The 128,132-nt window shown below is 38.7% G+C and overlaps 1 protein-coding gene across 1 annotated transcript; it reads right to left on the reverse strand.

Annotated features, from left to right (window-relative positions):
• Positions 1-63,500: 63,500 nt before the first annotated feature.
• IL33 (interleukin 33) lies at positions 63,501-120,605 on the reverse strand. The gene is made up of 8 exons (XM_044264331.1): positions 120,541-120,605; positions 94,323-94,430; positions 78,390-78,515; positions 77,724-77,849; positions 67,275-67,382; positions 66,696-66,746; positions 65,629-65,726; positions 63,501-64,302 (listed from the first exon to the last, which is right to left on the reverse strand). The coding sequence occupies exons 2-8, from the start codon at positions 94,417-94,419 to the stop codon at positions 64,102-64,104; spliced, it is 807 nt and encodes a 268-aa protein (XP_044120266.1). The 5' UTR covers positions 94,420-94,430; positions 120,541-120,605; the 3' UTR covers positions 63,501-64,101.
• Between the last annotated feature and the right edge of the window lie 7,527 nt (positions 120,606-128,132).

The raw sequence follows: 128,132 nt of genomic DNA on the forward strand, positions 1-128,132 counted from the left end.
TAATACTCTTACGATCTGTGGTGTATTCTCATAGTTTTTGTTTGATTGTTTATTTTGGGGCGTGTTACATTTAAATAAAATAATCAAGGTCATGGGTCACTAAATTGATTGTAAGATCACCATGTCATTCGAGAAATACCAATTTAGTGTGGTAACTTTATTTTATGGATGAGAAACAAGCTTGGAGTTGTGAAACTTGTCCAAAATCACACAGCTGTGAATAGTAGAGCTCAAAGCTAGAACTCAGTTCTCGGGATTTTAAAAATTTAAATTCAATTAGCCAACATATTGTACATCATTAGTTTCAGATGTAGTATTCAATAATTTATCGGTTTTGTATAACACTCAGTGCTCATTACATTACATACCGTTCTTAATGCCCATCACCCAATTACTCCCTCCCCCACCCACATCCCCTCCATCAACCCTCAGTTGGTTTCCTAGAGTTAAGACTCTCTCATGGTTTTTCTACCTCTCTGTTGACTTCACATTCTATTTTCCCTCCCCTCCTCTATGGTTCTCTGCTCTGTTTCTTATATTCCACGTATGAGTGAAACCATATGATAATTGTCTTTCTCTGATTTGAATTATTTTGCTCAGCATAATAGGTCTCAGACTGTTAACTAAATAACCTGTCTGTCATGGCCTACTGTATATTTAAGTGTTTATTTTATTGCTTTTAGCTTGTTTTCTCTCAGGAAAAAAGATCTATTAATATCTATTAGATTGTCTATCTAGTTGAAACATTTTGAAGGGTACAAATGTCTTTTTCCTGAGGCAACCACTAGATGGTGGTATAGACTCTTCTGATGGTGGACTATTCACTTGAACTAAGGTGAATTCAGATTTGTATATTTGCATCCTTATTTCGTTTTTTAAGATTTTATTTATTTATTTGACAGAGAGAGAAAGATCACAAGTAGGCAAGACAAGAGAGAGAGAGAGAGAAGCAGGTTCCCTGCTGAGCAGAGGGCCCGATGCAGGCCTCAATCCCAGGATACTGAGATCATGACCTGAGCCAAAGGCTTAACCAACTGATCCACCCAGGCGCCCTGCATCCTTATTTTAAAATAATTTATAGGTTGGTATTTGTGAATAAGCTGAGATTTATACCCATCCTGAAGAAACTATTTTATATGACTTCACAAGTGGAATACAGTTTTGTTTCTTGGTCTCTTTCTTTCTTTCTTTTTCATGTGGAAGAGAGATTTAGAAAAAAACAAACACATATGTACTTCCCTAAAGGCCTCTTGTTTTGTACTTAATATATTTTATTTTCTCCACGTTCTTATTTTATAGGACTTTAAGTAATTATTTTCTGTTACTTCTGATATTCCAGGTTGAGACTTAATTTCTTTTAAAGATTTTATTTACTTATTTGACAGAGAGAGGGAGAGATTACAAGTAGGCACAGATGCAGGCAGAGAGAGTGGGGGAAGTAGGCTTCCTGCTGAGTACAGAGCCCAATGTGGGGCTCAATCCCAGGACCCTGAGACTATGACCTGACCTGAAGGCAGAAGCTTAACCCACTGAGCCACCCAGGCACCCCAAGTCTTAATTTCTTTTAATGTGGGAAATCAGACCCTTTTGGGTCTACCATAAAAGAATAAAAACTCCCAACAATTTTATATTTATTATCTCTTAATTAAGAAAATTAATATTCTGCTTTGTAAGATTTTTTTTGCTTAGCTGCTGCAAGGTTGGCAGAATGATCTATGCCTATACCAGGAGCCTCTGAGGAAGGAGATCATAAAGACATTGCTAGGTGTTGGGGTTTCAGGGTTGAACAGACTATACAGTTGAGCCTTTCCTTAACTACACTTTTCTCAGAGGTTAAGAAAAAGAGAATGAAATGACTATCCTTGACACTTATTCCTTCTTTTTTTTCCCCCCTTAAATTTTAATTTATTTTATTTACATTCAATTTAGTCAAAATATACTGCAGTATTAGTTTCAGGGGTGGAATTTAGTGATTCTCAATTGCATATAATACCCAGTGCTCATTCAATCAAGTGCCCTCCTTAATGCCGATCACCCAGTTACTCCATTCCCCCTACCCACCACCCCTCTAGTAACGCTCAGTTTATTTTCTATAGTTAAGAGTCTCTTATGGTTTTGCACCCTCTCTGATTTTGTCTTATATTATTTTTCCCTCCCTTCTCCTATGATCCTCAATTGTTTCTTAAATTCCATATACAACTAAAGTCCTATGGTATTTTTATTCCTCTGCCTGACTTATTTGCATAGCATTATTCCCTGTAGTTCTGTGCATGGCATTGCCAGTGGCAAGATTTCATTCTTTTTGATGGCTGAGCAATACTCCCTTGCATATATACACCACATCTTTTTTTCATTCATCTGTCAATGGACATATGGGCTTTTTCCATAATTTGGCTATGGTGAACATTGATGCTATAAACATTGGGGTACACGTGCCCCTTGGAATACTATGTTTATATTGTAACTTTTTGAGGAATTTCTGTTCTGTTTTCCAGAGTGGCCACACCAGCTTGCATTCTCACCAGGAGCATAAGAGGGTTCCCCTTTCTCTGCATCCTCACCAACATCTGTTTTTTTCCTGTCTTGTTAATTTTAACCCATTCTGCTATAAAGAAGTTATCATATATATGCAGCCATCAAAAAGAGAAATCTTGCCATTTGCAATGACATGGAGAGAACTGGAGGGTATTATATTGAGTGAAATAGGTCAGTCAGAGAAAGACGATCATATGATCTCACTGATTTATTTAAATCTCCTTGTTTGTTTATGTATTTATGTATGTATGTATTTATTATGTTATGTTAGTCACCATACAGTGTGAGCCTGGTGATGGGTATAAGGAGGGCATGGATTGCATGGAGCACTGGGTGTTTTATGCAAACAATGAATCATGGAATATTACATAAAAAACTAATGATGTGCTGTATGATCTCACTTATATCAGGAAGTTGAGAAACACAACAGAGTATCATAGTGGAAGGGAGGGAAAAATGAAACAAGATGAAACCAGAGAGGGAGAAAAACCATGAGACTCTTAAATCTCAGGAAACAAACTGAGGGTTGCTGGAGTGGAGGGGAGTGGGAGGGTATTTCTTCATGTGTCTATTCACCATTAAATATCTTCTTTGGAGAAATGTCTGTTCATGTCTACTGCCCATTTCTTTCTTTCTTTTTTTTTTTTTTTGTTGTTGTTGTTGTTTTTTTTTTCCAATTTATTTATTTTCAGAAAAACAGTATTCATTATTTTTTCACCACACCCAGTGCTCCATGCAAGCTGTGCCCTCTATAATACCCACCACCTGGTACCCCAACCTCCCACCCCCCCGCCACTTCAAACCCCTCAGACTGTTTTTCAGAGTCCATAGTCTCTCATGGTTCATCTCCCCTTCCAATTTAACCAAAAGCACATACCCTCCCCAATGTCCATTACCTTCCCCCCTTCTCCCAACCCCCCTCCCCCCAGCAACCCACAGTTTGTTTCGTTAAGAGTCACTTATGGTTTGTCTCCCCCCCTATCCCATCTTGTTTCATGGATTCTTCTCCTACCCACTTAAGCCCCCATGTTGCATCACCACTCCCTCATATCAGGGAGATCATATGATAGTTGTCTTTCTCCGCTTGACTTATTTCGCTAAGCATGATACGCTCTAGTTCCATCCATGTTGTCGCAAATGGCAAGATTTCGTTTCTTTTGATGGCTGCATAGTATTCCATTGTGTATATATACCACATCTTCTTGATCCATTCATCTGTTGATGGACATCTAGGTTCTTTCCATAGTTTGGCTATTGTGGACATTGCTGCTATAAACATTCGGGTGCACGTGCTCCTTTGGATCACTACGTTTGTATCTTTAGGGTAAATTCCCAGTAGTGCAATTGCTGGGTCATAGGGCAGTTCTATTTTCAACATTTTGAGGAATCTCCATGCTGTTTTCCAGAGTGGTTGCACCAGCTTGCATTCCCACCAACAGTGTAGGAGGGTTCCCCTTTCTCCGCATCCTTGCCAGCATCTGTCATTTCCTGACTTGTTGATTTTAGCCATTCTGACTGGTGTGAGGTGATATCTCATTGTGGTTTTGATTTGTATTTCCCTGATGCTGAGTGATATGGAGCACTTTTTCATGTGTCTGTTGGCCATCTGGATGTCTTCTTGGCAGAAACGTCTGTTCATGTACTCTGCCCATTTCTTGATTGGATTATTTGTTCTTTGGGTGTGAAAGAACAAGAACCATATGATACTCTCAATAGATGCTGAAAAAGCATTTGACAAAGTACAGCATCCCTTCCTGATCAAAACCCTTCAAAGTGTAGGGATAGAGGGCACATACCTCAATATCATCAAAGCCATCTATGAAAAACCCACTGCAAATATCATTCTCAATGGAGAAAAACTGAAAGCTTTTCCACTAAGGTCAGGAACACGGCAGGGATGTCCATTATCACCACTGCTATTCAACATAGTACTAGAAGTCCTAGCCTCAGCAATCAGACAACAAAAGGAAATTAAAGGCATCCAAATCGGCAAAGAAGAAGTCAAATTATCACTCTTCGCAGATGATATGATACTCTATGTGGAAAACCCAAAAGACTCCACTCCAAAACTGCTAGAACTTATACAGGAATTCAGTAAAGTGTCAGGATATAAGATCAATGCACAGAAATCAGTTGCACTTCTCTACACCAACAACAAGACAGAAGAAAGAGAAATTAAGGAGTCAATCCCATTTACAATTGCACCCCAAACCATAAGATACCTAGGAATAAACCTAACCAAAGAGGCTAAGAATCTATACTCAGAAAACTATAAAGTACTCATGAAAGAAATTGAGGAAGACACAAAGAAATGGAAAAATGTTCCATGCTCCTGGATTGGAAGAATAAATATTGTGAAAATGTCTATGCTATCTAAAGCAATCTACACATTTAATGCAATTCCTATCAAAGTACCATCCATCTTTTTCAAAGAAATGGAACAAATAATTTTAAAATTTATATGGAACCAGAAAAGACCTCGAATAGCCAAAGGGATATTGAAAAACAAAGCCAAAGTTGGTGGCATCACAATTCCGGACTTCAAGCTTTATTACAAAGCTGTCATCATCAAGACAGCATGGTACTGGCACAAAAACAGACACATAGATCAATGGAACAGAATAGAGAGCCCAGAAATAGACCCTCAACTCTATGGTCAACTAATCTTCGACAAAGCAGGAAAGAATGTCCAATGGAAAAAAGACAGCCTCTTCAATAAATGGTGTTGGGAAAATTGGACAGCCACGTGCAGAAAAATGAAATTGGACCATTTCCTTACACCACACACAAAAATAGATTCAAAATGGATTAAGGACCTCAATGTGAGAAAGGAATCCATCAAAATCCTTGAGGAGAACACAGGCAGCAACCTCTTCGACCTCAGCCGCAGCAACATCTTCCTAGGAACATCACCAAAGGCAAGGGAAGCAAGGGCAAAAATGAACTTTTGGGATTTCATCAAGATCAAAAGCTTTTGCACAGCAAAGGAAACAGTTAACAAAACCAAAAGACAACTGACAGAATGGGAGAAGATATTTGCAAACGACATATCAGATAAAGGACTAGTGTCCAAAATCTATAAAGAACTTAACATACTGCCCATTTCTTGACTGGATTATTTGTTTTTTTTTGGTGTTGAGTTTGTTACATTCTTTTTTTTTTTTTTAAGATTTTATTTATTTATTTGACACAGAGAGATCACAAGTAGGCAGAGAGGCAGGCAGAGAGAGAGAGAGGAGGAAGCAGGCTCCCCGCTGAGCAGAGAGCCCAATGCGGGACTCGATCCTAGGACCCTGAGACCATGACCTGAGCCGAAGGCAGTGGCTTAACCCACTGAGCCACCCAGGCGCCCCGAGTTTGTTACATTCTTTATGGATCTTGGATGCCAGCCTTTTATCTGATATGTTGTTTACAAATATGTTCTCCCATTCTATAGGTTGCCTTTTAATTTTTTTGACTGTTTCCTTTGCTGTGCAGAAGGTTCTTGACTTGACGAAGTCCCAATAGTTCATTTTTGCTTTTGTTTTCCTCACCTTTGGAGACATGCCTAGCAAGAAGTTGCTGTAGCCAAGGTCATAAATGTTGCTTCCTGTGTTCTGATCTAGGATTTTGATGAATTCCTGTTTCACATTTCTGTCTTTCATCCATTTTCAGTTTGTCTTTATGTAAGGTGTAAGAAAATGGTCCAGTTTCATTCTTTTACATGTGGCTGTCCAATGTTCCCAGCACCATTTATTGAAGAAACTGTCTTTTTTCCCCTGCTTTGTCAAAGATTAGTTGACCATAAAGTTGAGGATCCATAAAGTTAAGGATCCATTTCTGAGTTCTCTATTCTGTTCTCTATTCTGAGTTCTCAATTCTTATTGATCTATGTGTCTGTTTTTGTGCCAGTACCACACTGCATGGATGATTACAACTTTGTAATAGAGCTTGAAGTCCTGGATTGTGATGTCTCCAGCTTTGGTTTTCTTTTTCAACATTCCTTTGGTTATTCGGGGTCTTTCCTGGTTCCCAATAAATTTTAGGATTATTTGTTCTAGCTCATTGATAAATGTTGATGGTATTTTGATAGGGATTGCATTGAATGTGTAGATTGCTTTGGGTAGTATGGACTTTTTCTTTATCTAACCAGTTTTATTGAATAGATTTTTGTGGTATTGACATATGAAGGAAGTAAAAAAGAAATTTGAACTTAAAACGTGTTTCCTGTTATTTCCAAGGAAACCAGGAGATCAAGTTAAGTGCCAGGCACTGTGAATACATGTCACACATTTGGAATAGTTTTAGATTTTTTTTTCTAGGTTTTCTTTTTTTAAACTTTTATTGTATTATGTTAGTTACCATACAATACATTATTGGGTTTTGATGTAGTATTCCAAGATACATTGTTTACTTATAACTCCAGTGCTTCACGCAATACATGACCTTTTTAATATCCCCCACCAGGCTCACCCATCCCCCTTCCCCATCCCCTCTAAAACCCTCAGTTTATTTCTGGGAGTCCACAGTCTTTTATGGTTCATCCCCCCTCTAATTTCCACCCCCCTTCACTTTTCCTTTCCTTCTCCTAATATCCTCCATGTTATTCCTTATGTTCCACAAGTAAGCAAAACCATATGATAATTTACTTTCTCTGCTTGACTTATTTCACTCAGCACAATCTTCTCCACTCCCATCCATGCTGATGCAAAAGTTGGGTATTCATCCTTTCTAATGGCTGAGTAATATTCCATTGTATATATGGACCACATCTTGAAAGGCATCTCGGTTCTTTCCACAGTTTGGCGACTGTGGACATTGCTGCTATGAACATTGGGGTATATATGGCCCTTCTTTTCACTACATCTGTATCTTTGGTGGTAAATACCCAGTAGTGCAATTGCTTATCAGAGGATAGCTCTGTTTTTAATTTTTTGAGGAATCTCCACACACTTTGAGGAATCTGTTTTCTAAAGTGGTTGTGCCAACTTACATTCCCACCAACAGTGTAAGAGAGTTCCCCATTCTCCACGTCCTATCCAATATTTGTTGTTTCCTGCCTTGCCAATTTTTGCCATTCTAACTGTTGCATAGACATTTTAACAATATCTGTTCTTACAGTCCACAAGCATGGAATGTTTTTCCATTTCATTGTGTCTTCCTCAATTTCTTTCACGAGTGTTCTGTAGTTTCCAGAGTATGCATACTTTGCTTCTTTGGTTAGGTTTATTCCAAGGTATCTTATGGTTTTTGGTGGAGTTGTAAATGGGATTGATTCCTTAATTTCTCTTTCTTTTGCTTCATCGTGTATAGAAATGCAAGTGATGTATTGCATGGAGCACTGGGTGCATAAACAATGAATTCTGGAACACTGAAAAGAAATTGTAAAAATAAAAAAAAAGAAATGCAAGTGACTTCTGTGCATTTTTATATCCTGCCACTTTGCTGATTTCTTGTATCAGTTCTAGCAATTTTGGGGTGGAGCCTTTTGGGTTTTCCACATAGAGTATCATGTCATCTGGGAAGAGTGTGACTTTGACGTCTTCTTTGTCGATTTGACTGTCTTTTATTTCTTCTTGTTGCCTGATTTCTGAGGCTAGGACTTATAGCACTATGTTGAAAAACAGTGGTGAGAGTGGGCATCCCTGTCATGTTCCTAAACTTAGGGGAAAAGTTATCAGTTTTTACCCATTGAGAATGATATTCACTGTGGACTTTTCAAAGATGGCTTTTGTGATATTAAGGTATGTTCTCTCTATCCCTACACTGCGGAGAGTTTCAATCAAGAGAGTTTTAATCAAGAAAGGATGCCACACTTTGTCAAATGCTTTTTCTGCATTAGTTTAGAAGATCATATGGTTCTTGTCCTTTCTTTTATTAATGTTATTTATCACATTGATTGATTTGCAAATGTTGAACCACGCTTGCAGCCCAGGAATAAATCCCACTTGGTTGTGGTGAATAATCATTTTAAGGTACTGTTGGATCCTATGGGCTAGTATCTTGGTGAGAATTTTTGCATTCATATTCATCAGGGATGTTTGTCTATAATTCTCCTTTTTGGTGGAGTCTTGGTCTGTTTTGGGATCAAGGTAATGCTGGGTTCATAAATGAGTTTGGAAGTTTTCCTTCCCTTTCTATTTTTTGAAGTGGTTTCAGGAGAATAGTTATTAGTTCTTCTTAAATGTTTAGTAGAATTCTCCTGGCAAGCTATCCAGTCCTTGACTCTTGTTTGTTGGGAGATTTTTCATTAGTACTTCAATTTCCTGTCTCTTTTGGGTCTATTCAGGTTTTCTATTTCTTCCTGTTTCAGTTTTGGTGGTTTTTTTTTTAAGGTTGCAAAATGGACATTTTTATTTAAATTCAGTTAGCCAACAGTATTGGTAGTTTATAAATTTCCAGAAATGCATCCATTTCTTTCAGATTGCCTAATATTTTGGCATGATGGTTGCTGATAATATGTTCTCTAAATTGTTTATATTTACTTGATGCTGGTTGTGATCTCTCCTCTTTCATTCATGATTTTATTAATTTGGGTCCTTTCTCTTTTCTTTTGATAAGTCTGGTTAGGGTTTATTGATCATATTTATTCTTTCATAGAACCAGCCTCTAGTTTCATTGATCTGTTCTACTGCCCTTTTGGTTTCTATTTCATTTATTTCTACTCTAATCTTTCACATTTCTCTTCTCCTGCTTGGCTTAGGCTTTATTTGCTGTTCTTTCTCCAGCTCTTTGAAGTGTAAGCGTAGCTTGTGTATTTGAGACTTTTCTTGGTTCTTGAAAAAGGCTTTGTACTTCCTCTTGGGACCTCCTTTGATATATCCCAAAGTTTTGAACTGTTGTGTTTTCATTTCCAATTGTTTCCATGAATTTTTCAAATTCTTTTCTAATTTCCTGGTTGACCCATCCATTCTTTAGTAGGATGCTCTTTAAGCTCTAAGTGTTTGAGTTCCTTCCAACTTTTGCCTTGTGATTGAATTCAATTTTCAAAGCATTGTGGTCTGAAAATATTCAGGTAATGATCCAAGTCTTTTGTTACTAGTTGAGATGTGATTTGTGACCCAGTGTTGATCTATTCTGGAGAATGTTCCATGTGCACTCAAGAAGAATGTGTATTCTGTTGTTTAGGGTGGCATGTTCTGAACATATTTGTGAAGTCCATCTGATCCAGTGTGTCATGCAAAGTCCTTGTGTCCTTGTCAAGCTTCTGTTTAAATGATCTGTTCATTGCTGTGAGTGGGGTGTTAAAGTCTTCTACTATTATTGTATTAGTATCATTGTGTGTGTTTTTTTAAATTTTGTTATTAATTGGTTTATATAATTGGCTGCTCCCAAGTTAGGAGCATAAATATTTATAGTTGTTAGATCTTATGTGGATAGGCCCTTGGAATAGGCCCTTTTATGTATTAATATAGTATCCCACTTCATTCCTTACTAGAGTCATTGGTTATTTGTCTGATATGAGAATTCCTACCCCATATTTCTTTTGATATCCATTAGCATGGATCCCCTAAATTTCTTTCTTTTTTTTTTAAGATTTTATTTGTCAGAGAGAGAGAAATACAGAGAACAAGCAGAGGGAGCAGCAGGCAGAGGGAGAAGCAGACTCCCTGCTGAGCAGGGAAGCTGGGACTTGATCTTAGGACCCTGGGAAGCATGACTTGAGATAAAGGCAGGTGCTTAACTCACTAAGTCCCTCACCCCCTTGCTTTCAATCTGAATGTGTCTTTAGGTCTAAAGTGGGTCTCTTGTATAGATAGATTTTACTTTTTTATTCAATCTGATACCCTGTGTCTTTTGACTGGAGCATTTAGTCCATTTATATTCAGAGTAACTATTGAAAGTTATGAATTAGTTAAAATTTGTTTCCTGTAAAGTCCCTATTTCTGTATATTGTCTGTTTCTGTTCTATGTCACCTTTGGGCTCTCTTTTCATGTACAGGAACCCCTTTAATATTTCTTGTAGGGCTGGTTTAATGATCACAAATTCCTTTATTTGTGATCAGAATTATTTGTGATAAGCAGAATTTATCACAAATTCTGTTTGTCCTGGAAGCCCTTTCTCTCTCCTTCCATTCTGAATGACAGCCTTACTAGATAGAAAGTATTCTTGGCTGCATGTTTTTCTCATTTAGTAGCCTGAATATATCATGCCAGCTCTTTCTGACCAGCCAGGTTTTTATGGATAGGTCTGCTGCCAGTCTAATGTTCCTACCACTGTACATTAAGAACCTTTTGTCTTGACCTGCTTTCAGGACTTTGTAAGCTTCACTATTATATGTTGGACTGTTGATATATTCTTACTGATTTTGAGGTGGGTTCTCTAAGTCTCCTGGACTTGAATGCCTATTTCCACCACCAGATTAAGAAAGTTCTCAGCTAGGATCTTTTCAAATATATCATCTATCCCTCTCTCTCTTTCTTCTTCTTCTGGGACCTCAATAATTCTGAATATAATAATTTAAAATAAATAATTCAAAATATTGATTTGCTTTATGGTATCACTGATTTCTTGAAGCCTCATGGTGCATTATTTGTTTTTCTTTCTTTCCCTCAGATTCCTTCCTTTCCAGCATATTGTCATCTTTGTCACTGACTCTTCCGTCTCATTTAGTCTAAATGTTAGAGTATCTATTTTAGACTGCATCTCAGTTAAAGAATTTTAAATTTCATCCTGAATAGATTTTATTTCTGCACTAAAAGATTCTTTAGTGTCTTTTTGCCTGTTCTGAGCCCAAGTAATAACTTTAACTAAAATCAACCTCTGACATTTTACTTATATCCATATTGATTAGATTTGTGGGAGAAAGTATTATCTCTGGTTCTTTCTCTTGTTGTGAATTCCTCTTTTTGGGCATTTTGCCCAGAGAAGAATGGATGGAAAAGAGAACAAAATTAAAAATATCAACCATATCAACCATGAACAAAGCAAAAATACATGCTAGACAATATGAAGAGATCAGAAACCAAAAAATAAAATTTAAAAAAAGGGCAATGAAAGGAGGGAAGGTGGTGGAGGAGTAAGGGCCCCTATTTCAACCAGTTCCCTGAATTTAGCTGAATATCTACTAAACCATTCTCAACACCCATGAAATCAGTCTGAGGTGTAAAAAATATACATATCTGGATCTCTATATGCAGAAAATCTCTGGTAGTCGTGAGGTATGAAGGGTGGAGTGGTGATTCTGTGGGCAGATATTGAAGGTAAACAGAAGGGGGAGAGAGCCGCCATGAACTGGTACCAGGAAGGTGATATTAACACCAGAGCACCAAAGCATCCCACACTGGGGACCAGGCACAGACTTGTGGACTGGTAATGGTGAGGAGAGGATTTTAGTCCTGCCCCCAGACATGATTCAAGAGGGGCATGTGCATGCTCAAACTGGAGGTGGCTTGCTGTTTTATTTTTATTTTTATTATTTTGGCTTGCTGTTCTAGAAGCACAAAGGGCAGAGATAGGCCCAGCCTTGTGATCAACCTCTGGGAGAGTTGCTATGGGGTGCGCAACTGGGTTGGTTGCAGTGCTCGAGAGCTCAGTGAAGAGCAGACTGCAATTTCGTTGTTCTGGGAGGGAGGTTTTGGTGTGGTCCCTTCTGCTATGACTCTCAGAAGAGATGTGGAAAGCCATCAGAGAACAAAAGCTCAAAACAACTGGGTTTCTCTGAGTCTACCCCCCTCCCTTTGACAGGGGTTCTGAGTAACAGCTCTGCAGGCTCCTTCTTGAGAGCCAGGCTGGAAGAACAAGAGGATGACAACCCTAGGGTCCCTATAAAGCAGGTCCATCTTGCTTGGTTCGTGGTTAATACTTTGGACTCTTTACATTCCCTCAAACACCCCCTAACAGAATGACTAAGAGGGGGAAAAGAATCAGAGACTATGGCCTCTGCCACAGACATAATGCATATGGATATAAACAAGATGTCAGAGATTAACTTCAGAGTAACAATTATGAAGTTGATATCTACACTTGAGAAAAATATTAGTGGAAATATAGAATCTCTAGGAGCAGAAATGAGATCTAATTAGGCCAAAATTAAAAATAGTGTGAATGAAATGCAGTCTAAACTGGATATTCTGACTGCCAGGGTCAATGAGGCAGAAGAATAGATAAGTGAGATAGCAGATAAGATTGTAGAAAAAAGGAAACTGAGGAGGCCTGAGAAATAACAGATTAAAGCCCAAGAGATCAGACTGAGAGAGATTAATGGTACCATGAGACACTCCAATGTCAGATTTATTGGCATCGCTGAGGGATGAGAGATAGGTCTAGAAGACATATTTGGGCAAATCATAGTTGAGAACTTCCTTAACCTGGGGAAGGAAAAAACCATTCATGTCCAAGAAGCAGAGAGGACCTCTCCCTAGATCAAGGAGAAAAGATTAATGCCTCAACATATAATAATAAAACTAACAAATCTGAGATGCAAGGAAACAATCCTGAAAGCAGCTAGGGAGAAGAGATTTCTTACCTACAGAGGGAGGAACTTCAGAATAATAGACCTGTTCACAGAGACCTGGCAAGGCAGAAAGGGCTGGCAATACATATTCAGGGTACTAAATGAAAAGAACATGCACCCAAAGATAAGCAAGGTTCTCATTCAGAATGGATGGAGAGACAAGGAGCTTTCAGGACTGGCAGAAACTAAAAGAATATGTGACCAACAAGTTGGCCTTGCAAGAAATATTAAGGGGGATCTATAAACACAGGAAGAACCCAAGAGTAGTACAGACTAAAAATTTGCAGAGACAATCTATAGAAATAAGGACTTTACAGTCAGCATGATGCCCCTAAAATCATATCTTTTCTTTTTCCATTTTATTTTATTTTAACATTGGGCAAATTTCTTTTTCTTAATTTTTATTTTTTAAAATTTCATTTCAGTGTTCCAAAATTTACTGTTTACGAACCACACTGAGTGCTCCATGCAATACTTGCTCTCCATAATACACACCACCAGGCTCACCCAACCTCCCACTCCCTTCTCCTCCAAAACCTTCGGTTTGTTTTTCAGAGCCCACAGAATTTCATGGTTCATCTCCTCCTCCAATTTCCCCCAACTGCCTTCTCCTATGTCCCTATGTCCTCCATGTTATTCCTTATGCTCCACAAATAAGTGAAACCATATGATAATTGACTCTCCTTGCTTGAATTATTTCACTCAGCATAATCTCTTCCAGTCCTGTCCATGTTGGTACAAAACTTGGGTATTCATCCTTTCTGGTAGAAGCATAATACTCCATTGTCTATATGGACCATATCTTCTTTATCCATTCGTCCACTAAAGGGCATTTTTGTTCTTTCCAGAGTTTGGTGACTGTGGCCATTGCTGAACATTGAGGTGCAGAGAGCCCTTGTTTACACTACATCTGTATTTTTAGGGTAAATTCCCAGTAGTGTAATTGCAGGGTCATAGGATAGCTCTATATTTAATTTCTTAAGGAATCTCTACACTGTTTTCCAAAGTGGCTGCACCAACTTGCATTCGCACCAACAGTGGAAGAGGGTTCCCTTTCTCCACATCCTCTCCAACACATGTTGTTTACTGTCTTGTTAATTTTGGCCATTCTAACTGGTGTAAGGTGGTATCTCAATGTGGAATTGATTTGAATCTCCCTGATGGCTAGTGATGATGAACATTTTTTCATGTGTCTGTTAGCCCTTTGGATGTCTTCATTGAAGAAGTGTCTGTTCATGTCTTCTGCCCATTTTTCAACATGATTATCTGTTTAGTGTGTGTTGAGTTTGAGGAGTTCTTTATAGATTTTGAGTATCAGCCCTTTATCTGTACTGTCATTTGCAAATATCTTCTCCCATTCCGTGGGTTGCCTCTTTGTTTTGTTGACTGTTTCCTTTGCTGTGCAGAAGCTTTTGATCTTGATGGAGTCCCCAAAATTCATTTTTGTTTTTGTTTCCTTTGCCTTTGGAACATATCTTGAAAGAAGTTGCTGTGGCCGATATCGAAGAGGTTACTGCCTATGTTCTCCTGTAGGATTCTGATGGATTCCTGCCTCACTTTGAGGTCTTTTATCCATTTCGAGTTTATCTTTGTGTATGGTGTAAAAGAATGGTCAAGTTTCATTCTTCTATACATAGCTGCCCAATTGTCCCAGCACCATTAATTGAAGACAGTCTTTTTTCCACTGTATATTTTTTCCTGCTTTGTTGAAGATTATTTGACCATACAGTTGAGGGTCCATATCTGGGCTCTCTACTCTGTTCTACTGGTCTATGTGTCTGTTTTTATGCCAGTACCATGCTGTCTTGGTGATCACAGCTTTGTAGTAAAGCTTGAAATCAGGCAATGTGATGCCACTACATTCCCCCCCCCCCAACATTTCCTTAACAATTCAGATTTTCTTTCTGATTCCATACCAATTTTAGAATTGGGCCTGGTGCACATAGGGCCAGGTGTCTTTGCCCGGGTAGAATTGTACCATCTGTTGCTAGGAGGCTGGGTTCCGTGTAATCTCCTTCTGGTTGCTTTATGTTGCTTTTATTCCCTGAAGATTTTCCAAGCTGCTTTAGAGAGTGGAAACAAAAATGGCTATGTTCTGATCTCCAGCCCCAAAGGTGAAAGATCACAGCCCTGTCTTTTAAAAAAAACTCTCGGGTAATAGCAGTATTCACTTTTGTGTGGTGAAAATCTGCAGACTCCTGCCATATGTGCCCACATCAATTTTCCTGGGGGAAAGCAGAAGGTCATCAGAGTTCTGCCCTTTTCAGGGCCCTGCATGGAAAGCAGTCACCCAATTGTTCCAAAGTTCACTGTTTATGGCAAATTGAGCTAAGAATTCCCACCTGGGCTCCCTGACTGTAGCCAGTTTTCCTGCTCCAGTACTTGGTAAACTCTGCAGCTCATGCACCACCATTCTTTTTATGACCCCAGGGATCCTAAGGTCACACTGTCACACCAAGGATGCTGCCCTGCTTCACCATCTGAGCACCTTTCAGGCAGCAATGTCTTTCATTGGAACAGACTTCTAAAAATTCCAATTTTGTGCTCTGGAGTTATATCCCTTTCCAGTAACTAGCTTACAGAAGTTCCCTCCCTCCCACGGTTTATTTCCTGATATTTCCCCTCACTTCTCTTCATCTCCTACCTTGCAAAAAGTGTTCACTTTACTATTTGTAGAATTCCAGCAATTCTTTTCTTACATTTCAGATTGGTGTTCAGAATGATTTGAGTTATCTAGCTAAATCCAAGGGACCAGGGGCGCCTGGGTGGCTCAGTGGGTTAAAGCCTCTGCCTTCGGCTAAGGTCATGATGCCAGGGTCCTGAGATTGAGCCCCACATCGGGCTCTCTGCTCAGCAGGGAGCCTGCTTCCACCTCTCTCTCTGCCTGCCTCTCTGCCTACTTGTGATCTCTGTCTGTTGAATAAATAAATAAAATCTTAAAAAAAAATAAATCCAAGGAACCAGATGAAAGGAGGTCCCCAAATCTTCTATCTTGCCTCCCTTCCCAAATAGGTATTAATTCTTTAAATGTTTAGTAGAATTCTGCTGAAGACCATCTGGCCCTGGACTCTTGTTTGCTGGGGGATTTTTTTTATTATTCCTTCCATTTCCTTGCTGGGTATGAGTCTGTTCAGGTTTTCTGTTTCTTCCTGTTTCAGTTTTGGTAGTTTATATCTTTCTAGGAATGCTCCCATTTCCTCCAGATTGCTTATTTTTTTGGTATATAGTTGCTCATAATATGTTTTTATAATTGTTTGTATTTCATTGGTATTAGTTGTGATCTCTCTTCTTTCATTGATGATTTTATTAATTTTGGGTCTTTCTCTTTTCTTTCTGATAAATTTAGCTAGGGTTTTACCAATATTACTAATTTTTTCAAAGAACCAGGTCCTAGTGTTGTTGCTCTGTTCTAATTTTTTAAAATTTCTATATCATTAATTTCTATATTATGTTTTCTGCTCTAATCTTTATTATTTCTCTTCCTCTGCTGGATTTTGGCTTTATAAGCTGTTCTGTCTCCAGCTCCTTGAAATGTTAGTTTAGGTTGTGTATTTGAGGAGGGCCTGTATTGCTATATACTTCCCTCTTAGGACCATGTTTGCTGTATCCTAAAGGTTTTGAATTGTCATGTTTTCATTTTCATTTGTTTCTATGTATTTTTTAAATTCATCTTTAATTTCCCTAACCTCTATGTTTTGTGGCCTTCCAAATATCTTCTTGTGGTTGACTTCAAGTTTTATAGCATTGTGGTCTGAAAATATGCATGTATGATCTCAATCTTTTTGTATTGGTTGAGACCTGATTTGTGACCCAGGCAGGATGTGATCTATTTTGGAGAATGTTCTATGTACACTCAAAAAGAATATGTATTCTGCTACTTTAGGATGAAGTGTTCTGCATATATCTGTGAAGTTCATCTGGTCCAATGGGTCATTCAAAGACCTGTATTTAGCTCCTCCCAAATTAGGGGCATACATACATTTACAATTGTTAGATCTTACTGGATAGACCCTTTCATTGTTATATAGTGCCCTTCTTCATCTCTTATTACAGCCTTTGGTTTAAATCTAATTAGTCTGATAAAAGGATGGCTTCTTCAGCTTTCTTTTGATGTCCATTAGAATAATAAGCAATTTTCCACACCCTCATTTTCTTTTATTTAAAGATTTTATTTATTCATTTGAGACAGAGCGAGAGAGAGAGAGTGTGAGTGGGGGAGGTGCAGAGGGAGAGAGAGAAGCAGACTCCCTGATGAGAAGGGATTCTCTATTCCAGACTTGATCCTGGAACTCCAGGATCATGAACTGAGCTGAAGGCAGATGCTAAACCTGCTGAGCCACCCAGGTGCCCACACTCTCAATCTAAAGATGTCTTTGAGTCTAAAATGAGTCTTTTGTAAGCACCATATAGATGGGTCTTGTTTTTTTAATTCATTCTGATACCCTATGTCCTTTGATTGGACTATTTAGTGCACTTACATTCAGAGTAATTATTGAAAGATATGAGTTTAGTGCACTGTATTGCCTATACAGTCACTGGCCCTGTAGATTGTCTTTGTTCCTTTCTGTTCTTTGTTACTTTTGGGTTCTTTCTTTGCTCAGAAGATCCCTTTAATATTTCTTGCAGGTTTTGGTATAATGCCCACAAATTCCTTTAGTTTTTGTTTGTCCTGGAAACTATCTCTCTTTTCATTCTGAATGAAGCCCTGCTGGATAAAGTATTCTTGGATGCATATTTTTTCCACTCAGCAAGTTGAATATATCATGTCAGCCCTTTCTGGCTTGCCAGATCTCTTGGGATAGATCTGCTGCTAGCCTTATGTGTCTACCCTTTTAGGTTAAGGACCTCTTGTCCTGAGCGGTTTTCAGGATTTTCTCATTATCTTTGTAAATTACAAGGTTCACTATAATATGCTGAGGTGTTGATCTATTTTTGCTTATTTTGAGGAGGAGTTCTCAGTGCCTCCTGGACTTGAATGTCTGTTTCCTTCCCCAGATTAGGGAAGTTCTCAGGTAAAATTTGTTCAGTTAAGCTTTCTGCCTTTTACCCTGTTCCTCATCTTCTGGGACTCCTATTATATGGATATTATTTTACTTTATGGAATCTGAGTTCTCTAAGTCTCCCTTTGTGATCTAAAGGTTTCTTTTCCTCTTCTTTCAGTTCCTTATAATACTTCTACATTACTTATTTGCTCTTCTGCTTCATTCATTTTCATTTTAATGGCTTCCACTTGGGAGTTCATCTTAGTAATACCATTTTTAATTTTGGCCTGACTAGATTTTAGTTCTTTTATTTCTATAGAAAGGGATTCTTTAATGTCTTTTATGCTTTTTTAAAGCCTGTGGAGGCTGAGAAAAATTAAGGCCATCCCACCTCAGGTTTAGCCTTAGCATAAGTACAGCCATCTTAGCTTCGGCAGCCATCTCAGGCCTCTGTGACCAAGGGCTGAACTTTCCCCTACTTTACTTTAGTTCCAGGGGCCCCAACCCTGCTTTAGTTCCAAGAAAGTACCACACCCTGCAACACCCCGGCAGCAGCTTATCTTACTAAACCACCAGGGTGGCGCAAGCCAAAAGTATGTATGGTCTATGAAGTGATGGAAAATTACTATGAGATTGGATTTTTTTAAAAAAATGCTATATAAACCCTTGGCACTCAAGCTCAGGGTCATTGTTGAAACCCGCTGCGCTGGGCAGATACTTGGACCCCAGCTAGCTGGAAACAAACCTTGCTGTGTGACTTGCATTATTGAGAGTGTTCTCTGTCTAATTGAGGGGTGGTCGGCTATGTACCCTAACATTTGGAGGTCCCACCAAGATTTAAGATCCTCCTCAGAGAGACAGACAAATCCCCAATACCGAGGTTTAGCTAAAGGAACTGCGGAAGGAGGATTGGCCACCTCCATCTGGAGAACTTAAAGTTCTCGCCTGGAGGGACTGAAGGTCCCTATCTGGATCTAGTAGAGAATTCTCATCTGGGTGGGCAAAAGGATTGCGACCCTGGAGGCTCCATTACTGGAAGTCGTGGGAGACGTCCCCGATGAAAGGGTGCCAGAATGACATCCACAGTAGATGCTGATTGGACAGCTAAGTAAGGATCCTGAGTGTTGTGTGAGTGGGACGGTGCCTGTGGATGTGGTGTGGCTGACCGGCCGGTGGCTGTGTTAGAAAACTCGGTTCAAATTTCTGTGTTTGTTGGCTTGGGTTTGAGTTCCCCGCCATTTCAGGGAGTTGGAGTCCCCCTAAGCGGTCACCATGGGGTTTGTGGTCCTCCAAGGCAGTCAGGGGGTTCGAGTCCCCTAGGCGGTCAGGCGTCTTGTTTTTATTGTCAGTTGTGCTGTTTGTTAAATGCATGGGAATTTTGTCTGTTGCGCTGTTTGTTAAGTGTATGGGGCTTTGTCTTAGTGTGGACTGAGGCTGTGGGAGTGTGTTCTTGTTAATTGTCATTGGTTGTCTTTGTCTTATCTTTTTGTTGCCTGTTGTGTTTGCTCATCCCTAGGGGACAGAGAAAATCCCCACTGAGAAGTGTCTCTAAGGGGCCGAGAATGGTGATAAGACCCAGAAATTTGATGCCCTCTGTCTGTTCCTGTTCTTATATAAAGTTGTCTCTCTTGGGCATGGGATAGCCACCTAAGTCACCAGGATGGCTGCCAATCTCAAGACTCCCGTGTGAGGTTTCCTCCTGACTGATCTAATGTGATCCCCTCCACCTCCCTGGTTTAGCCAGTTCTGGCCACGGGACCTCCATTGGGAGCCACCCAAAACCAGTACCCAATTGAATTAAAATACAACCAGGGACTATTTCCTAGGGAAGTTGGCTGTAAGGGCCACATGTGTTGGAATGTCGCATAGACCATGATGGATTTCAGTTTTTACTGTTTCTTGGCAGTGTCTTCTACTAACTACTTAAAGCTATATCTTCATTGCTCATACCTAGGCCTTCACTGCTCTGCACTAGGACCCCAATCTAAGGGCCTTTTGCAGAATAAGCCTTCTAGTAAACCCAGGTTGCTGGGTCATCCTTAGCTGGGGACTTTGGGGGGGACTCTGACTTTATCTCTCTATATTCTGTTAGGGTACAGAGTTGACCACCTCTCAATTAGACAGAGAGCACTGTCGATAATGCAAGTCACACAGCAAGGTTTATTTCCAGCTAGCTGGGATCCAATTATCTGCCTGGCGCAGCAGGTTTCTACAAGGACCCTGAGCACTCAAAGCCAAGGGTTTATATAGCATTTTCAAGGCACTTTTTCATAGCTACATACATATCTTGTGCCCTACTTTGACAGTTTAACTTCATTTAACTTTTTGCCACCCTGGCGGTTAAGTGAGATTTAGGTTTAGAAGAAATTTAACTTTATTTACATTTCCTTCTGCCTCAGCCTCCTTCAGTTTTATGGTGGGGAGGGCTAACTTAGGCCTTGAGGAACTGAGCCATTTGTCTCTGGGAATTGGGCCATTGAAAAGATAGCCTTTTTGTTGTAAATCACCAGGACATTTGCAAACCAAGGGAGACACCTGTCTTGCAGGATTGTGATCTCTGCAAGTTAACTATTTGTTTTTCTTTAACATCTGGTTCCTATGGCACCACCACCTAATCGTCCTGGTGGTATATGATTAAGTTGTTTCTTAGGTTTTAGCTAGTTTCTCTTATCTCAAGTCATGTACGCTTCGTGGGCTAGTTAGGGATGCTCAGTAGAATGGCTTCCCAACCTTCAGGATGGCCATTCTTATGCTAACCCACTCTTACATTTCCTCCTAATAGATGTGCTTCTCCCTCACTCATTTCCTGTGTTAATGGCTAGCCAACTGGGGTTGGTCTAACTCAAGACAGAGACTTTAAGGAATATTTCCAAGCAGCTGCTGAAACTCCCTTTGTTTCAGGGAAGTTCCTTGCCCTCTCTGGCCCTGACATGGACTGCCTAGCCCCTCCCCCTTGCTGGTGGGAAAGCATAGCCTCTGCTCCTCTGTTGGAGTTGATAAGCTCTAATACCAGGAATCCTTTCTCTGCCTTCTGGCAGCACTTTGTTTCTTCTGTCTCCCTCTTCTCATGTTTCTGCACCAAAGCGCATGCAGCTTGCATGACTAGCCTCTAGATCATGCACCATGGCTCGTTCTCTCTTCATTGTCAAGGAGCAAGAAGAGCAACCCCTGGGCCTAACACCTTCCACTCCAGATCTTCCCACCTGTGTCTCAGGTAAACATTCAAAGTGGAGTGGGCCCAGGTGGAATGTAAATCAGTATTTGAACTAAGTTAAGTTTGGTGGGCTAATTAGGATATACATGTCTTCAAGTTAGCAGCAGGAAATAGGAAACTTCAAAGTTTACTGAAGGTCAAATAAGCTCATGTTGTTTGTTAAAATCTGTTAGCAAAGAGATGACTAAACTGAAGGTTAATTGTCTGTCTCAAAGCTTTAATGGATAATTGGTGAGATAGCCTTCAAAGTCTTTGGTAACGTGAAAGTTTAAAGTTTTGCTTGGATGACAAATGGAATTAAATTATGGACATCTAGGTATTAACCAATAAAATACTAAAGCATTAATTACTGGAACTATGTTTGTACTTTTGACTTCTCATTGCAAAGAAATGAGAATTGCAAAGAAACTAAGAATATTTAAATCTGTTGGTAAACATGTTTTGTGCTTAACTGATTGATAAATTTGCCATCTAAAGAATTCTGTTTTAATGTTCACAATTGGTTAATAATTAGCCATCACTAGAGGTTAAGGTATTTCTAGGAGTACAAAATTCTGCTAAGTGTAACTAAGACTGATAGAAATAAGGGAAGCAACTCTGTATGTAGAAAAGTTGGATAGATGTAAGAAAGAGATAAGGAATGGGAGGGAAACTCAGTAAACCCACTATCTTAAGACTGCATGCTTAAGAACAAAAGGAAAGACACTTGTTAAAAAAAAAAAAGTCTGGTTTTCTCTGTTTAAAAGGGCAAAGTTTTCTTAGATTAATTGATCTGTTAAAAAAATGTAAATGGTTTTCTCTTTGCCCTCCCAGAATTGTAAATGAGATCTCTTTGACTCATAAGGCTTTTCCTTGATATGCTAAGTTACTCAAGGAGTACTGCTAAACCAATGATAAATCTTAGGTTACATTTGGGTAAATGCCGTAACTACTCTAGAAGTTCTATACATTTCCTAAAGTTTTAATGTTTTGATAAGGTTCATCACTTGATATTTAACCATATCTATTCTGAGTTTTTGCCATTGTTTTAATTCTCTTGTAAGATGAATTCTGCCCTAAAGGAAATTCATATGGGAGACTTTCAGGACAAATACAGGTCTTTGATATGTTAAAATCCTGGAACTAAAATGGGTAAGAATTTCCAGAACTAACTAAAGCTGCATTCAAACTAAACCAGAATTAGTAACATGGGACTAAATGAACTAAAGGATTATAGTGTCCATATACATTGGTCCATATACACAATGGAGTATTATGCCTCCATCAGAAAGGATGAATACCCAACTTTTGTAGCAACATGGACGGGACTGGAAGAGATTATGCTGAGTGAAATAAGGCAAGCAGAGAGAGGCAATTATCATATGGTTTCACTTATTTGTGGAGCATAACAAATAGCATGGAGGACAAGGGGAGTTAGAGAGGAGAAGGGAGTTGAGGGAAATTGGAAGGGGAGGTGAGCCATTAGAGACTATGGACTCTGAAAAACAATCTGAGGGGTCTGAAGTGGTGGGGGGGTGGGAGGTTGGGGGAACCAGGTGGTGGGTATTGGAGATGGCATGTATTATATGGAGCACTGTGTGTGGTGCAAAAACAATGAATACTGTTATGCTGAAAATAAATTAAAAAAAATTAAAAAAAGACTATAGTGTTGTGTCTCTTAATGTTTTGTCTTATTTTAAACATGACTGGTTCTGTAATGTTTGCTCTTCCAGATTAGGGAAATTTTTTCTTAAGTTATCTGTAACTTACAGAAATGTAAAAATATTTATTTGCAAACAAATCAAAGCATTCAACTTTTCTATCTGAACCCTCTGAAGCTCCTAAGGTCTCAGTAAGTATTCTTTTTTCTATGGCAATCAGTCATTTGCATAAGCTCAATAAGAATCTGTTCTCCTTGTACAGGACACCATTGGAAACATTGGTTATTTTACCAAGGCTTTGACTGGAATGTCATATTTGAGAAAGACATACATAGACTCAGATATGATCAGACAGCATAAAGGAACTAAGGCTGACTTTATAAAACCTAGAGCCATAAAGCCCTTTGGAACTGTTGGCCTGATAGCTTGTTTACAGAGTTCCCAGCAGCCTCACCAGGTGAGTAAAGAATGTCACTTCCTGGCAGGGGTTAGGCATCTAAGGATACTTTGGGCACCTCAGGAAGAGGAGTTCACCCAAATCAATAGGTATTGCAGGCATGTCTGATGGCAAGTATGTGGCTTGGCTTTTGGCCTGGAGAGGCTATTAAAAATTCAACCTAGAGATTCCTTATAAGAAGTTCCAGCAAAGCAGATTCTAAAAAGATCTATATGATCACTTACTGTTCTTGCTGAGCTTATGTAAATAATTAGGCCAAGTTTGTTAAAACTGGACTTGTTTTTCAAATAAGTTAGTCCTGATTTGGCTATCTCTGGAAATGAGGGTTATTTTAGAGAGAAAAATTATGTTTTAATAACACACCTTTATGGATGTTAAATTCTAGATTTGATTGTCTTTAAATGTTTGTTGCCTAAGCTAGACAACTTGAGGTAAACTTCAGAGAAGTTGCATGATAGCTCGTTTAGACGATTGCTTTTGCCAGTCAGTCAGCCCCAGATATAAGGAGGAAACTTCAGAAAATTGAAGGATTTGAAGGGAAGAACCTGATTAGGTTAGTGGGAACAGTGGAAATAGCCGCTGAGGACTGATTCATGCTTGTGGGGGGCAAGAACTCTCTTATAGACTCTGCAGGAAAAGTATATCACTTATTTAGGTGAGGGAAACTCCCTCCACAAGGGAGTTTCTTGGGATGGTGGGCTACTGCAGGCTGTGGATATCCTGGTTCATGGAGATGGCCTGAACTCTCTAGGAATTGACACTTCAACCACGCTGGAAGGGACCCTACATCATGATCCTGACCACTCCCACTGCTCTCAAGGTCGACGGGATTACTCTCTGGATCCATTACACCCATGTTCGACCAGCTGACCCACATGCTGTTCTCAAGGACTTTGCTTCAGAATGGAAAAACCAACCAGACAAGGACAATCCCCTAAAGCTAACACAGCACCATTCTCACTTACCCCACTAATGCTGCTTATACTATTTCCTCTTCAAGCCAGAACCAATCCCCACCAACCACTGGACCTTGTTGCTGAGACCAGCCTGGACCCATGATTGGGTCCTTACTTAGGTTCCTCTGAGAGGGGGAAATGTGGAGGCTGGGAAAAATTAAGGCCATCCCACCTCAGGTTTAGCCTTAGCATAAGTACAGGATCTTAGCTTCGAAGCCATCTCAGGCCTCTGTGACCAGGGCTGAACTTTCCCCTATTTTACTTTAGTTCCAGGGACCCCCACCCTGCTTTAGTTCCAAGAAAGTACCCCACCCTGCAACACCCCAGCAGCAGCTTATCTTACTAAACCACCAGGGTGGTGCAAGCCAAAAGTATGTATGGTCTCTGAAGTGATGGAATATTACTATGAGATCGGATGTTTAAAAAAAATGCTATATAAACCCTTGGCTTTGAGTGCTCAGGGTCCTTGTTGAAACCCGCTGCACCAGGCAGATACTTGGACCCCAGCTAGCTGGAAATAAACCTTGCTGTGTGACTTGCATTATCGAGTATGTTCTCTGTCTAATTGAGGGGTGGTTGGTACCCTAACAAACCCAGCTAGCATCTTTGTTATCATTGTTTTAATTCTGGCTCAGACATCTTACTTATCTTACTTATATTTATATTGATGAAGAACCTGGCAGTGGGTACTACCTCCTGTTCTCTCTTTTGTGATGAATTTCTCCATCATGTTATTTTGACCAAAGAAGTAAGGAAGAAAGAAAAAGGAAAAACCCACCACCACCACCACCACCATCACTACCACCAACAAAAACTTCAGGAAATGTTTCTCTTGTATGCTTTATACACTCTGCTATTGTTTTTTTGGCTGCTTCCCCCACTGGTTTGTCCTTTACAGAGTTCCTTCTTGTTTGTAGTGGGTGGTGTTTGGAACTTTAACTAGGTGTGCTTTGATTTGTTTGTTCAGATAAGTTTGATATCCAGGATCTATAATGAACTCCTCAAACTCAACCCACACGAAACAGACAAACACATCAAAAAATGGGCAGAAGATATGAACAGACACTTCTCCAATCAAGACATACAAATGGCTATCAGACACATGAAAAAATGCTCATCATCATTAGCCCTCAGGGAGATTCAAATTAAAACCACATTGAGATATCACCTTACACCATAAGTTTGGAAAAGAAAAGTAAAATTAAAAAAATGCCTGATCCAAGACAAGAGAAAAGGAAAATGAAAAAAAATGCCAACAGACAAATAACTTTAAGTGTCCTTTCAAAGACGAAGGAAAAGAAGGGGAAAAGAGTAAGCAAGGAAGAAAAGAGAAAAAAAAAGGGAGCCTAATCTGAAAAATAATAGGAAATAAACCAACAAATGAACAAAAAATTATAAGCCTGATAACAAGAAAAAAAAGAAAAAATATATAAATGACAAAAACTAAAAATAAGAAATAAAAAAATAAAAGTGAAAAAAATTTAAAAATTAACAAAGAAAAATAATAGAAGGAAGTCTGGTCTGATATCCAACAGAACCTGATGTTTTTGAGCCTTTTTTGATCAGTAGACTTGATACATGTTAGGGGCTGTGTTGGACTTCTGAGGGAAAGCTTGCTGGGCTGCCTCACAACCTGACTTCCCCTTTCATGGATGCCCCTGCCAGGTACAGGGAGCGGGGTTTAGTGTACGGGACTGCAGCTCCACTGGACACACTACCTTTCTATCTGAAGTCTGACTGTGCTGGTGGGCTGTGGGGGAGGTGGGGAAAGGACAGATGATGGGGGAGGAAGAATTTGACATCACTCTGCCCTCTTGTCCCTGGGAGGGGAACACTTGGCCACAGATACTCAGGAAGTCCTCCCAGAAAACTAAACAATCTTTTGTGTCCCTAGGCTTTCCTGTTTCCTGTCCTTAACCTGTATGTTCCTGGGACATCCATGCACCCAGTGCCACAGATCTGTAATTTATCTCTGGCTGGTGGCTGGATTCAAAACTTCAAGTTTTAAAGGGCCTGGCAAAGTAAAGACCCACTCTCCTCCCCTGGAGGAGAGCCTTGGAACCTCAGCATCATACTGTCTCAGAGAAGAAGTTGCATAGTTTTTCTGGAGACTGTAGTTTATTGTAAGGCTTAGCAAAAAGCTGGAACCAATTTATTGGCTGTCTGTGCATGACTCAGCCCTCTATTCTGTTCTGTCCCAGAAAAGCAGTTGCTGGGAGGCTTAAATCTATTGTGGCAGACAGCAAAACAAGCAGTATCTAGATTCTCTTCAGTCTGTCTGGGTCTCTGTTTTTTGGCTCATTTCTTCCCAGAAAAGCAGCCACACAGGGCAAACACAGAGGTTTAACCCTATTGTGGCTCACACAGCTCTCCCTGCTGTTGAGCATCAGCTCAATGTTTCCCAGTTGACCTTTTGTCCTTCAGGAGGCAAAATACACTCTTCCTAATGTACTCTGGGGAGGGGAACAATCTCTCTCATTATAACCCAGGGATCTCCCAAATGCCAGTTATTGTGTGATCCCTACCCACTGTGCTGTCTCCCACTCTCTCCCTCTCCTTGACTTTGCCCTGCAAAAAGGGTCCCCCCTACTTGCTTCATGGCTCCGCAGTCCCCTCCCACAGCTCATTGTTCTGAGCCTTGCATCTGCCATATTCTCTTCCTCTGATTGTGCAGATTGTTCTCTTAATCCTCAGATCAATTTCCTAGGTGTTCAAAATAGTTGGATGTTGATCTAGCTGTGTTCAAGGGACAAGACAAGCTCAGAGTCATCCTACTACTCTGCTATCTGTTGATCTAGCTGTGTTCAAGGGACAAGACAAGCTCAGAGTCATCCTACTACTCTGCTATCCTACTACTCTGCTATCTTAACTCTGCCTGTGAACACTTATTTCTTTTAACCCGCTTTTCCTCCTCCTACTCAGTTCTCCTTAAATAAATGAATTCGGGGGGGGGGACAAGATGGCGGGGTAGTAGGAAGAGGCGTCTCTTCAGCTGGTACCCCAAAGTGAGCTGATTACCTACCAAAGAACTCCGATCACCCATGAAATCAGCCTGAGATCAGAATTATACACGTCTGGATCTCTACAGGGGCAGAAGACGCCAGTGAGCAGGTAAAGCGGAATGGGAATGGCAGACTGATATCAGAAGATAAACAAAAAGGGGAGGGAGCCACCAGAGGCGACCGGTGGGAAAGTAATACCCCAATACGAGCGACACTGCCCTGCGTCTGGGGACCAGCATTAACTTGGAGACTGGTTGAAAGCAATCCAAAAGAGCAAAGGATTGCGGGGGAAAATTGTGGGAATCGGGGCGGCTAGGGTCAGGGGCTTAAGTCCCCGGTCCGAGACGGCCTCCCCGGCGCGGAGGCAGAGAGAGTGCGGCGGAGAAACCAGCTCCTGGTCCCTAAGCCGCCAGTGCGCCCCAGAGCGCGTGGGTTCCGGCTCCTGTGAGGGGATGGGAGCCCCGCCGGTCTACAGAACGCGCGCTAGCCCTACCACAAAGCTTGAGATGCGCGCGCACGTCCATCGAGCTCTCCTGGGTTACTAAGGCCCGGGGGCGCTTCTTGACCCGCGCCATTGTTTCAAAGTCTAGGCCGCGAGCGCGCGAAACTCTTCCCCTGACAGAGGCGCGCAAAAGCCCAGCCTGCGGCTTACGGACCAGCGCCCCGTTCTTAGTGCCCCAGACCCGCGCCCGACCCACAGCCGCCTCTGAAAAGAGGTGTGCGCAAGCCGGGCACTCCCAGCCCGGGCCGGTGGCAAAATCTCAGTGTGCGATCGCTGCTTGGAACCTCTCTGGCGGTCAGGAGCTCCCAGACAGCCGCCACTGCCTTGGCTTTGGGTACAAGCAAAAGATCCTGCGCCCCCAGGGTCTGCAACTTGGAACCTGCGCTGCCAGCGTCCAAGGGGGAATTTATTCAGCTTCTGCACCCAGACTGAGGCTTCTCTAAGAGACGGAGATCAGGGGCAGAAGACGCCAGTGAGCAGGTAAAGCGGAATGGGAATGGCGGACTGATATCAGAAGATAAACAAAAAGGGGAGGGAGCCACCAGTTTGATTTCTTTTAATACTACAAAATACTACAAAATACTATTTTTGTAATACTACAAAAACCATCAAAGGCGGTCAAGGTGAGAGGAAAAAAAAGTGAACAAGCAAAAAAAAACCGCCAGAGAACAAAAACCTGAAAAAACCCAGTTTCCCCAGAGCCCACCCCCTTGAGGGGGGCGGGGGGACTCAACTCAGGAAACATCATTGACTGACAACCCACGTGGCAGGCCCCTCCCCCAGAAAACAAACCAAGAAAGAAAAAAATAAAAGGACTACAAGAGAACCACCACTACTTCATAGGAAAACTTGTCTTATTCACTCGTTTCCACTATTCCGGTTCAGATATATATATATATATATATATATATATATATATATATATATATATATATATTTTTTACACATAGGTAATTTTTTTAACCTATTTACCACCACAGCGAGCTGCACAGTACATCAAATTCCATAATACCTTTCTAACCTGAACTTTTTGATACATACACCTATGTTTTTCTTTTGCATTTTTATTTTTTGAATTCCTTTTTTTAAAATTTTAGTTTAGTCTAGTATATTCCTTTTTATTTTTATCCTCTAATATTCATATAGAGTTAACTTCAAAGTAATCCCCTTTCCCCAATCAATACTACCCCTCTAGGTAAACCAATTTTTAATCCCCTTTATCTTAGGAAAGTTGAGTCCTTTAACAAAGATATCAAGATACATCCAGGAAGAATCAAAACAACCTTCCTCGCACACACTGAGAATTTATAAGAACTCTCCCATCTTCTTCCACCAGTGTTTCTGTGTTTTTTGAGTTTGTCGTGATAACATAAAAATTTTACACTTGTGGTTCTTTTTGACGAGGTTCTTTCTTTATTTGCATATATATATATATATTTTTCTTTTCTTCTTTCTCTTGCCATATAATTGTATCAGTCTTTCTATCTCGTTTTGTTTGTCTACTTCATAAATCTTACCTTGGGGCCCATCTGGGCTGAACCTTCTCTTTCATCTTCCCTTTCTTTCCTGTCTCTCTCTCTCTCTTTTATCTTTTTTTCTTCTTCTTTTTCTTCTTTTCCTTTTATTCTTTTTCTTTTCTTTTGTCTCTCATTTGGGTGGGGAATCATGATTGCTCAGAAGTGTTCCAGGGTGCACCTTGACTGCACCAGAGTTGATACGTCCAGCTAGATCTGTTCAGTCTTCTCCCACCAAAATGACTAGGCAGAGGAATGCCCAATAGAAGAAAAATACAGAGGATGGACCTTCTGCAACAGAGCTAACGGCTATCAACATAGACAATATGTCAGAAAGAGAATTCAGGCTAACAATTATCCAGGCAATAGCTAGGTTGGAGAAAGCCATGGATGACCAAACAGAATTGATTAGGGCCGAACTGAAAGCGACCAGACAGGATGTTCACAATGTTAGGGCAGAGCTTAAAGCTACCAGGGAGGAGGTCCACAATGCTCTCAATGAGTTCCAATCCAACCTAAACTCTCTCAAAGCTAGGGTAACTGAGACAGAAGATAGAATTAGTGATCTGGAAGACAAACAGATAGAGAGAAAGGATCAGGAGGAAGCCTGGAACAAACAGCTTAGATCCCACGAAGCAGAATCAGGGAAATAAATGATGCCATGAAGCGTTCCAACGTCAGAATTATTGGAGTTCCTGAAGGGGAGGAGAAAGAAAAAAGTCTAGAAGATATCGTGGAAGAAGTCCTTCATGAAAACTTTCCTAATCTCGCGAATGAAACCAGCGTTCATGTACTAGAGGCTGAACGGTCTCCACCCAAGATTATACACTCCAAAAAAAATCACGACACCTGATAGTCAAATTGAGAAATTATAATTGTAGGTATAATCTCTTGAAAGCCGCCAGGGCAAAGAGGCTCCTTACTTACAGAGGGAAGACCATCAGAATAACGTCAGACCTGTCCACAGAGACCTGGCAAGCCAGAAGAGGCTGGCAAGATATATTCAGGGCACTAAATGAGAAGAACATGCAGCCAAGAATACTTTATCCAGCAAGACTGACATTCAAAATGGATGGAGAGATAAAGAGTTTCCAAGACCGGCAAGGCTTAAAAGACTATGCAACCACCAAGCCGACACTGCAGGAAATATTAAAGCGGGTTATATCAAAGAGGAAAAATCCCAAGAATAGCATTGAACAGAAATATAGAGACAGTCTACAGAAAGAAAGACTTCAAAGGTAACTCGATGTCAATAAAAACGTATCTATCAATAATCATTCTCAATGTGAATGGCCTAAATGCACCATAAAACGGCACAGGGTTGCAGATTGGATAAAACGACAGGACCCATCCATATGCTGTCTACAAGAGACCCATTTTGAACCTAAAGATACACGCAGACTGAGTGTGAAGGGGTGGAGAAGCATCTTTCATGCCAATGGGACTCAAAAGAAGGCTGGGGTAGCGATTCTCATATCAGATAAATTAGACTTCAAACTAAAGACTGTAGTCAGAGATACAGAAGGACACTACATAATCCTTAAAGGGACTATCCACCAAGATGATCTAACAATTGTAAATATCTATGCTCCCAATATGGGAGCAGCAAATTACTTAAGAAAACTGTTAATCAAGATAAAGAGTCATATTGCTATGAATACACTAATCGTAGGAGATCTTAACACGCCTCTTTCAGAATTAGACAGATCATCGAAGCAGAAAATCAATAAAGAAACAAGAGCATTGAATGACACATTGGACCAGATGGACTCATAGATATATACAGAACATTCCACCCTAAAACAGCAGAATACTCATTCTTCTCAAGTGCACATGGAACCTTCTCCAGAATAGACCACATACTGGGTCACAAATCAGGACTCAACCGATACCAAAAGACTGAGATGATTCCCTGCATATTCTTAGATCACAATGCTTTGAAACTGGAGCTCAATCACAAGGACAAGTTCCGAAGGAACTCAAACACCTGGAAGCTAAAGACCACCTTGCTTAAGAATGCTTGGATCAACCAGGAGATCAGAGAAGAACTGAAACAATTCATGGAAACCAATGAGAATGAAGACACTTCGGTCCAAAACCTATGGGATACAGCAAAGGCGGTCCTAAGGGGAAAATACATAGCCATCCAAGCCTTGCTCAAAAAAATTGAAAAATCCAGAACACACCAGCTGTCTCTACACCTTAAAGAACTGGAGGATCAACAACAAATCAAACAACTCCACACATAAGAAGGGAAATCATCAAGATTAGAGCTGAGATCAATGAGGGAGAAACCAGAGATACAGTAGAACGTATCAATGAAACTAGAAGCTGGTTTTTTGAAAGAATCAATAAGATCGATAAGCCACTGGCTACACTAATCCGAAAGAAAAGAGAGAAAGCCCAAATTCATAAAATTATGAATGAAAAGGGAGAGATCACAACTAACGCCAAGGAAGTAAAAACAATCATCAGAAGTTATTACGACCAGTTATTTGCCAATAAGCTTAGCAACCTAGATGAAATGGATGCATTCCTGGAAAAATATAAACTACCAAAATTGAACCAGGAAGAAATCGACAGCCTGAACAGACCGATATCTAATAACGAGATGAATCAGTGATCAAAAACCTCCCAAAAAACAAGAGCCCAGGACCTGACGGATTCCCTGGGGAATTCTACCAAACCTTCAAAGAAGAAATAACACCTATTCTCCTGAAGCTGTTTCAAAAAATTGAAGCAGAAGGAAAACTTCCAGACTCTTTCTATGAAGCCAGCATTACCCTGATCCCCAAACCAGGCAAGGACCCTACCAAAAAGGAGAATATCAGACCAATATCACTGATGAATATGGATGCTAAGATTCTCAACAAGATCCTAGCCAACAGGATCCAACAGCACATTAAAAAGATTATCCACCATGATCAGGTGGGATTCATCCCTGGGCTACAAGGATGGTTCAACATTCGCAAATCAATCAATGTGATACAACAAATTAATATGAGAAGAGAGAAGAACCACATGGTCATCTCAATTGATGCAGAAAAAGCATTTGACAAAATCCAGCATCCGTTCCTGATTAAAACGCTTCAAAGTATAGGGATAGAGGGAACATTCCTGAACCTCATCAAATCTATCTATGAAAGACCCACAGCAAATATCATCCTCAATGGGAAAAAGCTTGCAGCCTTCCCATTGAGATCAGGAACAAGACTTTCACCACTCTTGTTCAACATAGTATTAGAAGTCCTAGCAACAGCAATCAGACAAAAGAGAGAGATAAAAGGTATCCAAATTGGTAATGAAGAAGTCAAACTCTCTCTCTTCACAGATGACATGATTCTTTATATGGAAAACCCAAAAGACTCCACCCCCAAACTACCAGAACTCATACAGCAATTCAGCAACGTGGCAGGATACAAAGTCAATGTGCAGAAATCAGTGGCTTTCCTATACACTAACAATGAAAATACAGAAAGGGAAATTAGAGAATCGATTCCATTTACTATAGCACCAAGAACCATAAGATACCTGGGAATAAACCTAACCAAAGAGGTAAAGGATCTGTACTCGAGGAACTACCGACCACTCATGAAAGAAATTGAAGAAGACACAAAAAGATGGAAGACCATTCCTTGCTCTTGGATTGGAAGAATAAACATTGTTAAAATGTCTAGTAGACAAGACACTGTTCTTTGGAGAACAGTGTGGAGATTCCTCAAGAAATTAAAAATAGAACTATGACCCTGCTATTGCACTCCTGGGTATTTACCCCAAAGATACAGATGTCGTGAAAAGAAGGGCCATCTGTACTCCAATGTTTATAGCAGCAGTGGCCACGGTCGCCAAACTGTGGAAAGAACCAAGATGCCCTTCAACAGACAAATGGATAAGGAAGATGTGGTCCATATGCACTATGGAGTATTATGCCTCCATCAGAAAGGATGAATACCCAACTTTTGTAGCAACATGGACGGGACTGGAAGAGATTATGCTGAGTGAAATAAGGCAAGCAGAGAGAGGCAATTATCATATGGTTTCACTTATTTGTGGAGCATAACAAATAGCATGGTGGACATGGGGAGATAAGAGAAGGGAGTTGGGGTAAATTGGAAGGGGAGGTGAACCATGAGAGACTATTGACTCTGAAAAACAATGAGGGTTTTGAATTGCGGGGGTTGGGAGGTCGGGGTACCAAGTGGTGGGTATTATAGAGGGCACGGATTGCATGGAGCACTGGGTGTGGTGCAAAAATAATGAATGCTGTTATGCTGAAAATAAAAAATACATTTAAAAAAAAGAGAAGGGTACATGATGCGGTGTAATGATCACTGGGTATTATATAAGACTGATGAATCATTGACCTCTATCTCGGCAACCGATAATATATTATATGTTACTTAATTGAATTTAAATTTAAAAATTAACTTTCTAGTGAATCTAAGACCATGATTTTCCAACCTGGGCCTGCAACTGAAAAACTGTTTTGTTTTTCATTTCAGCATGCAACATCATTTGGTGAGTTACTTCTTTATTATAATTTTTATTACTCAGTTAATCACATATTTTAAGTAGTTAGTGGTAAATAAAAGGACAATGCAATAAGAAACTAAATAAGAGAAAATATTTCAAAAACACAGTTATGAATTACTCATACTGTAGGACTATTAAATATCTTTAAACATTCTGACAGTTCTAGTGATGCTTAATAGCCTATTAACATAATTTAAGATGGACAATTTGATAAGTTTTGAAATATGAGTGTTCCTGAGACACTATCACAGCACAATTAAGGTAATAAGAGTATCAATCATGTCCAGAAGTTTCTTTTTATCTTAGTGTTATTATTCCTTCCTTTTCCACTCACATGCATGCCCATCCTCAAACAACCATGAATGTGCTATTACTATAGATTAGCTTGCATATTCTTAAGTTTTTATAAATAGAATCATTTACTATGTACTCTTTTATTTATTTTTTCAATTTATTTATTTTCAGAAAAACATTATTCATTATTTTTTCACCACACCCAGTGCTCCATGCAAGCCATGCCCTCCATAATACCCACCACCTGGTACCCCAACCTCCCACCCCCCCGCCACTTCAAACCCCCCAGATTGTTTTTCAGAGTCCACAGTCTCTCATGGTTCACCTCCCCTTCCAATTTACCCAAATTCCCTTCTCCTCTCTAACGCCCCTTGTCCTCCATGCTATTTGTTATGCTCTACAAATTAGTGATACCATATGATAATTGACTCTCTCTGTTTGACTTATTTCACTCAGCATAATCTCTTCCAGTCCCGTCCATGTTGCTACAAAAGTTGGGTATTCATCCTTTCTGATGGAGGCATAATACTCCATAGTGTATATGGACCACATCTTCCTTATCCATTCGTCCATTGAAGGGCATCTTGGTTCTTTCCACAGTTTGGCGACTGTGGCCATTGCTGCTATAAACATTGGGGTACAGATGGCCCTTCTTTTCGCGACATCTGTGTCTTTGGGGTAAGTACTCAAGAGTGCAATGGCAGGGTCATAGGAAAGTTCTATTTTTAATTTCTTGAGGAATCTCCACACTGTTCTCCAAAGAGGCTGCACCAACTTGCACTCCCACCAACAGTGTAAGAGGGTTCCCCTTTTTCCACATCCTCTCCAACACATGTTGTTTCCTGTCTTGCTAATTTTGGCCATTCTAACTGGTGTAAGGTGATATCTCAATGTGGTTTTAATTTTTTTCACTCTTTTCTTTTTAATCCAGCTCTTTCACTCAACTTAATTATTTTGAGAGTTATCCATGTTTCAGGGAATCTCAGTAGTTTGTTCCACTTTATGGGTGAGGACTAATTTTATTGTATAGATACACTGTAGTTTATTTATCCATTCACTGGATGGATATATGGGTCCCAGTTTTTGACTATTGTAAATAAAACAGATATGAGCATTCATGTCTTTGTGCAGAGATATGATTTTATTTATTTATTTATTTAATTTCTTTTCAACGTAACAGAATTCATTGTTTTTGCACCACACCCAGTGCTCCATGCAAAATGTGCCCTCCTTAATACCCACCACCTGGATCCCCCCACCTCCTACCCCCCACCCTTTCAAAACTCTCAGGTTATTTTTCAGAGTCCATAGTCTCTCATGATTCACCTCCCCTTCCAATTTCCCTCAACTCCTTTCTCCTCTCTCTCTCCCTATGTCCTTCATGTTATTTGTTATACTCCACAAATAAGTGAAACCATATGATAATTGACTCTCTATGCTTGACTTATTTCACTCAGCATAATCTCTTCCAGTCCCGTCCATGTTGCTACAAAAATTGGGTATTCGTCCTTTCTGATGGAGGGATAATGCTGCATAGTGTATATGGGCCACATCTTAAAGAAGGGCCATCTGTACCCCAATGTTTACAGCAGCAATGGCCATGATTGCCAAACTATAGAAAGAACCAAGATGCCCTTCAACGGACGGATGGATAAGAAAGATGTAATTTTATTTCTTTTGAGTAAATACCTAGGAGTGAAGTGGTTAGATCATATAATGTATGTTTACTTAGGTAAAAATCTTTTTAAAAATTAGCTTATTGGGCTAATTATTATAAACTAGCTTTATTGGGCTCCTGGGTGGCTCAGTCATTAAGGGTCTGCCTTCGGCTCAGGTCATGGTCTTAGCATCCTGGAATGGAGCACCGCATCAAGCTCCCTGCTTGGTGGGAAGCCTGCTTCTCCTTCTCCCACTTCCCCTGCTTGCGTTCCCTCTCTCACTGTCTCTGTCAAGTAAATAAAATCTTTAACAAAATAAAAATTAGCTTTATTGAGGTAAATTACCTACCTTAAAACATCATTTTGAGTAAATTTTGATTTACAGAGTTGTAAACCACAATCCAACTTTAGCTAATATTCACCACCTTAAAAAGACCTGCATCTACCCTTACCTCCAGGCAACCACTAATCTACTTTGTGTTTTTATAGATTGCTATTTCTGGCTTGAGGGCTGGAACTGGAGTGAGCAGCAAGGCTGTGAGATGGTATCTCACTGTGGTTTTGATTTGGATTTCCCTGATGCTGAGTGATGTTGAGCACTTTTTCATGTGTCTGTTGGCTATTTGGATGTCTTCTTTGAAGAAATGTCTGTTCATGTCTTCTGCTTATTTCTTGATTGGATTATTTGTTCTATGGGTATTGAGTTGTTAAGTTCTTTATAGATTTTGGATTCTAGCCCTGTATCTGATATGTCATTTGCAAATATCTTCTCCCATTCTATAAGTTGTCTTTTGGTTTTGTTGACTGTTTTTTTTTTTGTTGCATAAAAGCTTTTTATCTTGATGAAGTCCCAATAGTTCATTTTTGCTCTTGCTTCCCTTGCCTTTGACAATGTTTCTAAGAAGAACTTGCTGTGGCTGAGGTTGAAGAGGTTGCTGCCTGTGTTCTCAAGGATTTTGATGAATTCCTGTCTCGTATTGAGGTCTTTCATGCATTTGAGTATATTTTTGTTTGTGGTATAAGGAAATGGTCCAGTTTCATTTTTCTGCATGTGGCTGTCCAATACTCCCAACACCATTTGTTGAAGAAATTGTCTTTTTTCCATTGGACATTCTTTACTGCTTTGTCAAAGATTAGTTGACCATAGAGATGAGGGTCCATTTCTGGGCTTTCTATTCTGCTCCATTGATCTATGTGTCTATTTTTGTGCCAGTACCATACTTACTTGAGGATTACAACTTTATAATAGAGCTTGAAGTCAGGAATTGTGATGTCACCAGCTTTGGTTTTCTTATTCATCATTCCTTTGACTATTCAGCGTCTTTTCTGTTTCCATAAAAAATTTAGGACTATTTGTTCCATTTCTTTGAAAAAAGTTGATGGTATTTTGACAGAGATTGCATCGAATGTGTAGATTTCTCTAAGTAGCATAGACATTTTAACAATATCTATTCTTCGGGACGCCTGGGTGGCTCAGTTGGTTGAGCAGCTGCCTTCGGCTCAGGTCATGATCCCAGCGCCTGGGATCGAGTCCCACATCGGGCTCCTTGCTCGGCGGGGAGCCGGCTTCTCCCTCTGCCTCTGCCTGCCTCTGTCTGCCTGTGCTTGCTCTCTCTCCCTCTCTCTCTGATAAATAAATAAATAAAATCTTTAAAAAAAAACAGTATCTATTCTTCAAATACATGAATATGGAATGTTTTTCCATTTCTTTGTGTCTTCCTCAATTTCTCTCATGAGTATTCTATAGTTTTCTGAGTACAGATTCTTTGTCTCTTTGGTTCGATTTATTCCTAGGTATCATATGCTTTTGGCTGCAATCATAAATGGGATCAACTCCTTAATTTCTCTTTCTTCTGTCTTGTTGTTGGTGTATAGAAATGCAACTAATTTCTGTGCATTGATTTTATATCCTGACACTTTAGAGAATTCCTGTATGAGGTCTAGCAGTTTTGTGGTGGGGTCTTTTGGGTTTTCCACATAAAGTATCATATCATCTGCAGAGAGTGATAGTTTGACTTTTTCTTTGCTGATTTGGATTCCTTGTATGCGTTTTTGTTGTCTGGTTGGTGAAGCTAGGATTTTGAGTACTATGTTGAATAACAGTGATGATAGTGAACATCCCTGCAGTATTCCTGACCTTAGGGAAAAGCTCTCAGTTTTTCCCCATTGAGAATGATATTCGCTGTGGGTTTTTCATAGACAGCTTTTATGATATTGAGTTATGTACTCTCTACCCCTACACTGTGAAGAGTTTTAATCAAGAAAGGATGCTGTACATTCTCAAATGCTTTTTTGGCATCTGTTGAGAGAGTATCATATAGCTCTCATCTTTTCTTTAATTAATGTAGTGTTTCACATTGATTGATTTGCAGATATTGAACTATCATTGCAGCCCAGGAATAAGTCCCACTTGGTCATGGTGAATAATCCTTTTAATGTACCATTGGATCCTATTGTCTAGTATTTTGGTGAAAATTTTTGCATCTGTGTTCCTCAGGGATATTGGTCTGTAATTCTCTTTTTTGATGGGATCTTTGGTTTTGGGATCAAGGTAATGCTGGCCTCATAAAATGAGTTTGAAGTTACTCTTCCATTTCTATTTTTTGGAACAGTTTCAGGAGAATAGGTATTAATTCTTCTTTAAATGTTTGGTAGAATTCCTCTGGGAAGACATCTGTCCCTGGGCTCTTATTTGTTGGGAGATTTTTTGATGACTATTTCAATTTCCCTGTTGGTTATGGGTCTGTTCAGGTTTTCTATTTCTTCCTCGTTCAGTTTTGGTAGTTTATACATCTCTAGGAATGCATCCATTTCCTCCATATTGTCTAATTTACTGGCGTAAAGTTACCCATGATAATTTTTTTTTTTTTTTTTTTTTTTTTTTTTTTTTTACTAATTGTTTGTATTTCTTTGATGCTGGTTCTGGTCGCTCCTCTTTCACTAATGATTAACTTGGGTCCTTTCTCTTTTCCTTTTGTTAAGCCTGGCCAGGGTATTATCAATCTTTTAAACTTTATTTAATTCATTTTTAATTTTCAGCATAACAGCATTCATTATTTTTGCACCACACCCAGTTCTTCATGCAATCCGTGCCCTCTATAATACCCACCACCTGGTACCCCAACCTCACAACCCCCGCCCCTTCAATACCCTCAGATTGTTTTTCAGAGTCCATAGTCTCTCATGGTTCACCTCCCCTTCCAATATCCCCCAACTCCCTTCTCTTCTCTATCTCCCCATGTCCTCCAAGCTATTTGTTATGCTCCACAAATAAGTGAAACCATATGATAATTACCTCTCTCTGCTTGCCTTATTTCACTCAGCATAATCTCTTCTAGTCCCGTCCATGTTGCTACAAAAGTTGGGTATTCATCCTTTCTGATGGAGGCATAATACTCCATAGTGTATATGGACCACATCTTCCTTATCCATTCGTCCATTGAAGGGCATCTTGGTTCTTTCCACAGTTTGGCGACTGTGGCCATTGCTGCTATAAACATTGGGGTACAGATGGCCCTTCTTTTCACGACATCTGTGTCTTTGGGGTAAATACTCAAGAGTGCAATGGCAGGGTCATAGGGAAGTTCTATTTTTAATTTCTTGAGGAATCTCCACACTGTTCTCCAAAGAGGCTGCACCACCTTGCATTCCCACCAACAGTGGAAGAGGGTTCCCCTTTCTCCACATCCCCTCCAACACACGTTGTTTCCTGTCTTGCTAATTTTGGCCATTCTAACTGGTGTAAGGTGATATCTCAATGTGGTTTTAATTTGAATCTCCCTGAGGGCTAGTGATGATGAACATTTTTCATGTGTCTGATAGCCATTTGTATGTCTTCATTTGAGAAGTGTCTGTTCATATCTCCTGCCCATCCTTTGATATGTTTGCCTGTTTCATGTGTGTTGAGTTTGAGGAGTTCATTATAAATCCTGGATATCAACCTTTTGTCTGAACTGTCATTTGCAAATATCTTCTCCCATTCCGTGGGTTGCCTCTTTCTTTTATTGACTGTTTTCTTGGCTGTGCAGAAGCTTTTGATTTTGATGGAGTCCCAAAAGTTCATCTCCGCTTTTGTTTCCTTTGCGTTTGGAGACATATCTTGAAAGAAGTTGCTGTGGCTGATATCTAAGAGATTACTGCCTATGTTCTCCTCTAGGATTCTGATGGATTCCTGTCTCACATTGAGGTCTTTTATCCATTTTGAGTTTATCTTTGTTTATGGTGTAAGAGAATGGTCCAGTTTCATTCTTCTACATATAGCTGCCCAGTTTTCCCAGCACCATTTATTGAAGAGACTGTCTTTTTTCCACTGTATATTTTTTCCTATTTTGTCGAAGATTAATTGACCATAGAGTTCAGGGTTCATATCTGGGCTCTCTACTCCGTTCCACTAGTCTATGTGTCTGTTTTTATACCAGTACCATGCTGGCTTGGTGATCACAGCTTTGTAGTAAAGCTTGAAATCAGGTAACGTGATGTCCCCAGTTTTATTTTTGTTTTTCAACATTTCTTTAGCGATTCGGGGTCTCTTCTGATTCCATACAAATTTTAGGATTATTTGCTCCAGCTCTTTGAAGAATACCAGTGGAATTTTGATCGGAATGGCATTAAAAGTATAGATTGCTCTAGGCAGTATAGACATTTTAACAATGTTTACTCTTCCGATCCAAGAGCATGGAATGGTCTTCCATCTTTTTGTGTCTTCTTCAATTTCTTTCATGAGTGGTCTGTAGTTCCTCGAGTACAGATCCTTTACCTCTTTGGTTAGGTTTATTCCCAGGTATCTTATGGTTCTTGGTGCTATAGTAAATGGAATCGATTCTCTAATTTCCCTTTCTGTATTTTCATTGTTAGTGTATAAGAAAGCCACTGATTTCTGCACATTGACTTTGTATCTTGCCACGTTGCTGAATTGCTGTATGAGTTCTGGTAGTTTGGGGGTGTAGTCTTTTGGGTTTTCCATATAAAGAATCATGTCATCTGCGAAGAGAAAGAGTTTGACTTCTTCATTACCATTTGGATACCTTTTATTTATCTTTGTTTTCTGATTGCTGTTGCTAGGACTTCTAATACTATGTTGAACAAGAGTGGTGAGAGTGGGAATCCTTGTCGTGTTCCTGACCTCAACGGGAAGGCTGCAAGCTTTTTCCCATTGTGGATGATATTTGCTGGGAGTCTTATAGGTAGATTTTATGACGTTCAGGAATGTTCCCTCTATCCCTATACTTTGAAGCGTTTTAATCAGGAACAGCTTCTGAATTTTGTCAAATGCTTTTTCTGCATCAATTGAGAGGACCATGTGGTTCTTCTCTCTTCTCATATTAATTTGCTGTACACATTGATTGATTTTCGAATGTTGAACCATCCTTGTAGCCCAGGGATGAATCCCACCTGGTCATGGTGGATAATCTTCTTAATGTGCTGTTGGATCCTGTTTGCTAAGCTCTTGTTGGGAATCTTAGTATCCATATTCATCAGTGATATTGGTCTGAAATTTTCCTTTTTGGTAGGGCTTTGCCTTGTTTGGGGATCAGGGTAATGCTGGCTTCATAGAAAGAGTCAGGAAATTTTCCTTCTGCTTCAATTTTTTGAAACAGCTTCAGGAGAATAGGTGTTATTTCTTCCTTGAAAGTTTGGTAAAATTCCCCAGGGAATCCATCAGGTCCTGGGCTTTTGTTTTTTGGGAGGTTTTCGATCACCGCTTCAATCTCGTTACTAGATATCATCTATTCACGTTGTCAGTTTCTTCCTGGTTCAATTTTGGGAGTTTATAGTTTTCCAGGAATGCATCCATTTCATCTAGGTTGCTTAGCTTATTGGCATATAACTGTTGATAATAACTTCTGATGATTGTTTCTACTTCTTTGGTGTTAGTTGTGATCTCTCCCTTTTCATTCATAATTTTATAAATTTGGGCTTTCTCTCTTTTCTTTTGGATTAGTATGGCCAATGGTTTATCAATCTTATTATTTCAAAAAACCAGTTTCTAGTTTCATTGATACGTTCTACTGTATCTCTTGTTTCTACCTCATTGATCTCAGCTCTAATCTTGATTATTTCCCTTCTTATGTTTGGAGTTGGTTTGATTTGTTGTTGATTATCCAGTTCTTTAAGGTCTAGAGAAAGCTGCTGTGTTCCTGAATTTTCAATTTTTTTGAGGGAGGCTTGGATGGCTATGTATTTCCCTCTTAGGACCGCCTTTGCTGTATCCCATATGTTTTGGTCCAAAGGGTCTTCATTCTCATTGGTTTACATGAATTGTTTCAGTTCTTCTTTGATCTCCTGGTTGATCCAAGTATTTTTTTTCCAATTTATTTATTTTCAGAAAAACAGTATTCATTATTTTTTCACCACACCCAGTGCTCCATGCAAGCCGTGCCCTCTATAATACCCACCACCTGGTACCCCAACCTCCCACCCCCCCGCCACTTCAGACCCCTCAGACTGTTTTTCAGAGTCCATAGTCTCTCATGGATCCAAGCATTCTTAAGCAAGGTGGTCTTTAACTTCCAGGTGTTTGAGTTCCTTTCAAATTTTTCCTTGTGATTGAGCTCCATTTTCAAAGTATTGTGATCTTTGAATATGCAGGGAATAATCTTAGTCTTTTGGTATCGGTTGAGTCTTGATTTGTGACCCAGTATGTGGTCTATTCTGGAGAAGGTTCCATGTGCACTTGAGAAGAATGAGTTTACTGTTGTTTTATGGTGGAATGTTCTGTATATATCTATGAGGTTCATCTGGTCCAATGTGTCATTCAATGCTCTTGTTTCTTTATTGATTTTCTGCTTTGATGATCTGTCTATTTCTGAGAGAGGCATGTTAAGATCTCCTACTGTTAATGTATTCATATCAATATGACTCTATCTTGATTAACAGTTTTCTTATGTAATTGGCTGCTCCCATACTGGGGGCATAGATATTTACAATTGTTAGATCATCTTGGTAGCTAGTCCCTTTAAGAATTATGTAGTGTCCTTCTGTATCTCTGACTACAGTCTTTAGTTTAAAATCTAATTTATCTGATATGAGAATCACTACCCCAGCCTTCTTTTGAAGTCCATTGGCATGAAAGATGCTTCTCTATCCCTTTACTTTCAGTCTCAGTGTATCTTTAGGTTCAAAATGGGTCTCTTGTAGACAACATATGGATGGGTCCTGTTGTTTTAGCCAATCTGCAACCCTGTTTCATTTTATGGGCACATTTAGGCCATTCACATTGAGAGAGATTATTGATAGATACGTTTTTATTGACATCGTGTTACCTTTGAAGGCTTTTCTTTCTGTAGATTGTCTCTTTATTTCTGTTCAATGCTATTCTTAGTATTTTTCCTCTTTTATAGAACCCCCTTAATATTTCCTGTAGTGTGGGCTTGGTGGTTGCATAGTCTTTTAAGCCTTGCCGGTCTTGGAAACTCTTTATCTCTCCATCATTTTGAATGTCAGTCTTGCTGGATAAAGTATTCTTGGCTGCATGTTCTTCTCATTTAGTGCCCTGAATATATCTTGCCAGCCATTTCTGGCATGCCAGGTCTATGTGGACAGGTCTGACGTTATTCTGATGGGCTTTCCTCTGTAGGTAAAGAGGCTCTTTTTCCTAGCGGCTTTCAAGAGATTATACCTCCAATTATGATTCCTCAATTTGGCTATCAGGTGCCTTGGTGTTTTTTTGGAATGTAGAATCTTGGGTGGAGACCTTTCGGCCTCTGGTACATGAACACTGGTTCCATTCACAAGATTGGGAAAATTTTCATGAATGACTTGTTCCACGATATCTTCTAGACTTCTTTCTTTCTCCTCCCCTCAGGGATTCCAATAATTCTGACGTTGGAACGCTTCATGGCATCATTTATTTCCCTGATTCTGCTTTCGTGGGATCTAAGCTGTTTGTTCCAGGCTTCCTCCTGATCCTTTCTCTCTATCTGTTTGTCTTCCAGATCACTAATTCTATCTTCTGTCTCAGTTACCCTAGCTTTGAGAGAGTTTAGATTAGATTGGAACTCATTGAGAGCATTGTGGACCTCCTCCCTGGTAGCTTTAAGCTCCGCCCTAATATTGTGAACAGCCTGTCTGGTCACTTTCAGTTCGGCCCTAATCAATTCCATTTGGTCATCCATGGCTTTCTCCAACCTAGCTATTGCCTGGATAATTGTTAGCCTGAATTCTCTTTCCGACATATTGTCTGTGTTGATAGCCATAAACTCTGTTGCTGAAGGTCCATCCTCTGTATTTTTCCTTCTGTTGGGCATTTCTCCTCCTAGTCATTTTGGTGAGAGATGACTGAACAGATGTAGCTGGATATATCGACCATCGTGCACCCTGGAACACTTCTGAGTAATCAGGATTCCCCACCCCTACAAAAGAGACAAAAGAAAAGAAAAAGAAAAAAAACGAGAGAGAGAGAGAGAGAGAGATCGGAAAGAAAGGGAAGATGAAAGAGAAGGTTCAGCCCAAATGTGCCCCAAGGTAAGATTTATGAAGTATACACACAAAAACAGATAGCACAAAGAGTGATAAAAGTATATGACAGGAGAAAAAAAAATATATGCAAATAAAGGAAGAACCTCGTCAAAAAGAACCCATGGTGTAAGATATATATACTCAGGACAAACACTAAAACACAGAAACAGTGGTGGAAGAAAAAGATGGGAGAGTGGTTATAAAATCTCAGTGTGGGCGAGGAAGGTTGTTTTGATTCTTCCTGGGTATATCTTGATATCTTTGTTAAATGACTCAACTTTCCTAAGATAAAGGGGGATTAAAAATTGGTTTACCTATTGGGGTAGTATGGATTGGGGAAAGGGGATTACTTTGAAGTTTAACTCTATATGAATATTAGAAAATAAAAATAAAAAGGCATAAACTAGACTAAACTAAACTAAAATTTAAAAAAGAAATTCACAAACCATAAGTGACTCTTAATCCCACAAAACAAATTGAGGGTTGCTGGGGGGAGGAGGCTTAGGAGAAGGGAGGTGGGGTTATGGACATTGGGGAGGGTATGTGCTTTGGTGGGTGCTGTGAAGTGTGTAAACCTGGCGATTCACAGACCTGTACCCCTGGGGATAAAAATATATTATATGTTTATAAAAAACAAAAAACTAAAAAATTAAAAAAAAATTCAAAAAATAGAAATCCAGAAGAAAAACACAGGTATATGTATCAAAAAGTTCAGGTTAGAAGGTTATTATGGAATTTGATGTACTGGACATCTCACTGTGATGGTAAATAGGTTAAAAAATGATCTATATAAGAAAAAAAATGAACCGGAATAGTGAGAATGAGTTAAAAATAAAAGTTGTCCCATAAAGAAGTAGTGGTGGTTGTTCTCTTGTAGTCTTTTTTTTTTTTTCCTTTTTGGTTGGTTTTCTGGGGAAGGGGCCTGCCACGTGGGTTTTCAGTCAATGATGTTCCCTGAGTTAAGTTCCCCTACCCCCCCTCAAGGGGGTGGGCTCTGAGGAAACCGTTTTTTTTTCAGTCTTCTGTTCTCTGGCGGTTTTTATGTTTATTTTTTTCTCTCTCACCCTGACCACTTTTGACGGTTTTTGTAGTTTTAGAGGAAAATAAACTGCATCCTATCTCCCTCTCAGAGAGAAGCCTCAGTCTGGCTGCACAACCCACATAAGTTCCCCCTTGGCCGCTGGCAGAGCAGGTTCCAAGTCGCGGTCCTTGGGGACGCAGGATCTTTTGCTTGTATCCAAAACCATGGCAGCAGGTCCAAAAGCACCAGGCTGGGCCTTTGCGTACATCTTTCAGGGGAGAGTTTGGGGCGCTCGTCTTAGGCTCTGAAACAATGATGCGGGCCACAGAGTGCCGGCTGGGCCTTTGTGTACCTCTTTCAGGGGAGAATGAGGGGCACTCGCATCTCAGGCTGTATAGCAGGGCTTGCGTGTTCTGTCCTCTGGTGAGGCTTCCAGCCCCTCACAGGAGCCGGACCCCACGTGTTCTCAGGCGTGCTGGCAGCTTAGGCACCAAGACCTGGTTTCTCCACCACACTCTCTCTGGCTCAGCACTAGGCCGCCCCAATTTCCACAATTTTCCGCCCCCCGTGATCCTTTGCTCTTTTGAAGTGCTTTCAACCAGTCTCCAAGTTAATGCTATTCCCCAGACACAGGGCACTCTCGTTCCTATTAGGGGTATTAATTTCCAACCGGTTGCCTCTGGTGGCTCCCTCCCCCTTTTGTTTATCTTCTGATATCAGTCCGCCATTTCCACTCTTCTTTACCTGTCCACTGCTGTCTTCTGCCCCTGTAGAGTTCCAGACGTGTATAATTCTGACCTCAGGCTGATTTCATGGGTGATCGGTGTTCTTTGGTTGGTAATCAGCTCACTTTAGGGTACAGGTTTAAAAGTTGTCTCCTCCTACTTCCCCGCCATCTTGTCCCCCCTATTTTCTTTTTAAAAATTTTTGAACTTCTTTTTACCCTCTTTCTTCCCCCCATGATTTGGGGTCTCCTCTGATTTGGTTAAATCACATTTTTCTGGGATCTTTTTCACCCTTTTAGGATTTTATTTTCTCTTTGATATATTCTTATCTGGATAAAATGACAAGGTGGAAAAACTCACCCCCAAAAAAGGAACAAGAGGCAGTACTGAAGGCTAGGGAATTAATCAACACGGACATTAGTAATACGTCAGATCTAGAGTTCAGAATGACGGTTCTCAAGGTGCTAGCTGGACTCAAAAAAGGCATGGGAGATATTAGAGAAATCCTGTCTGGAGAAATAAAATCCCTTTCTGGAGAAATAAAAGAAATAAAATCTAACCAAGCTGAAATAAAAAAAAAAAGCTATTAATGAGGTGCAATAAAAAATGGAGGCTCTTGCTGCTAGGATAAATGAGGCAGAAGAGAGAATAAGTGATATAGAAGACCAAATGACAGAGAATAAAGAAACTGAGCAAATAAGAGACAAACAATTACTGGACCACGAGGGGAGAATTCGAGAGATAGGTGATACCATAAGAAGAAACAACATTAGAATAATTGGGATTCCAGAAGAAGGGAGAGGGGAACAGAAGGTATATTGGAGCAAATTATTGTAGAGAATTTCCCTAATATGGCAAAAGGAACAAACATCAAAATCCAGGAGGTGCAGAGAACTGCCCTCAAAATCAATAAGAATAGGTCCACACCATGTCATCTAATAGTAAAACTTATATGTCTTAGTGACAAAGAGAAAATCCTAAAGCAGCCCAGGACTAGAAATTTGTGACATACAATGGTAAGAATATTAGATTGGCAGCAGACTTATCCACAGAGACCCGGCAGGCCAGAAAGAACTGGCACGATATATTCAGAGCACTAAATGAGAAAAGTATGCAGCCAAGAATATTAGATCCAGCTAGGCTATCATTGAAAATAGAAGGAGAGATAAAAAGCTTCCAGGACAAACAAAAACTAAAAGAATTTTCAAACACCAAACCAGCTCTCCAGGAAATACTGAAAGGGGTCCTCTAAGCAAAAAGAGAGCCTAAAAGTAGTAGACCAGAAAGGAACAGAGACAATATACAGTAATAGTCACCTTACAGGCAATACAATGACACTAAGTTCATATCTCTCAATAGTTACCCTGTAAATGTGCTCAATACCCCAATCAAAAGACACAGGGTATCAGAATGGATAAAAAAAAATAAAACCCATCAATATGCTGTCTACAAGAAACTCATTTTAGACCTAAGGACACTTCCAGATTTAAAGTAAGGGGATGGAAAAACATTTACGATGCTAATGGACATCAAAAGAAAGCTGGGGTGGCAATCCTTATATCAGATAAATTAGATTTTAAGCCAAAGGCTGTAATAAGAGATGAGGAAGGACACTATATCATACTGAAAGGGTCTGTCCAACAAGAAGATGTAACAATTTTAAATATCTATGCCCTTAACGTGGGAGCGGCCAACTATATAAACCAGTTAATAACAAAATCAGAGAAACACATCAACAATAATGCAATAATACTAGGGGACTTTAACAATCCCCCTCACTGAAAGGGACAGATCATCCAAGCAAAAGATCAACAAGGAGATAAAGGCTTTAAATGACACACTGGGCCAGATGGATATCACAGATATATTCAGAGCATTCCATCACAAAGCAACAGGATATACATTCTTCTCTATGTGCACATGGAACATTCTCCAGAATAGATCACATCCCAGGTCACAAATCAGGCTTTGACTGGTACCAAATGATTGGGATCATTCCTTGCATATTTTCAGACCACAATGCTCTGAAGCTAGAATTCAATCACAAGACAAAATTTGGAAAGAACCCAAATACACAGAGGCTAAACAGCATCCTACTAAAGAATGAATGGGTCAACCAGGAAATTAAAGAATTTTTAAAAATTCATGGAAACAAATAAGTGAAACCATATGATAATTGACTCTCTCTGCTTCACTTATTTGTGGAGCATAACAAATAGCATGGAGGACATGGGGAGTTAGAGAGGAGAATGGAGTTGGGGGAAATTGGAAGGGGAGGTGAATCATGAGAGACTATGGACTCTGAAAAACAATCTGAGGGGTTCGAAGTGGCGGGGGTTGGGAGGTTGGGTACCAGGTGGTGGGTATTATAGAGGGCATGGATTGCATGGAGCACTGGGTGTGGTGAAAAAATAATGAATACTGTTATGCTGAAAATAAATAAATTTAATTAAAAAATTCATGGAAACAAATAAAATGAAAACAAAACTGCTCAAAATCTGTGGGACACCGCAAAGGCGGTCCTGAGAGGAAAGTATATAGTGATACAAGACTTTCTCAAGAAACAAGAAAGGTCTCAAATATATAACCTAACCCTACACCTAAAGGAGCTGAAGAAAGAACAACAAAGGAAGCCTAAACCCAGCAGAAGAAAAGAACTAATAAGGATCAGAGCAGAAATCAATGAAATAGAAGCCAAAAAAGAAAAAAAAAAACCAAAAACCAAAAACCAAAAACAGTAGAACAAATCAACAAAACTAGGAGCTGGTTCTTTGAAAGAATTAGTAAGATTGATAAGCCCCTGGCAAGACTTATCAATAAGAAAAGAGAAAGGATCCAAATAAATAAAATCATGAATGAAAGAGGAGAGATCACAACCAGCACCAAAGAAATACAAACAACTATAAGAACATATTATGAGTAACTATACGCCAGCAAATTTGACAATATGGAAGAAATGGATGCATTCCTAGAGACATATAAACCAGCAAAACTGAACCAGGAAGAAATAGAAAAACTGAACAGACCCATAGCCAGTAAGGAGATTGAAGCAGTCATCAAAAATCTCCCAATGGGGGCGCCTGGGTGGCTCAGTGGGTTAGGCCTCTGCCTTCAGCTCAGGTCATGATCTCAGGGTCCTGGGATTGAGCCCCGTATCGGGCTCTCTGCTCGGCGGGGAGCCTGCTTCTTCCTCTCTCTCTGTCTCTGCCTGCTTCTCTGCCTACTTGTGATCTCTCTCTGTCAAATAAATAAATAAAATCTTTAAAAAAAATCTCCCAACAAATAAGAGCCCAGAGTCAGATGGCTTCCCAGAAGAATTTTACCAAACATTTAAAGAATTAATTCCTATTCTCCTGAAACTGTTCCAAAAAATTGAAATGGAACAAAAACTTCCAAACTCATTTTATGAGGCCAGCATTACCTTGATCCCAAAACCAGACAAAGATCCCATCAAAAAAGAGAATTACAGACCAATATCCCTGAGCATGGATGCAAAAATTTTCACCAAAATACTAGCCAATAGGATCCAATGGTACATTTAAAGGATTATTCACCATGACCAAGTGGGATTTATACTTGGGCTGCAAGTTTGGTTCAACATCTGCAAATTAATCATGGTGATACAATACATTAATAAAAGAAAGAACAAAAATCATATGATACTCTCAATAGATTCTGGAAAAGCATTTGACAAAGTACAGCATCCTTTCCTGATCAAAATTCTTCAAAGTGTAGGGATAGAGGGCACATACCTCAGTATCATCAAAGCCGTTTATGAAGAACCCATAGTGAATATCATTCTCAATGGGGAAAAACTGAAAGCTTTTCCTGTAAGATCAGGAACATGAAAGGGATGTCCATTATCACTACTGTTATTCAACATAGTACTAGAAGTCCTATCCTCAGCAATCAGACAACAAAAAGAAATTAAAGGGATCCAAATCGGCAAAGAAGTCAAACGCTCACTCTTTGCAGATAGTATGATACTTTATGTGGAAAGCCCAAAAGACTCCACTCCAAATCTTCTAGAATCTATACAGGGATTCAGTAAAGTGTCAGGATATAAAATCAATGCACAGCAGCCAGTTGCATTTCTATACACCAACGACAAGACAGAAGAAAAAGAAATTAAGGAGTCAAACCCATTTACAATTGCACCCAAAACCATAAGAATCCTAGGAATAAACCTAACCAAAGAGGCAAAGAATATGTATTCATAGAACTATAAAGTACTCATGAAAGAAATTGAGAAGACACAAAGAAATGGGAAAATGTTCCATGCTCATGGATTGGAAGAACAAATACTGTGAAAATGTCTTTGCTACCTAAAGCAATCTACACATTTAATGCAATCCCTATGAAAATAACATCCATTTCTTTCAAAGAAATGGAACAAATAATCCTAAAATTTATATGGAACCAGAAAAGACCTGTTTGGAAAAAAAAAGAGGAATGTTGAAAAAGAAAGCCAAAGTTGTTGGCATCACAATTGAAGACTTCAAGCTCTATTACAAAGCTGTAATCATCAAGACAGTATGGTACTGGCAAAAAAACAGACACATAGATCAATGGATCTATGGTCAACTAATCTTTGACAAAGCAAGAAAGAATGTCCAATGGAAAAAAGGCAGTCTCTTCAACTAATGGTATTGGGAAAATTGGAGAGCCACATGCAGAAAAATAAACTGGACCATTTCCTTACACCACTCACAAAAATGGACTCAAAATGGATGGAAGACCTCAATGTGAGACAGCAATCCATCAAAATCCTTGAGGAGAACACAGGCAGCAACCTCTTTGACCTCAGCCACAGCAACTTCTTCCTAGGAACATTGCCAAAGGCAAGTGAAGCTAAGGCAAAAGTGAATTATTGGGACTTCATCAAGATCAAAAGCTTTTGTACAGCAAAGGAAACAATCAACAAAGCCAAAAGACAACTGACAGAATGGGAGACAATATTTGTAAACAACATATCTGATAAAGGGCTAGTATCAAAAATCTGTAAAGAACTTACCAAACTCAACACCCAAACAACAAATGAATCCAATCAAGAAATAGGCAGTGGACATGAACAGACATTTCTGTGAAGAAGACATCCAGATGGCCAACAGACACATGTAAAAGTGCTCCACATTACTCAGCATTAGGGAAATACAAATCAAAACCACAATGAGATACCACCTCGCACCAGTCAGAATGGCTAAAATTAACAAGTCAGGGAATTACAGGTGTTGGCGAGGATGCAGAGAAAGGGGAATCCTCTTACGCTGTTGGCGGGAATGCAAGCTGGTGCACCCACTGTGGAAAACAGCATGAAGATTCCTCAAAAAGTTGAAAATAGAGCTATCCTATGACCCAGCAATCGCACTACTGGGTATTTACCCTAAAGATACAAATGTAGTGATCAGAAGGGGCATGTGCAACCAAATGTTTATAGCAGCAAAGTCCACAATAGCCAAACTATGGAAATAACCTAGATGTCCATCAACAGATGAATGGATAATGAAGATGTGGTGTATATATATACAATGGAATATTATGCAGCCATCAAATGAAATGAAATCTTGCCATTTGTGATGACGTGGATGGAACTAGAAGTTATGCTGAGCAAATAAGTTAATCAGAGAAAGAAAATTATCATATGATCACCCTGATATGAGGAAGTTGAGAGGCAATGTGGTGGGTTTGGGGGGTAGGAAAGGAATAAATGAAACAAAATGGGATTGGGAGGGAGACAAACCATAAGAGACTCTTAATCTCAAAAAAACAAACTGAGGGTTGCTGTGGGTAGGGGTGTAGGGAGAGGGTGGTTGGGTTATGGACATGGGGGAAGGTATGTGTTATGGTGAGTCCTGTGAAGTTTAAACCTGGTGATTCACAGACCTGTGCCCCTGAGGCTAATAATATATTATATTTTAGTTTAAAAATTTTAAGAAAAGGAATTGATAAGATATTGGCTAAAAGAGGAAAGGAGAAAATTTAAGAAAAATAGAAAATAAAAAAATGAAAATTTTAAAAATTAACGTTGAAAGACTACAGAATTGTGGGGGAAAAAAGCCATGAATTCTATGTGCTGTATTCTCCTAGAGCTGGAATATTGCAGTTCTTATTGATTGGTAAGTTTGGTTTTGCCTGGATATTCTTGCTGATATTCTGGGGGAGGGACCTTTTGCAATGATTCTTAAATGTCTTTGCCTGAGGTAGAACTGCCCTGTCCTTGCTAGGCGGCAGGTTAAGTAATCTTCTTGGGTTTGCTCTCAGTAGCTTTTGTTCCTTGAAAGCTTTCCATATAGCTTTGGAGGATGAGAATGAAAATGGTGGCTTTCCACTCTCTGGCCCTGGAGGAGCTGAGAACTTAGCCCTCCTGCCCCCAGTGAGCCCTTGGAGAAAAGGAATCAATCACTCCTGTCTCCTTGGTCTGGCAGCACTCCGTGCTCACGTGACCTGTGACCAAGTGTTTCTATCTCTGGTATATGACACCATTTGGAGTTTCAAACCCAGAAGATCCCTGTGGTGCACTCCTATGTGGCTCCTCCTGGGTGGGGGGAAGGGGAGTTTCCCCAGATCTGCTGCTTGTTTGGGCCCCTGCTTGAAGAGCAGTGTCCTGACTGTGCCATGGATCATGTTTTATAGTATCCCCGAGGTGGGAGCACACCCCTTGGCTTCTTCTTTGCAGCCAGTTGCTCTGCTTGATATTTGGGTGCTCTGTCAGTCTCAGACACCCCTGGTCTTCCTGTCCCCCTGAGGGCGCCTAGACCACATTGTCCCAGTGAGGATTCCACTCTCCCCCCCACCCCAACCCCTTAGCCACTGGAGTGATGTCTCTCAGTGGAGCACACTTCTAAAAGTTTGGATTTGTGTTCTGCATCTCTATTGCCTTCCAGTAGCCAGCTCCCTCCCTCCTTCAGTCTATCTTTCCAAATGTCACCTGGGATTCACTTCTCCACACATCCTACCTTCCAGAAAATGGTCACTTTTCTGCTCATGGAATTGCTATTATTCTTTTCTTGGATCTCCTGTTGAGTTTGTAGGTATTCAGAATGGTTTGATAACTATCTAGCTGAATTCCTGGAACCAGATGAAATTTAGGTCTCCCACTCCTCTGCCATCTTGCTCTTCCCCCCTGCTCTTGAGTGAGTCTTCATATTTGGTGCCTTTTAAGGAATTTCTCTATTTTTCACTAAAATTACTGAAGTATTGTCTATGGTATTCTCCTTTCATCATTTTAATATCTTTATACACTATAATAATATCAACTCTCTTATCACTGATATTGGTAATTTGTGTTATTTCTTTTTGTTTTTCTAATCAATCTGGCTAAAGTCTTATCAACCTTATTGCTTTTCTGATACACAGCTTTTGTTTTAATTGATTTATCTATTATTTTTCTGACCTACTTAATATTAATGAATTATTATATAATTTTTTAGTTATCCCATTCTTATTATTCTGGAACTTCTATCATTTTATCCATTATCTTTTGAAGAAATATAAGCCTTTTCATTTTAATATTAAATTTTTAATTATAAACATCCATATTTTAGAAAGACTGTATGTAACTTGTAGGTTAGAAGTACAATAAGTTGGAAGGGGAGGTGAACCATGAGAGACTATGGACTCTGAAAAACAATCTGAGGGTTTTGAAGGGGCGGGGGGTGGGAGGTTGGGGGAACCAGGTGGTGGGTATTGGAGAGGGCATGGATTGCATGGAGCACTGGGTGTGGTGCAAAAAACAATGAATACTGTTATGCTGAAAATAAAAAAATTAAAAAGAAAAAGAAGTACAATAAAATAAACACCTATGACCTTAGTGGATTACTTCTATACCCATCAGATCTTATTAATACTGATCCCCCCTCCTTTATCTTTTGCAGGGTAACTTCAATTAAAGTTGTAGAAGGGAGCAGTAGGGTGGCACAGTTGGTTGATCAACGGACTCTTGATTTCAGCTTAGGTCCTGATCTCAGGGTTGTAAGCTCAAACTCTATGGTGGGCTTCATTTAAGTGTGGATTCTGCTTGAAATTCTCTCTCCCTCTCCCTATGCCTTCCCACTCATGCTTGTGCACTTTCTCTCCTTCTTTATAAGATGAATAAATAAATCTTTAAAAAAGTTGTAGAGGAATTTGATTATGTTTTTCTATGTACTAATTGTACCTAAGAAAAATTGTTCTCAGTTAACATTAAGTCAAGTTTGCCTGCCTTTTAAAGCTAACATTCACTGACTGCTTTCTGCAGTTCTTATCAGTGTCCTCAGAAGCAGGTGTTACTATCATCTTTTTTATGGTTGAAGCTTGCTTTAAGCCATACTCAACAGAAAACCCAGCTCTAGCTCACCTTCTGTCTTGCATTGGATTCCTCAGATGTGGACCCCGAGTTAGAGATTCATGAGCATGTGATTTACTAAAGAATTATTCCCAAGAGAGACTGCTAAGGGATCTGGGCAGAGCAGCATAAAGCCTATAGGAGAATTATTGGCAGAATAGTTTGATCCAAGACAAGGACTTGCAAAAGCTTTGTGAGGTTGATGAAGGAATGCAAACTCACAGAAACTCATCTCCCTGTGCAAGACAGCAAAGCAACATTAGTACCATAAAGACAATCCTTGTAAAAAGAGCTGCAAGTGCTGGATATTGAAAGTGCGTAGAAGGTGGTGGTGGCAATGGTTATACAGGTGTACATACAGAAATGTAATAAAATAATTCAGTATAAAAGGATCTAAGTGTATTTGGGCAGAGTATCAGTATTGCTCACCACATGAGGGTTCTTCCATATTTTCTTCCTACCATTTTTAAAGTTTTGGCCTTTCTCTCCATGCTCATTGCCTCATGGAAAGAAGTTGGCTGTTCTACCTTCAGCCTTATATCTAGGTAGGAAGAGGGGGAGTAGGGTAAGACTGAAAAAAGGCATTTTAATTGAGTATCTCCCCTTTACAAAAGCTTTTGTCAACCCCTTATCCTGCCTATATTTTATTGTTCAGAAAAACATCAAATGGTTACCATATCTACTGCATGGGATTCTGGGAAGGTGTATATTTCAAGTTCAGAATATTAGTGTCCAGTACAAAATGAGGTTCTGTTGATAAGAAAGTAGGGATAGTGGTGACAGATATAAGATAAACAACTGCAATATTTGATACCTCCTCATTTTACAGAGGATAGAGAGATTGAGCAGGGTCACATAATTTGCTGAAGTTGCAGAGCCTGTAAGCAGTAAACCAAACTAACGTTCTTTTATAAAGAAGATTTAAGGTTTTTTTTTTCCTTGTGTGTATATGTGTGAATATATATAATCTCTATACTAGCATGGGGCTCAAATTCACCATCCTGAGATCAAGAGTTGTAGGCTCTTCCAACTGAGTCAGCCAGGTACCTCAAACTTAGTGGTTTTGTTGTTGTTGTTGTTGTGGCACACTACATATAGTTTTGTCATTTTGCCATCTTGCCATTTTTGTTTTAAGGCATACATTATGATGACACGATAGTAGCACATATCCCTTATTCTTTTTTTTTAAAGGCCTTTTCATGAAGTTCTTTTCTCTCTCTCTCTCTCCCTTCCTTCCTTCCTTTTTTTCTCTCTTTAGAGAGATAGCATTTGCATGTGAATGGGGAGGATAGAGAGCAGAAGGAAGAGAATCTGAAGCAGACTCCATGTGCAAGCATGTAGCCCAACATGGGGCTTGATCTCATGACCCTGAGATCATGACCTGAGCTGAAATCAAGAGTCAGATGCTCAACTGGCTGAACTACCCAGGTGCCTGTATTCCTTATTCTTTATACAGTTGTATAATATTCCATGTTTATAGTCCCTGGATTTTCCAACCTTATTGTTGTTTTTTTTTCCCAACAGTTTTCAGTTAAAATACATCTTTTCTTGTATTTAAAAATGTATCTTTATTTTAAAATTTATCATTTTTATTTTTTAAGTATTTATTTTAATCACCTGGTGCTCATCATGACAAATGCACTACTTACTCTCCATCTTCTATTTTACCTATCCTTCCAACCACCTCCCTTCTAGTAACCACCAATTTTTTCTCTATATTTAAAACCAATTTTTTCTCTATATTTGTCTTTTTTTTGTGGTTTGGTTTGTGTCTTTCTCTTTTTTCCCCTTTGCTTTTGTTTTGTTTCATATGAGTGAAATCATATGGCATTTGTCTTTCTCTAACTGACATATTGCACTTGGCATTATACTCTTTAGCTCCATCTATGTGCAAATGGCATGATTTCATTATTTTTTTTATGACTGAATAACATTCCCGTGTGTGTGTGTGTGTGTGTGTGTGTGTGTGTGTGGTGTGTGTATCACATCCTCTTTATTCATTAATCAATTGATGGACACTCAGGCTCAGGCTGCTTCCATATCTTGACATCATAAATAATGCTGTTATAAATATAGGGGTGCATGAATCCCTTTGAATTAATGTTTTCGTATTCTTTGGGTAAATACCTAGTACTGTGATTGCTGGGTAGGTCTATTTTTAACTTTTTGATGCACTTCCATACTGTTTTCCAGAGTTGCTGCACCAGTTTTCACTCCCACTAACACCGCAACAGTTTTCCTGTCTCCATATACTCACCAACATCTGCTGTTTCTTGTGTTGTTGATTTTAGCCATTCTGACAGGTGTAAAGTGTCTCATTGTAGTTTTTTTAAAATTTATTTTTTATTTATTTTCAGCATAACAGTATTTATTGTTTTTGCACCACACCCAGTACCCCAACCTCCCACCCCCTCCGCCACTTCAAACCCCTCAGATTGTTTTTCAGAGTCCATAGTCTCTCATGGTTCACCTCCCCTTCCAATTTCCCCCAACTCCCTTCTCTCTATCTCCCCATGATATTTATTATGTTCCACAAATAAGTGAAACCATATGATAATTGTCTCTCTCTGCTTGACTTATTTCACTCAGCATAATCTCTTCCAGTCCCGTCCATGTTGCTACAAAAGTTGGGTATTCGTCCTTTCTGATGGAGGCATAATACTCCATAGTGTATATGGACCACATCTTCCTTATCCATTCGTCCATTGAAGGGCATCTTGGTTCTTTCCACAGTTTGGCGACCGTGGCCATTGCTGCTATAAACATTGGGGTACAGATGGCCCTTCTTTTCACGACATCTGTATCTTTGGGGTAAATACCCAGGAGTGCAATGGAAGGGTCATAGGGAAGCTCTATTTTTAATTTCTTGAGGAATCTCCACACTGTTCTCCAAAGAGGCTGCACCAACTTGCATTCCCACCAACAGTGTAAGAGGGTTCCCCTTTCTCCACATCCTCTCCAACACAAGTTGTTTCCTGTCTTGCTAATTTTGGCCATTCTAACTGGTGTAAGGTGATATCTCAATGTGGTTTTAATTTGAATCTCCCTGATGACTAGTGAAGATTAACATTTTTTCATGTGTCTGATAGCCATTTGTATGTCTTCATTGGAGAAGTGTCTGTCCATATCTTCTGCCCATTTTTTGATATGATTGTCTGTTTTGTGTGTGTTGAGTTTGAGGCAGCATAGTGCTGGCATAAAAACAGACACATAGACCAGTGGAACGGAGTAGAGAGCCCAGATATGGTCCCTCAACTCTATGGGCAAATAATCTTTGACAAAACAGGAAAAAATATACAGTGGAAAAAAGACAGTCTCTTCAATAAATGGTGCTGGGAAAACTGGACAGCTATATGTAGAAGAATGAAACTCGACCATTCTCTTACACCGTACACAAAGATCAACTCAAAATGGATAAAAGACCTCAATGTGAGACAGGAATCCATCAGAATCCTAGAGGAGAACATAGGCAGTAATCTCTTAGATATCAGCCACAGCAACTTCTTTCAAGCTATGTCTCCAAAGGCAAAGGAAACAAAAGCGAAAATAAACTTTTGGGACTTCATCAAGATCAAAAGCTTCTGCACAGCAAAGGAAACAGTCAAGAAAACAAAGAGGCAACCCACGGAATGGGAGAACATATTTGCAAATGACAGTACAGACAAAAGGTTGATATCCAGGATCTATAAAGAACTCCTCAGTCTCATTGTAGTTTTTGATTTATATTTGATTTATATTTCCCTGATTTATATTGATTTATATTTAAATTTATATTGATTTATATTTCCCTGATGATAAGTGATGATAAGCATCTGTTCATGTGTCTATTAGCCTTCCGTATGTCTTTTTTGGAGAAATATTCATGTCTTCTCATTTTTAATTGGATTTTTTATTTTGGGGAGTTGAGTTTGATAAGTTCTTTATGTATTTTGGAAACTAACCCTTTATTGGATATGTCATTTATAAATATCCTTTCCCATTCCATTTTTTGCCTTTTAGCTTTGTTGATTGTTTTCTTTGCTGTGCAAAAGCTTTTGAAGTCCCAATAGTTTTTTTTTCCTTTTGTTTCCCTTGCCCCAGGAGACATATCTAGAAAGAAGTTGCTATGGTCTTGTCAGAGAAATTACTGCCTGTGCTCTTTCCTAAGATTTTTATGGTTTCTGGTCTCACATTTAAGTCTTTAATCCATTTCGAATTTACTTTTGTGTATGGTGTAAGTTAGTAGTTTCATTCTTTTGCATATTGCTGTCTTGTTTTCCCAACACCACTTGTTGAAGAAACTGTCTTTTATGCATTGGATAATCTTTCTTCTTTGTCAAAGATCAATTGACCATATAATTGTGGGTCTATTTCTGGATTTTCTATTCTGTTCTGTTGATCTATGTACCCATTTTGTATCATTACCACGCTGTTTTGTTTACAGTTTTGTAATATAACCTGAAGTCTGGAATTGTGATGCCTCCAGCTTTGCTTTTCTTTTTCAAGATTGCTTTGATTATTTGGGGTCTTTTATGGTTCCATATAAATTTTAGGATTGTTTTTTCTAGTTCTGTAAAAAAAATGTTATTGATGTTTTAGTCAAGATGCTTTAAATGTGTTGATCACTTTGGGTAGTATGCACATAAAATTGTGTCTTTACAAGTGATTTCTGGAAGTAGGATTGAAATAAGGGCCATTTGCACTTTTTTTCTTTGACTTGCCCATATCTTGTCTTATTTTTTTCTATAGGGTTATTGACTGTTTCTGTATTTTTAGAAACTATATTTTAAGCATATTAACTACTCATGGTATAATTATTATTTTTCTCATATAACATTTTACACCTCTTGAGTTAAAAATATATAATCAGTCTAACAATATTTTGATTAGCCCCATCTGGAATTTGAGTCATAGTTAGCAAAGGCTTCTACTAATAACAGATATTAGAAGATTTTATTGATTTTTTCCATTGTTTCACTTCTTATATTTAGATCTCTAACCCATTTGGGATTTCTCTTAGTATCAGCAATTTTACTTTTCCCCTTATGGATATCCAATTAACCCCATACCTGCATCACAAAGTTATACTTTTCCATACTTAACTGAGGTGTCACCTTTATCATATGCTAAATTTGCACGTGCATTTGAGACTACCTAATGTTTTTCTATTCAATTTGCCTATCTGTCCATTCCTTCATCAGTATCACATTACAGAGATTTTAAAACATAACTGAATATGCTCCAGATGTTTTAATATATTTCTAGAGAAGTTTATTTTTTTCATTTTTTGCTTTTTCCAACTGCTAGAGGATGTTCCCAAGTTTTGGTCTCATGGTGCCTTTCCATCTTCCAAGCCAGTGATGGCTATTCAAGTGTTTCTCACATCATAATGTGACTGATTCTTCTGCCTTCTTTTTCCACATTTAAAGGATCATTGTGATTACATTCACACACTCTGATAAACCAGGATAATCTCTTTATTTATTTTAAATTTTTAATTTAGGCTCTAGTTAACATACAGTGCAATACTGGTTTCAGGGGGAAAATTCAGTGATTCATCATTTACATACAACACCAAATGCCCTCTTTAATACCCATCACCCATTAGCCCATCCTCCCCACACCTTCCTCCATCAACTCTAAGTTTGTTCTCTATTATTAAGAGTCTTTTATGGTATTTTTCCCTCTCTCCTTACCCCCCCTTCCCATATGTTCATCTGTTATTTATTTGTCTTTCTGACTTATTTCACTTAGCATAATATGCTTCAGTTCCATCCACATTGTTACAAATGGGAAGATATCACTTTTTGATGGCTGAGTAATATTTTGATATACATATATATCAAAATATCACTGTGTATATATATAGTATATATATTATATATGTATATATATCTTATATATAAGATGTGGTATATATATATATATACACCACATACGTATACATACATATATATGTATATATATCCTATATATACATATATCCAATATATGTATATATCACACATATATTTTATATATATATATATATATATATATATATATATATACATGCATACATACCACATCTTCTTCATCTATTTGTCAGTCAATGGACATTTAGTCTCTCTCTATAGTTTGGCTATTGTTTATAATGCTGCTATAAACATTGGGGTACATGTACCCCTTTGAATCTGCATTTTTGTATCCTTTGGGTAAATACCGATTAGTGCAATTGCTAGATCATAGGGTAGTTCTATTTTTTGATTTTGACAAACCTCCATACTGTTCTCCAGAGAGGCTGCACTGGTCTGTATTCCCATTAACAGTGCAAGAGGCAAACCTATGCTTTTAATATGCTGGATAGTGATTCATGTGTCCCCTTATGGGAGTATCCTATGGGCTAGAGACTACAGTTGAACTTGGACAAATATTTCATCATCTTGGCATCTCAACAGGAAGCAGCTCATTGATTCTTACTCTACCAATTGGCTTTAACTTTTATCTCTTGCATCTGTTTCTAAGATTTTAAGCCCCCTAATCCCAACCCTGAGTATTAAGGAATTTGAAGCAACTGAATTGACCTGGTTGAATTGAACTGATTTTGCCTGGCACCTGCACAGGGAACCTATTTAACATGATTTTGAGAATGAATATAGAAATCAATCAGGGTGGGTATTAGGGTATGGGGATAGAGTCTTCAGTCCTATTTCTTTCTCTAATGAGAAACTCACACTGATGTCTCTTACCCTTGTGCAACTGTGTACTGCGGTGTTGGAGTTTTAATACATAAATTGTACAAGTTTCAAGTTCTATGTGGACAAGAAGCGTAGCTTAGGTTTTTGTTTTGTTTGGTTTGGTGCTTTCATGGTACTTAGCAAAGTCCAATATACATGGCATATGTTTAAGAAACCAGTGCTAAAAGGCAAGATTTCTGGGCTGTACAGGTCACTGTATGATGGGGGAAAGGAATTTTGGGACAAGCCTGGCTCAATCCCCACCTGAGTACCCTAGCTTAAGATTTCTTTATCATTCAGTTTCTTGGCATGCAGCACAAAGGTTGAAATTGTTTTTGTTTTTTGACTTGTTTTGTAGATGTGGGGGTTATAAGTTAATCTTTTTAGACTTTAACCAAGTTATTGTATTATAAGTAGCAATTTTCTTTCAAAATATCCTGAATCTCAATTTTTACTGTTCTTTTCCAATTCTAAGCCACATTACTCATTCAAATAAAATTTTCTTGACCATATTTCAAGGTATCTAATAAATACATAAAAATTTAACAAATATAAATAAAATGAGGGAAAAGTAAGTTTTAACATAATTGTTATTTCAGAAAAAAAGAAATGACCAAATTCCTTCCAATAATGTAGACCATCAAAACACATAACACAAAACACATAAAAATAAATAGCAAAAGACCACCACACATTTGTATATTTTAATCAAATAAAAATCACCCTAGTGATGGTATTAAGTATTTTTAGGAAAAGAAAATTGAACAGCAGAAATAATCAGGTTGAAAGATACCTAGCTGAGTCAGAAGTCAGGTTAAATTTTCTTTTGCAGGTGTATGTTGGTTGTTTGATCTCAGGTAAAAGTTGCTGAATAGGTCCTTTGTGCTGGCCCCTATGATGGGCACTGGGAGTACAAAGGTGAAAAAGATACAATCTCTTCTCTGGAATATCTTACTTAGTTTTGAATTACCAGACAAATGACCTACTCCAGATAGTAACATTAGTGGATTAAGATATGCTTATTTTGACTTAAAAATTTCAGAATAAGGGCACCTGGGTGGCTCAGTGGGTTAAAGCTTCCGCCTTCGGCTTGGGTCGTGATCCCAGGGTCCTGGGATCGAGTCCCACGTGGGCTCTCTGCTCAGTGGGGAGCCTGCTTCCTCCTCTCTCTCTGCCTGCCTTTCTGCCTACTTGTGATCTCAGTCAAATAAATAAATAAATCTTTAAAAAAATAAAAATAAAAATTTCAGAATAGTCATTTTATGATAAAACCATATGGCCTCACACACTTTTTAAAAAATACAGTTTATTCAACAACTTAAACAATGTAATAGATAGGTTATTTTAAAACAATCATATTAAGTATATCATACAGCTGAATATGATTAACACATAGTGTTTTTCAGAAAAGATGATATATATTCTGCTTTATTTTTCTCTCCATAATAAAACTGACAATGTAATAAAAGATATATTGTTGCTTAGTTTTTTACCCTCACACAGTAATTCTTAGCCTTTTTAATCTTATGTTCTGCCAGCATTTTATGCAATAGATCTCAACAAATTAGAAATGTAAAAGCCTACACTTTCAGATAGGTACTGTTATTAGTTTTAGCATTTATTGTCAGTATTAAACCTATGAAAAAGTTAGAGTAGAATTTGAAGCCTTAAGTAAGCAAAAATTATTGCTTTAGTGGTTGAAAAATTTCATTATATAGTTAAGCATAAATTTTACTACCTTAGTAGTGTAAAATGCAAAGGTGTTTAATAAAAAATATTGCCATCATTACGCTTATGTGAAATTCTACACCAAGTAGACAAAGTAGACAAAGACGTTGCCATCCAGAGGTTAGGTAATATGGAATGAAGCTCAGGGGTCACAGAATGTATATCAAGAGCACAGTTGGTCAAAAGAAAGAAGAAAAGTCATAAAAACATTACATAGTAGGCACGCTAATCAGGAAGCTAGATAAGGAAAACACTGTACACATGGGAAGAAAGGATTAGAAGAAATTTTGCCCAGGGTGACATGTATATCAGGTCATAGATCCCTGGAGCATAATGTCAGAAGGACATTGTATAACACAAACATAAGGAATAGTCAGTTATTGATATTGCAATGTTAATTCTGTGTCCCACCTAGGCTCTAGTAGATTAAAGGACTTGTGGCCTCACCATGGTACTTAGTTTGTTAGATATTCCCAAAGATTTCAATTATATGTCTGAACTAAAATTTATTTTACTTTGTAATATAAGAATGCCCTGCTAAATTTACCTTATTCTATAAGAATCAGCGTTTTTAAAATGAAATAATTAGATGTAAAATTATTTACTTTACAAATACTACATTTATTTTTCTTACTTTTTCAACTACCTTTCTCTTTTCTCATATTATCTGCCTACCTATCAATGTGTCTGAAGTTTTGGGCATTTTTTTTAAAGATTATATTTATTTATTTATTTGTCAGAGAGGGAGAGAGAGAGCAAGAGAGAGTGAGTGCACAAGCAGGGGGAGTGGCAGGCAAAGCGAGAAGCAGGCTCCTGGCTGAGCAGGGAGTCTGAAGCAGGACTTGATCCCAGGACCCCGGGTTCATGACTTAAGCCAAAGACATCAGCTTAACCAGCTGAGCCAAGCAGGTGTCCTGGTTTTGGGCATCTTCAAACAAATTTGGTGTTTTATTCCATTTGTGAAATGGTCAATCTAAGTAGATCTGATTGTCTTTTCCCAAAAGCTCTAAGGTTTGAATTTGTTGTTTGGAACCAGGGAAAATTATGTCTCTATGTAGCTTTTTAAAATGGATCCATGTCTAAAATGAAACTTGGATTAAGGCCCTTGCTTCTCCCCAAAGATATCAGCTCTAAATATCAAGCTTTCTGGGCTGAAAGTAGAAAAAAGTAGAAGTCAGGTTGTATATTTTCTGAGGTCTATGTAACAATACACGTTTGAATATGTAGTGAGACAAAGGGTAGTAAAAAACAGACAGAATATATTATAAACACATTTTTACAAATAATAAGAAAAATATTCCATAGCATACTAAGTACCCTTCATTTCCCTTAAACATTGTCTGGTTCTTTCTTTATCTCTCAACATTTCTCCAGCACTGGCTATTTGGGTTACCCAACCCAGGCTCCACAGCTTTTCATCACATGAAGTTTAAGAGAGCTTAAATATGGTATTCTCTATACTCTTTGAATCCTCAGTTGGGTCCCCTATTTTAATTAGAGCAAGGTGGTTATCCTTTACTCCTATAAACACTCCAGGATTATTCTTACATTCAAAAGAAACACATTTAGAAGACTTCCTATGAAGGCGGAAGAAGGCCTGGTCTGGCAATTGGTTTTCACATTTTTGTAGCTGAGGAAAAAAGAAAGCAAGCAACCAGCATGTAAGTGGGAAGTCCAAAATCAACCTTACCTCCCTGCAATAGAAACTAAAAGGGAATAATTATAACTAGTATTTCTAGCAAGGATGCTTACTAAGTAGGGGATGGGAGTGGTGGGTGTAGTAGGAAGAAATGGGTAGAGGGCTAAAGTTGGGGGGGGTGTCTGATTTGATTCATTGATAGTTGAGAAACGTAGCTTAGAGTGACTGGATTTGGATGCAGCAGCTCAGGACTTGTGCCTGACTTTTGCCATGTACTATCTCTGAGAGGTGTGCACATTGCTTTACTTCTCAAACCTCAATTTTTTAGTCTAATCAGTTTTCTAGATCAGTCAACCAACAACTTACCAGCACATATGTGAATGATGTAAGTGATTATTATTTTAGGGCAATAAGTGGTAGGGATGGTTTGTATTATAGTAATATTTAACTAATAAAACAACTCTATTATGGAATTACTGCAATAACTAAAGGAGACTGCTTGTAAAATATTTAGCACAGTATTTGGCATGTAACAGAGCTCTGTATGGGGTCAGCTCTTATCACTGAGTAATTATATACATCCAAAACTGTTATATACATTTAGGAATGTTTGTTAAGAAAGATGCTGGTTACCATCCAGTGTTTATGATAATGCCTTATATGACTGTATTAGATTCATAATTTTGTATTTATGTCATTTATCATCTATAGTATAGTCTTTATGTTTTCTTTCTGGTCTCTATCTTTGGCTTGTTTATTCCTGAAGATGTTTGTAAATTTTAACAATGACCTATATTATACTCCCATTTACATTTTTTTGTAACAATATTGTAACGTAAATCTTGGCATATGGAAACGTTTATGACTTTCCCTTTAGCAGGGTCAGAGTGTAAACTTGTTTTTACATTTGCCTAAGAAAACTATATTTTATCAGGAACACTTCCTGGAAGAACAAAGTAGTTCCTAAAGTAAAATGGAAAGGATTTGAGATCATTGTATACAGCAGTGCTTCTCAAATTTCAATGTGCTTATGAATCTCCTGGAGATTTGTTAAAATTATGATTCTGCTTTAATTGTGAGGAAACCTGAAATTCTGCATAGCTCCCAGGTGCACTGCTGGCAGAGAACAGAATTTCTGTAGCAAGGCTATACATGCCATTTATCTCCCTTTCCTACCCTAGAAGCAAGTTATTAGCAGTAAATAATCGTGTCTTAGGTACAATAGCAGAAGCAAAATTTCTTTGAAATATGCCAGACACCCAAATCTGCACGAGTGAGTGGAGTTAGTTATGACAGTTAAATGCATATTTCTTTTACCTCCACAGAGTGTTCCTTGTTGTTGGCATGCAGCAAAAAGTCTTTGTCTTTTGTAGGGCTCAGGTTTACCAATAATGTCTGGCCATCAACACCATCACCTTGCAATTTAAAAAAGAAAGTAAATTTAAAAAGTAATAAAAAATTGAAAAATCTAAATTATAAAGTTAAGAATTTAGCTCATTTTAATTTAAATGAGTTTAACACATAGGAAAAGAGTCCAAGATATGGATGTAAAATAATTGTTTCATTAATCTACATGTCTTTTAGAAGTATGTGTACCCAAGTGAAACTAAAGAATCATTGGACAATATGGGCTTAAGTTTAATTTCCTAAAGAGTTATTGGACAATTTGGGGTAATTTTAAGCTCCTTAGTTATTACCCCATGTAGTAAAATTAGCAAAATTACCCCATTAAAATAAATTAAACTTAGTAAAATCACCCCATTATTTGGGGGTAATTTTAAGCTCCTTGGTTTCCTTATTTGCTTTCTAATTGTAGAATTGTGACTCTATTTGGTATTTGTCTGGGTGTCAGCTTCCCTGTCTGCAAAGCTACTGATGGTTGTTTCCCAATATCCAACTATCCTCCTTGTGTAATAGAACATTTCCCAGTCTGTTTTCTTATAATAAAGTGTAGCAATGTGACTAAGTTTTGACAAATATGAGGTGAATGGAAGTGTCAGTTGCAACTTAAAGTTTTGTCCTTAAAGGGAAAGAGAATGCATGTGTCATGTCTTCCTTTGTCCTGCTGATTGGGCATTGTCATGGTAGCAAGTAATCTTGAACCATGTAGATGTTGGCAGAGTTACAGAGAAGGAGCTTGGTCCTTGTACAACTTGTTGAATTCCAGCACTGGCTAAGATAAAAATAAAGTTTTGTGTAGCTTAAGCCATTATTATTCTGCAATGGATGGGTGGAATAAATCCTGTAAGAATCTAAGATTTTGCCATGAGTGTGGGCTGGAGAGAACCTTCTGAGACTGTCTTTTTCATGGAGCATTTTTGGATTTGTCCTTACCCCCAAATTCAAGAATGCAAGCACTACAACTGCCCAGCCCTCCAAATTACCTGTTCCATGAGTGGGGGATTGGGAATCATAATAACGGAATAGCACCTTATCTGAAAGAGAATGCATAAAATCCTTTTGGTGAGATACAATTTTATCAAAAGATTTCAATTTCAACATATACCTAACAGCAGAAAATATCCTCTTTTGTTACATATCAATAAAAGCAAAACTTTTGTGATTTTAAGAAAGGCCTAAAAGCTTCTAAATTCTCCTCAACTTAGTGTATTTAGGCACCTGCTGCCAATGCATTGGAGTTAGCACACAGCATGGAATTTATTTGCTATGTCTGAAGTAGTCCACTGTTTATGGTTTGGTAAATTTATTATTATTATTATTAGGGGGAGGTAGAGTTGGAGGGGCAAGAGCAGGAGGAGAAGGTGAGAGAGAATCTTAAGTAGGCTTCACACCTAGTGAAAGCCTGATATGGGGCTTGATCTCAAGACCCTGAGATCAATGACCTGAGCTGAAATCAAGGGTTGAACACTTAACTGTCTGAGCAATCCAGGCACCCCTTGGTAAACTTATTTTTTACTTTACTAGTCATCATTATATCATTATAGACAAAAGAAATATTCTACCTTTTTCTTGGTCTTTTCTCAAGTCTTCTACATAGATCTCATAACCTCCATCCTCAAAAACGAAAGTAATAGATTGATCATTGTATGTGCTCAGGGAAGCAGAATGTTCTGTAACAAGTGAAAAGTTTGTCATTAAGAATTCAAACACACTTTTTCCCATGAACAATCTTTCAGCAATCAAAAGGAAATGCTTCCTTAAAGGTTTTTGATTTTTGTTTTTCTTTTCAATTTGAGCTGCACTTTGCCCACCACCATTGGATAGATAAAAGCCTTTGGTACAAGCTTTTTATTTTAGATTTTATTTTATTTTATTTTATTTCTTTTCAGTGAACAGAATTCACTGTTTATGCACCACACCCAGTGCTCCATGCATACGTGCCCTCTGTAATACCCACCACCAGGCTCCCCCAACCTCCCACCCCCCGCCCATTCAAAATGCTCAGATTGTTTTCCAGAGTCCATAGTCTCTCAGGGTTCATCTTGCCCTCCAATTTCCCTCAACTCCCTTCTCCTCTCCTTCTACCCATGTCCTCCGTGTTATTTCTTATGCTCCACAAATAAGTGAAACCATATGATAATTGGCTCTCTCTGCTTGACTGATTTCACTCAGCATAGTCTTATCTAGTCCTGTTCATGTTGATACAAAAGTTGGGTGCAAGCTTAATGTAGCTCAAAGGGTAAGGTGTACCACTTGAATGGGATTAGAGATGCTAGTCTCTTGGTTGAAAACCATAGGAGGTCATGTTAGTGTGTTTAGGGGAGGATTTGGTGGAAAGAAAGAAGATAGAAAAGTGACAGACTTTGCCTAAAGACATCTCTGTTTCCTTGTTTCTTATAATCAGGGGGACTGTGGACAAGGGGACTGTATTTTGATAGACATGGTTAAATGGATACCAATCTGTAAGGTGTGGAGTTATTCAAAGACTTCAAACAATCCTGGAGAGTGTGAATACCATTCTGTCCTCTAGCTAAATAGCAGAGACACTTAGAATAGTATTCCCAACTTAAAAAAAAAAATGTCCCAGCACACATAGAAACGTAAAGTATTTCTTTCTTTTTTCCAATTTATTTATTTTCAGAAAAACAGTATTCATTATTTTTTCACCACACCCAGTGCTCCATGCAAGCCGTGCCCTCTATAATACCCACCACCTGGTACCCCAACCTCCCACCCCCCCGCCACTTCAAACCCCTCAGACTGTTTTTCAGAGTCCATAGTCTCTCATGGTTCACCTCCCCTTCCAATTTACCCAAATTCCCTACTCCTCTCTAACGCCCCTTGTCCTCCATGCTATTTGTTATGCTCCACAAATAAGTGAAACCATATGATAATTGACTCTCTCTGCTTGCCTTATTTCACTCAGCATAATCTCTTCCAGTCCCGTCCATGTTGCTACAAAAGTTGGGTATTCATCCTTTCTGATGGAGGCATAATACTCCATAGTGTATATGGACCACATCTTCCTTATATCCATTCATCCGTTGAAGGGCATCTTGGTTCTTTCCATAGTTTGGCGACTGTGGCCATTGCTGCTATAAACATTGGGGTACAGATGGCCCTTCTTTTCACGACATCTGTATCTTTGGGGTAAATACCCAGGAGTGCAATTGCAGGGTCGTAGGGAAGCTCTATTTTTAATTTCTTGAGGAATCTCCACACTGTTCTCCAAAGAGGCTGCACCAACTTGCATTCCCACCAACAGTGGAAGAGGGTTCCCCTTTCTCCACATCCTCTCCAACACATGTTGTTTCCTGTTTTGTTAATTTTGGCCATTCTAACTGGTGTAAGGTGATATCCCAATGTGGTTTTAATTTGAATCTCCCTGAGGGCTAATGATGATGAGCATTTTTTCATGTGTCTGATAGCCATTTGTATGTCTTGATTGGAGAAGTGTCTGTTCATATCTTCTGCCCATTTTTTGATGTGTTTGTCTGTTTCATGTGTATTGAGTTTGAGGAGTTCATTATAGATCCTGGATATCAACCTTTTGTCTGTGCTGTCATTTGCAAATATCTTCTCCCATTCCGTGGGTTGCCTCTTTGTTTTGTTGACTGTTTCCTTTGCTGTGCAGAAGCTTTTGATTTTGATGAAGTCCCAGAAGTTTATTTTCGCTTTTGTTTCCTTTGCCTTTGGAGACATATCTTGAAAGAAGTTGCTGTGGCTGATATCTAAGAGATTACTGCCTATGTTCTCCTCTAAGATTCTGATGGATTCCTGTCTCACGTTGAGGTCTCTTATCCATTTTGAGTTGATCTTTGTGTACGGTGTAAGAGAATGGTCGAGTTTCATTCTTCTACATATAGCTTTATTGAAGAGACTGTCTTTTTTCCACTGTATATTTTTCCTGTTTTGTCAAAGATTAATTGGCCATAGAGTTGAGGGTCCATATCAGGGCTTTCTACTCTGTTCCACTGGTCTATGTGTCTGTTTTTATGCCAGTACCATGCTGTCTTGGTGATCACAGCTTTGTAATAAAGCTTGAAATCAGGTAAGGTGATGCCGCCAGCTTTATTTTTGTTTTTCAACATTTCCTTAGGGATTCGGGGTCTCTTCTGATTCCATACAAATTTTACGATTATTTGCTCCAGCTCTTTGAAGAATGCCGGTGGAATTTTGATCGGAAAGGCATTAAAAGTATAGATTGCTCTAGGCAGTGTAGACATTTTAACAATGTTTATTCTTCCGATCCAAGAGCATGGAATGGTCTTCCATCTTTTTGTGTCTTCTTCAATTTCTTTCATGAGTGTTCTATAGTTCCTCAAGTACAGATCCCTTACCTCTTTGGTTAGGTTTATTCCAAGGTATCTTATGGTTCTTGGTGCTATAGTAAATGGAATCGATTCTCTAATATCCCTTTCTGTATTTTCATTGTTAGTGTATAAGAAAGCCACTGATTTCTGCACATTGACTTTGTATCCTGCCACGTTGCTGAATTGCTGTATGAGTTCTAGTAGTTTGGGGGTGGAGTCTTTTGGGTTTTCCATATAAAGAATCATGTCATCTGCGAAGAGACAGAGTTTGACTTCTTCATTACCAATTTGGATACCTTTTATTTCTCTCTGTTGTCTGATTGCTGTTGCTAGGACTTCTAATACTATGTTGAACAAGAGTGGTGAAAGTGGGCATCCTTGTCTTGTTCCTGATCTCAGTGGGAAGGCTGCAAGCTTTTTCCCATTGAGGATGATATTTGCTGTGGGTCTTTCATAGATAGATTTGATGAGGTTCAGGAATGTTCCCTCTATCCCTATACTTTGAAGCGTTTTAATCAGGAACGGATGCTGGATTTTGTCAAATGCTTTTTCTGCATCAATTGAGAGGACCATGTGGTTCTTCTCTCTTCTCATATTAATTTGTTGTATCACATTGATTGATTTGCGAATGTTGAACCATCCTTGTAGCCCAGAGATGAATCCCACCTGATCATGGTGGATAATCTTTTTAATGTGCTGTTGGATCCTGTTGGCTAGGATCTTGTTGAGAATCTTAGCATCCATATTCATCAGTGATATTGGTCTGAAATTCTCCTTTTTGGTAGGGTCCTTGCCTGGTTTGGGGATCAGGGTAATGCTGGCTTCATAGAAAGAGTCTGGAAGTTTTCCTTCTGCTTCAATTTTTTGAAACAGCTTCAGGAGAATAGGTGTTATTTCTTCTTGGAAGGTTTGGTAGAATTCCCCAGGGAATCCGTCAGGTCCTGGGCTCTTGTTTTTTGGGAGGTTTTTGATCACTGATTCATCTCGTTATTAGATATCGGTCTGTTCAGGTTGTCGATTTCTTCCTGGTTCAATTTTGGTAGTTTATATTTTTCCAGGAATGCATCCATTTCATCTAGGTTGCTAAGCTTATTGGCAAATAACTGGTCGTAATAACTTCTGATGATTGTTTCTACTTCCTTGGCGTTAGTTGTGATCTCTCCCTTTTCATTCATAATTTTATGAATTTGGGCTTTCTCTCTTTTCTTTCGGTTAGTGTAGCCAGTGGCTTATCAATCTTATTGATTCTTTCAAAAAACCAGCTTCTAGTTTCATTGATACGTTCTACTGTATCTCTGGTTTCTCCCTCATTGATCTCAGCTCTAATCTTGATGATTTCCCTTCTTATGTGTGGAGTTGGTTTGATTTGTTGTTGATCCTCCAGTTCTTTAAGGTGTAGAGACAGCTGGTGTGTTCTGGATTTTTCAATTTTTTTGAGCAAGGCTTGGATGGCTATATATTTTCCCCTTAGGACCGCCTTTGCTGTATCCCATAGGTTTTGGACCGAAGTGTCTTCATTCTCATTGGTTTCCATGAATTGTTTCAGTTCTTCTTTGATCTCCTGGTTGATCCAAGCATTCTTAAGCAAGGTGGTCTTTAGCTTCCAGGTGTTTGAGTTCCTTCGGAACTTGTCCTTGTGATTGAGCTCCAGTTTCAAAGCATTGTGATCTGAGAATATGCAGGGAATAATCTCAGTCTTTTGGTATCGGTTGAGTCCTGATTTGTGACCCAGTATGTGGTCTATTCTGGAGAAGGTTCCGTGTGCACTTGAGAAGAATGAGTATTCTGCTGTTTTAGGGTGGAATGTTCTGTATATATTATGAGGTCCATCTGGTCCAATGTGTCATTCAATGCTCTTGTTTCTTTATTGATTTTCTGCTTCGATGATCTGTCTAATTCTGAAAGAGGCGTGTTAAGATCTCCTACGATTAGTGTATTCATAGCAATATGACTCTTTGTCTTGATTAACAGTTTTCTTAAGTAATTGGCTGCTCCCATATTGGGAGCATAGATATTTACAATTGTTAAATCATCTTGGTGGATAGTCCCTTTAAGGATTATGTAGTGTCCTTCTGTATCTCTGACTACAGTCTTTAGTTTAAAATCTAATTTATCTGATATGAGAATCGCTACCCCAGCCTTCTTTTGAGTCCCATTGGCATAAAAGATGCTTCTCCACCCCTTCACACTCAGTCTGCGTGTATCTTTAGGTTCAAAATGGGTCTCTTGTAGACAGCATATGGATGGGTCCTGTCGTTTTATCCAATCTGCAACCCTGTGCCGTTTTATGGGTGCATTTAGGCCATTCACATTGAGAGTGATTATTGATAGATACGTTTTTATTGACATCGAGTTACCTTTGAAGTCTTTCTTTCTGTAGACTGTCTCTATATTTCTGTTCAATGCTATTCTTGGGATTTTTCCTCTTTGATATAACCCGCCTTAATATTTCCTGCAGTATCGGCTTGGTGGTTGCATAGTCTTTTAAGCCCTGCCGGTCTTGGAAACTCTTTATCTCTCCATCCATTTTGAATGACAGTCTTGCTGGATAAAGTATTCTTGGCTGCATGTTCTTCTCATTTAGTGCCCTGAATATATCTTGCCAGCCTCTTCTGGCTTGCCAGGTCTCTGTGGACAGGTCTGACGTTATTCTGATGGGCTTCCCTCTGTAAGTAAGGAGCCTCTTTGCCCTGGCGGCTTTCAAGAGATTATACCTACAATTATAATTTCTCAATTTGACTATCAGGTGTCGTGATGTTTTTTTGGAGTGTATAATCTTGGGTGGAGACCGTTCAGCCTCTAGTACATGAACGCTGGTTTCATTCGCGAGATTAGGAAAGTTTTCATGAAGGACTTGTTCCACGATATCTTCTAGATTTCTTTCTTTCTCCTCCCCTTCAGGAATTCCAATAATTCTGACGTTGGAACGCTTCATGGCATCATTTATTTCCCTGATTCTGCTTTCGTGGGATCTAAGCTGTTTGTTCCAGGCTTCCTTTTGATCCTTTCTCTCTATCTGTTTGTCTTCCAGATCACTAATTCTATCTTCTGTCTCAGTTACCCTAGCTTTGAGAGAGTTTAGATTAGATTGGAACTCATTGAGAGCATTGTGGACCTCCTCCCTGGTAGCTTTAAGCTCCGCCCTAACATTGTGAACATCCTGTCTGGTCGCTTTCAGTTCGGCCCTAATCAATTCTGTTTGGTCATCCATGGCTTTCTCCAACCTAGCTATTGCCTGATAATTGTTAGCCTGAATTCTCTTTCCGACATATTGTCTATGTTGATAGCCATTAGCTCTGTTGCAGAAGGTCCATCCTCTGTATTTTTCTTCTGTTGGGCATTCCTCCTCCTAGTCATTTTGGTGGGAGAAGACTGAACAGATGTAGCTGGATGTATCAACTCTGGTGCAGTCCAGGTGCACCCTGGAACACTTCCTGATCTCCGTCTCATAGAGAAGCCTCAGTCTGGGTGCAGAAGCTGAATAAATTCCCCCTTAACGCTGGCAATGCAGTTTCCAAGTTGCAGACCCTGGGGGCGCAGAATCTTTTGCTCGTCCCCAAAGCCAAGGCAGTGGCGGCTGTCTGGGAGCTCCTGACCGCCAGAGAGGTTCCAAGCAGTGATCGCACACTGAGATTTTGCCGCTGGCCCGGGCTGGGAGTGCCCGGCTTGCGCACACCTCTTTTCAGAGGCGGCTGTGGGTCGTCGCGGGTCTGGGGCACTGAGAACGGGGCGCTGGTCCGTAAGCCGCAGGCTGGGCTTTTGCGCTCCTCTGTCAGGGGAAGAGTTTCGCGCGCGCGCGGCTTAGACTTTGAAACAATGGCGCGGGTCAAGAAGCGCCCCCGGGCCTTAGTGACCCAGGAGAGCTCGATGGACGTGCGCGCGCATCTCAAGCTTTGTGGTAGGGCTAGCGCGCATTCTGCAGACCAGCGGGGCTCCCATCCCCTCACAGGAGCCGGAACCCACGCGCTCTGGGGCGCGCTGGCGGCTTAGGGACCAGGAGCTGGTTTCTCCGCCGCACTCTCTCTGCCTCCGCGCCGGGGAGGCCGTCTGGGACCGGGGACTTAAGCCCCTGTCCCTAGCCGCCCCGATTCCCACAATTTCCCCCCGCAATCCTTTGCTCTTTTGGAGTGCTTTCAACCAGTCTCCAAGTTAATGCTGGTCCCCAGACGCAGGGCACTCTCGCTTGTACTGGGGTATTACTTTCCCACCGGTCGCCTCTGGTGGCTCTCTCCCCCTTTTGTTTATCTTCTGTTATCAGTCTGCCATTCCCATTCCGCTTTACCTGCTCACTGGCGTCTTCTGCCCCTGTAGAGATCCAGACGTGTATAATTCTGATCTCAGGCTGATTTCATGGGTGATCGGAGTTCTTTGGTAGGTAATCAGCTCACTTTGGGGTACCAGCTGAAAAGACGCCTCTTCCTAGTACCCCGTCATCTTGTACCCCCCCCGAAACGTAAAGTATTTCTAAGGCATACTGGTGTAAACTGGTGTAGAATTAGGGGCCATTTATGTTGGTCTTGAGAAAAAAAATATTATGTTTTCTTTATGTTATGGCATTGTGCCAAGAAAAACAATGTACAAAACAGAAGAATGTTAAATATTGAGTCTGTACATGAACTTCTGAAATAAAATGATTTAAAACTAGGGTCATCACATTGCCTGATTTTAAGCTTTACTACAAAGCTGTGATCACCAAGACAGCATGGTACTGGCACAAAAACAGACACATAGACCAGTGGAACAGAGTAGAGAGCCCGGATATGGACCCTCAACTCTATGGTCAAATAATCTTTGACAAAGCAGGAAAAAATACGCAGTGGAAAAAAGACTGTCTCTTCAATAAATGGTGCTGGGAAAGTTGGACAGCTATATGTACAAGAATGAAACTCAACCATTCTATTACACCATACACAAGAGTAAACTGAAAATGGATAAAAGACATCAACATGAGGCAGGAATCCATCAGAATCCTAGAGGAGAACAAAGGTAGTAACTTCTTTGACATTGGCCACAGCAACTTCTTTCAAGATATGTCTCCAAAGGCAAAGGAAACAAAAGTGAAAATGAACTTTTGGGACTTCATCAAGGTCAAAAGCTTCTGCACAGCAAACGAAGCAGTCAACAAAACAAAGAGGCAACCCACAGAATGGGAGAAGATATTAACAAATGACAGTACAGACAAAGGGCTGATATCCAAGATCTATAAAGAACTCCTCAAACTCAACACACACAAAACAGATAATCATGTCAAAAGAAAGGGCAGAAAACGTGAACAGACACTTCTCCAAAGAAAACTTAAAAATGACCAACAGACACATGAAAAAATGTTCATCATCACTAGTCATCAGGGAGATTCAAATAAAACCACATTGAGATACCACATTACACCAGTTAGAATGGCCAAAATTAACAAAACAGTAAACAACAAGTGTTGGAGAGGATGTGGAGAAAGGGGAACCCTCTTCCACTGTTGGTGGGAATGCAAGTTGGTGCAGCCACTTTGGGGAACAGTGTGGAGATACCTTAAGAAATTAAATATAGAGATTCCCTATGACCGTGCAATTGCACTCCTGAGTATTTACTCCAAAGATACAGATGTCGTGAAAAGAAGGGCCATCTGTACCCCAATGTTCATAGCAGCAATGGCCACAGTCACCAAACTGTGGAAAGAACCAAGATACCCTTCAACAGATGAATGGGTAAAGAAGATGTGGTCCATATATACTATGGAGTATTATGCCTCCATCAGAAATGATGAATACCCAACTTTTGTAGCAACACGGACAGGACTGGAACAGATTATGCTGAGGGAAATAAGTCAAGCAGAGTCAATTATCATATGGTTTCACTTATTTGTGGAGCATAAGGAATAACATGGAGGACATGGGGAGATGGAGAGAAGGGAGTTGGGGGAAATTGGAGGGGGAGATGAACTATGAGAGACTGGACTCTGAGAAGCAAACTGACAGTTTTGAAGGAGAGTGGGGGTGGGAAGTTGGTTGAGCCTGGTGTTGGTTATTATGGATGGCATGTATTGCATGGAACACTGGGTGTGGTGCATAAACAATGAATTCTGGAACACTGAAAAGAAATCGAAAAAATAAAAAAAATTATAAAAAAGATACTTAATGAATGAGAAACTTAAGTATGCTTCTGGGAACCTAAAGACATTTATATCAGGATTATGCTTGAAATGGCAACATGCAACTCCTGGTCAAATTTTTGTAATGATTTCTTCACTTCTTTCTTTCTTCTTCTTTTTTTTTTTTTAGAATATCAATAAATGGGATTCTATTTTTTCCACTTTCTTTCAATAAGTAGTTGTGGGTCAATTGATTAGAACAACCAATCTCAAATATTTTCTAAGTAAGTAAAGGTAACCATCTTATTCCCTTCATTTAAAAAAATTACTTATTAGTTTCCTTGTATTTTTTTAATGACCCCTGTGGAGTAGTTCAAATTCTTTTTCCATTTAAAACTCCACTTTTTGCCCATTTTGAATTACCAAACTTCTTTGTGTGTGTGTGTGTGTGTTTCCCAATTTATTTATTTTCAGAAAAACATTATTCATTATTTTTTCACCACACCCAGTGCTCCATGCAAGCCGTGCCCTCTATAATACCCACCACCTGGTACCCCAACCTCCCACCCCCCCCGCCACTTCAAACCCCTCAGACTGTTTTTCAGAGTCCATAGTCTCTCATGGTTCACCTCCCCTTCCAATTTACCCAAATTCCCTACTACTCTCTAACGCCCCTTGTCCTCCATGCTATTTGTTATGCTCCACAAATAAGTGAAACCATATGATAACTGACTCTCTCTGCTTGACTTCATTCACTCAGCATAATCTCTTCCAGTCCCATCCATGTTGCTACAAAAGTTGGGTATTCATCCTTTCTGATGGAGGCATAATACTCCATAGTGTATATGGACCACATCTTCCTTATCCATTCATCCGTTGAAGGGCATCTTGGTTCTTTCCATAGTTTGGTGACCGTGGCCATTGCTGCTATAAACATTGGGGTACAGATGGCCCTTCTTTTCACGACATCTGTGTCTTTGGGGTAAATACCCAGGAGTGCAATTGCAGGGTCATAGGGAAACTCTATTTTTAATTTCTTGAGGAATCTCCACACTGTTCTCCAAAGAGGCTGCACCAACCTGCATTCCCACCAACAGTGTAAGAGGGTTCCCCTTTCTCCACATCCTCTCCAACACATGTTGATCTCTTCACTTCTTGATGGTCACCATCAATTTGGACTTTATTTGCATGAGTAGGTGATACTTAAATCCATTTGAACAAACATTTAAAATTTTTAGGAGTTGAAATTATATTTTAAAAATATAATAGTTCTTAATTTTCTTTCATTGTCAATGTTGGAATTTGGGGAAGGGGAATGTGGGGATTTTTTTCCCCAAAGGATAACTTATTTTCCCCAGGAATAATGATATGGGATTCCAATTCATAACAAGTATTTCAAAATAATAATGGAGGGCTAACTATAAAGTGTACATTCATTGTTAGAGCAGCTACTCTGTACCTAGTTTGAATACCACTGAATAGATCTGTGGGCTGCAAATGGACAGAAGTTTCTGTTACACAGGTAGGCATTGACTTGGAGTTGCTTCCTAGAGTGGTTCTGGTCTTGTGTCTTTCCTCCCTCCTCACACCCACACCACCCTCAGCACCAGTCATACCTTGGATACTTGGAAAATTAGTTGCCCTAAAACATTTCTGGGCCCTAGGTACATCACAGTCAAAGTCTTCCTTTAGCTGCTGATGACAAGCAGTGAATACCAGACGTTGCTCTTTGTACTTTCCACCTGGAGGACAGGGAGAGAGTAGGAGTGGACTGTCAGTACCCACTCTGCCCAAAATTTTTTACTCCTCTTTGAGGATTCCCAGTCAAAGCTGATTTCTGGGACTGATCCCAGGGCTTTAGCTGCCCTATAGTTTGAAGGATCAATACCTCCTGGCACACTTATACCCCAGTAGGGCATACCCATTGGAGCCCAGGTGGAAGAAAACTAGTTACTCATGGAATCAACACCCAAAAAACTGCTATTAACATTTTAGTTTAATTCCTTTAAATAAAAAAAACTCAAAATACTATAAACATATTTATAATTTTTATATCATCTGTTTTCACTTAATATTGTAACAATACCATTTCTCCTATGCTATAAAAAGTTTTATATGTCCTTTTGAAAATGGCTAGAAAGTAATTCAGCATCCTTACTTTTTTTCAGAAGGAAAATTTGCTCAAGGGAAAAAAAATTATACATTCACTATGTGGTAAATAAGGGCAGAGAAAAACCCATTACAATATTGAAGAGTTACCAGGAAATGTAATTTCCCCTTACCTGTTCTTGGTGAATGCCTTTTGGTGATTTCTTTCCTAAAATAACAGGCCGTCTTTTCTATGATAAGGCCAGAGCGCAGCTGCATAAAATACATCTGGCAAACTTCTTCAGCTTTCTGTTGGGATTCTAAACAATTGAAAATTTTTTATATTATTTCATTCCATCCATTTTTGTCCATTTACAAGCACTGAATGTAGGAGACCAAGAAAGCAACTAAAGGTCTATAGTAGTGGGATGTCTGGATGGCTCAGTTGGTTAAGTATCAGCCTTTGGCTCAGGTCATGATCCCAGGGATTGAATCCTGCATCATGTTTCCTGCTCATCAAGGAACTTGCTTCTCCCTCTGCCCTCTGCTCCTCTTGTTTGTTCTGCTCCCTCTCTGACAAATAAATAAAATATTTTAAAAAGCACATCTATTTGTTAAAAAAAAATGTCTATAGTATCTTTTTTTAAATTTAATTTTATTTTTTCAATGTTCCAAGATTCATTTTTTATGCACCACACCCAGGCTCCATGCAATATGCGCCCTCCTTACTACCTACCATCAGGCTCATGCATCCCACAACTCCCCTACCCTCCCAAACCCTCAGTTTGTTTCTCAGAGTCCACAGTCTCTCATGGTTCCTCTCCCTGCCCCCCCAAATTTCCCACAATTTACTTTTAATTTCCTTCTCCTAGTCTCCTCCATGCTATTTCTTTTTTTTTTTTAAAGATTTTATTTATTTATTTGACAGAGAGAGATCACAGGCAGAGAGACAGGCAGAGAGAGAGAGAGAGGAGGAAGCAGGCTCCCTGCTGAGCAGAGAGCCCAATGCGGGACTCGATCCCAGGACCCTGAGATCATGACCTGAGCCGAAGGCAGCGGCTTAACCCACTGAGCCACCCAGGTGCCCCATCCTCCATGCTATTTCTAATGCCCCACAAGTAAGTGAAACCATATGATAATTGATTCTCTCTGAATGACTTAAGTTTACTTAGCCTAATGTCCACCAGACCCATCCATGTTGATACAAAAGTTGGGTATTCATCCTTTCTGATGGTTGCATAATATCCATTGTATATATGAATCATATCTTTATCCATTCATCCATTGAAGGGCATCTTGGTTCTTTCCACAGTTTGGCTATTGTGGATATTGCTGCTATGAATGTCAGGGTATATATGGCCCTTCTTTTCACTACATCTGTATCTTTGGGGTAAATACCCAGTTGTGCAATTGCAGGGTCATAGGGTAGCTCTATTTTTATTTTCATAAGGAATCTCCACACTGTTTTCCAAAGTGGCTGCACCAACTTTCATTCTTGCCATCAATGTAGGAGGGTTACCCTTTCTCAACATACTCTTCAACACTTGTTGTTTCCTCTCCTGTTAACTTAAACCATTCTAACTGGTGTAAGGTGGTATCTCAATGTGGCTTTGATTTGAATCTTCCTGATGGCTAATGATGAACATATCATCATTAGCTAGGCATTTGTATGTCTTATTTGGAGAAGTGTCTGTTCATGTTTTCTGCCCATTTTTTGACAGGGTTATATGGTTTTGGGGTGTTGAGTTTGAGAAGTTCTTCATAGACCTTATATATGAGCCCTTTGTCTGGAGTGTCATTTGCAAATATCCTTTACCACTCCATGGGTTGCCTCTTGCTTTGTTGACTGTTTCCTTTGTGGTACAGAAGCTTTTTATCTTGATGAAGTCCCAAAAATTCATTTTCACTTTTGTTTCCTTTGTCTTTGGAGACATGTCTTGAGAGAAGTTGCTGTGGCCAATGTCGAAGAAGTTACTGCCTATGTTCTTCTCTAAGATTTTGATGGATTCCTCTCTCAATTTGAAGTCTATCATTCATTTTGTTTACCTTTGTGTATGGTGTAAGAGAATGTTCAAGTTTTATTCTTCTATACTTAGCTGCCCAATTTTCCCAGCACCATTTATTGAAGAGACTGTCTTCTTTCCACTCGATATTTTTTTCTGCTTTGTCAAAGATTACTTGACCATAGAGATGCAGATCCTTCTCTGGACTCTCAACTCTGTTCCATTGGTCTATGTGTCTGTTTTTGTCCCAGTACTATGCTGTCTTGGTGATCACAGCTTTGTAATAAAGCTTGATATCAGACAACATGATGCCCCCAGCTTTGTTTTTTCTTTTTCAGCACTTCTTAGTGATTAAGGGTCTTGTCTGGTTCCATACAAATTTTAGGATTGTTTGTTCCTTCACTTTGAAAAATTCCCATTTTTGATCAGGAATTTTGATCAGGATGGCATAAAAGTATAGATTGCTCTGGGTAGAATAGACATTTTAACAAGGTTTCTTCTTCCCACGAGCAAGGAATGTTTTTCCATCTCTTTGTGTCTTCTTCAGTTTCTTTCATGAGTGTTCTATAGTTTCTTGAGTACAGATCCTTTACCTCTTTGGTTAGGTTTATTCCAAGGCATCTTATTGTTTTTGGTACTATTGTAAGTGGAATTAATTCTCTAATTTCCCTTTCTATAGTTTCTTTGTTAGTGTATAGGAAGGGAACTGACTTCTGAGCATTGATTTTGCATCCTGCTGTATAAATTGCTGTATAAATTCAAGTAATTTGGGGGTGGAATTCTTTGGGTTTTCCATATAAAGTATCACGTCATTGTGAAGAGAGAAAGTTCAACTTCTTTGCCAATTTAAATACATTTTATTTACTTTTGTTATTTGATTGCTGTTGCTAGAACTTCTAGTACTATATTGAACAACAGTGATGAGAGTGGGCATCCTTGTCATTTTCCTGATCTCAGTGGGAAGGCTCTCATCTTTTCCTCATTAAGAATAATATTCATTATGGGTTTTTCATAGATGGATTTATGAAGTTGAGGAATATTTTCTCTATCCCTATACTCTGAAGAGTTTTAATCATGAAAGGATGCAGTATTTTGTCAAATGCTTTTTCTGAATCAATTGAGGGAACCATGTGGTTCTTCTCTCTTCTTTTATTGATTTGTTCCATCACATTGGTTGATTTGTGAATGCTGAGCCACCCTTGCATCCCAGGGATGAATCCCATTTGGTTATGATTTAATTATTAATTTTAATTAATAGTAATGATTATTATTAATTATAATCAATAATGATTATTAATGTACATTATTAAAGTACTGTTGGATCCTATTAGCTAGGATCTTTTTTTAATTTATTTTTTATTTTCAGCATAACGTATTCATTATTTTTGCACCACACCCAGTGCTCCATGCAATCCGTGCCCTCTATAATACCTACCACCTGGTACCCCAACCTCCCACCCCCCGCCCCTTCAAACCCCTCAGATTGTTTTTCAGAGTCCATAGTCTCTCATGGTTCACCTCCCCTTCCAATTTCTCCAACTCCCTTCTCCTCTCTAACTCCCCTTGTCCTCCATGCTATTGGTTATACTTCACAAATAAGTGAAACCATATGATAATTGACTCTTTCTGCTTGACTTCATTCACTCAGCATAATCTCTTCCAGTCCCGTCCATGTTGCTACAAAAGTTGGGTATTCGTCCTTTCTGATGGAGGCATAATACTCCATAGTGTATATGGACCACATCTTCCTTATCCATTCGTCCATTGAAGGGCATCTTGGTTCTTTCCACAGTTTGGCGACCGTGGCCATTGCTGCTATAAACATTGGGGTACAGATGGCCCTTCTTTTCACTACATCTGTGTCTTTGGGGTAAATACCCAGGAGTGCAATGGCAGGGTCATAGGGAAGCTCTATTTTTAATTTCTTGAGGAATCTCCACACTGTTCTCCAAAGAGGCTGCACCAACTTGCATTCCCACCAACAGTGGAAGAGGGTTCCTCTTTCTCCACATCCCCTCCAACACATGTTGTTTCCTGTCTTGCTAATTTTGGCCATTCTAACTGGTGTAAGGTGATATCTCAATGTGGTTTTAATTTGAATCTCCCTGAGGGCTAGTGATGATGAACATTTTTTCATGTGTCTGATAGCCATTTGTATGTCTTCATTGGAGAAGTCTCTGTCCATATCTTCTGCTCATTTTTTGATATGATTGCCTGTTTTGTGTATGTTGAGTTTGAGGAGTTCTTTATAGATCCTGGATATCAACCTTTTGTCTGTACTGTCATTTGCAAATATCTTCTCCCATTCCGTGGATTGCCTCTTTGTTTCTTGACTGTTTCCTTGGCTGTGCAGAAGCTTTTGATTTTGATGAAGTCCCAAAAGTTCATTTTCACTTTTGTTTTCTTTGCCTTTGGAGACATATCTTGAAAGAAGTTGCTGTGGCTGATATCGAAGAGGTTACTGCCTATGTTCTCCTCTAGGATTCTGATGGATTCCTGTCTCACGTTGAGGTCTTTTATCCATTTTGAGTTTATCTTTGTGTATGGTGTAAGAGAATGGTTGAGTTTCATTCTTCTACATATAGCTTCCCAGTTTTCCCAGCACCATTTATTGAAGAGACTGTCTTTTTTTCCACTGTATATTTTTTTCCTGTTTTGTCGAAGATTATTTGCCCATAGAGTTGAGGGTCCATATCTGGGCTCTCTACTCTGTTCCACTGGTCTATGTGTCTGTTTTTATGCCAGTACCATGCTATTAGCTAGGATCTTGTTGAAGATCTTGACATCCATATTCATCAGGGATATTTGTCTGAAATTCTCCTTTTTGATGGGGTCTTTGCCTGATTTGGGGATTAAGGTAATGCTGGCTTCATAGAAAGAGTCTGGAAGTTTTCTTACCATTTCCATTTTTGAAACAGCTTCAGGAGAATAGGTATTATTTCTTCTTTGAATGTTTGGTAAAATTCCACAAGGAATCCTTCAGGTCCTGGATTTTTGTTTTTTTTTTATGAAAAGTTTTTGATCACTGCTTCAATATTGTTACTAGAAATTGGTCTATTCAGGTTGTCAATTTCTTCCTGTTTCAGTTTTGGAAGTTTATGTGTTTCCAGAAATGTATCCATTTCTTCTAGGTTGCTTAACTTATTGGCATATAACTATTGATAGTAATTTCTTTTTTTTTAATAATAATTTCTGATGATTGTTTCTATTTCCTTGCTGTTAGTTGTGATCTATCTCCTTTCATCCATAATTTTATTAACTTGGGTCCTCTCTCTTTTCTTTTGGATTTGTTTGGCCAGTGTTTTATCAATCTTATTAAATCTTTCAGAGAACCAGCTTCTAGTTTTGTTGATGTGTTCTACTGTATCTCTAGTTTCTAACTCACTGACCTCTGCTCTAGTCTTGATTATTTCCCTTCTTGTGTGTAGGGTTGGCTTAATTTGTTGTTGATTTTCTAGTTCTTTACGGTGTAAAGAGAGTTGGTGTATTCAGGATTTTTCAATTTTTTTGAGTGAGGTTTGGATGGCTATGTATTTCCCCCTTAGGACCTCTTTGGCCATATCTCATAGGTTTTGGACTGATGTGTCTTCATTCTCATTGGTTTCCATGAATTGTTAAGTTCTTTGATTTCCTGGTTGTTCTGAACAGTCTTGAGCAGGATGGTCTTTAGCTTCCAAGTGTTTGGATTTTTTCTAATCTTTTTTCTTGTGGTTGAGATTCCAGTTTCAAAGCACTGTGGTCTAAGAATATGCAGGGAATAATCTCAATCTTTTGGTATCAGTTGAGCCCTAATTTGTGACCTAGTATGTGGTCTATTCTGGAGAAAGTTTCATGTGTGCTTGAGAAGAATGAGTATTCTTTTGTTTTAGGGTGGAATGTTCTGGTCCATCTGGTCTAGTGTGTCATTCAAAGCTCTTTTTTCTTTGCTGATTTTCTGCTTGGATGATCTGTCTATTGCTGAGAGTGGTGCATTAAGATCCCCTACAATAATGTATTCTTATCAATACGACTCTTTATTTTGATTAACAGTTGGCTTATGTATTTGTTTGCACCCATATTGGGGGCATAAATGTTTATAGTGGTTAGATCTTCTTGCTGGATAGACCCTTTAAGAATAATGTAGTGTCTTTCTCTATCTCTGACTACAGTCTTTAGTTTAAAATCTAATTTATCTGATATGAGAATTGCTACCCCAGCTTTCTTTTGAGGCCCATTGGCATGGGAGATACTTCTTCATCCCTTCACTTTCAGTCTGGATGTATCTTTAGGTTCCAAATGGGTCTCTTGTAGACAGCATATTAGATGGGTCCTGTCATTTTATCCAATCTGCAACCTTGTGTCATTTTATAGGAGCATTTAGACCGTTCATGTTGAGAGTGGTTATTGAAAGATACGTTTTTACTGATGTCATGTTGCCTGCAAAGTCCTTGTTTCTATAGATCGTCTCTGTAAATTTCTGGTCTCTGCTACTCTTAGGTTCTTTCTTCTTTTATAGAACCCCCCCCCTTAGTATTTCTTGTAGTGCCAGCTTGGTGGTCACATATTCTTTTAAACCTTGCCGGTCTTGGAAGCTCTTCTCCTCTCTGTCCATTTTGAATGTCAACCTTGCTGGACAAAATATTTTTGGCTGCATATTCTTCTCATTTAGTGCCCTGAGTATGTTTTTCCAGCCCTTTCTGGCTTGCCAGGTTTCTGTGGACAGGTCTGATGTTATTCTGATGGACTTCCTCTGTACATAAGGACTCTCTTCCCCCAGTTCCTGTCAAATCTCTTGTCTAAAATTATGATTTGTCGGGGCGCCTGGGTGGCTCAGTGGGTTAAGCAGCTGCCTTCGGGTCATGATCCCAGGGTCCTGGGATCGAGTTCTCCGCCCAGTGGAGAACCTGCTTTCCTCTCTCTCTCTCTGCCTACTTGTGATCTCTCTCTGTCAAATAAATAAATAAATAAATAAAATCTTTAAAAAAATAAAATAAAATTATGATTTGTCAGTTTTACTATCAAGTGCCTTTAGGTCTTTCTAGATTCATTAATTCTGGGGGGTGTTCTTTCTGCCTCTAGGACACGAACACTTCTTCCATTCCCCAGACTGGGAAAATTTGTGCAACTATATTTTCCAGTCTTCTCTTTTTCTCCACCCCCTCAGGGATCCCAATAATTCAGATGTTGGGACATTTTATGGCATCATTTATTTCCCTAATTTTGTTTTCATGGCTTCTAACCTGGTTGTTCCATGCCTTCTCCTGATCCTTTTTCTCTATCAGTTTGTCCTCTAGATCATTAATTCTATCTTCTGCCTCAGTTACTCTAGCTGTTAGAGTATTTAGATTAGATTGGATCTCACTGAAAGCATTTTAATGTTTTGTCAGGTCAACTCTCACTTTTGCCCTGAGAGATTCTATGTTGCCACTAATGATCTTCTCCAACATAGCCATTTCCTGGATAATTATTACCCTGAAATCTATTTCTGACATATTGTTTATGTCCATATCCAATAGTTTTCTGGCAGAGGTCAGTCTCCGAATTTTTCCTCTATTGTGTATTTTTCCTTTTAGTCATTTTGGTGAGAGATGGTTGAGAGGAGGTATGGCTGAAAATATCAACCACAATCCAGGCAAATTGCACTCTGGAAAGTTTCAGAGCAATTGGAAGTCACCATCAAAAAGATAATAAAAAGGGGGCACCTGGGTGGTTCAGTGGGTTAAAGCCTCTGCCTTTGGCTCAGGTCATGATCCCAGGGTCCTGGGACTGAGCCTCTCATCAGGCAGTCTGCTCTGAGGAGAGCCTGCTTTCTCCTCTCTCTCTCTCTCTGCCTGCCTCTCTGCCTACTTGTGGTCTCTGTCTGTCAAATAAATAAATAAAATCTTTAAAAAGATATTAAAAAAAAAAAGAAAAAAGAAAAAAAGAGCGTGAAAGAGAAAAAAAAGAAAGAAAGAAGAAAACCAGCCAAAATGAGTCCCAAAAGTAAGATTTATAAGGTACAAAAACAAAAATGAACAAATAAAAGGATCAACAAAATTAAAGGAAAAAAACCCAGCCAAAAAGACTTGTAAGAATAAGAAAATAGTACAAAAACAAAAACAAATAATCTGAAGGGTTTGAATTGGCGGAGGGGTGGGAGGTTGGGGTACCAGGTAGTGGGTATTATAGAAGGCACGGATTGCATGGAGCACTGGGTGTGGTGAAAAAATAATGATACTGTTATGCTGAAAATAAATAAATTAAAAATAAATAAATAAACAAATACACAGAAACACTGACAAAAGAATAAGATGGGAAGATGGTTTAAATCCTCAATGTGGGTGAGGAAGTTTATCTCAGTTCTTCCTGGGTGTATCTTGTTATCTTTGTTAATGAACTCAACTTTCTAAAGTGTAAGGACCTGTTAAGCCAGAGGCTTCCATCAAGGTTAAAACAATAACCTTGTTGTTTAACCCTTAAACTGTCCCTGCTCCCCTTCCCCCAGGGGACTTACTTAAAAACAAGTTCCAGAAACCAGCCCCAGGTAACAAAGCCCAGATACAAGGGTGGGTCAGGCCAGGTGGAGACATCTGATCAGTGGGGGGTTGCACACTGTCTCCCTATTACCAAGGAGTATGGGCCCTGCCCTTTGGGAGCCTTTTGGGTGCCAATTCTAACCAAGGTGATAGGCTAGGTCAAATGTCTACTATAGGGTAAATTGTAATTCAATTGGTCACTTATGTGTGACCTAACATGACTATGGAGTTTCCTATGTGTATTACAATCTCATTGGCCACCTGTGCATGCCAGGCCTGACCACATGGCCTTTGCCCTTAAAAGCTAGTCTGTGAAACAGAGAAAGGTCGCCCTTTCTTGTAAGAGGTGTGTCCCTGGATGTTCGTTCTGATTCTTGATGCTTGGCATGGAATAAAGCTTTGCTTGATCTTTGCTTTATATCAGTCTTGCTCCTTTAATCACAGACCCATTTTGGGGGAGACCTATCACAGAGATACTGTGATACAGGGAAATTAATACTGGTTCATATATAGGGGCAGTATTGAATAGGGAAAAAGGAGTACCTTGAAGCTTATATCTATCTATCTGTCTATCTATCAGCTATCTATATATCTAAAAGAAAAAGAAAAAGAAAACATAGGTATATGTATGAAAATAGTTCAAGTTAAAAAGTTATTATGGAATATGTTGTATTAAATGTCTAGTCATAATGGTAAGTAGGTTTAAAAAAATTAAAAAACAAGAATCATGAGAACGAATTAAAAAAAAAGTTGTATCTCAGAGTCCACAGTCTCTCATGGTTTGTCTCCCCCTCCAATTTCCCCCAACTCCCTTCTCCTTTCCATCCAAAAATAAATAAATAAAGTTATATCTATGAAATATACAAGTTTGGGGGCAGTACCAGGAGCTTAATATATTGTTTTCCCCTGATGTTGGGGTTTTACAGTTTTATGGGGACCCTGTGGTTATTGTCCTCTTTTTCTTTTGGCTTGTCTTCTGGAGGAGGGTCCTGCAGAGTTGTTTTTTAGTCTATCTTGCTTGTGTTGAGTTGCCCTTCCCGCTTATTAAGGGGCTGGGCACTGTGGAAACCGGTTTTTCAGGCTTTTGTTCTTTGGAGGTTTTTGTTCTTTGGAGGCTTTTTGTGCCTTTTTGTGAGGGTCAGAGCTAAGTAAACTCTCCACACCAAGACCTTCCCTTAGAGAGAATCCTCAGACTCTCCCTCTGCAAACTCCACTGAACACTGTAACCTCCCACAGGCAGTGCACACCCCCAGTCACTATCTCAGTGGTTGCCTGAGGCCCCTGCTTGCCTCTGCACCCCTGTGACACTAAAACTGTGAGCAATACTGATCCAGGAGAGCCAGATCCTGGTTGCTGCTGTTGCCAGGACTGCTGTCTGTATCCCATGCCCATGCCAGGTGCACTCAGACCTGGCAGTGGTGTATGTTGCAGAAGGCTGTGGGCCTAGGGACTGCTGGCTGGATCCCCTGCTGGGCTGTCTCAGGTGCAGACTGGGGTATGCCCAGACCCAGCGGTGGTCCAGGCCATGGAAGGCTGTGGGACCAGGGACGGATGACTGGAGCCTCCACTGGGCTCTTTCAGGCTTGGGTGGGTGCCAGCTGTGACCCACCCTGGGACTGTGGGCTTAGCTCTGTGCCTATGACCACCCCATCCCACCAATTTCCCCTTAAGGCCCTTTGTTCTTTTTGAGTGCTTTTAACCAGGCTCCAAGCTAATGGTGGTCCCCAAGCATAGGGTACTTTTGTAATGGGTATTACTTTTTAGTGGGTTGCTTCTGGTGGCTCCCTCCCCCTTCTGTTTATCCTCTGATATTAGTCCAAACACTCTCACTCCTCTGTCCCTCTCCACTGATGATCTTCTGCTCCTGTAGAGATCCAGAAGTGTATAATCTTAAATCTCAGGCTGATCTCATGGGTGTCGATAGTGTTCTGGTAGATATTTAGCTCAATTAAGGGGACTGGTTGAAACAGGGTCTCCTACTTCTTTACCATCTTGTCCCTCTTCAGGTCTATAGCATCTTACCAGAAACCTTGGGACCAGTGTGTTTCAAAATTCACAGTTTTTAAGATTCTAGAACTGTCATGTAGAGTATATACTATATATATGTAGTACTTCCAGCAGGGACCAGGGCAGTACTCTTATAATCAAAAATTAATTAATGATTTTATAGTGAAATGTAGGAAAATTTACACAAAGTGAAATAAACACCTCATGTTTGCTCAGAGCAAGATTTAACTGTCATGGAGGTTCATATAATTTATTATTACCAAATGAGTTATGAAAAATTTTAGGTCTCTAGAAAAATTTTCGTTTTCCAAATTCTATATAAGGGAGTGTGGATCTACATCCAATATGTATCAGTCTTCGCCTGAGGAGGAAATTTTATGGTCATATGAAATCTATAATATTTCTTATCTATCTAGAATTAACTTTTAATAATTTTGGAACAAACTGAGGGTTTTGGTGGGGAGGAGGTCGGGGGTTGGGTGAGCCTGGTGGTGATATTAAGGAGTGCATGTATTGCATGGAGCACTGGGTGAGGTGCATAAACAATGAATTTTGTAATACACACATACACAGAATAAAATTAAATTAAAAAATAATTTTAGAAGGATAGCTAAAGTTTCTAGAGTTTATTGATACTAAAAATAACCGACTAATGTTAAGGAGCTTTTCCCCCTATATGTTCATCTAGGAGTTTCATGGTTTCAGGTCTTACATTTAAATCTTTAATCCCTTTCAGGTTAGTTTTTGTGAGTTCTTTTACATGTGAATATCCAGTTTCCCCAGAACCATTTACTGAAGAGACTTTAGTTTCTTCTTTGAGTATTCTTGGCTCCCTCATCAAATGTTAGTGTGCTATACTGCAATTTTGTGAACTAACATAATACAAATTATGTCAGTTAAGGACTTCATCACCTATTTAATAATTTTTATTAACTTAGTCAAAGAAAAGGTCTCAAGTAAAAAATTAAATTTGCTATTTGGAAATTCATAAGAGGCCTTTCAAATTTAAATAGAAAAGAAAGTCATAACTCTTGAGTCATGGCATCTAAACTTTTAACATTATAGCAAATGAATTATCAAGCAATTTGTTTAATACAGCCAAATTTCAATTATTCATAGTAATTCAGAAAATGAAAATAGTTACTTGTGACTTTGGAACCCATTCTATGATTTTTTTTTAATTTTCTAAAAGATTTGCCTTCCTGATATGCTTTTCAAATTTAAGTGGAGTAAACTTTCATTAGGCACTATTTTGAATTATCCATATCTTGCCTCCAATTCAGATGGACACCTTCATTTAAGTATTTTCTACTGTCTGAACAATGTGAGGCCACTTAATTATACTCACCTCTACCCTGGAACTTCCCAACATTGCATCACAGCTTATAAATATCATCTATAGTATCTTACCTTTATGTAGTGCTTTTACAATCACAAAGAAATTTATAAAGCTATGTCAGAGCCAGCATTGAACCTGGTCTCCTAAAAAGTAATCTAATACAATACTTTATTAACTGTATCACATTTTCTCTCCAGACATAAAGGGCATAAGATGATATTTTAAGGATGTTCACTCCTTATATACTTTATGCTATATTCGGAATCCCATGGGACATGACTGACAGACATGTCTAATATGGAAAATGGACTTTCTAAGGAGCAGGATGTGGGTTCTGGGTAGCTAGGAGTAAGTGTCATTATATTAAGGAAGTATTATGGATGTAGAAGAAGAAAGGGGCTAAAGATATTGATATAGGGGCTCGCATTTAATGGGACAAACACTGGATATCAAGGGGTGATCACATTTGAAGTATTTAAGATACTTCACATTGGGAGAATATGGAAGAAGTGTAAAGACCTATTTAGCCAGAGGCTTCCAGCCAGGTTAAACAATAACCTTGTTGTTTAACCCTTAAACTCTCCCTGTGCCCCTTCCCCCCCGAGGGATTTACTAAAAAACAAGTGCCAGAAACCAGCCCCAGGTAACAAAGCCCAAATACAAGGGTGGGTCAAGCCAGGTGGAGACATCGGACAGTGGGGGAGTGCATACTGTCTCCCTAGTTACCAAGGAGTATGGGTCCCACCCTTTGGGCAGCTTTTGGGCACCCACTCTGACCAAGGTGATAGGCTAATTCAAGTATCAACTCAGGTAAATTGTAATTCAACTGGACACCTAGCATGACTGTGCAGCTTTCTTTCTGTGTTATAATTTCATTGGCCACCTGTGGGTGGCCAGGCCCAACTGCATGACCTTTGCCCTTAAAAGCTAGTCTGTGGGGACGCCTGGGTGGCTCAGTTGGTTGGACGACTGCTTTCGGCTCAGGTCATGATCCTGGAGTCCAGGGATCGAGTCCCGCATCGGGCTCCCAGCTCGATGGGGAGTCTGCTTCTTCCTCTGACCTTCTCCTTGCTCATGTTCTCTCTCACTGTCTCTATCTCAAATAAATAAATAAAGTCTTACAAAAAAAAAAAAAAAAAGCTAGTCTGTGAAACAGAGAGGTCGCCCGCTCCGTAAGAGGTGCAGCCCTGGCCAGTCAGTTTGATTCTTGATGCTTGGCGCGAAATAAAGTTCTGCTTGACCTTCCCTTTGTATCAGACTCGCTCCTTTAATCACGGACCCATGGGCGCCTGGGTGGCTCAGTGGGTTAAGCCGCTGCCTTCGGCTCAGGTCATGATCTCAGGGTCCTGGGATCGAGGCCCGCATCGGGCTCTCTGCTCAGCAGGGAGCCTGCTTCCTCCTCTCTCTCTGCCTGCCTCTCTGCCTGCTTGTGATCTCGCTCTGTCAAATAAATAAATAAAATCTTTAAAAAAAAAAAAATCACGGACCCATTATTGAAGGACCTAACAGAAGGTATACTTTGGTGTTTGCAGCAGCTGAAAGTGTGGTGTGATGATTGTGGTCTCGGATGGGAAATATATATATGGCATGGCCTCGGGGACTCTGTGGGAGAGAATGCTAACTGGGGTGAAAGGCCCCTCTTAAGCTTATGTAAGGAATGTTGTCATTTCCTATGTCTCTATCTTGCCTGATGTCTGAAGATAGTGTCTCAACATGGTTTATAAGGAAATTCTCACAAGTGATTTCATCATAGCAACAGCATGATAAAATCCCTCACGCATTTCTGGTGAGTACATGGGAAGTGGCCTGGAACTCTTCCTATAGTTCTGCCACTGAGAGAGCCAGACTGTGACTGAGAGGAACTACATAAATGAATCACTCATCTTTCATTTCTTTCCCGAACACCTATTTCACCAAGGTTTCTTCTCACTGCTTATTACCCTTGATTTATCTGTGGCATTTGACTTGGAACCACATCTCTGAAACAATTCTTCCCTTATTTTCATGTCACCAGTCTCCTTAGGTCCTTGTTTTTCTCTGATCATCCATCTCTGATGCTCTGTTAGTTTTTCCTTGTCTGACTGCTCCTAAAATGTTGGCGTTGTGCAGGATTTGTCCTTTGCCTTTTCCTTTCACTTTAGACTTTGTTTCTGGGCAATCTTGCCTGCTCCAATGACTTCAATCATCTTTTTGTATGCTGATGACTCCCCAAAAAGTAACTCTACCTTAGGTCTCTCTCCTGAGCTTTGTGTCTGTTGCTCTTTCTCCACAAGGTATTTTCACTTCAGTTAGCTTCAGACATCTCTGTATCTACTTATGAAGAGTGTCCAGAATTCTGGATATCTCTACCTGGTTGACCTATACTTACCCCAAATTCAAAAATACTCATAATAAAAAAATATATATATTTTTCTCTACCCACAGTACTTTCCTCCTGAAATTTTCAATCTATCTTGAAAACCAGTACCATTTTCTACCACTGTCTGCCCAAATCTTAAGTCATCCTGAAAGCTGAGAATCATCTATTTTCCCCTTTCTGTCCATCCCTCAATTTATTTGGTCTGTAATTAAATCTTATTGATTTCAGTTTCTGAATGTATCTGACCTTTAGTCCTTCTTTTCCATTCTGTTGTCTTAGGTCAGGCCTTCATTCTCTGTCCCCTACATGAATGCAGTAGACCTCTAACCAGTTTTGGTTTCTATTCTTGCTCCCTCACACTATTTTTACACCACCATCCATGTGATCTCTCTAAAATAAAAATGTCTTGTTATTCCCCAGTTGAATGTTTTCAATGGTTGCTTACTGCCCATAGGGTAAATCTGAAGTTCTGTCACTGTAACTTTAGAAGATATTTCATGGACAGGCCCAAGTTAAGTGGTGTGACCTTTACTTATTTCTATGCCCAATTATTGCCATGTAGGGATATGTGCCCAGTGTTGCTAGATTTTCTGATTTTTCAAGAGATTCAGGTTTTTATGCACAATCTTCTAATTTTTAAATAGTTCCTCAATTAAAAAAAATACCATAGTACTGTTTAGGCCAAATCAAAAGCTTCTGCTGGATGGATCTGTCCCAAAGTTCCCATATTCTGACTTCTGGCTAGATACATAAGGAAACTGGATTGTCAGAGGGGGGAAAGTGTTGATGGATTTAGGGGAGAGGAATAGCAGAGGAAGATGGCCTGACTCTGGGAGTAGCTTCCTGGAAACTAGGAAGGGAATAAGTTTGGGAAGAGGCTTTTCTCCATTTCATTAAGTCCTGTATTTTGTTAGTCCTAGAGATGAAGTACTCTGGTGGTGACCTAAACTCATATGGAGGCTGATTGTGTATATGTATCTCTAGTTAGTAAATATTGAGTTTTTTGACTTTTTGATTGTGTCAGATCCTGCTAGCCCAAAGGAGGAGGAGAAGGAGCTAAACAAGCTTTTATTTTATTTATTATTTATTTTGCTTTATTGCTTAGGGTCCTAGAGCAGTGGGGGAAGGGGAAGAGGGAGAGAATCTCAAGCAGACTTTCTGCTGAGCACAGAGACTATTGTGGGGCTCAACCTCACGACCTCAGGTTGAGACCTGATCTCAACCTCAGGTCTGAGATCATGACCTGAGCAGAAACCATGAGTCAGAGACTTAACTGAATGAGCCACTCAGCCGCCCCCTAGGATAATTTTCAGAATCAAAGATATAGCTCTTTCTTCTTAGAGCTATGGCTACTACCTGACTTTATTTACCCTTCAATTTATGCCCAATTCTTTGAGTTTGCAACTGGATAGACTTGAGCATCATTTGATCAATTCCGTTTTATTTGGGGCATGGATTATTCAAATATCTTCACTCTTACTGTTCTCTCTTTTTTCAAAAGTTGCAAGTCAAGACCACAACTTGATACATCAAAGGTGTATATTTTATATGCAATAAATGTTGGATAAAAGAAGATCATTTCAAATTTTATTAATCTAGGAAAAAGATTTTGGAACTAGTTGGAATGAGGTGTGGGTAGTGAGAAGGGATCGATATGAAGGACTATGTATGTTTATCACTGTTAAAGGGCTTAAATTACTTAAACCATTCTTGTCCTGAGATTTATCAGATAAGCAAATGTTGGCTATGTATAGTCTGTTTAAAAACAAACACTGCTGTATTACAAACTTATGAGCTATCTCTTCTAATTTCAGCTCTAGTATTCTTAGTAGCTTTTGCCAAGGTAGCATGTATAAACATCAGAATAAGAATTTGATAACAGATAAAAATAGTTTGTAAAACAATCAGAAATGCTAAGTCCTTACTTCTCAACTTGGGAGATTTTACCAAAGCCTTGCTTGCTGAACTGTTCATCTTTGCAGGAGAGATTTTGGTGGTTGAATACTTCATTTTACTCTTCATTTTTCAGGCTTCTGTGGATTAAAATGTAATATTAGTTCAAATGCCTCAACTTGAAAATAAACAGAAATAACTGTGGCTGACTCAAAATAACATTAATAACATAGCATAACATATAATATAATATATAACATATAATAACATATAATAACATAAAGAAAACAATTATTTCAGTAAAATTTGAATTTAGTTTCTGAAAATATATCCATATTGAAATATAGTCAGAGGACAAAAAGAGCTACAAAGAAGTATTAAACTTTACATAGTGGAAAAAAAACCCTTACATAGTGGGTTATTGTTGGTAATATTGATATTAGGATTCTGAAATATTTTTACTGTATTATAAAACAGAACAAATAAGTAGATGTGTTGATACTGTAGGGTTTTTACTGCAAGGGAAAGGAGATACAAATAAAAAAATATAAATAGCCACGGGAAAATCTCTGTAATGTTAAATCTGAATCAGTACTATCAGTGTGCCCCTATCTTAGATTCTAGATACTTTTTCCTCTAAAAGGAACCAGGATTCTCTAGGTTTGGGCTGAGAATGTAAAGTGAATATGGAATATTCAGTTATGCCAGAAAGCAGTTGGTCATTCAAAAACTTGTGAGTTTGTGTCAAAAGAACACAGGATCCCCTTCAAAGGGTTTCTCACTGGCCAAATTTGGCACAATTTGAGCATCAGAAAGAGTGGTAATTCTTTTGGTAATTCACTATAAAGCATTTAATGCGAAAAGAAATCCACCAGTCCATAACATTCCTTAAGAATGAATGAACAAGGGATTTATTCATTACAGAATGAATGGTAGAGTTAGAAAAATAACAGTCTTGTAACCCTCAGTGTAATACTTGATACAAGTCAGGATCATCAATGGTTGCTGTGCCTTGAATGCCAAGCTGGGTCAGAGTACCTTATTGAAAGAATATTGCATTTTCTCTTATAAACTGCAGAATACCCCATATTTATTCAGTAGGGTACCATTGTCTGGCTTCATCATCAAGGTAAAGTAGTGGTGCTTTGATTTGTGAAGGGAGCAGGACTTCTTCAGCCTTAAATTCTCCCTTACATTGCTTGAAATTCTACTAATAGTTTACTCCTATTTGCATTAAGCCTTGTCTTCTTTTTCCTAGATTAAAAAAAAAATGGTGTATTCCAGAGGTGATTGCTATTTAAATCTCTTACAAACTTTATATGAATCAGCTCTTCTAGCAGGGTAAGGGATGAGCATTTGGTTACTATGTTGGAGGACTCCATGAAAGAGATAAACTTCACTCAACTTTATTTTTGTTTCTGAACAACCTTGAATGGACTAAAATTCCAAATTTTCTTGTTTAGAAGGAACTAGAATCTTATACACAACCATCCTATTTACAACTGGTTTCATGAGCAAGAATCTTCAAAGGTAGAAAAACGCTTAGGAGCAGAGAACCTTAGATGTCATTTGTCATTTTCCTGAGCCTCTAAATCTATGGATGAGTAGGCTAAGACTGAAGGGAAGTGCCTTACTCCGGATCACAAAAACAAAACTGGGGCGAGAATCTAGTCTACCGATATCCATCTTTATGCCAGAGCTTCTGCGCCATGTCTCCTCTCTCCCTCTTCCAACTGTAGGAAGAATATAATCAGAACTGGCAATTTAACTTCAAATGCTTGGCCAGTTGTCCAACTTCTTTAGAAATAATGAATTTTTAAATATGATAGTTAATATGTAATAATAGCATGTGCAGTTAGGTAATCTTACTGTAGTTAAATTTTCAGAAAATAGTTCAAATAATACCCTGCACACAGTAGGTATCCAGGTAGCACTTTACTGATAACATGAAAATTGTAATGCTGGATTGTTGTTTTTGTTTGTTTCTCTGTTTCCTTTTTTATCCCAAAATCCTTATGTCCCAGAAAAAAAGTTCTCCTGGATGGACATTAACCACCCCCTAACCCAAAAACTGTTGCATTTTCAAATAAATCTGGGAAGTGTTCCTATGTATATTATTCAACCTCTTTTGAAGTCAGAACCACATTAGCATAGATAAGAGACTGAAATATCACATTTACAATGGAGTGATTGACACAGAAAAAGTCAGCTGCTTTTTAAGAATTGAATGATAAGGGGCACCTGGGTGGCTCAGTGAGTTAAAGCCTCTGCCTTTGCTGAGGTCATGTTCCCAGGGTCCTGGAATCGAGCCCCGCATAGGGCTCTCTGCTCAGCAGGGAGCTTGCTTTCCCCCCTCTCTCTGCCTGCCTCTCTGCCTACTTGTGATCTCTGTCTGTCAAATAAGTAAACAAAAATCTTAAAAAAAAAATACAATCACTCTTCACCATTTTTTCAGACTTGAAATTTACTCTCTACTCTCCTATTTTTAAGTCAAAAATATTTCAGAATATATAGCAGTATAAAAATCACTAGTTCTTTCATGCTGCTTTTCCCAATAATATAAGCAAATATTCTTGCACACTGGTTCTGATACCTTACCTTAGTTATGAATGTGAAAGGCTCGTCTCAAATAATGAAATTTCTTGTTGTCAGCATTTTGGTAGTGGTTGATGCTATATTCCAACTCTACTTATATACGCACTTGGATTAAGCAATATTGGGTGGCAGCGTTTGATGGATGATGCAATGCAAATAGCACCAGTTGAATGGATTAGATTGAGTGGGAGTATACCTTATTCCCACAGCCAAATCCTAAACAGAGCTTTTAGATTATTTTAACTGTAGCACTTCCAAAGAGTTATACTCAGTTAATCTTTAATTTTTATGAAAGCTCTATGACATGGACCCTAGGTACTGTTTATTGCTCAAAATAAAGCATACAAGGGCAAAGACTTTCATTGCCTTTCTCTTTTCTACTGTGAAGTCAAAAACTTTAGATAACTTTTTCTGATTGTAAAAATAATGTATGGGTGCTCAGAAAATGGTTAAATGATAGGAAAGCGTGTATGCTATATTTCCTGACATTCTTTTTTTTTTTTTAAAGATTTTATTTATTTATTTGACAGAGAGAGATCACAAGCAGGCAGAGAGGCAGGCAGAGAGAGAGGAGGAAGCAGGCTCCCCGCTGAGCAGAGAGCCCCATGTGGGACTCGATCCCAGGACCCCGAGATCATGACCTGAGCCGAAGGCAGCGGCCCAACCCACTGAGCCACCCAGGCGCCCTATTTCCTGACATTCTTTTTCCAATACAGAAATACTATGTATATCCATTTTTCATAAGAAAGAGAATCTACTGCAAGTATTATTTTGTAAGTTGCCTTTTTGATTTTCCAATTAATGTCACAAATATTCTTTTATAGGAGGCTTTATAAAACCCTCAATCATGTAAGTATAGCATAACAAATCTTTTATTGATTAACACTTTGACTATTTCTGTTTTTCTCCTTTTTTTTCCTTTTATTTCTAAAATTACCACTGTCACAACAACTGACACCTGTATGTGTGTGTGTGTGTGTGTGTTGTGATTCCTGGCGAACTTTTGCATGTTCACTGGTAACATAAATTCCTAGTAGCAAGATTGCAGAACCAAAGAGTTTGTGCACCTTATATATTGATAAAATATTACTTTATTGAATTTCTAAAAGTTTGTATTGATTTATAGGTTTTTAATGATCCAGGGAATGTTCTTTTCACCATTGCCTTAGCAACAATGGGTGTCATCACCTTTAAAATATTTGTCTTTCTAGTGGAATTTAAGAAACAAAACAAATGAGCCAAGATGGGGAAACAGAGACAAACCAAGAAACATACTCTTAATTATATAGAACAAACAAGGGTTACCAGAGGGGAGGTGGATTGGGAGATGAGTTAAATAGTTAATGGGGATTAAGTACACCACTTGTCATGATAAGAACAGAGTAATATATGGAAGTGTTGAAACACTGTATTGTATACCTGAAACTAATCTTATACTGTATGTTAACTAACTGGATTTTAAATAAATAAACATTTTAAAAAATTTGCCTTTCTAAAGAGTGGAAAAATATCTCATGGTTTTGAATTTTATTATATTTAGTGAAATTAAGCATCTTTAAAAATATATTTATTGGGGACGCCTGGGTGGCTCAGTTGGTTGGACGACTGCCTTCGGCTCAGGTCATGATCCCGGAGTCCCAGGATCGAGTCCCGCATCGGGCTCCCAGCTCCATGGGGAGTCTGCTTCTCCCTCTGACCTTCTCCTAGCTCATGCTCTCTCTCACTGTCTCTCTCTCAAATAATTAAATAAAATAAATAAAATCTTAAAAAAAAATTTATTGTCAGTTTCTATAAATTATTGATTTATATGACTTCTTTATGAATTAAGAAATGAAACATGTTATCTGTGTTGAAAAATTTTCCCCAGTACCATTTGGCCTTATATAAATGGCATTTTTTGGATAATATATAAATTTTCAAATCTCATGTAGTCAAATTTAATTATTGTTTTAGAATTTCTGGATTTTGTGTTCTGTTTCAAAAGACCTCCCCTCCTCTAAAATTATAAACAAATTTATCACACCATTTTCTAAAATTGTATTGTCTACTACTTCATACCTAAATCATTAACCCACTATCATTTTTAGTATATAAAGAATAGGACTTTTTCCCTTCCAGTGCTTATCTCAACCACACATGTAATCCAGTTTAGACAAAGTGAAGTATCATATGTTATGTTGGGACTAGCATGCAAAGGGCTGTAAATGCAGCAATAAGGAGTTGGAATTTCATCCTGCAGTCAACAGGAATCTTTTAAAAGTTTTTTATGCAAGTGAGAAGTATTATAAAAAGTGTGTTTTGTGAATGTAATTTATGGTTGTGTGAAAGAGTATCTGAAGGAATGAAAGAAGAGAAAGAGAGGAAACAGAGCCCAGTCAGAAGGCCAATTGAAATACCCAGGCAAAAAATCAGTGAGGTCAGGGACTAGGGCAATGTTAGGCCAGTAAGGAGCAGATGAAGGTGAAGAGTCCTGCTGGCATTTCATAGAGTCCTTAAATATTAGCGTAAGAAAGGGCCCCAGAGATCCCTGTTCCAGTTCCACTAAGTCACTTAGCTCGTTAGTGGCTGAATCAGGATTAGAACCCAAGTTTCACTCTCAGCTCAGGGTTGTGTCTACCACAGAGCCTCCACAGCTCTTTTTGATAGTGTTTGTATCAGCTCTGGACTGGGGAAGTGAAGAGATGAAGGGAAGTGAGGGGGCTGTCAGTGGTTTAGAGTAGGAAACTCAGGTGTAGTGTCCTTTTTCAGGCACAGGTAATGAATCTGACATGGGGCAGATGGAGTTTGAGATACTTGAGGAACAAATATGGAAATTTCAGCACTGAGCTGGAATTAAGTTATGGGTGGGTAGGGGAGGCCAGAAGTAGCAATCTGGATTTGCTATATGTGGATTTCATTTGTTACAGCACGAGAATTGATGATGTAGGAACAAATGAGATTGTCTCAGCTGAGTGTGGAACAGGAAGAGCAGGCTATGTCTAGATGGAACTATAGGGAATACATTTAAGAGGTGGGAGAAGCTAAGGAGTTATCAAAGAAGACCAGAAAGAACACTAGAAAAAAGAAGAAGTCATATATTATGAAGGCTTAAAGAGAAAACCATCTCAAAAAGGAACATATGGTAGATGATCACTACAGAGACATAGGTGGAGATTAGAGACCTTGGAAAGAGTCCAGTAATCATGGGAATCTCCAAGAAACTGCAGAGGATTGCACAGTGGAGAGGAGGAACTGAGAATTCTTCAAGAAACACAATAATGAAAGGGAAACAAAGAGAAAATTGTATCTTGACAGTACCGTGGAGAATGGAAGATACTGCTTACTAGTTCGACGACCTTGGGCAAGTTACTTGATACTTCTAAGCTCTCAGTTTCCTCATAATAATTTTCTTTATAGTAATAAATGAGCCATTCAGTGGCTCATTGAAAGAATTATATGAGAAGTTATATTTGAAACCTTTGGCGCAGAAGCTGGCACATAGTGGGAACTTAATACATGTCTTTATTATTATTATTGATTTTTTTATTGGAATATGGCCCTCTTAGGCTTGTTTCACTGTAGAGAGAAAAGGAGAATGAAAAGAGGGAAATGAAAAGGAGAGGACTGATGTAATAAATCCCCAGAGGAGACAGGGAGAGGGGAAAGAATACTAGTGGAGTGTTTGGCTTTAAAAAGGAGAATGTGTAATTCTTTAGAAGAGGAGGAAGAGTAAGAGAATGGGAGAGATTATGGCATTTTAAGGGACATGAACTTGATAGTCTTGTAAAAGTGGCATGAAATCTTCATAAAGTAGGTTGTGAGAGGAGTTATAGAAATTAAGAGAAATAAGCATGAGTTTTAATTTTTGAGGGTAAGTGGTTCCTTGGAGAATGTAAAAAAAAAAATTACAAGGAATAGGGAACTACTGTTCATGCATATTGAGTTTCAGTTTTATTTTTTATTTTATTTTTTAAATTTTATTTTATTAATTTTATTTTTTAAAAGATTTTATGTATTTATTTGTCAGAGAGAAGGAGAGCACAAGCAGGGAGAGCAGCAGGCTCCAAGGTGAGCAGGGAGCCCCATGCGAGGCTCCATCCTAGGACCCTGGGATCATGACCTAAGCTAAATCCAACATTTACCTAACTGAGCCACCCAGGCATCCCCGAGTTTCAGTTTTAGAAGATGAAAAAATATTTGGACATTGGTTGTGGTAATGGTTACTCAATAATATGAATGTACTTCATACCACTGCACTACATCCATAAAATTGTTAAAATGATAAATCTTAACATAATTTAAAAAATGATTTTAAAAAAGATTACAAAATGGGAGTGAGAAAAATGAGAAAGGTTGTTTGTAAAGGAGTTCTAATGTTCCCTATCTTGGAGGTTAGAAAAGTTCTGATGCTAATGGTTGTCACAATGAGGTTTTGTGGGTGAACTGTGGAAGGGTATTAAAGAGTCATCAAAACAGGCAATGGAGTCACCAAGATTGATATCAGCAGAGGCAACATTAACTAGAAAAGAACATGAGGGTCTCTGTCAACATGAATGGAAAGAAATTAACATAAGTAGAAAATGAGAATGTGCCACTTCTCTGTTGGCCCTGGGAGATGGGCATACACAAGGAAAATGGCTGGGTTTTGAGGATAGTGGTACCACCAGGGGAAAGCCATATTTTAGATGATAAAAGGAAATAGAAGAAGACTTTTAAGAAAAAAGGAGGGAGACGGGATTCCAGGTGAAATGTTACAGAAAACCCCAAACAATAGGAGAAGAATAAATGAAACAAGATGGGATTGGGAGGGAGACAAACCATAAGTGACTCTTAATCTCACAAAACAAACTTAGGGTTGCTGGGGGGAGGGGGGTTGGGGGAAGGGTGGTGGGGTTATGGACATTGGGGAGGATATGTGCTATGGTGAGTGCTGTGAAGTGTGTAAACCTGGTGATTCACATACCTGTATTCTGGGGGATATATGTTTATTTTTATAAAAATTATTTAAAAAAAAAACCCAAACAACCTGGAAGACTTTAATCTATCAAGAAGTAATGGCATTCATAGATAGAAATTACATAGAAATTCATTAGTTGATGATTCACATATGAACAACAACAAAAAATGTGTGAAGTATAATCATTTCCACAGTTGCAATGTGTTTTTGTCTCTGCCCCAGGAAGGCTTCCAGAAACTTACATTCAACAAATATCAAGTGTACATAACTTGTCAGAGACAATGTACTCCAACAGTATTAATTACTTTCTAGGCATCAAAGTGTTCATGGGACACTGCATGAAAATTTTCATTTCACTTTGTCTTATTATCTACATCTGATCAACTGGAAAATTTCACTTTGTCTATTATCTATATCTGATCAACTCTCAATTGTCAGGCAATGTCCTTTGATTAACAGTTTCCCTCTTTTAAAATACTGATACCCTTTATCATGTTAAACCTGTTGGTCTTTCTTTCCTTACTATGAATTTTACTTCTAAAATAAATTCATTTAATTAGACTGATTTCCTGTTTGGAGGCTTCTTGTTAACATGCAGAGTTTGTAAGAAATTTTTATTAAAATACATGCTAATTATGGAAAATTTGGAATATAAAATATTTGATGCCCTAGAAAGTAATTAAATGCTTTGGAAAGAAAGATACCTAGTAATCATTGTAAGGAAGTTCTGCCCTCCTAAGATCCCAAAGTCCCAAATGATGCTGGGCTTACACCTATCTATACTACAACAGAGTGCTGCCTAGTAATGGTATAGTAACAACTCAAACAACTGTCCACTGCTGGGCTAAGTGTTGGAGGTATAGTAGTGAACAAAACAAACCTTTTCCTACCCTCCCGGAGTTTACTTTCTTTGGGGAGATAGATATGGAGCAAATAATCATACAAATAATTAATTTATAAACAGTGATAAATAAGAACTAGTCTGGTAAAGAAGATAAGGAGTAGTGCTAAAGTAGTGTGGTCACAGAAGGTGGCATTTATGCATAAATGCTGTACTCTGAGCGTGTGAAAAATCTGTGCAAGAGAGGGGACAGAGGGTGCCCTCTGGGCAGAGAAAACCCTAGGGGCAAGGGCCATGACAGAACTTGTGGTATTTATGGAACTAAGCAGGCTAGTGTGGCTGGAACTCAGTGGACAATGAAGAGAGTATAATGTCATGGGGTCGGTGATGGAAGGGGAGAGAAGCCAGCTAGGGCTGGGTCATGAAGGCCAGGGGAAGGAACTCGGATTCTATTCAAAATACAATGGGAAGCCAAGGAAGTGTTTTTTTTGTTTTGTTTTGTTTTGTTTTGTTTTAAGAAATTCCATTTTTTATTAGTGGCAACAAAATCTTTTTAAAATCTTACTGTAAGAGGGTGACAGTGACAATTATGACTATCTACTTTCTGCCACAAGTGGTAGCCCAACTTAGAAGACAGGACTATTTACACATAGTGCCAACCGGCAACAGTGACTAGAAGATGTATTCTGATCCACATCAGGATTCATAAAGTCTTCAGAAAAATTTTGCACAACTCATCAATAGGCCCAAGGTAGAATAATTGATGAATAGAATAAATATTATAAAGAATGAAAAGCTCACTAATTAAAATAAAAATAGAGAGTTTGCACATTTGAAAAACAAACTCTTGTGTACATTTCTTTATTCAAGTTTAATCAATTTTAACTATTCTAATTTTGGCTTAAGATGATCATTGCTTCTGTGTTCTTGCTTGGTTCTTTAGGAGATAATTACTTTCAGCTTTGAACATGTAAAGTATATATAAAGTAATAAATGCCTCCAAGACTCAAATCAAAATTTGCCTTCTGCAGGTGAAGTTTTTGAGCATCAAGGTTTTGACAGAAAATTCTGTATTTCTCTTATCTATTTTAATAACTTTCTCAGTTCAAGTTCTTGTATGTCCTAAAATTATGAATACCTCACAGAGAAGTAATATAAATAGGAAGGAAGTGTTTTAATTAATATGGGATGTGACTTGGATTTTGTTTTCAAAAGAGTGCTCTGGCTGCCGTATGAGGAACAGGTAGAGGACAATAAGAGGGAAGGAATGAAATCAGCAAGGAGTCTGCATTAGTTCAGTGGTGGTGATGATGATAATACTAGTGATGACAGTTACAGTGTCTTGGCCATCTATCTCTAATTGTCACCATGACCCTAGCATTTGAGTATGATTGCTTTCATTTTAGAAGTAAGGAAATAGAGATTGAGAGATTAAATAAATGTCTTAGTAAGTAGCAAAGCTAGGATCTGAACTCAAGCCCATCTTGCTCTTTCTCTTAATCCATGGTAATCATTGGTGGAATGAGGTATAATTAAATTCCTGAGCCTGAAGGTCCATTCATCACCTTGTCAAGCTTGCATGTTCTTGCATGGTCAGAAGATCTATGAAGGTATGGTCCAATTTTACAAACCTATTGTTGGGTACTAGAAAATTGCTGGAGGAAGAGAGTGTCCTCAAACTTTCCTAGCTGGTAGGAGGGAGAGGAGATGAGGAGTTGACTAAGCTTGGCAATACTATATGACTTCGTTCTGGGATATTTTATAGGGGAGCAGGAGGGAGAGAGTGAGATGGGAGGGTGATCACGTTATCCTCTGTTTCCTTGGGTATACTGGTTTCACTTCTTTCTTGGGGGAGATCAGAAAAAATGCTGTGGAGGAACAGGAGGTTTAAGTTTGGGGAACAATGAGATAGCATTGTCCTTACTCAAACTCAATCACTTCCTGTCTCTGAGTCACTGACACTCTGAAAGTTTCTACATACCCCTTACCTGGACCCAGGAGAGAACATTTCTCCCAGAAAGAGGAAGGAGTATGAAGAAATTTGGCAAATCAATATATGACTCAACCCAAACCCATGTAATAGGAGGTAGGGATGTTATGAGTATTTAGGAAAACTTTCTTTTGTTCTTCTCTTAGCATATTAAAGTACATCTATGCCTTCCCACAGTTTTCCTAAATTCATGCTTCCCCAATCATTTTTATTCACTGGCACTACCTGACCCTTCAACTTTTCTAACATCACAGAGCACCTCCTCTCCCCACTGTACATTTGCACCATTGGATTGCTTGCCGTTCCTCAATTCACCAGACAATTGCACACCTCCACACTTCTGCTCAAGCTTTTCCTCTTGCTAGAGATCCCTTTTCCTCTTTGTCTGTGAATTCTCTATTTAACCCTCAGAGCCCAATTCAAATGCTTTTGTTTCCCTAACCACCCACAATTAAGCAGAATTTATTGCTTCCTTTCTTACTTGCTTATCATATCCAAGTACATACAATTTCACATCTCCTCTGCTGGACTTCTAGCTCCTTGGGAACAAAGATTATACCTTAGTCATCTTTGTTTCCCAAGCAATTATTGATAGCAGGCACCCAGTAAATATTGTGTACTTTGTATCTGTCCTTGCAAAATCCCTACATAATAGATTAGACAAGTATTTCCCACTGAATAAGTATGGAGACCCTGTTCAAATCCCAAAGATCTACTGAGTTGTGGAGTTGAGACTGTAAATTGAGCAGTGCGGAAATGGCTGTAATACAAAATGACAACTTTATATGACTCAGAGAACAGAACTCAGGTCTTCTTGTTCCTGGGTCAATGGTCTTTCTAAATAATTTAAAGAAGCTGGCTTTCTGCTTGGCCACGGACCTGTGGTTTTAGTGTGACCAAACATTTCAAATTGTTCAGTTCAGTGTGTTGTTTTATTCCTCTCTGGTGCCCCTCCCCATGCCTCATATACTTTTGATCCAAATCTTTAATGATGATTTTTTTTTTTTTTTTTTTAAGAAGCAGAGTTAGAATGACCTCCAATCCCAAGCTTAGACTCAGGGTTTTCTCCTTCCCTGCAGGGCTGTTCAGCTCTTTAGGTCTTAGTTTCCTCATCTCAAAAATGAAGAGGGTGCATGAAAGCCAGGGTCTTCCTATCCCTTTGACTCTTTCTTGTGCTCCTATACAGGCTCCCACTTCAACCCCTCCCATCCCTTTTCCCTGGGCTTGCTACTTCAATACTAGCGCCTGCACCAGTCCCTTGCCCACAAAAGATGTCATTCTCAGAAAAATGCACAAACTCTGCCTGTGCCTCCCTCCTCTCCTTTCACTGCCTCACAGCACATAGGATGACTGGGTTAGACAAGGGGAGAATTAAGTAACCTGGAGTCATGTCTTTGGCAAAGGCAGATCTAAAATTCAAGTAAACCATGGACTTGGATACATTCTGTTTTAGGGCATATTTACAGAGAAAAACTAAGTCTGTAGCATACATAAATGGATTTGGAAAACTCATAACTGCTAGAGAAACACTAGCACTTAAAAAGAACAACATGGAACAAACTGGTCCTTGGTTTTAGTTTAATTCTGAAGTTTGAAGTTGAGATCATTTTTTTTTCTTTTACTTACAATTTTTAGAGTAAAACTGGTCAAGTAATATATAAATTATGGATTTTGTAAAAATTTAGTAGAGCATAAAAATTCAATAAGCATATGCAGAGTTAAAATAAAAGCTTTATATATATAAAATATAAATAAAAATTTTATTTAAAATAAAAGTTTTATAGATATATATATGTATATATATACGCTTTATATATTTACAACAATTTTGTCAGGGAGGTATTATTATTTTCCCTATTTTATATGAGAAAACTGGGGAACAGAAAGATCAAGTAACTTGCTCAAGGATCCATGGTTAAAACCTGAAGCGCATATGTTTTCAGGATTCATGAGGTGCTCTAGATAGGGGTGGAGGAATGTAAAATTCCAGGTTTCAGATATTCCTACTTATCACCCACACATAGAGCAGAAACTCCTTATTCATACTTGGTTTCTGCTTAAAGTTTACTTGGTCAAAAAGGTTCTTCTACAAGAAAACAAATTAAAGTTTTGAGAATATGGCATAAATCCCTGTCATCTGGATTATTTAACCTTGTAAAGGGAGAGTGAAACTAAAGCCCAGTTCATATACCATCATTGGCAGTCTGGTTGGTGAGTAGATTTAGGAGCACCAAAAGGAGTAGAAACCATGTCTGAAAAAGAAATAATGCAAAGAATCCCAAGAGATTTTTTAAAAATCAGTAATTTATTTATTAATATAAATATGGTTTATATGTTTAAATTTTAATGTTTGTCCATTATAAAGTTAATTAATCAGACTTTGTTTTCAGTATGATAGTGTATTAGTTACCATGACAAGTACTTCTGACTTTTGCAATATTGAAAGAAATAGTAAAAAAAAAAAAAATGTCTTTTTAAACTCATGGTTGAACTGGAGGGGAAGTAAAGAATGTATAGTGTTCAAAATACTGGGAGGCAAGAAATCTTGGCTTTTTCCTAAAGTTGTCTACCAAATGCTAGAGACAGGGTAAACAACTATGTGAAATGCAGGCCTCAGGAGATAAAGCCCAGGATATGCCTAACATGGGGATTCTAATAATGCACGGCCTAAACCTGAACATCCCAAAGCCTGCACTTGCAGTAGAAGGGTGTTTGAGATAAATAACCCTCACTTGCAGAAGGACACCACTAGGGAGTTTGTTTGACTCAACTCTGGCACTGGATAGAAAGAAAACAATTCCGAGGATTTCTCCCCTCATGAAAAGTCAGCCCTCATATGGGTTTATAGTCTGGAATCACACTCCCTGTGTGTTTCCAAAAGTCTGAAATAGAGAATTAAATATAAAATGATTTTAGGTTGGTAGTGTCTCAAGAAAAATGGGAAAGGCAAACACAAGTCTTAACTTGAACTCAGCTGCCGCCCAAGCCACAAAAGTATCCATTTGCACAGAAAAATTTCCAGGCCAAATGAATAGTTTGCAGTTAAAATTTATAAAACAAACAAGAAAAGTAGGTACCATGGTGAGAACCACAGAAGGAGCAGACAGCAGAAACCAACCTGCAAAGTTGGTGTATGTATTAGAACAATCAGGAATGACATATAAAACACTTAGTTTTAATATCTTTAGGTAGAGTTCTAAAAATATTGAAAGCAGGAGCAAAGAAAAATTAGATTCAAAGAAGATCCAAATAGAATGTCTAGAAATAAAAAATTGTAATATTGAAATTAAAACTTCATTAAACAGCAGATTAAATATACTAGACATAGTGAACCAAATGAAGAATCAGTGAACTAGAAAATATATCTGAAGATATTCTTTGGAATCAATTCAAAGATACGTAAAGATGGAAAATATGGAAAAGGGTGTGAGAAACTTCGAGGACAGATAATGTGTATGTATTTGGAATTTTAGAAGGGGATGATAAAATAGAGAAGGGAAAATATTTGAAGGTATAAAGACTGAGAACTTCCAAAATTACTGAAAGATTCCAATTTCTAAGGAGTCTTTCTAAGGAGTCTAAAGAGTCTTGGGTCTAAGAATCCCAAGCAAGTTAAAAAATTTAAAGAAATCCATATTTTTATATATCAATTATGAAACCACAGAACATTGAAAAAAGAGAGAAGGTGAGGAAAATGAAGCTATTGGGATGAGGAAAAGAAAATTTTGTTAGGACTTATGGATGGATTGTTAGTCCTAGAGTAGTCCCCAATTTCACAAACCTGAGAAATTAACATTAGGTGTTTTTGGAGCCATTAAGTCAGATCTTTACTCAAAGTCACAGAGCTTTGTGTGGAGTCAGGACCAGAACTCTGGTCTCCCAACTCACTAAGTGGTAGCTGTCACTACTCTTTCCTCTCTAACCTGGGGCTTTTTCTTTAAAATATTAAACAATAGCAAAGAAAAACAAAGTGTGAAGAAAGTATAGGGAACAGTTTCAGTTTATTAAAGAACTTTCTGGCACTGTTGTTATGTATCATGTATGGAATTTAGTAATTATTTTAATATATTCTTACACAGTACAGTGTCCCATCACTAGGAACCAATGAAGCTGCTCAGTTTTCCATTTGGGGTAAGGAGACAAAGCATTTCCTTTAAGCTTATAAGATAACATGAGGGTAGAATGAGAAAGGTTTTAGAAGATGTAATCAAACAGAGTCACAGAAAATAGTTCTGGCATAGCACTCTGTAGAAGGTGGCAAAAGAACGAGTAGGGATAGATGCAAAAATATCAATCTGGGGAAAGTCTTTTTAGAAATACACACAGGGAAAGCAGGTACCAAGCCACAGGATGTGTATATACGTGAGTCACTAAGTCATAAATCAGTACTCAAAACTGGAGATGAAATATTTTACTTTCTAAAGTTTATTTATACTGAGATCCACAACGGAAAAAAACTGGCAAGGCTTGTGTCTCAAGACAAATCATTTGTATATATATCAAAATCTATCATCTCTGTTCATTAAAAGATAGTAATTGCATCTATGTATATGTATGTATGGAAGATTATTTCTGAGTCTTGCCTAATTCTCTATAAATATATACCAACATGTTTAAGAACATCTGGAATTAGCAACAATACAAGAAACATAAATTGTTTAACCAAGAATGAAAACTTGCACATTATTGTTAGTTTTGGCTCTGGGAATAGTGCCCAGACTCCAAACCCTGAAGTACTTTAATATTTGTATAATTTGAAATCCTAACAAGGATACAATTCTCTGGACAGTAGCCTAAACTTTATCAGGTAACTTGCTGTTTGTTTTTCAAGGGAAACATGAGATCTTTAGACAGGCAAAGATTTAAATTTTGAAGCTCAGAGTAGAATGAGTAGAATGAAATATATATCTTAAAATTGGCTCATTTGTAAAGAGGCAGGCTTGGGTATGGTACATTTTTCAACCACATAAAACACTGATGAGGAGATATTTTTTCCAGATACCACCAATATATATTTAAAGCCAGTGAAAGTTATACCTAGCTTCAATTTCTAGTGCACAAGGATGCCACTTAGATACTTCTGGAATTGATCCTGGGAGCTAGTAGGCTTTGGAAAACTAAGGAATAGCAAGAGGAATTTCTAAAAGGATGAGCCAGATATTTATGGAAATGGGGACAGAGGAGCTCTGGCCTCTAAAATTTGGAAGCAAGTGAAGGGAGCCTGAAGCAGCCGCAGAGGTAACAAAACTTTGTATTGGTGGAAGATAAATGTAGCAGACCTCCTTTAAAAATAAAAACATTATAAAAAAAATTTTCTCTTCAAGAGTGGAAACCAACTACTGCTTCATCAAATGCTTGCTAATTGTATTATGAAGACTAAAGGTAAGTTTCAAAAATAGGTGTAAAAGATAAGTTTCAAAAGATAAGTTTCATGGTCCTGACACCCAACCAGAAGATGAGAATTGTCCTTGTGCTAAAACACAAACTAGTCAATCAGCCTTTCTTTTGATGTCACATGTAGAACCTTAATATAATCTGATTTATCAAATAGTTGTGATAGGGGTTCCTGGGTGGCTCAGTCAGTTAAGCATCTGCCTTTGGCTTGGATCATGGTCCCAGCGTCCTGGGATTGAGCCCCATGTCAGGTTCCTTGTTCAGCAAGGAGTCTGTTTCTCCCTCTGTCCCTCCCCCTTGCTTGTGGTTACTCTCTCTCTCAAATAAATAAAATAAAATAAAACAAAAAAACAAAACCCCAAATGCTTGTAAAATAAATTACACAAAGCAAATATTGTGTTCAATTATATGTCATTTGAACAATGTTTTATTCAAGACAATTAAGCAGGGTGGATTATTATCAACTCATAATGATTCAACAATACCTCGACAAAATTTTTTTCGAAGGTATTTTGTATTCAAAGTCTATAAAAACCAGCTCTTTCTGCCATCTTGGAGCCTATAGAGGCCTGCCAGGAACAGGACTCCTAACATGACTGAAGTCTGTGGTCCAAGACCATTTTTGCTGGCTATAAGTGGGGTCTCTAGAACTGGAGGGAGCACACAGCTCTTCTTAAAATTAAAGGTGTTAAAAAAAAAAGGAAAAACTAAAATTAAAGGTGTTTATCCTTGAGATGAAATTGAATTCGATCTAGACAAGAGATAGGTTTATGTGTACACAGAAAAGATAAATACAGTAATAACTCCTGGTAGCAAACTGAAGAAAACCAGGCTAACCTGGGGAAAAGTAACTTATGCTCATGGAACCATGACATGTTTCATGCCAAACTCTGAAGCAATGTTTCTGCTGAAGCCACAGAATCCATGTTATTCTGTACCCCTGAAGGATTTAAACTTACTGAAAAGTAAATAAACAAAGCTATAGATTTGTTTTAAAAAAAGTCTATAAAAACAAAATTTGTGACTATGGAACTAAGAGAATAATCCTTTTTCTTCTTCTACTATGGTATGACACTTTAAAAAAAGTGATTCCTGACTTTTTTTTCTGAAACCTAAATACAATATGATGATTTGTTTCATTCCCTAATTAATGTTGCTTTGCAATTGATAAACAATAGACAAATGGCTCAAGTCCAAAATTACAATTATAGTGAAGTCATGTTTTTTCTAAATTGTGCTTCCTTAGCTAACTCAATTCCGGGGAAAAATTACTAGCTTCCCCAGACTGACATAGCATATTTCTAGGGAAGGTAAAGAAAATACATGCATTAAAGGAGAACCAAAATGCCCACCTATCAGAATGGCTAAAATGAGGAAGACAGAAAATATCAAGTATCTGCAAAGATTTGGGACAAATGGAATTATACATGGCTGATTAGAGTACAAATTGCTACACCCTCTTTGGGAAATAATTTGGTAGTATTCACTACAGCTGAACATGTGCATACTTTTGGCCCAGCAATTCTATTTGAGGGAATATATGAAAGGCATAAAAATGTCAAAAGACATAATAAGGGAATGTTCACAGCAATAGTAGTCGTATAATGCTAAGCTGGAAACAAATGTCTATCCACATTATAATAGATAAATTGTTGCACATTTACTTAGAGGAATTCTAACTATTAATGAGAATAAACAAGCTACGTCTATGTGGAACTACAGGGATGGATCTCACAAATGCAATGTTGAGTGAAAGGCTAGACGAATGCATTTATAAATAGTTCAAAAACACCACAAGCAAATTGAATGTACGATATTAGAAAGCATCATGCTATTCTCAAGGTACAGAGTGGTGATTAGAAGAGGACATGAGAGGCTCTTAGAGGTCTTCAATTTCTTCAATTCAATTTCAAAAGAAACTTCAATTTCTTTAAATGGTTACTCATGTTTGTTCACTTTGTGATAATTCATTAAGATATCTAGTCATGACTCATGCAGTTTTGTGTGTGTGTGTGTGTGTGTGTGTGTGCTATATGAATGAAAAATTTTAAGTTAAAAGAAAGAGAGACTGTCAGTGAATTCTAAAATATACAGGTTCCACATTCTTAAATGTGGTGGTCAAAGAGACTCATTGACAGAATTAAGTAAGCACTATGCGTCATGATAAAAAAAAATTAAGGAAGTGCCAGCGTCCATGTTAAGAATGCATTGAGCTGACTGGAAAATGGTCAGTTGGGAAATGCACACATTCTCTTCTTCTCTTAGTACAAAATAAGTGGTTATGATATGCCTCATTAAAGACTTAGTTTTCTGACCTGAAGGAATTGAAATTTGTTCAGATTAAAAGAGATTTTTGAGGTGTTTTTGAAATAAGGCAGAATCCTCATGGTAAATTTGAAAAGAGTTTGGCTGCCCTTCGTAGGAGTGCCCCCCGCCCCATAAGTTCTTTTTTTTTTTCCATTTATTTATTTTCAGCATAACAGTATCATTATTTTTTCACCACACCCAGTGCTCCATGCAATCCGTGCCCTCTCTAATACCCACCACCTGGTACCCCGACCTCCCACACCCCCACCACTTCAAACCCCTCAGATTGTTTTTCAGAGTCCATAGTCTCTCGTGGTTCACCTCCCCTTCCAATTTACCCCAAACCCCTTCTCTCTAACTCCCCATGTCCTCCATGCTTTTTGTTATGCTCCACAAATAAGTGAAACCATATGATATTTGACTCTCTCTGCTTGACTTATTTCACTCAGCATAATCTCTTCCAGTCCCATCCATGTTGCTACAAAAGTTGGGTATTCGTCCTTTCTGATGGATATATAAGTTCTTAAAAACCAAAAATGGCTGGAGTTCTGTGGGAATTGGAAGATGTTGAAAGTTATCTGGGTTGAATGTTGTTTTTTAGCTGACAAATCTCTTTTCTTTCCCCAAAGAATAAATTTAGATAGGCAGAAACATAAGCCATTCATGGTAATCCTGTCTGTCTGACAATAATGCATTTACGAGTAGGCATGTGACTCAGATCTTGCCAATGAGACAAAGGGGAGGTGTGTCTGGGACTTCTGGGGAAAATTTTTTTCCTTAAGAGTAAGCACTTTTTGACTTGCACTCACTTGGCCTCTGTGAGGATGTGATGCTCAGAGCTCAGAGCTCTCCCATAAAGGCAGAGGTCATGGACAGTCTGAGGACTGCAGAGGAGAGGGTGAGAAGAGTTTGGATCTTTGGTGATGTCCTTGATTCTTTGCATCATTTGTGGAACTGTCCACTTTAGAACTTCTTGTTAAGTGAGCAACAAGTGTGCTTATATTTTAAGCCATGTTTAATTCATTATTCTATTTTTGTAGCTAATGCATATCAAGTGATACAAATTCTCTTTGTTTTTTGTCTAAATGTAATCTACATTGGCTTTTTCTAAACACTAAAATTAAATGGCAAACAACTAATGCATTCTGGACATTGATTGAATAATATCTTTAAAAACAGCTGGGATATTTAAACATTTCCCCTGCCATCCATGCTTAAAATGCTTCTTTTTCTCTTTTAATATAATTTTTATTTTTATTTTATTTTTAAAAGATTTTATTGATTTATTTGAGAGAGAGAAAGAACATGAGAGGAATAAGGGGCAGTGGGAGAGAGAGAAGCAGATTCCCTGCTGAGCAAGAAGCCTGACAACTACTCAGGCAGGGGGATCCCAGGACCCTGAGATCATGACCTAAGTTGAAGACCGACACTTAATCAAATAATCCACTCAGGTGTCCCTTTAATTTAATGTTTAATTAAATTTTTAATTAAATTTATCAAATTTTATTAAATTTATTAAATTCAGTAGTGTTAACTAGATCTGCAGCAGATATCTAGAACTTTTTCATCTTGCAAAATTGAAACTATATTCATTGCACAACAACTCCCTGTTTCCTCCTTTCCCAGTCCCCTGATGATACGGTTCTACTCTCTGTTTCTATATGTTTAACTACTATAGACACTCATATAAGTGAGATAATACAGTATAGAATGTTTGTGTCTGGTTTATTTCACTTAGCATAATGTCCTCAAAGTTCATCCATGTTAAAGCATGTAATAAAATTTCCTTCTTTTCAAAGACAGAATAATATTTCATTGTATGTATATATCACATTTTCTTTATCAATTTATCAGTGAATGGACATTTGGGCTGATGTTACCTCTTGGCTATTTTGAATAATACTGTGATGAACATGAGTGTGCAAATATCCCTTCAAGATCTGTTTTCAATTCTTTGGGCTATATACCCAAAAGTGGCATTGCAAGGTCATATAGCAGTTCTATTTTTAATTTTTTGAGGAATTATCATACTTTTTTCTATATCAGCTAATTTAAACAGTTTAATATTTAAATAATTTTATATTTTAAACAAAACTATAGCATAATAACATGATATATAAATGATATATTAAAATTAATTGTAAATATATTTTCATAATATGTGAAAGTTTTCCCTTGTACAAAGACTGAAGTTACTCCTTGCATAACTTTTATATGTTCCTCCTATGTTTGGGATATGCCTATCAAATAGTAATAGAAACACTGGTCAAGTTGTTAAAAGTTCTGTAGAACTTTTAGATATTCCACACTATCCTCACTACCGTGTTATCCCAGATTAGTTGGTATAGTCCAAAGCCAGAATGAGAGTCCCTACCCATCCTGGTATTCAGCTGGCAGGCTCCACGTGGCTGGGTCTTTTCCTAATTATCTCTGTTTATGCCATACCAGCTGTAGAACATCACCTCAGGATAAACCGTGGGATATTTTTTTCACAACCAAATAGCCACCTAGTAATACACTGTGTCATGTATTAGATGATATTAAATTTGATTATTAAAAAGAAATTTAAAAATTAAGAGTATGGAAGTTCCTTCCTTCCTTCCTTTCTCTCTTTCCCCTTCCTTCATTCCTTCTTTCCTTCCTTCCTTCCTGGAATGAGGGAAGGGTCACACTTTAATGTCCCAGTTCTTGGTCCCTGGGCTGTCCAGTGCCTAACCATTTCTCATGGCCCAGGTGCTCATGCCTGTGGTGGCTGGCCTACTTCATCAGGGCCTTCAGAAGAGGCTGTCCCATCTTCCTCTGAGCACCAATTTCACATCTAGCTCCAGCTGACCCATGTAAAAACTGAGGGCACAAGCACAGAGCAGGCCTATGGCAAACACAGCCCCCATGCCCACCAACTAGAAATTGCTGCCCTATACCATGCTCAAGCTGTGCAGCAGGAACAAGCCACTGGCAGCTTCCCAACCCCTGCCAAGGGTTTGGAAGTTTGCCACTCACAGGTGTGGAGGTTCCTGGCAATTGACCTGAAAAAACTCAAGTTACAATCCACACCCTGGATATTTAATTCCTGTACAAGTTTAAACAGAGCTTCCTTGCGCAACAATCAGAAAATATAACTCAGAGGGCTGGAAACTTGTCCATGATGATATGACAAGCCTTTGTCTCCCACTTTGCCTACTTCATGGGCTGCTCCAGCTATTCCCCAAACTGTTGGCTTCATCTTCATTATGTGGGCTTCTACGTAGGTTCAGCCTTGGTTACCTGGTAGCTGGGTTTGAGGTGAAAGCTACTAACATGGAAAGACTGTGTTAACCACCTCTCTTCTTCTTCAAGATAACGCTTAATTGTTTTCCTCCTTTGTAAAGATTTGGACCTCTTCCTGAGTATATTCAGGGTAATTCAGGGTGAAAGAATATAACTGGTGTTCCTTCCTTTGCCAAGAAGAGGACTTGCATATAATAGGTACAGAAGTTATCTGAACCTAACAGTGAACAACAACCCTATAGGTTAGGAGTCACTGCACTGTTCAACCTAGATAGTAGTCTAAATAAACTCAGATGCTCTTTTAGGAGCATTTATGACAAATAACCAGAAAAAAAAAATTGGATGCTGCTAAAAATGGACTTCTATCTAATTTTTTAAAATTAATTTATTTATTTTCAGAAAAACAGTATTCATTATTTTTTCACCACATCCAGTGCTCCATGCAAGTGAAAAAGACTTCTATCTAATTTTTATATTTTTATGAATTTAATAATACAAGGATTTAGAAGCAGTTTTTTTCCAACTGGCACATCACAGTGCAAATTGTTTTTATGCTTTAAATGCTGAGTCCGATCTCATGGACTTCTTAGTAACAAGAAGAAATTATACTATTTGATATAATGCAGGTAATAATAATTAGACAATCAGATGTAAGCATTACATGCCATGTCTTAAGCATAGGACCCTCCAAACTTTCTTAGTAAAAGAGCTTGTACTTCTTTGAGTTAATAATATCCAATATATTCTACTAACCACCACACTGTGACAATTATGATTATGTCAATTATTCTTAAATAGTCAGTGAAAATGAAATATGTGCCATCTTTGATAAAGGAGTGTTGTATTTACATTCAGGTAATATGGATTTATATAGGTTACAGTAAAGAAAAAAAAAGAAGCTGAATATATCTACCAAATTACATTAGAATAGATACTGACAACTATGTCTGTAGCTGAAACTTTTTTTTTTAAAGTAGACTCCACGCCTAGTGTGGAGCCCAGTGAGGGCCCCAAACTCACGACATTGAGATCAAGACCTGAGCTAAGATCAAGAGTTGGACCTTTAACCAACTGAGCCACCTAGGCACCCCTAAGGCTGAAACTTTTTAAAAAGATTGGAAAGAAATATTATATTACTCACAGCAACTGAATACTACAACTACTACTGATTTACCAATATGAAGCAGTCATGCTGATTATTGATAAAATATTGTTTAAACAGGATTGCTAAAGAATGTGGACAAGTAATACATATATGTACATACATTAATACATAAAAGATAATGGAAAAATATAACCTCAGAAAGGAAAAATTTTGGAACAAATAAATTCAGGCTAGAGGAATATTCATGTTTGTATATAATAAGTCTCCAAAGAACACAAGAGAAAAAGCTCATAATCTCTTAACGAAAAAAAATGTTAACTGCTTAGATAACATTTCTTAAACATCTGCGACTGATAGAGACAACAGGCTAAGAGGTTAGAGTGGTTGATATTTGAACACAGCAGATGTGCAAAACTATGAAATTCTATCAAACTCTTTAAAAAAATATTGAATCTTTGCTAGAAAATTTCAGAAAGGATGAATACCCAACTTTTGTAGCAACATGGACGGGACTGGAAGAGATTATGCTGAGTGAAATAAGTCAAGCAGAGAGAGTCAATTATCATATGGTTTCACTTATTTGTGGAGCATAACAAATAGCATGGAGGACAAGGGGCGTTAGAGAGGAGTAGGGAATTTGGGTAAATAGGAAGGGGAGGTGAACCATGAGAGACTATGGACTCTGAAAAACAGTCTGAGGGGTTTGAAGTGGCGGGGGGGTGGGAGGTCGGGGTACCAGGTGGTGGGTATTATAGAGGGCACGGCTTGCATGGAGCACTGGGTGTGGTGAAAAAACAATGAATACTGTTTTTCTGAAAATAAATAAATTGGAAAAAAAATTAAAAAATTAAAAAAAAAATTTAAGAGAATTGCAAAAAGTCTCAGATGCACTAGTGTTCCTTAGTGTTGCTAAGGAAAATTGTGGCAATCAACTAACTAATAAGGTATTCAAAATGAAGAGAATTAGATGTGAACTGTTGTGCTAAATAAAAGTGAAAGCACCCAGTCAAGTTTGTGGGTGGACCCTTCTTGGTTCTGGCAATACCAATGGGAAGGAAAATTACATAAGGAAGTGGAAATTTTTACCTCAGATGGCAATGAATATAACCTTAGAAACAATAGGTGGAAGGTTTTAATATGATCTCACTAATATTTTTATGTTTGAAAATTATGGAAACTTTGAATAGAAAATGGCTTTACAAGATTACTCACTAAATGAAGTTTTTGGAATCCATCTTCCTTCTTGGTTCTTTTCCACATGGGACTGAACTCTGGGTTTTAACCTCAGATTTGAAATTTACTGACTGAATTATCTTGGGTTAGTACAATCTTTCCAAATTTTTCTTGCTTAACTTTATAAACAGAGAATGTTATCTCATGGAGACACTCTGAGACTTAAATGGGATAATGTGGGGAAAATATCTCACATTTAGTACATGATCAGTGATTAATAATAGTTACATTTAATGACTGCTGATGACTTGCTTTATTTTCATAGGTATCAGAACACCTCTCTAAGGTAGGATGTTTTGTTATTGTTACTGTTTGTTTGTTTGTTTTATATTTTGTATCAGAGGAAAAAAAATCAGGGTGAGGAAGATTAAGTAAGATCCCAAATCACACAGGTAGTTAGTGATAGATGATGGATTTAAGATCTGTCTGACTCAAAAAATCTGTGTATTTTTACTATTATGCTATATTGTGCTCCGCACATAAAACAAAAACAAAACCAGAAATTTTCCCAAATACAGCATGATTTATTGACAATAACAAGGCCAACATGTGAGTATCTGCCAGGAGTCTGTTAAAAGGAGGAAGTGCCCCAAATTCTTTACTTCCCCATTACCATCCTGCAACAATGAACTTTGGCTGCCCTGTGAGGCTGTGTTCCCTTAAATCTTATTTTTGCATGCAAATGTCAGCACCAGAGAACCCAGAGGGAAACTAAACAAAGATAAGAGGTTCTACTATGATTTCCCGAAATCCTTGAACCAAGCATCATTTTGTTTGAAGGAATTAAGATTTCTTTCTGCTATTCAAGGAGATTATTTTTGGTCTTAATGTTTCTAAATGTCCCTGTACAAGCTGTAAGATAAAGAAGAAAAATTCTTACTGATACTTTTGATTTCAACCATGTTTGCCAGAATTTCAACTTGTTTGAGTAAAAGATACATTGATTTTTGCACAGTCACACACATATCTCCTAAAATGACCTCATGCTATCAGATTTACTGGCATAAAATTTCTCTCAATGCCAGTAGGTTCTGCAGAACTTCTCTGTAAAGAGTTAATTCTGCACGTGTATCTCCAAAAAAGGCCTTGTGCTATCAAATTTACTGGCATAAATATTCCTTGATGTTTATTTTTTTCCTCCCTTTGGTGCTACACACACTTACACACACCCCACAGTATATCTGTGTAATGATTTAATTCCCCCATGGATGAATTTTTTTACAATTAAATCTCAGACACATTCCCAGAAGTTAGTTGTAAGCTCTGTTTCTTTAACCTTCTGCTGACCCTAACGAGGAGCGGCAGCTCCCATTTTTCAATCTCTCGCCTTACTTTCAGCCCTGTTTCAAACCTGAAGTAAAAGTTCTCCTAAGAATTCTCCTTTCTTTATAAATGGGAAAGAGAAAGAGGTACATTTAGGCTGTAGATATTGTAAGCTAAACAGCAATAGGAAATAGAAAAATACCTAGATCATTGCTGAGAAAATGAATTATGCAACTGCCAGTGAAGGACTTGTAGAAAATCTAAGATCTTTTCAGAGAAAAATGTGAAAAATGTGAAATTTGAGCTATAGGGAGTGATGCTTATGCAGAGAGTTCTTAACTATTTAAGGATATTACTCAACTGTGTGATTCTTCTCAGGCACTCCAAACTTTGGGAAATAGAGGATTCTAATGTTTTCTGAACCCAGAACTGTGCCTTTTTGGGGACAAAATTAAGAGAGGAGCAATAAGTATTCTAAAGACAAATGTGAGAAGCAATAGGTAAGGATATTGAGAAAAGCACTGAACCACATTGGTATACAGGGATGATTCAAGCTTCAGCTGAGGAGGGAGTGAGAGTCAGGAAGATCCAACCACACCTACTCCTAAACTCTTAAGTTTCCAAAGGTCCAGAATCAACTTTGTGCAACCACAGTACTTTTGGATTTGTACCATTTTCTTTATTAAAATAGTCTGGAGGCAAGTATTTATGTATGGCAAGATAAGGCAGAGAAAAGCACAAGGAGAAAAAATTGCCACAAGGCAGACAGCAAGAAATAAAGAATAAGAATAAAACAGTATTTTAAAGACAGTGTCAAAATGAAGAATAGTAGCAAATCTAATGAGCTTTTGAATTTACTCATTTAGGATGCCAATTCTTATTGTTTAAAAAATGGTTTATTTTTTGAGCAGATGATTTTGAAGGGATTGCCCCTCTCAGTTCTTTATTTGCCCCCCTTATTTGAAGCCACTGGTAAACAATTGTGAGTAGGTCTGTTTTGGATAATCATTAGGAGTATAAAGTAGAATTATCAATTGTTTTATAACATTTTGTGGTGGGGGATGGAAACTTACTATAAAGACTATTATAATTAATTTGAGCAATTTATTAATTGTTCTCTAAATCATCCAAAGGAAATCAAAGTGGAACTATAAGCTAGTAGCAACTGTAATTATCAACTTTTACTAGTGTCGGCACTAAATAACAAACCAACCTAATCCTTTATTTTATAGAAATAAAATCCAGTTCTCCATGATTCCCAAGATCTTATTTTACCAAACCTGACAAAAAATGTACAACAATATTAGTTTTATTCTTACCGTGTAATCTTGTTTTGATTTCTCCTCCGAAAAGCTGCAGCTCTGTGTTTGGAGAGCTTGCAGACTCTATTTATTACCCAAAGTTTGGCAGAGAACCAAATCGCTGTAAGAAGGAGATCTGAGTGGGTGAGATTTTGGCAGATTTTAACTGCATGCAAAAAGCCAATAGAGTTACAATCCTGTCAACATTCAAGATTCCCTACTTTCTGTCTTCTCCCCATCTCCATCTTAAAATTTAATTCAACAATTATGGATTTTTGGGTGCCTGACTGGTCCAGTCATTAAGTGTATGCCTTTGGCTCAGGTCCTGGGATCAAACCCAAGAGCACTGCATAGGGCTCCCTGCTCAACAGGAGGCCTGCTTCTCCCTCTCCCCCTCCCCATACTTGTGTTCCCTCTCTCACTGTCTCTCTCTCTCTCTTTGTGTCAAATACATAAAATAAAATCTTTTTTAAAAATTATGGGTATATTTATTCTTTTTATTTCCAACTCACATCAGAATTCTATGTAACCTCCACTCCCATCTCCAACTCACAATCCTCCTCTGCCTCTGCCATATATTGGCTCTGTTCAGAGTTGAAGTTCACCTTCAGCACTGTTCATATGGAAATTCTTGGAGGGAATTTTAAGGTGATAGTGAGAAGTTCCTAAACTTACCTTCTCCCATGAACACTCCAAATCTATAGCTGCCTATGAATCGATTCCCTCTGAAAAAGATCTGAAAATCAGATGAGCTGCTCTCCACAACAAAGAACAACAACAAAGGATACAGCAAAGATAAAAGAACCACATCAAGATGGGTAGGAGAGGCAGAGACACAATCTCAAAAAATGCCAACACCCGGGAGCCTGCTTCCTTCTCTCTCTGCCTGCCTCTCCATCTACTTGTGATTTCTCTCTGTCAAATAGATAGATAAAATCTTTAAAAAAAAATGCCAACACCCAGTATGAAGGATGTCACTAGATAGGTGCTTTTTCCAGAGGATTGAGGGTATCCCATATTGGATGCCCCAGCCTGTGGAATCTGCACTGGAAAGACAAGCTCCCAGAAATCTGGTTTAGAAAAACCAATATGCCTGATTGCATTCTGGAGAATGCAATAAGAAACTGAGATTCTCTTCTTGGAGAGTTTACATATAGTCTTACTTGCCCCGAGACCCAGTGAAAAAACAGCAGTTTGAAAAGAACCAATACTATATGAGGGACATTCATTTATTGATCTAGAAGCATTGGCCAGAGGGGCAGGGAACAGCTGAGGTGTTTCCTAGAGATGAAGATGCTGGTGGACACAACTGTTCTCCTCTTCACATAGTCTCTAAGAACATGCAGGTGAGCTCAGATGCAGCACCTTCTCACCACCCTCGTACCCCCATTTGCTGTGATGGGGGTGAGCAAGAAAGAAGTTACAGCATGTGCTGAGGCAGAGAGCACAGGTAGTTGTAGGACTCTCTCACTTTCTGGCTGGGGTGGGCAAGAGCAAGTAGTTATCACATTCCAGCTTTTAGCTCAAAACTGGTGTGTGTGCACAGACGAGGTACTCTTGCACTGCACTGCTGAAAGCTGTGGGGGCGTGCAGTGAAGACATTTGCTCACTGCATTTCTGAAGCTGGTGAGTGTGGCCCACCTATATACTCTCTAGCTTCCTTGTCCAAATCAGTGGGTATACACAATCCACACAAGAGACATTCCTTGATTGCCTGGCCCTGATGGCCAAGACTGTAACAAATGGAAAGACAGTTTTTGGCAGGTCATCAACCCCAAGGCACTGCACAGACATCAGACTTAAACACAACTCCAGTCTTCCTATGAAAAAATGCCCACTTATTTAGCTTGGAGTTTTAGCCTGAGGGACAGGCTTTAGGTATCCCACATATCTAAATGGTAAGGAGAGCTTCCAGGGATATAAGCAGGGATACATCATCATTGCACTCTCCCTTGGCCTTGCTAGAGGTTGATGAGACTTCCTGGAAAGGAGCTTATACACTCTCCTAGAGCCCCAATTATTGCAACTATCACCCAGACACTTTCATATCTCCTGGTCTGGAGGTCAGCAGGGATTATGATTGAGACTCCAGACCTATATATTTACATACTTTAAAAACTGCTGCCTGAGAGTGTGGTTTCTGGTCAGCCCAAAACTAGGTGCTAAATGAGATTCTTCCCTTTGAATACTGACAGGTCATAGCACACTCTCAGCGATGTGGGACTATCAAGAATAAATTGGCTATTTAGACAAACACAAGGGCTTAAGAGAGAACCAAGAGGTAGGGTAAGGTTGAATGAGGTCATCATCTATACAAGCCTTCAAGACTGAGAGACATAGCTCTTTCACATAATACACAGAAATAAAAAGAGAGTCAAGCAAAATGAGAAAACACAAATATGTTCCAAACAAAAGAAATAGGACCTAAATAATAGACCTAAATAATATGGAGATAAGTAATGTACCTGATAAGGAATTCAAAGTAATGATCATAAATATGCTCACTGAACTTGGAAGAGTAAATGAAGAACACAATGAGAACTTCAACAAAGATGTAGAAACTTAAGAAAATACCAAAAAGTAGTCATAGAGTTTAAGAATTCAATAACTGGGGGAGGAGTCAAGATGGCGGAGAAGTAGCAGGCTGAGACTACCTCAGCTAGCAGGAGATCAGCTAGATAGCTTATCTAAAAATTGCAAACACCTGGAAATCCATCGGCAGATCGAAGAGAAGAACAGCAATTCTAGAAACAGAAAAACAACCACTTTCTGAAAGGTAGGACTGGCGGAGAAGTGAATCCAAAGTGACGGGAAGATAGACCCCAGGGGGAGGGGCCGGCTCCCGGCAAGCGGCAGAGCAACGGAGCACAAAATCAGGACTTTTAAAAGTCTGTTCCGCTGAGGGACATCGCTCCGGAGGCTAAACCGGGGTGAAGCCCACACGGGGTCGGCGTGACCTCAGGTCCTGCGGGGTCACAGAAGGATCGGGGGTGTCTGAGTGTCGCAGAGCTTGCGGGTATTAGAACGGGAAAGCCGGCTGCAGAGACAGAGCCGACAGTAAGCTCGCAGCTCGGAGTTGCCTTGAACTGGTCGCAAGCTCGGTGAGCTCGGAGCGCGGCCGGAGGTTAGGCAGACACGAGTTACTAGGAGCTGTTCGCTGAGGGCGCACAGGGGAGCGGGGCCCTGGGCTCTCGGCTCCTCCGGGCCGGTGACCAGGAGGCCGCCATTTGTATTCCCGTCCTCCGGAACTCTACGGAAAGCGCTCAGGGAACAAAAGCTCCTGAAAGCAAAGCCGAGCAGATCACTCAGCCCGGCCCCTGGTAAGGGCGGTGTAATTCCACCTGGGGCAAAGACACTTGAGAATCACTACACCAGGCCCCTCCCCCAGAAGATCAACAAGAAATCCAGGCAAGACCAAGTTCACCTACCAAGGAGTGCAGTTTCAATACCAAGGAGAGAGCAGCAAAATTCCAGAGGAGGAGAAAACAAAACACGGAACTCATGGCTTTCTGCCTGTGATTTTTTAGTCTTGCAGTTAATTTATTTTTTTTCTTTTTCATTTTTTTTCTCTTCTTCTGCTAAAATTTTTTATAACTTTTACCCTTTTCTTTTTTAACGTTTTTTAACTAGATTATCTAATATATATATATTTTGCTTTTTTATACTTTTCTTTATTCATTTTCTTTTTTTCTAATTCTTTTTTTTCTTTCTTTCTTTTTGAACCTCTTTTTATCCCCAAATCAGAAGAGATCCTAATCTCTTCAATTTTTTTTCTTAATTCTTTTTTAAATTATTGATTGAATTTTTAATTCAATCTCTTTTTTTTAATAATTTTTTTCTTTTTTTTCTTTCTTTCTTTTTGAACCTCTTTTTATCCCCAAATAAGAAGAGATCCCAATCAGAAGAGATTGGGAGATCCCAATCAGAAGAGATTGGGAGATCCCAATCAAAGGAGATCCCAATCAGAGGAGATCCCTCACCCAATCGTGAGGGGGGAGAAATCCCCCCCTCATGATTTGGGATCTCTTCTGATTTGGTTAAAGCATATTTTCCTGGGATTGTTGCCACCCTTTTAGTATTTTACTTGCTCCTTCATATACTCTTAGCTGGACAAAATGACAAGGCGGAAAAATTCATAACAAAAAAAAGAACAAGAGGCAGTACCGAAGGCTAGGGACCTAATCAATACAGACATTGGTAATATGTCAGATCTAGAGTTCAAAATGACAATTCTCAAGGTTATAGCCGGGCTTGAAAAAGGCATGGAAGATATTAGAGAAACCCTCTCCAGAGATATAAAAGCCCTTTCTGGAGAAATAAAAGAACTAAAATCTAACCAAGTTGAAATAAAAAAAGCTATTAATGAAGTTCAATCAAAAATGGAGGTTCTCACTGCTACGATAAATGAGGCAGAAGAAAGAATTAGCGATATAGAAGACCAAATGACAGAGAATAAAGAAGCTGAGCAAAAGAGGGACAAACAGCTACTGGACCATGAGAGGAGAATTCGAGAGATAAGTGACACCATAAGACGAAACAACATTAGAATAATTGGGATTCCAGAAGAAGAAGAAAGAGAGAGGGGAGCAGAAGGTATACTGGAGAGAATTATTGGGGAGAATTTCCCCAATATGGCAAAGGGAACGAGCATCAAAATTCAGGAGGTTCAGAGAACGCCCCTCAAAATCAATAAGAATAGGCCCACACCCCGTCACCTAATAGTAAAATTTACAAGCCTTAGTGACAAAGAGAAAATCCTGAAAGCAGCCCGGGAAAAGAAGTCTGAAACATACAATGGTAAAAGTATTAGATTGGCAGCTGACTTATCCACAGAGACCTGGCAGGCCAGAAAGAGCTAGCATGATATTTTCAGAGCACTAAACGAGAAAAACATGCAGCCAAGAATACTATATCCAGCTAGGCTATCATTGAAAATAGAAGGAGAGATCAAAAGCTTCCAGGACAAACAAAAACTGAAAGAATTTGCAAACACCAAACCAGCTCTACAGGAAATACTGAAAGGGGTCCTCTAAGCAAAGAGAGAGCCTAAAAGTGGTAGATCAGAAAGGAACAGAGACAATATACAGTAACAGTCACCTTACAGGCAATACAATGGCACTAAAATCATATCTCTCAATAGTTACCCTGAATGTTAATGGGCTAAATGCCCCAATCAAAAGACACAGGGTATCAGAATGGATAAAAAAACAAAACCCATCTATATGTTGCCTCCAAGAAACTCATTTTAAACCCGAAGACACCTCCAGACTTAAAGTGAGGGGGTGGAAAAGAATTTACCATGCTAATGGACATCAGAAAAAAGCAGGAGTGGCAATCCTTATATCAGATCAATTAGATTTTAAGCCAAAGACTATAATAAGAGATGAGGAAGGACACTATATCATACTGAAAAGGTCTGTCCAACAAGAAGATCTAACAATTTTAAATATCTATGCCCCCAACGTGGGCGCAGCCAACTATATAAACCAATTAATAACAAAATCAAAGAAACACATCAACAATAATACAATAATAATAGGGGACTTTAACACTCACCTCACTGAAATGGACAGATCATCCAAGCAAAAGATCAACAGGGAAATAAAGGCCTTAAATGATACACTGGATGAGATGGACATCACAGATATATTCAGAACATTTCATCCCAAAGCAACAGAATACACATTCTTCTCTAGTGCGCATGGAACATTCTCCAGAATAGATCACATCCTCGGTCCTAAATCAGGACTCAACCGGTATCAAAAGATTGGGATCATTCCCTGCATATTTTCAGACCACAATGCTCTGAAGCTAGAACTCAACCACAAGAGGAAGTTTGGAAAGAACAAAATACATGGAGACTAAACAGCATCCTTCTAAAGAATGAATGGGTCAAACGGGAAATTAAAGAAGAATTGAAAAAAATCATGGAAACAAATGATAATGAAAATACAACGGTTCAAAATCTGTGGGACACAACAAAGGCAGTCCTGAGAGGAAAATATATAGTGGTACAAGCTTTTCTCAAGAAACAAGAAAGGTCTCAGGTACACAACCTAACCCTACACCTAAAGGAGCTGGAGAAAGAACAAGAAAGAAACCCTAAGCCCAGCAGGAGAAGAGAAATCATAAAGATCAGAGCAGAAATCAATGAAATAGAAACCAAAAAAACAATAGAACAAATCAACCAAACTAGGAGCTGGTTCTTTGAAAGAATTAATAAAATAGTTAAACCCTTGGCCAGACTTATCAAAAAGAAAAGAGAAAGGACCCAAATAAATAAAATCATGAATGAAAGAGGAGAGATCACAACAAACACCAAAGAAATACAAACTATTATAAGAACATACTATGAGCAACTCTACGCCAACAAATTTGACAATCTGGAAGAAATGGATGCATTCCTAGAAACATATAAACTACCACAACTGAACCAGGAAGAAACAGAAAGCCTGAACAGACGCATAACCAGTAAGGAGATTGAAACAGTTATTAAAAATCTCCAAACAAACAAAAGCCCAGTGCCAGACGGCTTCCCGGGGGAAATCTACCAAACATTTAAAGAAGAACTAATTCCTATTCTCCTGAAACTGTTCCAAAAAATAGAAATGGAAGGAAAACTTCCAAACTCATTTTATGAGGCCAGCATCACCTTGATCCCAAAACCAGACAAGGATCCCATCAAAAAAGAGAGCTATAGACCAATATCCTTGATGAACACAGATGCGAAAATTCTCACCAAAATACTAGCCAATAGGATTCAACAGTACATTAAAAGGATTATTCACCACGACCAAGTGGGATTTATCCCAGGGCTGCAAGGTTGGTTCAACATCCGCAAATCAGTCAATGTGATACAACACATCAATAAAAGAAAGAACAAGAACCATATGATACTCTCAATAGATGCTGAAAAAGCATTTGACAAAGTACAGCATCCCTTCCTGATCAAAACCCTTCAAAGTGTAGGGATAGAGGGCACATACCTCAATATCATCAAAGCCATCTATGAAAAACCCACTGCAAATATCATTCTCAATGGAGAAAAACTGAAAGCTTTTCCACTAAGGTCAGGAACACGGCAGGGATGTCCATTATCACCACTGCTATTCAACATAGTACTAGAAGTCCTAGCCTCAGCAATCAGACAACAAAAGGAAATTAAAGGCATCCAAATCGGCAAAGAAGAAGTCAAATTATCACTCTTCGCAGATGATATGATACTCTATGTGGAAAACCCAAAAGACTCCACTCCAAAACTGCTAGAACTTATACAGGAATTCAGTAAAGTGTCAGGATATAAGATCAATGCACAGAAATCAGTTGCACTTCTCTACACCAACAACAAGACAGAAGAAAGAGAAATTAAGGAGTCAATCCCATTTACAATTGCACCCCAAACCATAAGATACCTAGGAATAAACCTAACCAAAGAGGCTAAGAATCTATACTCAGAAAACTATAAAGTACTCATGAAAGAAATTGAGGAAGACACAAAGAAATGGAAAAATGTTCCATGCTCCTGGATTGGAAGAATAAATATTGTGAAAATGTCTATGCTACCTAAAGCAATCTACACATTTAATGCAATTTTTATCAAAGTACCATCC

The sequence above is a fragment of the Neovison vison genome, chromosome 9, assembly GCF_020171115.1.
Source record: "Neovison vison isolate M4711 chromosome 9, ASM_NN_V1, whole genome shotgun sequence".
In the NCBI taxonomy this organism is placed as follows: Eukaryota; Metazoa; Chordata; class Mammalia; order Carnivora; family Mustelidae; genus Neogale; species Neogale vison.

Bases quoted from the DNA above. Each gene is read 5' to 3' on its own strand.
- IL33 (XM_044264331.1), bottom strand. From the start codon at position 94,419: ATGAAGAGTAAAATGAAGTATTCAACCACCAAAATCTCTCCTGCAAAG. The intron at 66,747-67,274 runs GTAGAATATTTC...ATTCTCTTTCAG, and splicing joins GAGAAAAGACCAAGAAAAAG to ATAAGGTGCTATTCCGTTAT. The intron at 65,727-66,695 runs GTAATTTGGAGG...TTAAATTGCAAG, and splicing joins ATCCCCCACTCATGGAACAG to GTGATGGTGTTGATGGCCAG.